The sequence below is a fragment of the Camarhynchus parvulus genome, chromosome 5 (genome assembly GCF_901933205.1).
Source record: "Camarhynchus parvulus chromosome 5, STF_HiC, whole genome shotgun sequence".
Lineage (NCBI taxonomy): Eukaryota > Metazoa > Chordata > Aves > Passeriformes > Thraupidae > Camarhynchus > Camarhynchus parvulus.
In genome coordinates, this window is record NC_044575.1 from 24,743,247 (window position 1) to 24,877,325 (window position 134,079).

At 44.9% G+C, this 134,079-nt stretch overlaps 4 protein-coding genes across 9 annotated transcripts; 2 read left to right on the forward strand and 2 right to left on the reverse strand.

Moving 5' to 3' along the window:
* Window positions 1-4,942: 4,942 nt before the first annotated feature.
* Window positions 4,943-43,751, reverse strand: RPAP1 (RNA polymerase II associated protein 1). Of its 2 annotated transcripts, none has more exons than XM_030949145.1 (25): window positions 43,709-43,751; window positions 40,476-40,700; window positions 39,442-39,590; window positions 38,810-38,902; window positions 37,293-37,473; window positions 35,055-35,231; window positions 32,038-32,244; window positions 28,425-28,540; window positions 27,912-28,010; window positions 27,349-27,450; window positions 26,345-26,512; window positions 23,882-24,064; window positions 22,076-22,210; window positions 21,719-21,898; window positions 19,573-19,730; window positions 18,125-18,295; window positions 17,175-17,376; window positions 15,132-15,241; window positions 13,093-13,288; window positions 12,032-12,181; window positions 11,451-11,593; window positions 9,460-10,264; window positions 8,534-8,710; window positions 7,808-7,864; window positions 4,943-7,063 (listed from the first exon to the last, which is right to left on the reverse strand). In XM_030949145.1, the coding sequence occupies exons 2-25, from the start codon at window positions 40,663-40,665 to the stop codon at window positions 6,908-6,910; spliced, it is 4,305 nt and encodes a 1,434-aa protein (XP_030805005.1). In that variant the 5' UTR covers window positions 40,666-40,700; window positions 43,709-43,751; the 3' UTR covers window positions 4,943-6,907. The 2 variants fall into 2 exon arrangements, with proteins under 2 accessions (XP_030805005.1, XP_030805004.1); XM_030949144.1 differs by having other exon boundaries at window positions 40,476-40,752; window positions 43,709-43,741.
* Window positions 43,752-45,686: 1,935 nt separating this feature from the next.
* Window positions 45,687-65,531, reverse strand: LOC115904066. Of its 4 annotated transcripts, none has more exons than XM_030949149.1 (2): window positions 65,485-65,531; window positions 45,687-48,293 (listed from the first exon to the last, which is right to left on the reverse strand). In XM_030949149.1, the coding sequence occupies exon 2, from the start codon at window positions 48,176-48,178 to the stop codon at window positions 46,475-46,477; it is 1,704 nt and encodes a 567-aa protein (XP_030805009.1). In that variant the 5' UTR covers window positions 48,179-48,293; window positions 65,485-65,531; the 3' UTR covers window positions 45,687-46,474. The 4 variants fall into 4 exon arrangements, with proteins under 4 accessions (XP_030805009.1, XP_030805006.1, XP_030805008.1 ...); XM_030949146.1 differs by lacking the exon at window positions 65,485-65,531 and adding an exon at window positions 53,286-53,341 and having other exon boundaries at window positions 45,687-49,036; XM_030949148.1 differs by lacking the exon at window positions 65,485-65,531 and adding an exon at window positions 53,286-53,311.
* On the forward strand, window positions 64,895-87,499 carry LOC115904067 (transmembrane protein 151B-like). Its single transcript, XM_030949151.1, has 2 exons — window positions 64,895-65,025; window positions 84,103-87,499. Exons 1-2 carry the CDS (start codon window positions 64,936-64,938, stop codon window positions 85,531-85,533), a joined length of 1,521 nt encoding a protein of 506 aa, XP_030805011.1. The 5' UTR covers window positions 64,895-64,935; the 3' UTR covers window positions 85,534-87,499.
* A 3,539-nt stretch (window positions 87,500-91,038) lies between these two features.
* On the forward strand, window positions 91,039-132,566 carry TYRO3 (TYRO3 protein tyrosine kinase). Of its 2 annotated transcripts, XM_030949624.1 has the most exons (19): window positions 91,041-91,798; window positions 95,055-95,238; window positions 97,304-97,404; window positions 101,449-101,619; window positions 104,257-104,343; window positions 108,176-108,291; window positions 111,070-111,244; window positions 111,707-111,849; window positions 113,117-113,261; window positions 117,379-117,508; window positions 118,351-118,451; window positions 119,394-119,489; window positions 121,196-121,276; window positions 122,918-123,010; window positions 123,726-123,847; window positions 124,173-124,282; window positions 125,690-125,849; window positions 127,180-127,316; window positions 130,141-132,566. In XM_030949624.1, exons 1-19 carry the CDS (start codon window positions 91,711-91,713, stop codon window positions 130,514-130,516), a joined length of 2,616 nt encoding a protein of 871 aa, XP_030805484.1. In that variant the 5' UTR covers window positions 91,041-91,710; the 3' UTR covers window positions 130,517-132,566. The 2 variants fall into 2 exon arrangements, with proteins under 2 accessions (XP_030805486.1, XP_030805484.1); XM_030949626.1 differs by lacking the exons at window positions 95,055-95,238; window positions 97,304-97,404 and having other exon boundaries at window positions 91,039-91,798; window positions 130,141-132,559.
* Window positions 132,567-134,079: the final 1,513 nt, after the last annotated feature.

Genomic DNA, 134,079 nt, shown 5'->3' on the forward strand with positions numbered 1-134,079 from the left:
TAACTTTTCCAACAATGCAATGGTTGGTCTTCATTGCACCAGTGTACAGTGAGAACGAAAACCTCTGACTTGCATTGCACAGGAGCAGTTATTTAGCCACTGCTGAATACAAATATCCAGAGTTCTGCATCTTAACTTTAACTTGCAAATTGTAGCACTAAAAAAAAAAAAAATACAAGCCCAGAGAAGGCTATAAAATATAAAGCTTGCTGATAAGACCTCATTGCAAGGAAGCATGATCAGCAAGCCCAGACTCTCCTCCATAAATATTTTAAGTGTTAATAAAACAGTACCAAAGAGAGAAAGACACTAAAAAGTATATTTTATATCCCCTTTCCTCCCACTTCTCTTAACAGTGGACAGACAGGAGGAGAGCAATGGCAGCTCCTGCCCAAATAATTTCATCAATCCAAACATGATCAATCTTACAGCAGACAAGAGGAACAAAAATGAGCCACCATCTGTGGTGTCTTCTGGGTGGCAGCACAACTAGCATTTTCTGAGTGAGCTGACACTCATGTCAGAGACAAGAGATGCATGATGGTTTAAGGAAACTTTTGTATCATTCTAAATTTGGTTTTTTATAATCTATATTGAAAGATACATTGGTGCCAGGACTGGCAAGCTGCTTTTTTGTGAAAGATGCTAACAACATACCTTCCTAGTGATTGTCATTGTATCATCATGGTGTGTTACATCCCTCTTAAACTACAATTCACTGCCAGCAACGCGATACCTGAATTTAATTCAGACCTCTTTGCACTTCCGGCTCCTTGGAAGATATTAAAGACCCTCCCCAAGCATGCATTGTACTGAAAGCTGCTAAGAAAATGCACTGTGAAAACCTGGAATACTGTTTTGGATATAATCATTTCTTGAGGCAAAAGTTTACCATGGTTGAAGCATAACAGTAAATAGTCACTTGATACACAAGTGTCAGTCTCCCTTTCAGAAGACAGATCCAATACATTAATTGCTAATGTGTCATCAAATATCTGACAGATCAGACCCAAATGGTGTGCTGTGCTTACACCAGATGGCAATTTGAGTCTTAAAAGTAAAGTTACATACTTCTTTGCTGTAAGGTTTCCAAGTGGGTATGTTGTGCATGTTATTTATGGACATCTGCCCAGACCTTCAGATGAACAACTCAAGAGATGTGAGCTTCCACCTCAAACTCAGTAACAACATCTCAGTTCTCCAGTTTAACTGTTGAATTACTGGTTGCTTCTGCAAAGAGCCAAAAGAGTGAGAAAAGCCAACAGGGAACTAGGAGTTACTATAACAATGGAAAATTAAAAATAAAAAGGCAAACCAAGGGTAGGAGAGTCAAGTGAAGGACAAGAAAAATGGAACACACTGGAGTACTGAAGGAGACTGAAGAGAGAAGAGGAACCACAAAACTCCTCTCAACCTGAGAGACCCAGAAGCAAATGCCAAGACACCCTACAAGCTCACCAGCCCACTCAGTCCTTCTCTTTGGCCCTGCCCAAAGCTTCAGACCGGTCACCATGGTCAGGGAACAAGTCTGTGCTGTGGCAGGACCTCCAGCACCTGCACTCCTGTCCCCTCAGTTACCACAAAGGTTGGGCTTCTCCTGCCTCCTTTTTCCACAGCAAACAATCCTGCCAGAGCCCCCTCATTGCACCAAACCACTCCAAAGAGAGCCCTTGCTGAAGGCAGGATGGCCACCAGGCTCAGGACTCAGGCAGGCCTCCCTCCTTCCCTGGGGAAAACGTGAGGCAGCACTGTCAGCACAGACCCAAAAAGACAACAACCAAATCAGTCCCAGCTCAAGACACACGTAGTTTAACTCTACCAACCTGATCCACATTCTCCATAGCCCTTGGCCAGGCACCCACACTCCAGAGAAGTAGATAAAAGGCACGAATCATGGCATTTACCTGCCGTGGATGCTGCTCCTGGCCCCTCTCTGTGCTCCCTGAGGGCCGGTGCTGGGCCCAGGTGTTCCCTGTTACCTGCCCAGCCCCACAGCTGCTGCCCCTCAGGACGGGCTCCTAGCACCCAGATTGTTCCACAAAACTCTCCTCCAGCCTTAATCATCAACTAATGCCTCAGGTTTCAGCACACACTGTCATGTATGGGGCTGTGCTTTGACATCAGTGGTACTTGTACATCACACAAGCCCCGTTTTTTGTTGTGGCCAGGACAAGCTGCTGCTTTGTAACAAGGAGTAACACCACTGGTCTGGTTTGTCATCCAGGTCAGATCAGGGCAGGGGGTGAGTGAATTGAGCCTTCCCCCTATGCCTTGGACTTGGTTCTAATGTCCATATACAGTACCGCCTGGGTATTCACTCCCCTGACTGGGTTTATGAGCTAGTTGCTCAACAGTCAACAACATACTACAGAAAGTTTCCCAGGCACAGATTAAAGGACATTCATCTGCTCTCTGGAGCCATAGGCATCTGCTGGTTACACCCCACCTACAAATAAAGAACTGGGCCTGAAGATGGGCCAGGTGTAGTTTGGTGTAAAATGCCCTCTGTTCATTTAACCTGCACAGAGCTATTGCTGGGGCCAGGAGTGGCTGGAGACTCACAATACAGGTGTGTAGTGCCTGCTCCTTCAGCACCATCCTCAGGCTGAGCTGGAGCTCTCGGTGCTGCAGCTGACCAGAAACCTAAACACGGCATTGTTGAGCCAGCTCCCGACTCAAGATTATCTCAATAAAGACAGGGAGGGGAGCACACTGTGGCAAACTTATCTTTGCTTACAGCCACCACTTAACCATGCAAAACACAGCAGTTCTGTGAGCAGGGCTTCCCTGCACATTCTCCATTCAAAGGGAGAGAAGAAGCCAGTTTTAAAAACTAGGACAAAGGCCAGTAAATGACCATAAAGTTATTTAAACAGAGAACACCAGGAAGCCAGCTTTGTGAATGTAAAGCTGATATGAGCTTCTGTAAGCCAAGAGGAATAAACATGTTTTTGCCTCCCAAACATGACCACCAGCCGGAAGCAGCACCACTTCATCAGTGAGAAATTTCCAAGAATTTTGCAGAGCTAGGAAGAAGTAAAAGCAATGATTAACATGACTTTCTGCTCTACTTTATGTCTGACACTAAAAGCAACGTGCTTGTCTGACCCACAGTGTATTTATACATCCACATCTTACGGCTTCCTCTGTCCATGACTTCATCAGCAGAAGGTGTTTAGGGTTTGCCTGGCATTAAGTAGCCAGACAGAGTGCATTAGTCTAGAAATGGATTATTAAATTCCACTGTCAAAATGACAAATACAGTGGAATGAAAGCCCTTCAATTATATAATGTTTTATGTGTACTGTTAAAAAGTTCCCATACAGTATGGCTTCAGTCTTGCTTTGATTTCTTTCTTGCCTAACTCTTTACTTTCTTCTGTCAGGCCTTGTCCTACCTCAGTGTGTCAGCTACCAAGCTGCTTACATCTTTTTGGGAGCCATCCCTACTCAGCAAAGTGAGCCAAGTCACCACATATGGATTCCAAACTCCAGGACTCCAAACCACTCACACAGTTGAAGAATCACAAATCAGCTCCATTTCTTCTAGGCACAAAAGGACGCGCTTCCAAGCTGATGGGAGAACTTTCTTCCCTTTCAAAATGCAAAGGAAACTTCAGTAAAATGCCAATAGTCATAGGATGCAAACCCGTGACAGCTCCACCCTCTCACCTGCCTACTCAATAGCAATGCTAAAAGGATTATCTTCAACTCATCTTCAGTCCAATCAGGCATTTTCTTTTAAAACCACACTGCTGCTGCCTTCCAGCACATGATAAATTTGTACCAACAGAGATTCCACTGTTATCCACATGGGACATCATCAGTATCTTGGATGAAACCAAGCATATTCTAGCCACAAAGGACGAGGAAATGGGGTGCCCTTTTTAGGAATTAAAAGACAGGCAGGAATTCTTACAGCTGTTGTTGCTGGTTTTGTTGACTTCTGATGAGACATACCAGAAAACATATGTTCTTCTGAGTCAGAACCACTTCAACACCAGAAACCTTTTTGTGGTCCTATTTCAGCAGAATTATTTCCTTCTCAAAGAAATCTTAAGCGTTCAGCAAGGAGTCAAGAAGTCACAGCCATTTTTTTGGACAGTTTTAATTTCCTTCATCTCCTCACTTACCATGACCAGGATTAAACTGGATGAACAGAATAGGCATGCTTTGGTCCTCTCTCAGACTGCATTCATCTTAAGTTTAAACTTTACGTTCACTGTACCATGATTTTTCAAAAATGCTCCTGCTGTCAAAGCACTGTATGGTTCTTAGCAACCGACCACATAAAATATTTAATTCTCTACACTTGCTCCAAAAGTATATGCAAAAATAAAAAATGCAGAAAATTCCAAGAATGTATAAGGGTGGTTGGTTTTTCTTCAGGTCCCAATAGCACTGAGGCTGAAAAATCTTGCATTTAAACTAGATAAAACAATGCCCTCTAGTGTTCTGTGGAGTAATCCCATATAAAGTTGCTGAAAGCCTTAAAAAAATTCATGTACCATCTCAAGTGACAGTCAATGTTTTGAAAGCTTACGGCACATATGCAGCATCCCTAGAATTTTCTGTGTACCACTGTGCCTGCAGAAATATTTGGGATCCATTCTTTTCCTTCTCTCCACTGCTGATACTTGCATCATAACTTCAAATACCATCTGTGGACAGTCCTCCCACCCGGGGCATGTGTCAAATCACATCATGGCACCCGGCACCTTCCCCAAGTACACACAGGATTTGGTACACTGTGTTACTGACCCACCAGATAAGCAGGATGGAATTTTTGGCTTGAGGAACTTTCTTACAGAGCTCCAAAGTTTAGTAGAACTCTTTAAGGCAGCATCCCTCCCAAGATATTGATAAACTGCAAAGAGAACTATCCGAATTCAAGAAAGACTCGAACAAAGTATTCTCAGAGTTTAAAAACACTCCTGTAGAGCTATCAAAATATTTATTTACATCCTGTACACATTACAAAATTTAATTTTGCATCCCACAAAGGACTGGAAGAGATTTTATAACTGATGGTCTGAAAAGCAAAAGGTAAAGTCCTTGAAGAAGGCTGCTCTTAAATGGGCAGCTCGAGTCCTTCAATTTTACCATCCATTGCTCAGAAAGACAACTGCTGGGCTCTCACCAGCTAGACGGACTAAAACTTGAATGACTTTAATTAAACTTTTAATCACATCAAATACTTTTAAAATAATTAACAACAATTTAAAAAATCCTGTTAGACCACTGCGCTTTTGTTATTTTACATGACAATGAACTGCTGCAGACAGAAACCATGGATCAAAAGGGAGGACAAAAAAAAACCAAAAAAGGAGATTGGAAAGAAACAGCAGTTCTGTCCATTTCCCACCTGTAATACAGGGAAAAAAAAGATGAAACTGGCTATTTTCTGGCAACCTACGGAAGGGAACTGGTACACTTAGAAAACTGCCAATACAAAGACAGCATCAGTCACAAATGCCCTAAGCCCTATATGATTATGCAGGCATTTGAGAAGCCAGCAACACTTGTCAGGTGAAAGATACTGTACTATGGTTGGACACAAGGTCTTTTCTTTTCCAAACTCAATGATTCTTTGATTCTATTAAGTTGGAATTTGTTTCTTGTACAAACAATTTCAGTCACAAGTGGCCCTATTAACAGTGATTCTCACTCCTGGTGGGACATTCCCTGGAGCAAAGTTAATACAGGCCTGCTTTCTCCAGAGGGAAGCTAGCTTGGCCTCTTTGATAGGTAAAGACAGGCTGAGCTCCTCAGACTAGGTATCACCTTGCACCTTCCAGAGGAATTTATTCATAAGAACAAAACATCAGAAATCTCTTTAAAAAGTTTTGCTCATAAAAGTCAAGTTCTGCAAACAAAAGCCTGCCAGAGTGACCAAACAAAAATATAAAGAGAGCACCCAGTGAGAGCATACACCTAGAAGAAATTCTGAACTTGATGTGGCACTTGTAGTGAGCCTTTTAGGGCTCTGTATTTGCAGCCCTTGTGTCTGAGGCTGCAATTCCGAATTTGGATGTAGAAGTGGGATCAAATTAGACATTTTTAAAATTAGGTTTCAGCTAGGAAACTCCAAAATTTAAACTGCATTCTTCTCAGAGGGCAACCAATACATAGTCTAACTAAACAAGCAGATACTTTTTTCTTTTCTCTAATAAGGGGTGGTTACTGCCAAGCCTTCTGGCCTGCAAAAAAAATTGGTTTTGATCTTGTTATACATGTAACCAAATTAAGGGAGAAAAGAAAGCAGTTTAGAGACCATTCGAAAGACAGCCAAGGGAGGATATTCAGTGTTTGTACCACTGCACTAGAAACTCCTGTTTCTTAGAGGTCTGACACAATACATCTGTGTTACGGAGTGTATGCACAGAACACTACCTTGGAGAAACTGCTTGTATGTACAATCTCAGGATCAGATTCCTCCCTGTCACACTATCATTCTATTTGCAGGGAGTAGTGTGAGAAAAGGACCATTCAAAATCCAAGGTACAAAAAAAGCAGTGGTGGGATCTGGGGAAAACAGACATTATCTTGAGAACCCAGTTTCCAGCCTGAGTGAACAAAAGAGCTTCTCCAGTTCCTTCAGTTTATTCAGCAGTCCAGTGCCTTTCAGACACATTCTCACCTCCTCTGGGAAGAAGAACAACTTGAAGGAGAATGGAGGAAAATGCTCCAACATCCATCACAGAGAGGTCACACGCATGCTGTCATATCTTGACAGCACGTATGTTCTGCAGGGCTGGGATCATTCCACTAGTGCCTTACTAGGCAAAGATGCCAAGAGTGTCCAGGTAAAACACTAAAACCATCTGAACTGAAAGTAGTTTCATCAGTGAAGTATAATTGAGCTTTTCCATTCTTCACCTTGGCCCTCTTCTTGCACAAGTGCTTTACTATGAGTCTAGTGTTGGCACATTCTCTGTAATTTCTTTCTGTGTCACTATCTGCAGGTACCTCAGTCGCATGGGAGGGAGCTGCTCATAAAGGTCAAATCCCAAAGGACTCTCTGCATTCACCAGTCTGTAGTACAGCAGGTGCTTTTTCAAGTTCTGAAAAACGAAACAGAAAGGTATCTAATCTTTTCCACCATCTCCAACACAACACAGCAAATCTGCAAATAGTACAATTCCATCATGCCCAAGATATTTAATTACATCATCTTCAATAGAAGAGCTATAAAAGGCAGGTTTCTCCCACTAAAATTCACGCTTTTTTTGCATGAGATTTCCTCTTCTAAACACATTGTCTTCTCAACAGCCCCTGACAATGACTTCTTGACAGAAACCGAAGTGAATTTTTGAGTGTCATCTAATAATTTACCCTGGACACAAATCACAGAGGGCCAAATGACTCAGCTCTGTCCCACAAAGGATAGATTTTGGCAAGCTCCTCGAAAAAAAGAGAAACGTTAGATCTGTCCTGTTCTTTTCAGGGGAAGCATCCAACTAAGAGTTAAGAAAGATCACTGCTGGCCATCTACTCATAACTGTGCTACAATCATCCCTCTAATATCTCTAGCTATCCAGATACAATGCTGCTTGGACAAGAGGCAAGGAAATACAGTACAGGAGATTCATCTAGGTTGCAAGAGTCTCAATGTTTTGAGGTCAATTACTACAAGAACTGGTTAAGCGTATTCATAGATATTGCAGGCCAAAATCCTGCTGCTAATCTCATTGTCAAATTAGCAACATAATTAAACACAAATTTCAAAGCCAAATATAAATCTGTAAGATTAACGCATATGGAAAACTTAATTCCCAGCAGCACAAGCTGAATCTTACAAATCCTACCTCATCCACCAACAGCCACGTCTTCCGCAGCATGCTTTTCCGAGCAGCATCTGTCTCCTGGGAACAAAACACACACGTACATATGTGCAGTAACACCTCTGCCCAGGAGCATACAGCACTCCAGGAGGACTTGTTCATTATAGTGATGAGCAGCTTGTTCCAGCAGAAAGTGCCTGAGATGTCTTATCACTTAAATCCTGCCTCTCTGCTCCTTTCCCTGATCTGAATCTCAGCTGACTTCTCAACCTTCAGGATGAATTGCAGATCAGAGGTGAAGTCTTGTTAGCACAACTACTCACTGACAGAGGCCTCAAGGCCATAGGAGGGCTTCTGCTTGGTTACTTAGGTAAAGTCAAAGAAAAGAGTACTTTGCACCTTAAGACTGCCAAGGCAGAGGCCAAATCTATTACAAGCTCTGTCTGATCACCTTTCTTATTCTTTCTGCTTATTCTTCCCCCCACACCACAGAACACATAATTGCTGACCTCAAAGATTTAGCTAGGACTAGCTACCATTAATGCAAATACATTAGGATATAATGAACAAAAGCTGCTGTCTTGTATGTGGATCCTCAAACAGCTGATGAGACCTCAACATATTTGCTTACAATCTTTGTTTTCAAGTCCCAAAGGTCAGTGATTCACTGCAAGGCACATGGGACTTACAGGGAGAGCAGAAGCAAAACCCAAAGACTGCAGCCCTGAAGCTCTGCTATCCATTACCCACCTGTGTTGTGCTTTCTTGGGAGAAAATAAAACTGTTCACATGAGCTATGGCCACCACGTACAGAACAGGGCACCAGGTGTGGTGCAGCGCACCAGTGACTAGCGTTCGGAAGTAGAGTCGCAGGAGGTTCAGGTTATCCTCAGGAGGGGAAGTGTAGCGCTCAAGAGGCACAGGAAACTGCAACAAACCCATCCAGACACAACATTACAATTTTTGTCAGGGTCTAAGTGGTGAGAGGAAGCTCATGACTTTTAGAGTGCCCTTCCCTGTGCATGCCCCCCTGTAACGCAATATTACCCCAGTGGCATGACCCCCATTTGCAGCAGAGCTACTACAGTGCACCCTGACTGATGTGACATGCCTTGACAAAGTCTTGTCAAGACCTCTTCAACTTTATGGAGAGATGTTTTACTGGTCCTATCACTGCAGCTGATTTTTGGCACAGATAAGATGAGCACTTATAAAGTAAGAAGACAGAATTTAGCAGTGCTGTCAAAAATACTCTATCTCTTGTGCTCTGCTCACTCAAAAGAAACGCAGTCCTACACTTGACAGACCAAATTTTCTTGCTGTTACTCAGCAGAGCACAACTCCAGTATAACTATATGTGGAAAGATGGTTGAGAGGGAAAATGACTATTTGTCTATGCATGGGCAATGAAAAAATCCTCACCAAGGTGCAAAAACACTTATTTAAGGGAAAGGTAATTGCAAGCAGAACACAGGGTGCGACCAGCCCTTCTATAAATTAGAAGGTTCTCAATGGTTAATCCAAGCAAGGTTTGGAACAGTTTCCAGTGAAGACTGAGCAATTTCACAGCTCCTGCCCTCCACATATACACACAAATCAAGGCTGAAGAATCACAGGCAAGAGTGCAGTAACACAGAAATACCTAGTGACAGGCAATTACCATAAGCCAGGATTACCTGCTGTAATGGCACTCCCAGCGCCCGCAGGATATTTGTGTGCTCCCCAAAAACAGACAGACGCAGATGAACACTGAAACGCTTCTGTAGAGGTAGAAGAACAAAGACTCCAAAGAGTGGATCTCCAAAGGAGACACCCTCAAATTGCTCCAGGAGACTTATATAGAGATCATGGAAGGATGCCAAACCAGGGAGAGGAGCATCCAGGTTCAGGGAGTCCAGGACCTTGGGTTGGCAATACACAGAGAGAAGGGCAGCTGTGTAGCAGTGAATTGGTGCTTCTAGAAAGAGGTCATTGCCAGTGAGGAAGACACACATAAGTCGTGCAAGTTTGGCAGCAGTTGGCATGCTCTGGAGGATTTTAGAACGCCAGGTTTCCAGCAACAAGACCCACTGCAGGTTCCAGGTCACAGTGTTGATGAGATCAAGTGGGAGAGAGTTCAGTATGGCCCCACGTGTCTCTGCATTAGTCACTTTGTTGTAGAGGCTGATAAGTGGAAAGAATGGCCAGTCTGAAGGCAGGATGGGCCCTTTGACCTCAGGAAGCAGCATTGACTGGATGAGGTAATTCTGCCCTTGGTAGGACGCCTGAGAACGCATAAGGGTGGGCTGCAAGTGGACAAAGTGGGAAAGGTAGCAGGAACGAATGGAAGGCAGATTCTGGTATGATTCTCTCAGCAGGGCACCACGAGTAACCCTTGGAAGAAATGCTGCTGCAGAGCTAGGCTGTGCCAGTTTGGCACTGGTGCCCAGATGCAGAATATCAGAGAAGTCAGCTGCTTCTGGCCCACCAGCTTTCCCTTCACTGTAAGGTAAAGACAACAGTTTAAGAAACAAACAAATAAAAAAAACCCTGAAACGCCAAACAAACAACACATCACATTTATTCACCACTAGAGTCTTCCTGGAAGAGGAAGAGTAGTACAGGCAGAGCACTCAACACATTCTACGCCATTGAGCTATTCTAATACAGAGGGCCTGTAAAGCATCAGCTACCTTGGTATTTAGAGGGAACTCACAGAACTACATTTGGAGTCAGCAACACTGAGGCTGTGCCATGAAAACCCTCCACACAATGCCAGTCTAGTGTGGAGCCTGAAACCCCTTGTTCAGAGAGGCAGCCTACTTACCAACACAGACACGAGAGTGCTGAGATGAAATACTGCATATCAGATAAGGCCTACACAAACCAGTAAGACAATTCTCAAAACAGAAGCTTTGCAGCTGACAGTGGCAAGGTCAGGGGAGCCATACAGACTGATAGAAACTATGCATGTGGAGGGTGTTTGTCAAATCCATATGCCACAATCTCAGACCAAAGACCCACCATTTTGATGACCCAACAAAAAAACCAAAACACCACCACACAAACAAATCTACTAATAAATTTTCCTTCTTTCTGAAAAAACAAAGTACCTCCTTGCAGCACCTTGGTTCAACCTCCTACAGCGATACACCATTACTAATTTCAAACAGTTTGAGATGAACAAGATAAACTGCTACCATCTTGTTGCCCAGATATGAGAGGATTCATATTTGAGATGCTCATGAGTTCTTCCAGTGTAAAGTGGAAGACATGGCATTTGTCAAATCAGCAAACTTGATTATTTTGAGTTTGAGGAAGATTCATTGAGCTTTTAGGCTATCTCAAATTCTCATTTATTTTCTAGACTCCCTATTCTCAGGATGGAAGATGCTAGGCCTTAGGGAGGATCAGTTCTATCAGGAATCACACAACCTTGTCACAGAGGAAATCAAAAGAAACTGGTCACATTTCTCAACAGCGCTACATCAGAGAAAAATATGCAACCACTGTGCTTGCCTGATTAGAAGGCTCCATGCCAGAAGAATAAGCCAGTAAGTAAAATTCAACTACAGGGCCCTTTTAAGGCCAAAAATTATTATAAAATTGCTATGCCAATGTGTTTTTTCCATTTTCCCCATGTTTTCCCATGTACCAGACTAGAAAAAGGAAAAAATGCAAAGCTTACGGAAGAAACTTTGGATTAAAGGCAAGATCCAGCAGGACCTCGTGAGCCAGATGCTCGCTCCCTGGCAACAGACGGCTTAGCAATGCCATGGCAACACAGTGATGGAGTGAGGCATGCTGGGTGTAATCCGGACAAGTGCCTGCCTGTACAGGAAAGAAAACAACAGATAAAAGCATTTGTCAACAAGACAATCAACACGGACAGGAGGGTCAAACAAGACACAGATCTCGCAAAGTGAAAGACTGAGGCAGACCGCAAGACTGGGCAGCATTCATACCAAGACATATTTCTGCTTCCCCCTGACTGCCTTAGATAGTCAGATTTTTTTAGCAACACAGTTGAAAACTTTATTCTTATTTTATCCCAAAGAAAGGCAAAAATATAATTTTTCCATCCAAAGTGTTTTGGAACTAAATTTCCACATCAGTAACTGGAAAGATGTTATTTGCTAATGGGTCATATAAGTCAGCAGAAGAATTGCCAGACCTAAGTCAGGTACAAGAAAGAACAGAGACATGAAGACCAGCTGCCAGTGAAGTCAGTTCCTTGGGGGAAAGAAATGAAAGGACTGATAGCGATACCATTCTCCGAGCCAATGCTAACACAAAGTACTGCAGGTGATATTCATGGCGCAGGATCCATGCAGATGAGGGAGTCACAGAGGGAGGTCCAGTCTGCCAGCTTTGATGCAGATAATCCTTCAAGCCTCTGAAGCCCAGCACAGAGCTGTACTATAAAGGAATCACAAGTGGAGACAAACAATATTAAGACTGTTTGTGTTTGGAGCAAAGCAAAACACAACCCTATCCAAGGCCTGCCCCCTACCTCCTCTCACATGACAATTCCTGCTGGCTACTCCAAAAGCCATATTTTAAAATAGCCTAATAAACATCTGCTTTTCTTCCTCAGGTGATGGATGCTCACCTGCATCCATCATGACCATCTCCATCACAGACAATCAACAGTCACTGCCTATATTTTCCGTAGTGTTCTGTAAGGCAGAAATCTGGCCAGTGGCTTAAAATGTTTTTCCCTCATCTGGCCAGATATTTCCATTAGTAGCCAATCGGCTAATTCAACACAAGGTCACATGAAGGCTTTGAGAAAGCTTATGCTACATATTCCATCTTTCTAGAGCTCAGACATTTGTTCTTTAGAGTCTGAAACCTTCCATGACTCACTCATTCTATAAATTCAGAACAAACCAAAGTAGGAAGGACCTTCTTCAGTAGCACTCATTCTCTTCAATATTACCCCATTTTTCTTTGTTAAAAATGCTTCAACCATGCTTTTCCTCCACTGACACTCAAGTTTTATATTTTGCTTAGCCAAACAACAGCTATTCAACTCTTCTCAACATTCTTTATAAATACATCCCGCTCTGTAATTCCAGCTTCCTGGTGTCAACTGATTATTGGAATTCAAAGACAAGATATTTTTCTGATCCTCATCCCACTTGTTCTGAAAGTTGGGACGTTTCTCTCTATAATACTTCAATATTTTTAAAATTAAAATGCACAACAATTTGCTTTTAACAGTCCTTCTAACATCTCTTTTAAGCCTGGGAAGGTACAAATACTAACCCCTCTCACAAGTATATCATCATTCACCTAGGATTTGCAGTGAAAAGGTTTATTCTCACCTTGCTGGTCAGGCCCTTGTGAATGTGAGTGACGTTATTGATGAGAAATAAGAGGGCAGTGAGGAAGGGGAAAGGTGACTTGGAGCCAACAAGGCTCAAAGGAGGTTTGCCTCCAGTGCAGCTCAGAGATGCAATGCTGCTGACAGATTCCGGTGCTGGGGAACAGGATAGAGGGTTGCACAAAGCAGAACATGGCCTGTGTGAAGAAATAAAGAGACAGGGGATAGGTCAAAAGCATTCATAGTGCTGAGGAATTATCTTGTTGAAAAGTTGCTATCTATCTGAACAGCACCACACATTGCAGTAAAATGGAAGCCCTGAAGACAGTGAAAGCAAAAAGCCAGTGTCTCAGCTGGTATACCAAGCACTACTGCCATACAAGCTAATGCCAGGGATTTGTCAGAAACTCTTCAGCTAAATTGGTCATGATGAGCAGAAATACCGATGCAGTGACACATCTCTGATGTCAAATACATTAAACTGTTGGACCTTTGATTTTAAAAAATACGCCATTCCCCACATACATACGCACACCAGGCTAATAAGGCTGCCCACCCACTCAAGACATTTCAATAATAAACTTGTAGGCAACACCAAAAAGCCAGATTATATCTAAAATTGACTTTGCAAAAATGCTGCCCTTTATGTACTAATGAAATGCATATTTTTAAACTGTATTCAGAAAGAACATAGCTTTAATGTACATGGACATGACTGTACAGACCACTATTGGCGTGTGTGTTCCCTGCAGGTGAAACTACAAATTCCCACACCAGCAGTGCTTGCAGGGCCCAGAGTAGATACATCATGTCTGTATAGGTAAGACCACCACAAAGAAGAGGGATCACAAGCAAGCTGCTCAATGGTAATGTGGTGATAGGGCAAACCCTGTCAAAGATCCCTATCATTACTCTATGGCAGAAAAATAATTGCTTAAATGCATTGTTGTTTCTACCACTGGTATTACATGTAGGAGATGGATAAAAACATGTAGGGCTCACAAAGTACCCTGAACTCCTGGACCTAAACTGCCCAGAAAGTTTAGACAAAATTGTAAAACTATTAGGGCAGAGATCAGCTGACTCTGTTTTTTACCAGCCAGTATTAAGAACAGAAAGAATTCTTGTGGATGAGCTTTTATAGCCTGATCAAATCCATTGTCTTCAGACCACCAGGACAGGCAGAAAAGGGTCTAATGAGTGCTCTTGTGTTGGAAGCTCTGGTGCCAAGAGCTTCAGAGCTCAGTTTCAGTCAAGAAAGAACATGGGCCAAACTGTTTGGTGGCCATTCAAATACCACTTGAAAACAAAAGTTTCAAGTGCCCTTTATATCAGATGTTGTCAGAGGCAGATGGATGCCTCTCTGACTGCAAGTCAGGCCTTTTAGACTCCCCACTCCAGAAGATGAATCACAGCCTAGTAAGGAGGCTCCCTCTACAGCAAAGACAGAATATCTGCAGTGCTTAACTGTTCCCAGAGCCAGAGCTTATGTTATCCAAATGTCTGGAAGAACAGTTTGGTATCTGTTCTTGCACTTCCCTGCAGGGGTTTTCAAAGCCCTAGTGAAGCTCTGCAGGAGCTTGAAGATTTCAATCTAGTAAATTCTTTCATATAAGCAGCACCACAGAGAGCACATGAACAGTACATGAACACACTCACCTCATCATTTAAGAGCAACTCAACTAATTCTACTTGTGCTATTTTTTTAGACCAGTGAAACCAAAGAAGAATCAAAACGAAGAGTGACTAAAATAATCTGAAATTGATATGAAAACCCCAGCTACATGGCAAAGCAGAGATGCAGCAGCACCAGTAGAAAAGGAGGAGCTGCAAACCTCTGCGGCCGTCATGCCTTTTCTGTGAGGGGTGAGAGGACAAAACAGAGTATAGACACAGCCCTACTGCACTCCAATTCCCATACCTGGGGCATATTGCACAGGGAAAAGGGGAGAGAGGGGAGAGAGCTGTCACACAGTACAGTACAGAAATGGGGCTCCCTTAGCTTCTGACAAGAGCATCTTAGCAGTGGAATGGTTTTACCTGAGCAAGTCCCACATGCTGTCTATGGCTGGCTGGCTGAGAAGGGGCTGCAGCACCTCTGATGTCAAACGTTCCAGTTCCTCTAAGCAGTCAACTGGATTGACTGATGGCTGTAAAATACATAGAGAATGACAGGAAAAGAGAGTGAATGACCATAACATCCAATGATAGCAAAAAGACAGACTGATTTATTTACTTCCTCTATTATCTTTTTGCCAGACCCCATCACCTACACAGCGGTACTGCTCTAGGTTAGAGCTGGCCTCACTGTTCATAGTGTGGAAGCTGAGAGCTGGCACCTCAAGGTGTTCTCACACTCAAGTATTAAAGTGCATCCCAGAAATTCTTAATTGGCTGGAAGTAAGATATGGGATCCTTGGAATCAAGATTCACTAAATGAAAACTAAGGTAGACCCTCCTCTCCCTACCATCTACGTGTTTCTATTTAAACTGAAGATGACACAAAGATGATCAGAAGTACCTTGAGAATCTGAGTGGCAACACAAAGGTCTCCAAAAAAACAAACCAAAAAAAAAAAATCAGCTGCATAAAGTGTGATTGACCTACCCATCAAAGCATGAATGTGGATGAACACTGCACAGACGAGGAACTGTGGCTTTTAGAGAATCATCCAAATTCTTCCGACCCTAGTAAGCAACATTCCAGGTTGAAGGAACATGCTGGCAAATTTTAACACTTTTTATCTTCATTAGAATGCTGCTCTGGGATACAGAAATACTCATTTCCATTACATAAAATCTGATTTTACCCCAGGTGAAATCCGCCTCCAGAAATCCCTCCAGAAATCCCTCCAGAAATCAGTTAAACCTTTGTGAAGATGTTAACCTTAGTTTTTAATAGTCTAACAAAAATATTACAAGAAGGTCCCAGCATACACTATTCTAATTACTATACAAGTTGATTTTTTTTCACTAATCTATTCAAACATGCTAAGTACAATTTCTTTTTTAAATCAGCTAACTACAGGTAGATGACTGAACTTCTGAAGTGGAATTCAAAAACCCAGCACAATTCAATGACTGAAGAAACTGTTTCATCAGTCACTCTTCTGGGATATCTGTAAAGGTTAAAAAGGAACATTTAACTCTTGGCTGTCCTGGTTCTCTAATGCTCAGGATGTAATCACAGCCTGTAAAAGGTATACCAACCTTCAGGGCCCTGAAGACATCTTTGAGAGACACTGGCAGTTTCCACCCCAGCCATAACTAATAAACTCAGTTGCTTTTGGCAAGTTTCAGAGGAGTTGCACAAGTGTGAATAACTACAGCCATTAAATTACCCCCACACCTTCAACACAGCTCTCCCAAGCTGGAACTCAGGCATGTCAGTTGGGCAGTAAAGAGGAAAATTGCATTTATCTTTAGAACATGAATCTTTAAGATAGCTAAAGTGTAAGACATTATTCTTCAATAGCATCACACTGACATGTCACCTTCAGAACACTCACTTTAAAAGATGATCACATACTACAAACTGTGTTACAGAATTTGACCTTGAATGTCAGTGGTGCAACAAATAAATTTATCTTCGTTATTTCCCATCCAAAGTTCATACAGCACGACCCTTAAAGCTCAATCTTCCACCCAGATGATTGCAGTATAGGTGTCCACATGTAAGCTCTCAGACCAAAGCAAATGCAAAATCACATGACCTGATTTATCCCACTAGGATAAATGGCTGCCAAATAAAATTACATTGTATTTGCTTCATGCTTTGGAGCTCTGTAGTAAGTCAGAACAATCACAGCACCACCACACACCTTGATTGAGACCCTGATCCCAAAGGATGAAAGGACAAGAAAGGAAGACTGATATTTGGCACTGCTAATGTCTAGGGTTAGCAGACTTAAGTGACCCTGAATATCATGCAGCCTAGATATGAGCTGTAGTTATAAAATCAGTGCTCAACTTGATGCCTTAATAGCCATCTTTTTCAGTACTGACTGTAAGTTCCAGTTTTAAGAGGTAATACACAAGCTGATGCTGGTGAGATGAGAAGACAATCTGTATTTTCAGGCCTTACCTGTTGGCTGTAAGCACTGTAATAAACTCCCAAGAAGATCACACAAGCTGTGGTCAGAGGCTGGATAGTTTGCCACGTTTCTGTCTGGGATATCTGCTGAAGGATTTTTTTCAGACTTGTCTCAAGGAAGGGCTGTAAGCCTGACACTTGACTCCATGCTACTGGAGGAGGTGGGATCGGTTCGCTATCTTCTGAGTTATTGCTGAAACCCAGTGGAAGAATAAATATCAAACAACTGTCTCTCTAAACCATCAATTTTAATAGAAAGATGTAGGCTAGAAAATTATATCCAATAGCACAACTAGGGGAAAAGTTCTTGTACAGTCCCACAACCCAGACCAAATAATTTAGGCAGAAAGGATAAATGTAGAATGTACTCTAAAGCTGAAGTTTCTTCTCCTGCACTACTCTGCCCCTGAGCTATGCTCTAGCTTTATCTAGCTTTAATGCTACCTCAGTACTCAACTTTAGTTAAAGAATTTCTTGCTTTCCACCAGAAAAAGTACCTGTGTTTGCAACATATCCTACTGCTTTGATGTCTACCAAAACCAACAACCTCTTAATTCTGACTCATCTTGGTTTCTGCAGAGAGGTTCTTTCCTCCAAATCTCAGGACATTTACTTCCTTTACTCCCAAGAGAAGTTCCAAGCAGCTTACTAGCTCCTTTCAGCAGGGCATTTGGCTAACAGTGCCCTTTATGCCCCCTAGCTTAATGCAGATTTTGACTCCTGCCTCTGGCCATGCTAGCAGGCATAGCTGTCAGACCAGACACTACTTCTGACCTTGTGTCAGAGGGAATACACCCCACCATGCAGGGGCTCACATGTGGGACAGTAAACAACTGAAAATGAGGGGAAAAAAAAACGTGACAGCCACGTCTCCAAACCAAAGAAAGGGAAGAGGGATGCCAACTATTGAGATGCACAGAATGGTGACTTAGAGAGCCTACCTGCTCAACTTGGCTTGCAGCTCGGCAGTGTACCCTGCTGTTTGTGTCACATGTGTCAACAGAGTAACCACTGCTGCAGCTCGCTGCACAGACAACTCAACCACAGGGCTCTTCCCACTGAGCAACTCCGGCAGGGACTGCAGTATCCTCACCAGTACAGGGTAGAGATCACTGTAGTATGAATCACAGAATGCATATGGTTGGAAAGGGTCTCTGGAGATCATATGTACTTCAAGATAGGCCAGCAAGACGAAGATTGCGTAGGGATATATCCAGTCGGATTTTGAATATCTCCAAGTACCTTGCTGTGCAACAATGCTCCAGGGTTTGATCACCTTTACAGTAAAGTTAGTAAAGATTACAGTAAAAACACTTCAGTGGAATTTCCTGTATTTCCATTTGTGCCCATTGGCTCTTCACTTTCCACTGGAAGAATCTGGCTTTATCTTCTTTACACTCTCAAATAATTTATTTATAAAGATTGTTAAGATTTGATTATGAGAACCACCACCACCACCACAATAACAAAAATAACTGACATAGAAAAAAGATGACAAAGGAAGACTACTGCTATTCTAATTTCATCTGAATGGGACCTACCTAATACTCTGCCTCCATGTACTCTGATTATCTCTTGAAAAAAATACTTTGATTTTATTCTTGCTGGGGAATAGCTCTCACATTCTCAGCCACACTTACAATCTTGCAATGTTAAAGAATCTTCTCCTGTTTCTTTCCTCAACATGATTTACACTGCTAAAATAGTATATATAGTTTTTACTCTTTTTAAATCATAAATCAGATTGTGCCAAAGAAGACAAAATGCTGCTGTGGATGAGAATTTCCCTTCTGAAACTCAATACTGTCCTCCCTTTTACTCCACTTTAGAGCAATTCCACAGCCATCTCTCTTCTTCCAATTACAGGATGCAGATTTAATGCTTGAGGTAGGTCAAACCTACACCAGGTGCAGACCTTGGCAGTCAAGCACAAGAACTTGTCCTGACCTGGAAGTCGATGCATCATGAAGTTTGTCTGCATCACTCAGCCCCACTCAGTGTGGTGACTGCTACCCACAGACTGCCCCTAGGTCAAGCACATTCAGTTCTGGGTGTGCTGCAAACCACGTGTTTTGATGTCATACAAGCACAGATAATTCATCCCTTCAAGGATAAAAATATGCAGCCCTAAAAAGATACAGTGTCTCCCACTGCAAAGCAGAAACAACAAAATAGCAGAACTTGAACACAGGAGATAGTGAACAACCAGCAGAAGGCAATACAAAGCACTTAGAAACTGAGTTTTACTGCAGGAGGCAGGAGAAAGTGAGGTGAGACACCCTGAAGGGAATGGAGACTGAGCCTGGAGAGGCTTCTCTCTGACCCTCTGAACAGGGTGTCCATTGCTCTGTCGTGCCCCCCATCCCAGGTGTCCAGCCCGGAGCTGTACCTGTAGAGGTCGCAGGCCTGCCCGTAGCCGGCAGCCACCGCCCACAGCCGGAAGGCTTCGGTGCTCAGCCGCGTGGCTTCCTCCCTCGGCAGGGGCACATCCACAGGCTCTTCAGCGACAAAACGACTCAACCGACTCTTCAGCTCAAATTTGCCAAGCTGTGAAACAAATCAAGCAAAAAGAAAAGGATGAAGAATAAAAAAGACAAAGGGATAAGGGGCATCAGGTGCATGCATCATTACCTCATTGCTCTGACACACACAAAGAGCTGCAGATTTCAATTCAGCTCATTCTGAGCTCCTCTTGCACTGCTCAAATCTGCTTTTATTTTGCACAGTCTCAAGGAGCAGACTACCAAGGATCACTAAATGGTCAATGGCTATTAAGAGAGAACTATTCCTGCAAGAGATGCCATGGGGTACCTAATCCATTCCTAACACAAACGAACTACACTTAAATAATTTCTGATAGAGGTTTGTCTGCCCCACACACACTCCTGTTTTGGATGCTCTCTGCAGCATTTAACTGATTTTTAAAAAAATATATAATTATCCTTCCTTAAATAGTCATAAATGTGACTCTCTTAGTCAAGCTTACATGTAAAGATATATTTTGTGAAAAACGATGTCCACAAAAGTACTGAACTGATGCTGACATTCTTTTGGGAAGGTCACACTAGATGGGTTTCAGGGGTTCTACAACCTAAGTCTTTCGATAATTCAGAGTTTATTTTATGCAAAGGGTACCTCCTGCCTATTACTTTCATAAGGTTATAGAATTTTGATGCCTTGGAAATGTTCTGAGGTTATTTTGGTATTGAATTAAGCATGACATGACTCATTTGCAGTTCCCTAGAAATAATTTTTATCCTCCCCTACATCTGGGTATTTTTACTTAACCATAAAAAAGAGCTTCTCTTTCCTTCTCCCACACATAAAAAAGCTTCTATGTGCTCTGTCTAAACAAATGAGGCAACAATGTCTTTTTCACAGCACAAGGAGATATTATAGGTAATTTAAATTTCAAATGCTTTAGAGACATCTTGTACGGAAATCAATGCACACCAGCAAGAAAGCAAAGGAGCTGATGAGTCAAAACTATAAATTCTGACACCTCTTCTACAGAAGAGAGGACAAAGCCAAATTTACTTCCAGGAGGAAGATGGAAGAACTTTGTTGTTAGCTAAAATAAATTCCTACATTGATGGTTTTGATTTAGTTTTTCATTATCTTTCACTCCCATGTTTAATTACATGCAACAGAACATAGGACAGTGTAACAGTAGCAAAGCCTGAGTGTCAAGAACCTTCTAAGCAATTTTTCCACACTTTGAAATACTTGGAGTACATAAAGCCTGAAGTAGAAAAATATCTGAATTTTACTCTGTTACGTACCTAGCATGACTTAAAGTCTTCAAACATCCCACTATCCACCACTGTTCTCTATACTTTACAGCACAGACTGGTGTTCTGTTGACAGTAGCATTTTCCTGGGTAGCAATTTGTTAGGTGCTGTTAACAACAGTGAATCAAAAAGCCTAAGAAGTGCTCTTTACACTGTAATGGGTGCTGCTCTTGGTAGATTTCATGCATTTATAGCACCAGCATGACAACCTATATGAGGGAATGCAATTACCTCTGAAGTGGAAAACTTGTCCAGAAGTTAAGAGGAGTTGAAAACACTGATGAATTATCACAATTATTAAGACAAATTAATGGCAGAAAAGTTCAGCCAGGGTTGCAAAACACAAGGATAGTGGTTAAGTCTCTGGTTTATACAGTCTTATGCTGCCTATCACTGAAACATGGGAGTGTACAGAGCATCACACATCAATGCATGCTCTAAACATCTGTTCTTGGTCAGTATCACCCTGCTGGGCTCTGTGACTTTCACATGAGTGCATTACACAAACCATAAAAAAGCAGAGTAAAACTCAAGCCAGCTCATCTACCATTGTTCAGGAGAAGCATCATTTTTATGACTCTGTCAACAATTCCTTCAAAATATATTAATGCATCTTCCTCACCCGTATTTCTTCAGCTTCAGCTCACAGTCACCTCTAGTTAGCTTTCTGTCTTTATTTAGGCAGTAAGGCATAGAGAACCAAGGCCTCTGCAATCAAAAAAGCTCTTCCAGGAACCACTCACCAGCCTGGCTGTTGCATTTCGGCCTCCAGATGCCAAGACCCTGATGAACTTCATAGCACTGGCACAAGCAACTCCGTGGAGACTGGTAAGTAAAAACCCTGGTTCAGCCACTTTGGGATCCCACTGAGTAGGGAGAAATTCCCTGACAATGGTCTCAATCAATCGAGGACAGTCAAGCAGCTGCAGAGGAATAGCAGGGAGCACAAGTAACTAAAGGTGTGCAGTCATGCAGACGTGCAGAAGACATGCGAAACAGACAAGTTTGTCTGATCTCCTTGCCATAACTTCACCCGATCTTTCTTCCCTTTCCAAACCTTTCTCTATCATTCCCAAGCTCTTATTCAATGGGAGATTTACCTGGCTGCATGCCTCAGAGGAGTGCCTTGCTATATGGGTGAGGATGTGCAGTATATTCTGAACTACTGATGGAACAGGTCGCACCACCTCTAGGATGTACCTCAGCCGGTGCTGGATCCTTGTCTTCAAAAGTCCCTGAAAGGTGTTAAAAAAAAGGAAAAAAAATCAGTAAGGGTCTAAACAAGTGCTCTCTGTTATTCAATTGCTGGAACCCAAACTCACAACAGTCTCTCCAGAGACTGTTTTAAAATTAGGAGTCATTAAACAAGTTTCTGTGTATTTGCAAGTATGCTGGCAAATGAGCAAGAGCTATCTAACAGAGCAGAAACAACTTTAATTCTGTTCTGAATCAGACCACTGGAGGGGTTTGGATACTTGTGTTTTCCAGAGTATAAAACTCTAAGTGACAGGGAAATAACCTTCCCTATAAAAGAAGAAGGTTCTCATGGTCCTTGAATAATTTTGGTTAGACACCACCTCCAGCTAATGCAGCACTCAGAGCACCTGTCACATCAGAGTAAGTTGACAGAAACATAGAACAGACACAAATTCCTATTTTGCAGTAAGAAAAGATATGCATAGGGATGATGTGATCAGTGGCAGTGCCAGGAAACAAATCATCAATTTACATAACAGTGTGATGCAGGTATTATGGATGTGCCTTTTCCCAGAATCAGGAATGCATTCATATTACTGATACTTTTAAAAATTTACAGCCAAGCAAGTTGTAGCTCTAGGCCTGACCAAGTTTAGCAGGTAGTTTAAATACTGCTTTTCCAACTGTCTGGAACAATTGGGTTCTAACAGCCAATAAGCAAGCATGAAATGGACGTGTACAGCAATGGGAATAGAGGGGAATTTGATCCCAAATACCTTCTAAGTTCAGCCCACTCAGAACAAGCTGAATTACTCTGAACCATGACACAGTTTACAGAATCACAAACTGACCTCCTGTCTATCTACCACCCTTTTGTTACATTTTTTAAACAGCGCCACACACCTAGCAGAACATATCTGAAATCATGAAGCCTCTAAACAAGACCAAATGCCCAAGTACAGTAATTCATGCACCCAATGATGCTTTTAGACCAAGTGCTGTTCAAACACAAGTTCAAGGATTAAGTGATGTGATCACAGGTTTTAATGATTGCAGCAGGCAAGAGGGGTGCATTGGCACCACCAAGGCTGTTTGAGATAACAAAGTTTGCTGTTTTTACATCTCCTATGAAAAATACAGGATTAGGTTTAAAATGTGGGAGAAGTTCATTCTGAACACTGTAAAAATCTTAATCTGAGAAATGCAAACATGACATCTGGGGAAATGGTAAATAGCCACTTTATGTCAAATAAAAAAAAATCACTGTACAAATCTACTAGTTCTGAACTATCTAACTGTAATATTCTAGTTTAAATTCTAAAAAGTGCATATAGACATTTTAAAAATGGCTGAAACCTTTTCATTTTGAATTCAAGTAAGTGAGCCTGAAAGTCATGTCTATATGCAGTCTTTCAGGACATCTTACCAGGTCATCAGTGTGTTTGTTGTTGAATTCCCTAGAGGAAGTTAAGAGATATTAATAATACTGAAACCACACAAGTCAAGTCTCAGCATTTTAAGAGACCAATAAAATTATCCTCCTGGTAATATATGACAGGAAAACAATAACCAACAGCCAGGAAAGTTTTAATTCTTGTTCAGAATACTCTTGTACAGCATGCACAGGAGAATGGATGTTTCAACAGCACATACAGCACTGTGCTGAGCCTATTTTCATAAAAAGCTTCTGGGTCTAACTCTGTAGTTACCTTTACAACATCATATCGGGCCACATCTGGGTCTGGCTTGTTTTCATCCTTTAATTTTTTATTTTGAGATTTCTCTGTTCCATTTAAGTCTTCCTCTTCCTCCTCTTCTTCCTCCTCATTGTTAGGGACAAAGGGAAATGCAGCCGTCCCTTGGTACCATGAGAAAGTCCAATCGAGATATTTCTAGAAGGAGTGTTAAAGCATACAGAATAAAATTCTCATCAAGAAAAACAAAAACACAAAGACAAAAACTTTTCGGGGATGCTTTTGAATATGGAATGCTTCATTGATTCCTATATAATCCCAAGAAAATGCGAAGACAATAAAAACTATTCTAAACATATACAAGTAGAATTCAATGCTTTTTCAGGGAAATTATTTTGGCCTTACACACACAGAGACTTGGAAAAACCCTGTAAAAATAATTACTGTGACATGAATTAAATTCACTACACAGCTAACAGAAATTTAGTTTAACTGGGAAAAAAAAGGATTATAAATAAGTAAATAAATAAATAAAAAACTACCAAGGCTCTAGGCATTAGACAGAAATTTGGTACTAATTGGTTTCCTACTTTTGGACCTGTGGGGAACCTAGGTCACAAATAACACAGACAGATCATGCAAAAATTGATATGATAAAGACTACTTGGTCTATTTGCTCATGTTTGCTACACTTTTGTTTGAACATCCCTCAGCTTAAGCAATTAGAAAAACCTCTTTTTTTTGTTCACAGCTGATGACAGTGTCAGGTACTCTCAAGTTCTAGGGTAACAGCCCAACTAGGGTAATAGTTCCAATTCTTCAGAGAGGGGATTGCTCCCATGACAGACCTACTTCCCCCAAAATTTTTAGAATATGAAAGACAGCCAAATCAAATGCTTGCACTGCTTAATAACTGCTATAATTTTCTATTTCCTGCACCCACAATCAGAAACAAACACCACATTACACAGAAAAGTAGTGGTAGACTTCAATTGCCAAGTACCAAAGAAGCACAAGCTATTATCAGACATCAAAACATCCCCCAGTGCAATATGAAATATGATGAGTGAATGGCATGGTCAGAAGAGGCCTGACTCAAAGGGATGAAGCCATGAGTCCATCTGGAATACAGAGTTTGGGACTATAGTCTTCCTTCCACCAAGAGAAGCAAAAGCATTAAGATGAGGTAGCTGGGTCATCAAAGGAAACAAAAAGAAAGTTGCTTCCTTCCCATAGCCATTGAAGGATAAACAAAACCTTCGGACAGCATGATTTTTATGTGTGTTGGTCTTCTATGTTTGCAGTGTGGATAAATCCTATTTGTCTTACAAATCCTGGAGCAGAAGGCCAGGCTTCCAACCGTGTCCCTTCCTCAGAGACCTTTTGAAATTCAGCAACACGAGACTCTAGGAAGGACTCTTTGGGTTAGAAGATATACTGACACAGCATTCACAGTGCTGCTTCTGGCAGCAAGAGTCAGCAATCCCCACTTACACAAGACATCTCACCACAGGCTTTGATCTGAAAAATCAGAGCACTGCAGACACTTATAAACCAGAGTAACACCAGAGGAGAGAAAAAGTACATTAAGACGCTGATTCATAGTACTAACTACCTACGATGGGTGGGCAGGATTCATCTAGCAGAACTCCCCTGGGCTTATAGATAGAAAAGTAGCAAAATGTGGAGAAAGCTACCTACTCCTTCATTTCTCTTGCCTCCCACTAGGGACAGCTCTACAGGCCTGGCAGAAGTTGCAGGGTACTTCTACCCCATCTCTTCTATCACCAGCTCCTTTGCCTTTAAGAGAAAAGCAGCTCTCAAGGAAGGTACTTGGAAGCCAGTCTATATCAGATTGCTTCTGTCCAACCAGGAGTACATCTTAATCTGGCTGCTCTAGGCTGTCTAGAGCCCTGAAAATCTACAAGAAGTCAACCTTCTTACAGGTGAAAAAGCATCAGTGAGAAAACAAACACATGAACAGGCAAAATTAGGTACATATCAATGTTACAAAACCACAAGGGAACAGCAGAAATGGACAATGAGAGAAAAAGAGAACAGCATTATTATGAAGCATAAAGGAAAGCACGGAGAATATTTAATCTGTTAAGAAGCAGAAAAACTATGAATTAAGAAAACAACCAAAGGGAACATTAAAAAATAAAATTCTACATATACATTAGTAGTGGCCTGATCTAGATTGCAAAGATATAAAAAGAAGAAACTCAGCAGCATGCACTGAATTTAATCATAGGGCAGAGGTAATTCAAACAGTGAGAAAAAAAAAGATACCTGAATCCCTCAAACTGGGATAACACACTCCATCATCTGTCTCAAAGCACAGCAATGACATTCTACTCACCATTAAGCTAACATGTCCAGTAAACCTTTGTTCAAGCTACTTACAATGTCTTCTCATTCTGATTCCTGTAAACAGCTCAGCCTAAATCAAACCCAGGCTCTGAGTGATCATCTTACCTCATCATCAAGTGATGCCAGCAGAGCCCGGAGAGCACCAACGGATGCTGCCACGACATTTTCCACTACATCATCCAGCGAGAAGCGCAGCAAGAAGAGAAAGCCAGCATCAAGCAGCAGACGCAGAATGCTGCCCTTCAACGAGGAAGCAAACTCTCCAGCCCTGGCCTGGAAAGTGCCAGACAGAGCCAGGGTTAAGGCTGTGTCATCTCAGCTGGATACATCTCTGGGCTGTCACATCTCAACATTTTACATCTTTGCCTCTTTCCACTTCTACTGTAAAGCTGCTAAACTGTGCGGAGGTTATTCTTCCTATAATTTATCCTCCATTCATTCTACAGAAGAACATAGCTGTAGTTCCTTAGTGCAAGAAACCCTTCTTTCTAAAGTCTGCACTTGTCTGCACTCATCTTTTGACTTCATTGTGTTCTGCTCCATCACCCTTCTCAAAACCACCAAGTTGCTTCTTCTCTATTCCAGTACCATTAGAGGGAATGTTAGCACTTCCCCCAAAAGTTAGGTAGAAATGTGCACAGAAGTATTCATTTTGCTTTTTCCTCTTGGCACATTGCTCTGTGAGTAGGCTTGGCTCTTTCTCACCTCCTACAGAAAATGCACATCATGAAGCTGGCTCAGACAACAGGAGTGGAGGGGTCAATGCCAAGAATAGGCTTGTCACAAAAATAACATTAAAAAAAACCAATGTGCATCCAAATTAACAAGAGAACTGAAATTACACCACTGCTGCTGAACAGCACCTGAAACAACCTGTTGGGAGAACAATACTCTGGAACTATCCAGAGAAACCTGCATCTCAGTTTGTCACATCCCAACACTTAGCTTATCTAACAGTAAGGATCCTCAGTGGAACAGAATGCCCTGTTGGTGACTTTGCTCATCTTCGCTGAACAGCAGAAAACAAACAACTAGTACCAGAGAATTTGGGCCCTGCCTGATCCACCAGAAACTTGAGTTATGGGGAGAAATTCCTTGAAGTGACTTACCCTTTGAACAATACGACCTAAGACCTGTAGAGCCAGTGTCCTCTGTTGTGTAACTTGGCTGCGAGACAGATGAAAGAGCTCTTGCAGAGAATAACCAGCTCTCTAAATGGCAGGGGGAAACAAAACAAAGAAACCAAAAAACACCCTCAGCTACAGCTAAAAACAGGTCCCTTAAAATAAGATTACCTGTAACATACTGCATAAGCGAAGACAAATTGCAAGCCAATGTTGTTTGCCGCTTTGTGGCAATTGCAGAAGAGATTCTAATCTTAGATGTCACAGCAGAAAATTGAACTTCTTAAGCAAAGGAAGTATGTGCACCTTTTTCCAACACCACAGAACTTTAATAGCATTAAAGAGAAAAAGCATCAACAGTTTTCTGGAAATAATGCAGTTAATGCATGCAGACACAACTTTCTTCAGGAGTTTGTTTCTAAAGAAAAATTACTGCACTTTTTGAAGGGTCTTTTGTCACTGAAAAGCTTGATACAAAAGGAATCTACAAAATTTAACACAGAAAACAGAAATGTGTGTACCTTTTCTATTATATTACACCCACCTACCTCTGCCTCTTCTCCATGGTGGTGCAAGCCTAGATGTGTTGGCAAATCAGCATCTGCAGGAATCAATTCTCCCTTTAAACTGAATCGAGCTTGCATTCCCTATGGCAAAAGGGTGGAGGGAGAAAACTATTATTTCTATTGCTGTCCACTCAATTCTTCTCTTAAAATAACACCTTTTACATCACCTGCCAGAAGATAACAGTTCAAAAACTCATCAGGCCTCAAATTCTTTTTTAAAAATATACCCCTATCTTTCCTTTTTTCTCAGTTTTACACCTGTTTCATCCCAGATTACAATGGCTAGACTCTCACTTCCTAGCTCTCCTGAGTGCTACAGACTGAACTGATCCTGTATCATCCCATCCTGTGAAAGAAAATGGGGAATCTTTCAACCTGATGAAATTCCACAGACTGAGCAGCCAGAGGACTTGTTTTTGAAGCCTTCAAAACTGTTATTGCTGAGAAGCATGATCCAGACACAAACATGCAAAGTATCAGTTTCTGCTTTCAAACCTTTTTGGTTTTCTTCTGCCGAGGTGAGGGCAAATCTTTCATCCATTCCAGCTTCTCAAACTCTACATTGTCCATGTGAATCCACTCCTTCCTGGGCTTCACAGGCAGATCATCATCTTTGTGTGGGAAGAAAGAAATGTCAGTCTTACCTTCCAAGGCAGTGATGAAGGAAATACTATTCCTTCTTTGCCAAGCTACTCAGCTTAAAGACTGTATCAAATATAAGATTATGTAAAATAAAAAGAAAACCATTTTCAAACTGACTGTTGTCTAGTGCATAAACATCAAAGGTTTAAAGCTATTTTCATCTTTCATGAGAGCAAGAAGAGGAAGCAAACAGCACAGTAATGAAATTCAAACAATGCTAATTTAGGAGAAGTCGAACAGAAGTCAGGACACAAGTAAGGCAAAATTACCAGAACCAGTGCAGAAAAAATACTATCAGCCCTACTTTTGAGAAAGGAAACTAGTATCACTCAAGGAAGAGAGTGTTAGGAGGGACATGAAATTGAAAAGTATTAAAGCAGAGTCCCAGCAAATTATAGGAAGACAGCAAGATTTTAGCCTAGATACACTGAAGGCAGCTCAATATTTGTGCTTTGGTTGCATTTGTGATGCTGCTATTCAGTATCCCTCCCTAAAGGCTTGAAGAGATCATCTTGGGAAGAAAAGATCAAAACGGCTGAAAATTTGCACAGCTTTCCTGACAGCTCAGTGGGGAAACTGGACAGTTGAACAAGAATTACAAAGGTGCAAATACTAAAGGAAGAAATTACTAATTTAGCTTTATAAAGAGCTTTGACTACTAGAATTTGACAAACAAGACATTCGTGCCTGACATCACAACAGCTGCCCAAGGAAAGAGATACATCACCGTGTGGAAGAATCTCACAAGTGAAGAGACCAGAGAGATATAACCAGGAAAGGTAAGGCTTTGCCACTAGGATACTACCCCAAACCAAAATAAGAAGAGATGAGCTAAGAAGTTTTCGCTATCTCAAAAGAAAGCACATGTAAGGACAGTAACAGGCAGCCCCTAAGGGCATGGAAAGCATTAGCATCACTCCTCCAGGAGCAGCCTAGAACTCATCTGCATTGCAGCTATTAATCCTAGCACTCTGGTCTTCTCTTGCAAGGAACAACGAGTCCCACAGAGATGCTCTTCTTTCATCAGATCTTTTCCTGCTGATAACTGGCCTGAAACTTAACCTTTTACCTTCTTCCGGTTATCTAATTAGCAGATAAACTTTCAAGAAGGGCACTCATCCTCTCCAGAATGAAGCTTCACCCTTATGATCAATGTGGTATTGAATCAGGCAAGGAGCCAAGCACAGAGTTATCTTGCTCAGCCAGAAAGCTGTTCTGCAGAATTTCAGCCAAAGGCTCAGTATGCATTTTAATTGAAGTGAAGGAAAAAAACATCTGAAATGTACGAAAGTGGAATGTTTGTGGGTGGTAGATGCAACATGAGAGGAAATAGAATCAGCAGAAAAACAAAATATATCGACATTTGTAATTTAACAAAATGTTTTCTCTATTAATCACTAAATTGACAGGGTTGAGCTAATCATTTTATGAATAAGATTATGCATGTTACTAGAAGCCCTTAGTACAATGATCTTGTCAACAAGAAAAGATGGATATGTATTTCAAGGCATCAGCAGACTGTTACAGAGAAATCCTTTTACAGAAGCACAAGCTGGCAGTGTGAACACAACATTTGCACTGAACTTTCTCAGACTTGGGTTACATTAAAGGCTACCACTCAACCTCTTCTCTTTTTGCTTTGCTTCCTGTTTTCTCTCAGTGACAGAATTTACTTTTCCATTTGATAAGGTTACAAGTTGCTGGATAAAGGTTTCCCTATCTTGTTTCTAACAAACAGTAGCCTTTTATATCATTAGAGAGGCAGGTGTGACTTTTCAGCAATCTTATTGCTTTGTGTCATCACTGGAAATTCAGTGTAACCATTTCTGCTGGGCTATTCATGCTGCATTTACTTCTGATGCAGCATGAATAGCCCAGATAAACAGATGCTGAAATTCCAACAATAAGTGCTAATGTCAAATTAATTTCTACATCTCCTAATGGCCAAGATGGGCTGCAGGCATAAACTAAGGCACTGAAAAGGCTTCCCTTGTTTTTTTAACTGTGTTTCAGCTCACCCTTTGCTGTTTCAAATATCCTGGAAAAACTCCTCTTTTTTTTCTGTGCTGTCTTCTATAGGAGGCAAAAGATGCCAGCACACAATGTTTTAAACATTGAGCTATTCCCAAGAGCATTACTATTATTACCATTACAGGCTGAACAACATGCTTCTATTGCTCTCAGGAGATGAAAAGATGTCACTTGACCTGGTGCTACTTAGGCACTCAGTTGTTCTGGGACTAAAAAGAACTAAAAATAGTCCCTTTAATTAAGATGGATTTGTGAAAAAGTAAAACTTGGGGAGAAACTGCAAAAGGACTGTTCAGTGAAGTGTCTTCCTCAAAAAGAGGCTGAGCTTTACTTCTCCTGCACATGTACACACACACATATACACTGACAGACTCATCCCTCTCAGCAAGAAAATGGTAAATACTTGTTATCTCTTGCAAACATCAATCTGAAATCCCAAAGTGATTCAGAGACTTCTTTAATCACTCTGCAGGTTACACTGGAACACAAAGGATGCATTAGAAAAGAGGATCAAGAGATGGAGAAAAGCAAAAATTGACATGAAATTGCGGGACAAGTATGTTAGGAACAAAAGTGGGGGGGAAATGACAATAGAAGCTTAAAAATCACAACAGAGAAAATGAAATTGCTAAAGAAAAAACGCAGTGAGGAAAGCAACAGTAAGAGCAGAAGCCTAAATGGAAAGCTAGTCCTTTCTGTGCCATGAGAATATATGGGGTTGCTCTAGCTACTGCAGATAAAGCAGCTTTCTCCTCATACAGGCAAAAATTGAGCATTAAAAGGTTCTGTCATAGGAGACAATAGCTCTGTAGAACTCCATGAAAAGCAGGACATTCCACACCTTAGTACTTCCCCTTCCATCCAAAGCACAAAGAACCCTGTTCTGTGAAAAATCACTGAGTGGCTTCTGAGATACACAGAGTGGGGCCATCAGGAGCAGTGTCACACTAAGACATACATGCTCTATATGAGCAATTTCCCTGAAGTGAGAGTGATTGCCATCTCTGTGCTATCCTGTGAACAAATTTTTAACCCATACCTACCCAACACTCTCTTGTCTCCAACCAGTACCAGTTAAAAGAAATTATTGAGGCACCAGTTGAATCTCACTAGTACACTCTTCTGTTTCCTTGTTCACCTGACTGAACAGAAGAGCAATGATGCCTAGTTTAACACACATTTTCCCTTCAGAGGCCTTAGAATAAATTTCAAAAACCACGATCTCTCAATGAACAGGCCACTTCCATTATATAGTGTACCACCTTCCTAATTTGTGGAGCCCATCTAGAGATGTCTTTTTTGAACCCAAAATACATATTTTTTAAATATAATGATAAAATTCAGATTTGGATCACTACAAATTAGGCTGATGTAAACATCACATAAATCTTCTATTTCTGCTCAGAAAATTAACAATATGCACTTTGTTTCTTACCCATGATTTCTACCTTTGTATTTTCTTCCTTCCTTACATGTTCTTCCAGACCTGACTCCTGCATGGAAAGAGATGATCTTACACCATGCTGAGCCACAGGCAGAGATTCCACAAACTCCTCCGGTCTGTTTAGTTCCATTTTTAATTCCTTTTTCTGGCCTTCATTGTTACCACGTTGTGATTTCAAGAAAGCAACTAAACTGGGATCTGCAAGTATTGACAAAGAGACAGATAAAGATGTGACAGAAAGTCTCAAAATACTTCACATGCCTATAGCTCCTGCTATTTATGTTTCAGTCTTTCCTACATGTCCTCTTTCTCTTACCAGCTGTCACTTCTCTTCAAACTGAGGCCCTCCACTGCTTCATGACCCCTTAGACACATAAGGTGCGTGTAACTGTCTGGTGAGGAGACACCAGAGAAAGAACTGACAAATGTCTTTCAGGGTAAAGCAACCACAAAAATTCTACTTTCCCAACTTACAAATAAAGATAACTGCTTCTTTTCCCCTCACTGCCACTCAAATGGGACATCTAAACATGACTATAAACTGTGGAGAGAATTCTGGTCTGTGGTCCCTGCCAGTGGCATCAGTCTGAACACTAGAAGAATACACACGACAGACCTCACAAAAAGAATTACCTAATCTTTATTGAATTGCAGTAGAACTGCAAGTCATAGCTCAGATATTCTGTTACAGGGTGATCTTTGTTTGTCCTGAACTGACTCTCCATTCCAATTATGGTCTGACAACACCCAGAAAAAAGACACAGCCACTCTCTTCATGCTTTGAAGAGAAACATCTGGGAGGTAGATGTGTTTTGAAGGACAGATTATGTTCATATGGCTCTAAGATCATCATTTACTTTCAGATCTGCTACAGGTATCCCACATCATTTTGGATGGAGTGCACTGTCTCTGAACACTCTTCTCCAGAAGACGGTGTTGGGATGCTTATGCCAGAGGTGAACAGTGGGAGATTGTGCATTGTGCCTCAACGAGGTACAGAATTACTCCAGTAAACTGCGTCAGAGATATATAAAGAAGAACATAACACCTACAGTGGTTATTTATTCTTTGGAGGACAAAGGACAAGCAGTTGAGAAATGCTCTGTACCTGAGATAAGTCATCTGAAAAATGACTCCCATGTCTCTGAAACATCTATCCCACACTCATGATTGCTGCACGTTCTCCTCAATGATGCAGTTTAAACTATCCTTGGTGAAGGACAGGCATTCAGCCCAGTCTCAATAAAGTACTCCTATTTTTTCTGAATGCAGGCAAGAGCTCTCACTTTCTTACACTTCACTGTACAGAGCAAGGAAAGACTGTATTCATTATTTCATCATTTCACACAGTGACAAAAAAGTCACTGATGTCAATCTGTGCACAGTATACCAGAAACAAAGCCTACTTCTGTCCAGAGTCTCCACCAACAAAACCAGCACAGTACCAACAGTAAGATACTGCCCAGCACAGAACTATGTACCCATTCTCATACTTCACACCATGGAGTATCCTCTGCTTCATAATGAAGAAGTTAATTCAGGGACTGGACAGCATTTAACATGCACAAATCATTCACAATCCCGAATGTGGAGAAAAAGTCTCCTTAATTCACAGCTCTATGCCTGTCCAGCTCCTAAATCCATCTGTAAGTCAGCAATTTAGTTTAGGAGTGTTTCATCATGTATAATTCTCTACCCACAGATATTCTGGGAATTCCAAAATTACTCCCAGTTTCTTTAAGGCCTCAAAAGACTAAAGTATCTACTATTGTAATCTACAAGGCATATAAAAATACATTGCTTCAGAAAATCTTGTTGAAACATACTTACAATACATCCCATCCTTTTTCAACTCTTTAAGTATTCACTTCACTAATATCCCAAAGGACAGAGTGGTGGGGACAAGGAGGAAAAAAATCACAAATCACTCACAAGAAGCAAGTATGTAATCAGGGTATTTTTCATACACATGCCATTGTTATAAGCAGTGAAGCCAAATAAAATACTTGGGTCTCTGAATGAAGGATGTACCCAAACAATCTGGCTGCAATTATTTTGTGTAGTTCCTTTGCCATCTTTCCAGTTATACCCATGTTGCTTGCAATGAAGTCAAGATAATTAATATGATCTTTAAGCTGAACCCACAAGAGACTTAGGCATCTAAAATGCCACTCATATCTAAATTTGATGCTAGAGGACCTGAAATAATGAGAATTTAAAAAATCCTTGTCTGCCACCTACATCTGTACATCTGCTCTTCCTGAGCTTATAAATTCATCAAACTAACGCCAACCAATGTTGCAGTGGCCCAGATCACATGAAGTCCAAACACACCACATTCAGTGTTCTCCTCTACCTTGTGATCAGCTGCCAGTGACAGGCATTCTCAGAGCACCACTGTGGACGGGGCTCCAAACCAGAGACCAGACCCCTGCTAGAATATGCCTGTACCCAACAGTGTGATAATTAAAACATTTTTTCTAAAAGTCAAGGCTAATTTCAAGTTTTTCTGCTGTACAATTATAGGTTTGAACTGAAATCTCCCACATGCCCATATGTTCTCCCTATCCGGGTACTGACAGTTCTGGCCCGAGTTTTAGGTATTTTGGAGGGGAAGACCAAGGGTTCTTTCTCACCTCAGCATTGCTATGACACTGCTTCTTATCAGCTTCAAAAAATTACATTTTAGGACCTTAAACATTTATGTGCAACCATGTATTTGGAGTGCAAGCCAATAAAGTTCACGGATCATCTTAACTCACAGCAGAGGGGTGACAAGAAAGACTTAAGCCAAACCAACCCTCACTGAAAAATAAACGATTTAATTTCTTCACACTTAGTTCTTACACATAAGCTATTGACATGACATGGAAGCAAGATTATCCACATATGGAATGAGCAGGAATTCCAAGTTCCCATTGTTGACCTGTGAATTTGCTAAGACGTTGGGACACCTACACATTCAATAAATTGCCTCAACTCTAGAGCTGACCCTGGGAAGCACATACCCAGCTGAGCCAGAAGCCTCGCCTGCTCCTGCAGGATCTCCTCCTCAGACATTGACTGCAGCTTCTCCAAGTTCTCTTTGTGAATAGCTTGAGCTTCCTGCTCACTCTTTTGGCTTCCAAGACCCTCTCCCGTTATGAGACAAGGACGCTGAGAGGTCAAAAAGTCATCATCTTTATCTATAAGAAGCAGCAGAGAAAGCAGTTAGTGATCTGTGTCTACAGCATCATGAATAAATCTCAACTCTGTCATTAACAGGCTTGCATAATTTCTCCTTTTGTTTTTTTTTCCTTTACCTTGGTAATAAAGTTAGAATAGGAGTAAAGAAGTTTAGCTTAGCTCCAAACAAAACTAAACCATTTGTGCTTTCATCCCATGTCACAACAAACATGTTGACATAATTTCCAGCTTGTTTCTTTGGGAGCTTGAGGAAGATGGCAGGGGAAAGGAATTATGTTTCTTTAATGCAAAGCAACAGCATGAAAAGGTAAACTGCAGCATAATTCACAACTGATGCATCAGAGCATTCTTCCAACCTAGTGAATACTAGATTATTTCTCTGCCCAGGAATGCCTGAACCCACATTCATATGTCAGCTGAACCATGGCCTAGTAAATAGCTGCTGAGTAAGACAGAAAATTAGATGAGGTAAACCAGCTTCCAGATGATAAAGGATCAATTCTTAACACAGGCATGTTTGCTTCTAACAATGTCCTATACCCACCTTCAAGGGTTAAACACATTAGAGGTTACAGCAAGGGACATTCCTCCTACTCTGAACAAAACTGACTCTCCTTTATCATCTGATCTAAATCCATTTTAAATGTTCATTTCATTTAACCATAGCACCAGGTAACATGTTCCTTTGGTCAGTGTGAGACCCTCCAGCTCTTCTGTAACCCACTATACACGGATCTGACTTTGCAACTTCATTGCTTATGTTTTATTCTTATACTCCATATATTGACTTGGACCATCCCTATGCCCATAACCAGCCAGCCCTGAAAGCATCAAATCTCTGTTCAAACAGCAGCAATGACTCTCAACATAACATCAGGAAGATTTGATGTCATTGCCACAGTTGTTGTGCATATTGAGCAGAAAGAGATAAGACAGGATGACCTGGCAAAAGCTTCAGCATACCTCCCACCACTGGCAATTAAACTAAGTATTACAACAACAAATACGTTGTTACTACAAGAAATTAAGCTCCCCCTCTTCTCTTGCTTCTAGTGATCCTGCCACAACAGTCTGGCTGAAGAGGCAAAGGCATTTTGTAGTCTCTCTGTCATGCTATTACAGTTTAAAGTGCTCATGTTCAAGAGGATGACAGCTATATGGCTGTTCTATTTCCCCTTCAGCTTTCTCAGACAGAATTATACATGTCCAATTATAGTAGGACATACACTAAGCGCAGTATAGTGACCTGGATGGTGGATTTGTGCACACCTGGCAGTTCTCTTACCAATTCTCTAACAGGGGGCAGGGCTGACACAAACCTTAGCCTAATGGTGATAATCTTCAAATGACATCTCGCCTCTATTTCAATGTGAAAAAGAGCATGTCAGGGTAAAACCCAGACACAGGGTGCTCCTAAGCACTCTGGACTGCCCCAGACAACACAAATAAAAAAAAGCCTGGAGATACTGGTAACAGTTGAACTGACTTCATCTTTCCTTGTCATGTTGCTGTCAGACAAGTAACTGCTGGAGGTGGCAGTGACTCATCAGCACTGCTTCACAGCATTCCTTATGGAGCAAAGCCACAGTCTCATGGCAGCAGATCTGGTGACAGAAAATTGAGCTTTCAAACCTTTCAGTAGGAGTGAGAACCCACATCACAGCGGTCTCAAACGCCTTCAACACAAAACCACCCTCTTCCCAAAATTGTGGAAATCGGTGACGAAACAAGAAAAACTTTACATATAACAAATTGAAAGGAAAAGGAGGACAAGAACCTTGAAAAATAAATCTAGTTCCCTGTGTGAAGCAAAAAGGAAACCAGGGAGAAAGCGAACCAAATTTTTAGAATACATCTCAGAATTTTCTCCTTAGAATTTTTTGTTTGCATCTCAGACCATTTCAAATCATAGCCACAATACAGACACTCCAACTGACCTTGAGATTCCTAAACTGAGGACAGCAATGCTACCCTAATTTAAAAACGTGGCGCGCTGATGTTATGGTTACTAAGTCTATGTAAATATGGTCAGCTGGATGAGCAGAACCTTCTCCACTTACCACCCCTGCTGCCGGGGAGAAGCGCCTCGCCCACGGATCCCACAGGATCCAAGGCATCCGGAGCAGCTGATCGTACTTCCACGCACTCGGCAGCAGAGGGAGCAGTCGCTGACTTTTCAGCAGCTCTTTTTGCTGCCATCTTCTGTGCAAAGATGCTTTTTTTTCCAGATCCCAGCTGCACCTGCAAACGGGGAAGCCACGTGTTCACTTTTCTATCCAGAGTCTCCCTACACACCTGCCACTAACAAATTTATAGATCTGATCCTAAAGACACCCTCAGATCAGACTTTGGGACATGATATAGGGAGGTTGCTGGCAGTCACCTGTCCCTTTCCGTGCACGTGTGACTATTTTTTAGCACACAGTTTACTGCTATGACAGAGAGACAAAGACATGGATGATTTGGCAACTAGAGAAGGAAGATGATTAATTATAAGTGAATTCAAGCAAGGAAAATACATCTAAAATGTCACCAAACACAATAGTTACAGCTTTCCTGCTGTTCGGAAGCTCTGCATAGCTGAATACCTTTGATTTCTGAATATAAATGGGATGTACTTCACTGTGCTCACCACATGCTTGGAACAGGCTTCTTATAAGGTGATTAGTGAGCAGCAGGGTGAAGAGATCTACACAGTAAGAAGTGGGCAAGTAGTGCTAAAATAATCCTGGTCAAATTACTGTGTTGCTTGCCTAGGTAATGGAAGGGCATGGCTCTGAACAGCCTTGCACAGGGGATGCACAGGAAATCCAAAGGAGACTAAGCAAAAAATCTCTTGCATGTCCCCAGTCCAGAGAAGAAGCTTAAAAGGCAGTCTGAACATTTGGTAGCTGCTTTGAATGCTTCTACATCAGATAAGCAAAACTGGTAGTTTAAAAAGTATTACTCTCACCTTTCAAAAAAGCTGTCCTTCAAAATAAGCTACCTCCTCAAAAGCAACCACAGCTGTCAATCACATATCAACTCCCAGCATCTGACTCCCACTCAGCTAGCAGTCCTTGCTACTACAGCAATTACTGGTAATAGCAACCATGGCTTCCAGGTTTACAGCCTCAGAAAATAATTATGTCAAAATCAAAAAGCACTGCTAAAGATAACCTGACCAACCATACTCAAATGTTATGAAGGAGAAATCAGGTGCGATTTCAATAAGAACCTGGTGGACAAAGTAACAGAGATTGCTCCTCAGAGAAAAACAAGCAGAACAGGTTCAATTCTATTACAGCACTGCAGATTTGACCCACCTTTATAAAGTTAGCCAAAGAAGGCTAAACCAAGAAGATTCCAATGTTACTTAACTGCAGGGTATGGAGTAGCTACTCGTTGGCAGCTTGGTAGAAGAACTCTCTCCTTCACTCAGATGGCAAAGCCACAGATATGTTGAGCTGGCTCATAGTCTTCAGCATACTAAATTGGTTATTTTGAGCCCTACCAAGCCCCACTAAGCATTAGGATTTAATGGGAGAAAGTCTAATCATTAACAAAGGTACCATAAAACATCTGCTCCTAATCTTACCTCACTTTTTATCTCAGAGCGGTGAAATGCCCTTGGGAATGGGTCTCCCGTGGGCACTGGCATGGTCACTGCTACTGCACTGGTATCTCGTTCCTGAAATAAAAATTCAAACCCTGTAAAACCATTGCAACAGCCAGACATGTTTGTATCATTTAACTGAGAGCAGGCTCAAAATCTTCCAGTTCTGCAGCTCACATTGTCATCAGGCTCAGAATACCTTGTGCTTATTCAGAGAGAAAGTGAGGCTATTTTCCAAAAGACTGGGCTGCCAAACTCCATGCATCACTCAAAGAATCAGATAAAGGAAAACCTAGGCCAGTGCAAAGCACAGAGAACATCCCCAGTAGAGCCCAGAAACTCACCCAAATCCACACTACAGCACATGCCTGCATGCAATCAGTGTGACCTGTAGGCAGTCAGGGCTGGAAGGCAGATCTGAAATTGTATTTAACTGACAAGAAAAAAATACACCCAAAGAGCTTTTTTCTTTCAAGGTGCTCCAGTACACTGGTCTACAGTGCTGCTACGTTACACTGTAGAAATAAAAAGCAGCCACAGAGCCCTTCATCCCTGCTTAGCTCAGAGCATTCAAATAAACAAACACTAGATCATCACACAAAAGACAGACATACAATAATTTTGCTGAAGACTGCTGTAATGTGTCGATCATGACTCTCCAATCTTTCCTCTGGATCTTCATCCTCAAAGTGGACACTAGCACTTTTGATCTTGGACTTTTTTGGAGGAGCTGGAGTGAGAGCTGGGAGAGTATCAGGAAAACCTGAGGAGGGGAAGCAATAACAACGAAAACAAAAAGCAGTCAAGTTATTGTGTACAACCACTGCGCAGTAGGTACCTGACCAAAGCCTGCTAATACACCTTTTATTCCTCTGATGAGAAATAAAGATAAGGAAGCAATAAGATGCTTAGGAGTCCCCTGTCTCTAAGTTAAAGGGTGTAGTAAAGAGAAACATGCTTAAAGATTCTATTGATGTATTGGCACAAGGTCTTTCCAAAGAGCTCCATAAGCAGAAAAGGGTACTGAGATCTCACTTCAAGTATTAAGAGAAGCAGCAAGGCTGTATAGAAACAAATATTGTCCTTGTAGGTTGTGTTGAGGCATAAAAGAGCATATTTCTGCTGCAAACTGTTAAATGTGAGGGATTTGTGTGATCATGAACAAACTCCTTTCCACCTGCCATAAGCAGATCATATTTCCTCTACCTGGAACAAAGTACTGCAAGATTTATATTGCTGCTCTTAAAAAAGCACCTTGTGCTTCTGAGCTCAAGCACATGACAAAAGTGTTACAGCTACTATTGACAGAGAAAACAAAAACAAGCCAAATGTGACAGCTGAAAACTGGAGCAGCTAGGAGAGGTAAATCTCAAAGACACTGGGTCTGGATAGCTGGCAAAATAAGCAGTGAGAGTTCAACAGCACAAATTACAGAAAACACCTCTTGCTGGCAAGGTACCACAGACAGCTGATAAATGTGGACTAAGGCACCAAAGGTGGTTCTACTGGATGCTAGCAGCATTGGACAAGCCAATTTCCATGGCTAAAGAATAAATAATACTGAAAGAAGGGCACAAAGGCAAGGGGAAAGCAACACTGGGTTGAGAGACTGAGAATCTTAGTAATTCAAAGAAACAAACAAATTTACCATCCAACATGACTACATCCTTGCTGTCCTGGAGCGGGGGTCTCTCAGCATCTGTGCTCCCTTCCTTCCCTTTCCTCTTGTCTGCTTTCTTCACAATCTTCACTGCAGGTGAAGCTCTGGCTGCCAGGAACTGGTTCTGAAAGCGCAGCAGGTCTGCCTCGGACTCCCCAGGCTTTGGTCTCGACAGCATCCTGCCTTCCTGCTCTTGCAGCCCAGCCACACGTGCTTTTCACACAGGACACCAAAACATGGAAAATGGGTAAGAGAACCGGATTTCCTGGAGATAGGATGGGGACAGCACGGGAAAACTCATTTTTGTCCCACTCTCAGGTTTCTGTACATACCACAGTACCCCTACTTCAGGATCACCCGAACACAAACACTTAAATGGGAGTCCCAGGCAAATGGAACCCTGTTCTTCACTGCTGAACAAAAGGCTATTTGACAAGCCTGCACAAGGTCTGTCAGCCAGCTAGGAGCAGAATGGCATCCAGCCAGTAAAAACACAGACAAAAAGTGCATCACTGCCAGAACGCCAACAACGCGGCCTGGGATTTGCAAAGTCAGAGTAACATCTTATCCGAGATTATAATTGAGCAACTCAAATCCAACAGATTTGAGTTGCTCAATTATCAATGCCAACCAAGAATCTCAGAGGCACAGTATCACATAAACCTCCCCCTCCAGCATACCATCTCCTCCAGATCCCTGGCAGGATGCAAGAGACTGTCCACATAGAGCTGGACAATGAAATCCCTGACTCTTTGCTCTCTTTCTCACTCAGATCTCCCAAGTGAAAAATGTCTTTCTTCCTCATGCGGACCTCCTATTCTCATTCTCTTTCACTGGCCCCTTACTGGCAGAAGCTGTGCTATTTCCAAGCATCTTCATTCACTGCCCAGGCCAATTTGGGGCTGAAAAACAATGGTGAGATTTATACAGACTTTTTTACACCATGCACATGACAACTCGCCAGGAAGGCAACTACTCCACCTCCCATCTGCCAGGCAGGAAAATATTGGTCACTCTTGCTCCCCACTTCTGATTCTCAGAGCCTGGGACCAGCAATCCACTTCTCATGGGCAGCAAGTAAACTGTTTGCAAATACATTTCATTGTACTCCTAGCATAAGCACACACCTACTTGCTGTTTATTTATGGAGCTTGCTGCTACAACAGGGCTCCCACAGCCAGACTTCACTTGCTTGGACCCTCTTTGATATCCATAAGGAGCAGAACACGCATCCCAAGCCAAGTGTTCCCTGCCCTGTCATCACAGCCTTCAAAGCCCAAAAGAGGAGGATGCCTGCTTTAACAGGCACAAAACACACAGTTGGAAGCAAACACTGCTCCTAAGCTTTCTGCAAGAAGCCTCCTCCACACAGAGCTCAACATAAACTTGTCCAAGTCTCTCCCTACCAAAACTTAATCAAGAAATACAGCGCCCCTTCAAACTGCCTTTGTTTCTCGGGAAAACTGTCAGCACAAGAAGACAACCAAGCAGCCATTGTTAATGAGGTTGGATGGTCTTCCAGGAACCCTTTCCTCAAAGGCTTTGCTTCAACACACGTGGGACCGACCTGCAGACAGAATGAATGCAGGGAAAACTCTTGGCTTTCATCTCAGGGCACCTTTTCCCATGTCTCACGGAAGCCATCACAGCACATCAGCAACACCCCCTTGGCCATCAGGAGTCCTCATTCCTACCCACCAGAGCTCAGAGAAAGCACACAGGACTAACAGACTCCTGAGGATCAGCACTAACCCCAGCATCCTGCAGCCTGGTTACCTCCAGCCTTGCAACTGGCTACTTAAAAGCTCACCATACACCATCTGTTTGCCCAGAGGGACCTCCAGCCAGCCAGCACAAGCAACACACAAATATTGTCCTAGGAACACAGGTAAGGGATCAGAAATGCTGTCCACAGACTATGAGCACCTCTGAACTCCACTACATAGTGATTGCTGTGTGGACACACTGTCATCTTACTTGATAAAATCCAACACTGGTAGGCTTTTTAATTTCTTCTGGTTCATCTGCATTTACAGTGTATTTTTCCCTCCTCAGCAGCAAAGCACAACATGCAAAGGGAGACAGTTACATCTATGAACCAGACACAGTCAAAAGAGAAAAGATGCATATGTTGAAGCAAAAAAAATCCTCTCTGACTGCTACTGTCATTTGTGAACCTTGGGGAAAGGCTTTTTACCCATTCTCAAGTGTACAGCTTTGCATCATTTTGGTGAAGTTATCAGATTTGGGCGAAAGAGGAATACAAGATCCTGCTGTCACAATTAGTGCCTCAAATTAACCTCTTCAGACCTTGTTGGTTGTGGCAAGAATTTAAAAGGAGAAGCAGAGAGTCTCTGCTCTCAGTCTCTTCTGGGCAGCCCAGCAGCCAGTGGAAAAGCACAATTTCCCCACTTGAGACCAGCAGGCAATGAAAGCCTCACTCAGGATTATTGGCTCCTTTGCAAAATGGTGACATGCATTCTCTGCTCTGTCACAAAAAGGCTTTCTGCACACGATGCTGTAATGGCCAACAGTCTTCTTGACACTTTTACTTGCTACAGAGAAAGCAGACACTGGAAAAACACTCCTCACAGATGAAAAAACCCAGCCACAAGAGTCAACTGCTGCAAGAAATTCTCCTCAAAGAGGCTCCACATCTCATGCTAGTCACAGAAGACTCAGTGACTGTGACTCTGCCTGTCGGGCACACACCGTGGGCATGCACACAGCACCCTGCCAACAGAAACGCTGCTGTTCCAGCTTGTCTCGAGTCTCCGCAATAAACAGGAACCAGAACAGCGCAAAATAAAATTAAAAGCAACAGCTGCTATTAACACACTGAAGAGTTGATGCGTGCCAGCGTTCCCACCGCGTTCACAGCCCTGATGGACTTTCACAAACTACTCTGAAAAGTCTCAACCAGCCGACGGAGACTCGGCCTGGCAAGGCCTCTCTGATGGGGGCAGGAAGGGAAGGCGAGAGGGAGGGAGGCACACAGCGGCACAGATCCCGCAGCACCTCCCTGCACGGCAGGCACGGCCACTGGACCGGCGGCCGCGCGGAACCCGTAGCCGCGCTCCTCTTTACACCAGGGTAAAGACGAAGTGCTGGGCCCTGCCGGCTACACCGAGCGAGGCCGGGCCGGGCCTGCCCCGCCGCCGCCGCGGGGTTCCCGCGGGCAGGAGAGGCCCCGAGGCCGCCACAGCCCGGCCGCCACTCACCTGCGCGGCGCCGCCGCTCCCGCCTGCGCTTCCGCCCGGCCGCCGTCACTTCCGCCCGGCCCGGCCCGGCCCCGGATCCTGGCGGGGCCCCGGAGCCGCGGATGTGGGTTGGTCCTGCGCTTGTGCGGCCCGGGGCTGCTCCGCCGGTACCTGTACCCAATAGCGAGTGGCTGCACACAGAAACGCATTCATGTCCACGCAGGAGCTGTGCCTTGTCATTGCCGGAGGACGTGGCCGGGCCCGAGACCGGGGGTGTTTTGGGAGAGCAGATCCATAAAGCTCTGTGAACATGGCTGTAATTCATTATTCATGACTGATTGTTTGTAATATGTGCCAAGCTTTATTAGAAACTATGAGAGAGCTGTCAGAATTTGCAGGGGCTTTGATTTTAATGTTGGTTATTGATTTTAGTACTTGGTCAACTTTCAGCTTTTTTTACAGAACGAGTCATTTTTGGAAGGCACCACAGTTGATCATCTGGTCCTACCTCCCTGCTCAAGCAGGGTCATCCTAGAGCACAGGGCACAGGACCGCATCCAGATTCTTGAATATCTCCAGTGAGGGATATTCCACAACCTAGCTGGACCACCTGCTGGTTGTCGGTCACAGGTACAATAAAGAAGTTCTCCTTCATGTGCAGGTGGAACTTCCTGTGCATCCGTTTCTGCCCTTCTTTATTTGTCTGATTTCTTGGTACCATCAAGAAGGGCTCTGCTCCATCCTCTGACACCCTCCCTTGAGATACCAATAGGCACTGGTGAGATTAATAAAGATTATATACCTGGGAAAAAAATCTCTGAGCATGAGAACAGGCACAGATTCTCACTGGGCTTGGACTGGACTAGGTGGGCTCACTGTTTGGGAAGGACTCACCACAAAGTGCCCTGATGCTGTAAAAAAATTAAGCACTTTTACACTGGTTGGGGGGAGGGGGGTTATACCTTTAGAAAGCTGCACTACTACTTAAAAATTACAGCCAGAAACACATTTTATCCTTTATGACCACTGAAAGCACTTAAATCTCTAGATTTCTGTTCATCTTCAGGCCACACATCAGAGCACCACTGGTTTTACAGAAGGGTGGGGCAGGTGCAGTGGTGCCGGCAGATTTCTCTCTGCCCATTTGAGGCTTTTCTGGGGCTGAACTTGGGAATGGTTTCCCATGCACCCCATGGACCCAGTTCAGTTCTCCCAGCTGGACAGCAAGGCAGGGAGGCTGTGGCACTGCTTGCCTTGGAACATGTTTGGGTGAGGCATTGGGGCTGCTTAGACTGTCTGACAGCTGCTTATGGTTCTGGCTCAAGACAGCCATGAGAATTTTCCCTCCCTGACTCCTCCCACACTGCCTGCACAGCTTCTGTGAACACACACACAGTGTCTCTTAGCATGCAGGTGAAATGAGGAAACAATCTTTTTTGTCAGAAAGACATTCAAGTAAAATATATTTGATTTTAATTACTGCAAGACAGGAATGCTTCCCATCAGAGCTGCCAGAATTGTATGTATCTTTCCTTCCTTCCATTAATTATTTACCTTCAGTTTTAATAATACAGTTAAGGGTACTATATATAGCTTCTGCTCCATCAATAAATCATGCTTGTGTGTCTTCATATTTATCCTACAAAATTATAAGTACCAACATGCTTGCATGGATTTGCTGAGGAATTCTAGCAATGGAATTCCCAGCAGTGCATTCTTGGAGTGTTTGGTGGTGAACTCAAATATTCCTCACTAAATGAGAGCTATTTTATGAGACTTTTTATGAGTTTTTTTTTATTATTTTATGAGCTCACCAGTCTTTTCACAAATCCCAACAATCTCCTTCATCCCCTTCTTATAGTTCTGTGCTGATTTAAAACCCAGCAGGAATATTAAACCTAATTGAGCTGCTCCCTTTCCCCTGCCCCTTTCCAGCAGTGGAGGAAACACTAGGAGAGATTATAAATTGGAATCACAGTTTACTGAAAAATTGCAATAAACACAACAATATTAATAAAAGAGTGTACAAAAGAGAGACAAAAGGATATTCACTACTTAACAAACAAAAATACTTCCCAAAGACCACATCCAGTGTGGTTTTCCTAGAAAAAGGCAAAATGATGGCTGGCCCTGTGCTGGGCAGCATAGAGTATATGCGAAAATAAAAATTGAATGTTGGAAAGGCTTGCAATTTAACTTTTCCCACTCAGACTGAAAACAGTGGAAGAACAGTGACAAGGCAAAACTTGACAGACCTCTGAAGCAGGTCAGAGGACCCTCCTTCTGGGCCTGACTTTGTGGGAGCGGGACTGGAGAGCTTGGCAGTTCCAGCAGCAGCTCCACTGGCTGCTGTCACAGCAGCTGCAGCCTGGGTTCCACATGGCTCAGCTGGGCTCTGCCATGCTGCTGCTTTCTCTCTTTTCTTTTTCTCGGAGCAGCTCCCCAGCTCTTGGGCTCACCAGCACTGTCTTTGAGCACCAAACCAGAAAAGCCACATCCCCAAGCATAGCAAAAGATGGCCACCCTTCCAACCCCTGACTTCCTCCTGCTCCAACCACATTCTTGCCATGACATGAATGGTATGGAATTATACATGCTAGAAATTCTATCCCTTTCCTCTATAACCATAATGAACTCATCACAGTTTGACATGACTTCCTGACCTATCATCAAACCCAAGAATCCACACAGTATCATAAGGTCAATGCACACAAGCCACCTTCCACATCCCATAAATCCAAGGCACTTTACTACATGTGATCCACAATCCAGGCTCAGTCCATCAAACTAGTCCTTGGGTTGCATTGCTTGAAACAGCTCTCCCGTTTGCTCAGCAATCTCCTTCATCTTCTGACGTGCCTCTTCTATGGTGGTGCTGGCGTTATGGACAGTGACACAGCATTCTCCATCCGTTAGGTTTAGCATCCCACACACTCCATTCTCTTTCAACAACAACGTATCTATGGCTAATCGGTTCTGCAGAGCCATTTCCGATGCCTGTGGGGCCTGCACATTCGTTTCCCTGAGTGAGTGTCCGGTCCAGTTGCTTAACACATGGACTTGCCTAGTTAAGTTCTCCAAGACATACTTGTGCCGCTGGATAACTCCACTGGACACAAAAAATGATTCTAAGTCTAAAGCAACATTTTGTCCCCAGGTGTAATAGTCGGGGACTTGAATCCCCTGAATCCAGCCTTTTGCATCGGTTGGATTGTGGATTTCTCTCCGCACTTTGTTGTTACGATAAAGTGTATAATTGAACGTTTTAGATGGACACATGGTAGGAAACCCAACAGTACACTGCAGTCCAGCCATATCATACATGTTCAAGTGGGAATACATTTTCCCATCTGAACATGCCCATACTGTTCCCCGTGGAGCTGGATATTTAGCTTGTGAACACTGATACAGGTCACCTTGGGGAACTTCCTGTGCTTCACTACTTGAATTCCAGACCCTTCTCTGGTCAGGGCCGTGTGTAATGGGAATGCCACAGGATAGTGCTGTCTCTGAATTTTCATAAGACCCATTGCATCGGGTGTCTTGGTTTAGATAGCCATAGTTGGGATAATCCCAACAGGTACACATGTCCCGGATAAAAGTTCTCAGTTCCGAGATGTACCAGGTTTCTATAGGCTCACCTGCTCCTGTGGTACAATCTAATATACGGGAACAATTCAGAAAGGAGGTCTCTGATTTACTTTGGGTAAGGCTTCTACGGTTCCTCACTTTCCAGCAGATGCTCTCTCCATTAGGTAGTGTGGTCTGATGGTCCTTACAGTCTGATTTCTCCACTTCCCATTCTACTATTTTCCCTGTGGGGACCCTGGAAGCCCATTGTAGTGTAGATATAGGATCAAAGATTTGTTTCAGAGACCAGGCCCACTCATAATTTGTTCGGTTAACTTGCTGCGCAGTTCCTGGGTTATCAGGGATTTGTATACACCATCCTGCATCCCAATGTAAATTGTACTCATGTTCAAAAAACCGACCCTCAGCAGGAGAATCCCACCATGGTACCACCGTGCAAGGGATAGAAGTCACATTTTGCAATGTCTCAGAAGGGTTGGTGTCTAATGACCGATAGCATGTCTGATTCCATAAATCGCTCCAAGTAGAGTCCCGTGGGAGCTGGTAAAAGGCGTTCTTGTATTCTACCCATGTCCCATTTGGATCCCACTGTTGTCCTTCTTTCTGGTCTAGGAACCAGGACTCCACCATCCCCCAGGTAACATTTCCTCCGGGTTTTTTAAGATTATCCAGTTCTCTCGTTAATATTTCCGAAAAATTTAACCAAATCATCATAAATCTAAACCCCTCTGATGCAGAGTTGGGGAGGTTAATACATATTCCTTGATTTGTATGATTCCAAATATGCATAAATCCTTGTATCAACTCCCAAGCTAAATTTGGTTCAGTACTCTGATTTTCAGTTGCTTGAGACAGAATCATACATCCATAACATAAGAGTAAAAACTTTTCCCAAACCATTTTTTTGCTAGTGAAAAGGCAAAATAGACTTAGCAAAATCAAATTAAAAAATACACAAAATGATCCGTCCACTCAAGAGTTGAAAGCATATGTCCAGCAGTGGATTTCAGATAATCTGTAAAACATATACATGCATAAAAACAAAACATGATTAAAATGAGGGAACAAACCACCACCTGGCACGCAAGTTAAGTGGCTTTTTTAAGCTCAGGGGTACCAACCCCACCCTTGGTAATTCTGCCAAAACCAGCTGTCCTAACTAATGGAGAGGATTCACAGGGTCTTTAGTTTCTTTTGTTCCAGGGAGCATGGGTGGGGATGAAGACAAAAGGCTGTGAGTTATAGGCATCCATTAACTCCCCAGAAGCTACTGACTCTATGTACCCCATTTGACATCCACCTGCCCATTCAGGTTCATGAGGTTTCAGGTTCCTCTTCAAGAATCCACTGGTGCATTCAACAACTTCATTTGCCTGGGGGTAGTATGAAGTGTGAAAAGTCCACAGGATTCCTTCATCTTGTGCCCAGTCTTGAATCACCCTGGTGTGGGAGGATGGATTGTAGGAGAATAGAGACAGCGCTGAAGGCAATCTCACCCCTGAGCAGTTGCAGCTGTACTAATTACCAAAGAGTAGGAACAGCCCTGCCCTTTATAGGCCACAGCTGTGTCCAATAAGGCCTGCCCTTAATAGGCCACAGCTACAGCCAATAAGGATGGGTGTTATACAGGAGTGGGTTAGGCGATTGAGAAGAGAGCTGGAATTTGTTGGCTGTGCTGTGAGGAAGAAGGGGTAGGTGGTCATGCAAGGGACAGTAAGGGTGAGATGGCTGTGCAAGGGCTAGGAAGGAGTCAGCCAGCTGTGTGGAAGAAAAGAAAAAAGGAGTCAGTGTCGCGAGGAGCTGCCCCTGGGGAACTCACAGAGCAAAGGTGTGAAAGTTTTACAGTAAGATAATAAACGGGTGCTAAGCATTGGTGACCTGTACAGGGATGAATCCGACACCCTGGCAGTAAAGTGACTACTGTTGGATTGGAGGGACTGGGGCCATGGCAAATAATTAAACCACAGCTTCAGTCCCTTTACAGTGCTGTGCCCTGCTGCTCTTGCTACTGCCTCAGCTTGCATAAGCTCAGACAATAATTCCACCCTGACTTCAGGAAAGACACTATACAGTCCACCTGCCAGGTCTCCAGAGGCCTTTTCTGTGTTCTTAGTGAAGGGATGCCCCCTGCAATGGGTGTTGTTTCTCTAGCCCTGTACAACACTGGCCACAGACTGAGATGACAGTGTTGCACAGTCCCCAAGTGACAGGCCACCCTGTGTTACCAGCTCCCTTAAAAAGATCCTTAAATCCTGAATGGTCTCCCTTGGCATCTAACCACTTCAGCAGATGTTTCCATTTTTCTTCTCCCTTTATTGCCATATCTGCTGCACAGGTCAATGAATCTACCTCATTATTCAACAGGTGAGACAGATTATCCCTCTTCTGGTTGGCAGGATTCCATCCCACCAAGAAACACTTTTGCTTAACAAGTTCAGCATGTCTTCCCATTTCTCTCACTGCCATACTGGCAACTCAAAAGATCCCCCACTGCTTTTGTTCGCAAAATGGGAGCCAATTGGTGCATCCCTCAAAAACAGCACTGGGGTTTGTATAAATAAATGCTGGTTCTTTAGTGTCAGCCTCTAACAATCACCCTGCTACCAATCTACCTACCTACCCTGCTAACAATCACACAGCTACTGATTCTCCCATCTGAGCGCTTTCTTCCCCCCTTGTCGCAATTCTGTCCCTTGAATCAACATGCAGAACACTGCTCAGTATTTATCTCTCTTTTGGAAGATGCCTCAGTGAACCATGCACTTCTCAGGCAGGGCTCAACTGGAGGGGTAGGTTATATATAAGAAGGGAGGCTCTTGGTCCAGCAGACTGCCAGGCAATTCCTGTATTTGGATCTGGGTGCTCCCTCCTCTATCTGAGGCACATGGCAGTGATGATGTAATTATTCATACCATCTCCTTACTGCTTCTCCCTGCACAACCCCCACACCAGGTGGGGTTCTGGCCAGTGCAGGTTTCAAGACCTTGAAAGGTTCCCCTAGAATAATTGGTTTCTGCCATATGACTTTTTCAGCTCCCTGTAGAGCTAGACTAGCCACACAGGCACTTCTACCAAACTGAATAAAGTCTTTTTGCTTCTTTAGAGCTGTGCAAATAAAACCTGACAGGGCAAGTTGGACCCTCAGGTTTCCATTGCCACACATGCACTGATAATCCATGAATTGCAAAGCCCCATTTGATATGAAGTGGACCTGGTGGATGCATTGGTCCTAAAACCTGATATAACCCAGCCTCAAATATTAGCAATTTTAAGACTTCTGCATGGACAGGGATCCAGTCACAGGTGGTCCTCTGGTGTCTTAAATCATGTTAAGGATGGGCTATGATGGAGAAAGCCAGAATGTGCTTTCTCCAAATTACCAGCAGGGCATGGGCATGTTCTAGCTCCTTCTTCTATCCATGAATTTCAATTTGCTCAAGGGAAATCAAGGTTTTGGGGTGAACACACACTGTTCCTCCCCTCCACCATACTCCCAGGAGCTTTACTTCAGAAGATGGAGATTGTGCCTTTTCTGCTGAAATTTGAAAACCTAAATTTTCAGGGTGAGTAACTATCTCTGTTTGGGTTTGTCCTACTATTGTGGGATTGGGGCTGCCCACCAATATATTGTGAATGTACTGATCTGCTTTAACTCCCTCCATGGGCATCACTACAGAGCATGCTATCTTCTCCAGATCCCAGCGTTAACATCCCTGGCAGGATGCAAGAGACTGTCCAGACAGAGCTGGACAATGAATTCCCTGACTCTCTTTGCTCTCCTCACTCAGATCTCCCTTCTTCCTCATGCGGACCTCCTATTCTCATTCTCTTTCACTGGCCCCTTACTGGCAGAAGCTGTGCTATTTCCAAGCATCTTCATTCACTGCCCAGGCCAATTTGGGGCTGAAAAACAATGGTGAGATTTATACAGACTTTTTTATACCGTGCACATGACAACTCACCAGGAAGGCAACTACTCCACCTCCCATCTGCCAGGCAGGAAAATATTGGTCACTCTTGCTCCCCACTTCTGATTCTCAGAGCCTGGGACCAGCAATCCACTTCTCATGGGCAGCAAGTAAACTGTTTGCAAATACATTTCACGCTAACTTCCACCAACTAATCCCCATCACCACCCCCCCCCCTCCCAAAAAAATTTAAAAAAATTAATATATTTTTTTTTATCTCAACAAAAAAAAAAAAAAAAAAACCAAAAAAAATAAAAAAAAAAAAAAAAAAAAAAAAAAACACAAATTTAAAAAAAAAAAAAAAAAAAAAAAAAAAAAAACAAAAAAAAAAAAAACCACAACAAAACAACAAAAAAAAAAAAACAAAAACAAAAACCACCCCACCCCCCCCCAAACCCACCACCCTACCAAAAATAATCAAAAAAAACAAAAAAAAAAAAAAAACAACAAAAAAAAAAACACACAACCAAAAACCAAAACACCACCCCTCCCATTAATTATTCACTCTTCCAACACACTCTCAAAAAAAAAAAAATAAAACAAAAAGAAAAAAAAAAAACAGGTATACAAATTTTAAAACAAAAAACAAACCAAAAAAACACAAAAAAAACACACACAAAAAAAAAAAAAAAAAACTAAAACAAACCACTAAAACAAAAAAACCAAAAACAACATAACCACCCCACAAAAAAAAAACAACAAAAAAAAAAAAAAAAAAAAAACAAAAACAACACCCTTTCATTGTACTCCTAGCATAAGCACACACCTACTTGCTGTTTATTTATGGAGCTTGCTGCTACAACAGGGCTCCCACAGCCAGACTTCACTTGCTTGGACCCTCTTTGATATCCATAAGGAGCAGAACACGCATCCCAAGCCAAGTGTTCCCTGCCCTGTCATCACAGCCTTCAAAGCCCAAAAGAGGAGGATGCCTGCTTTAACAGGCACAAAACACACAGTTGGAAGCAAACACTGCTCCTAAGCTTTCTGCAAGAAGCCTCCTCCACACAGAGCTCAACATAAACTTGTCCAAGTCTCTCCCTACCAAAACTTAATCAAGAAATACAGCGCCCCTTCAAACTGCCTTTGTTTCTCGGGAAAACTGTCAGCACAAGAAGACAACCAAGCAGCCATTGTTAATGAGGTTGGATGGTCTTCCAGGAACCCTTTCCTCAAAGGCTTTGCTTCAACACACGTGGGACCGACCTGCAGACAGAATGAATGCAGGGAAAACTCTTGGCTTTCATCTCAGGGCACCTTTTCCCATGTCTCACGGAAGCCATCACAGCACATCAGCAACACCCCCTTGGCCATCAGGAGTCCTCATTCCTACCCACCAGAGCTCAGAGAAAGCACACAGGACTAACAGACTCCTGAGGATCAGCACTAACCCCAGCATCCTGCAGCCTGGTTACCTCCAGCCTTGCAACTGGCTACTTAAAAGCTCACCATACACCATCTGTTTGCCCAGAGGGACCTCCAGCCAGCCAGCACAAGCAACACACAAATATTGTCCTAGGAACACAGGTAAGGGATCAGAAATGTTGTCCAAGGTCCGTGAGCACTTCTACACTGCACAACTGCTATCTGGCCACGCTATCATCTGCTGTTGTACGCCCTGTCTATATTAAAAGTCTCACAAAAATTTTCTGTCATGGTCTGGCCCTGCCGCGGAGAGTCTGAAAAATCCACCAACTCTGCAGGAAGTTTTACAGGTGTGGTTGGGAGGAGAGGTCTCAGACTAAAAGAAAACACAAAAGCACAGAAGGCAGTAAAGCCACAGATTGCTTAGAGGGGCAAGATCCACTTCTGAATTCACCAACTTTAGTGCAAGTGTGAGGCGGGCAGGAAGATCAGCTATGACGGTGAGGGACCCTCAGCACCAGTGCCGCACCAGTGTGTCACAGCGAACAGATTTACTTTACAGAGAAACGGAGCTCCACAATGCTCTCCCAAATGCTTTCCAGCAGCAGTTTAAGCTTTGAGGCAAACGCTGCCACGCTGGGCCGCTACTCTCGGCAGCTCGGGCCGCCACTCACCTGCGCCGGCACCGCGCCGCTCCCCGGCCCCGCCGCCCTCCCCGGGCGGTGCTTCCGCCCGGCCGCCGTCACTTCCGCCCGCGCGGCCGGGCCCTGGCTGCCCGCGGGGCGTTCAACTGAGTTAACCGAGCGCTCCTTTCGGCTTTTGACGCCTTCATCACGGCCCCGCTTCCCGGCACTGTGGGCACGGCCGCCCGCTGCTTCCGCCCGGTCCCCCGCTCCTGGAGGGACATCCCGCCGCCGAGCCGCGGCTGTCGGTTCGCCCTGCGCTTGTGTGGCCCGGGGCAGCTCCGCCGGTGCTACCCTGGGTCCCAACACCGGCACCCGCATCCCACAGAGAGTGTGTGCACACAGAAACGCATTCATGTCCGCGTACGAGCTGTGCTTTGTCATTACCGGAGGGCGTGGCCGGGCCCGAGAGCGGAGGTGTTTTGGGAGAGCAGATCCATAAAGCTCTGTGAACGTGGCTGTAATTCATTATTCATAACCCCCAGTGCTTCCTTTCTTATGGCAGTGAGTCCTTCCCAAACAGTGAGCCCACCTGCTCCAGCCCAAGCCCCAGTGGGGATCTGTGCCTGTTCTCGTGCTCAGTGAATTCACTTCCCAGGTGAAAAGGCTGAAAGTTGACCAAGCACTAAAATCAATAACCAGCATTAAAATCAAAGCTCCTGCAAGTTCCAACAGCTCCCTCATAGTTTCTAATAAAGCTTGGCACGTATTACAAGTAATCAGTCATGGTTTTTATCCCTTCACAAATCTGTGATACTAAAGCAAAATTACAATCAGGAACAAGATTTATCCAATATGGTCACTGAAATCACTTATATCTATGGAAACAAAGGTAATCCTTCATCCTGTCAGCAGACAGACAGCCTTAACTATATTGTCAGGGAAACCGGACCGTGATTAACTCATAAAAAATTGGAATGAAAATTACAATTTTTTTAATGCTAGGCAGCAAACATCTCCCTCAGCTTCATGTCTTCTGATGAGCAACCATGTTCCTGACATGGTAAAGTTGACAACTGTACTATTTTAGGTCATTGGGCTCTCCTTGAAGTAGGAATCAACTTGAAGGTGTCCCTTTAGGAGTACTAACATAACCAAGAGTGACCCTGATTCTAACTGTATGACCAGACATATGATTCTGGCAGAGATGTTTAAGCAGTTAGTGCTGATACATCTGGTGTGTTTATAGATGTTTCTAGCAGGAGGAATAAATAGATCTGCTCTTAATTACATTTTGGAGATTTGCAGAAGGGTGTCTCGAGAGTGCTTGGAGTGCTTCTCTAGTGCTGTCCTGCCAGACTGAAGTTCATCAGCTGGGGGAGCTCTGCTTTGTGCTCCCTGAAGCAAAAGAAATCATATTAAAGTCAAACCTAGTTCAGGAATAGCAGTGCCTGCTGAGAAATGGAGTGTCAAATGCTCTGTTTCACTGAAAATAACTGCTACCCTACCACCACCATCTGCCACTTAATATTGTTGTTCCCAATTTGTGCTGGTTTGAGATGCAAGAAACACTTTGAAATAATTGTGCAGGTTTCTTGCAGTTAAACTTCAAGAGCAGCATCTTCTCATCCTTTTTCTGTGGAACCACCCACCATCCTGATGGCTTCAGGACTCTTGGTACCACAGGTCTGGCTGATTGAAGTGAGGAGTTCGAAGTGTCCTTTGGCTCCTAGCTGTCTTTTGTAATCATTGCTTCTGGGGCAGTGAAGGTCAGGTGGGGCTGCTCCAAAATCTATTGAAATCAACAGATTGTGCCTCTGATTGAAGCAAAATGAGAAACCAAGGGTTTAGGTTTTGCACTACTCATCTTCAGGCCACACATCAGAGCACCACTGGTTTTACAGAAGGGTGGGGCAGGTGCAGTGGTGCCGGCAGATTTCTCTCTGCCCATTTGAGGCTTTTCTGGGGCTGAACTTGGGAATGGTTTCCCATGCACCCCATGGACCCAGTTCAGTTCTCCCAGCTGGACAGCAAGGCAGGGAGGCTGTGGCACTGCTTGCCTTGGAACATGTTTGGGTGAGGCATTGGGGCTGCTTAGACTGTCTGACAGCTGCTTATGGTTCTGGCTCAAGACAGCCATGAGCATTTTCCCTCCCTGACTCCTCCCACACTGCCTGCACAGCTTCTGTGAACACACACACAGTGTCTCTTAGCATGCAGGTGAAATGAGGAAACAATCTTTTTTGTCAGAAAGACATTCAAGTAAAATATATTTGATTTTAATTACTGCAAGACAGGAATGCTTCCCATCAGAGCTGCCAGAATTGTATGTATCTTTCCTTCCTTCCATTAATTATTTACCTTCAGTTTTAATAATACAGTTAAGGGTACTATATATAGCTTCTGCTCCATCAATAAATCATGCTTGTGTGTCTTCATATTTATCCTACAAAATTATAAGTACCAACATGCTTGCATGGATTTGCTGAGGAATTCTAGCAATGGAATTCCCAGCAGTGCATGTCTTGGAGTCTTTGATTGTGAACTCAAATATTCCTCACCCAATGAGAGCTATTTTATAAGATTTTAAAAGATTGTCAGTCTTTTCACAAGCCCTGAAAATCTCTCTCATCCCTTCTTCTACCTTGCCACAAGTCAGTTTCACGTGACTTTCTAAAACATGGTTTTGGTCTTCCTGAGCAGAGAGAGGCAGGAGTGCCTACAGCTGAATGCTTTCTCATTGGATGATAATAGGGAAGGGATCAGAACTACAAAAACAATATGGCAGTGCCCTTGGTGAGATTAGAAAGGTAAATGTGCAAATGTAGCAGTATTGTCTATGTTGCAGAGATGACAAATATTAAGATGAGCTTTTTAAGAAGAGGTGACCATGGAAGCAGATAATTCTTCTGCTGTGAAGACAGAAACTGAAGATGAGAACAGAGCAGCTGGAGAGCAGCATGGTGGACAGCACACAGGTCTGCTGGTGAATGGAAAACAAATTATCCTAAGGGATCAGTCCAAGATATAAATCTTACTTTTGTTAGCTTTTTTTAAAGCTGTTGTACTTTTGGGGTGGAACCTGGCATTCCATGACAGCAACACCCCGCTGTGTAAAGGGCATCCCTGGGACTAGGTGAAGCAGGGATATATTTAGTCAAATCTCTGCTTTTTCACCAATAAAAACTACACGTGCATACTCAATGTGAAGTGACTTAACCATGTGAGAGGAAAGGATTGTGTATTTTAAAAACCCAAAACTGCAGAGTATTTACTCATCCCTAGTAATGCATCTGCCAAACATTATGTTGTCTTTTGACAGCATGGGATTTCCTCTTTATTGTTTTTTTTCATCAGTTGTTTCTATAGAAATGCCATTTTTATCAGACTAGATGAAAATATCCTGAAATAACACACCTCTTCAGCAAATACAGATATTTCTTGCTCAGTCTATATATTGTATCCCTATCATTCTGGGTTTTCCTTTCCTCATTCCAACATCCAAATGAAAACCAGTTAAAAGCAAGTCACTGTACGTCTGGGACTCCAGAGAACAGACTCCTTGGAAATTGGAATAGGCAATCAAGCAAATGTATTTCTCAAGTCAGGTCGTTCAGACACTGCCTCTGAAGTGTGTTGCAGGTGAAAATCCGTATTTGCACACATATGATGTTGTCATTGACAGTCACTGCTTCATAGAAGGCTTAAATGAAAATGGTCTTGAGCTGACCTTGCCTGACAATGTCCTCTGCCCCTGCTATCAATGAGGAAAACATTTCTGAAATCCAGCTTCTCTGGGCTGGGGACAGTGTCTCCCTTGGCTGCTGCTGTGGGATCTATCTGACAAAATCTGAGTGACGTAGTCAATGCATTCAAATCCACTGTCATAGACTTTAAAGAAAGCCTGTCAAAGTGCCTAAGCTTGAGATTTCAAGCAGTTTGAGACAGTTTAAAGCACTGGATATGCTCACATTATTATCTCCATGGCAAATCTCCTGAAGAACTTCCTGTTTTATTGGCATTAGAATTTGTTCCTTTCTTCTTTTCCAGTCATTTACTGTTGTATCATGGGGAAACCTTATATCTTTGCACCTGAACAGGATGAGAGTGATGTGTACATGCTTTATCCAAAATCCATCTGTACTAGTCAGCATATGTACTGAAAGGAGTGCCAGGGGAAGCTCATCTCTCCCAGACTTTAACTCTCACACTTTGGGAACAGAAAGCATGGCCTGTGCAATGCTCTTGCTTTAGGGACATACTTTTATCAGGGCAGATAACAATAGGACAAGGTGAAATGGCTTTAAACTGACAGGAGATATGTTTAGATTAGATATTAGGAAAAAATTATTCACTATGAGAGTGGTGAGGCACTGGAACAGGTTGCCCAGAGAAGCTGTGGATACCCCATTCCTGAAAGTGTTCAAGGCCAGGTTGGATGAGGTTTTGAGCAACCTGCTCTTGTGGAAGGTGTCCCTGCCCACGGCAGGGTGGGTGGAGCTAGGTGATCTTTAAAGGCCCTTCCAGCCCAAAGCCTACAATGATTCTGTGAATATTTGATGTAGATGCCTGCACAGCAGCAGTTCCTACTGCCAGTGGACCCAAGCCTGAAGTACTCAACCCTAAATAGCTGTGCTAGTGCAGCTAGAACTGCCAAGAGTTTTTAACAGTGATGGTCACGATGTCCTGATGATTTAAGTGATCTGGCAGAACTAACTACAGTCACACAGAGCTGGGTTTCACCTTCATCTTTGGAAATGTAAAGGGCTGTGATGGGTAACTGTGCCTCATCTTCTTAAGTACTTTTCCATGAGTCTTTATTAGGCCAGAGCAGGTTTCCCACTTCCTTGGGAGTGATGTGAAAAGCTGCAGGTTCCCAGAGGAATATGCCAGTGGCATGCATTTCTGCTTCTCACGTGGCAACACACTGCTTCACCCAGCTTTCTGGTAGGGAGAGACAAGCAGCCTAATGAGAAACAAAAGGACAGCTTAGCAAAGTGGAAGAGACACCTGTAAGAGAGGTATTCTAAGGAAGCTTCCAGAACTGTATTGTTATCACATGAAATATCTAATGCCTAGAGGTGGCTCCGATACATAGCGCTCCATAACTTGAAAGTTCTCTTGCCACCATATAAATAGAAGAAATTACTTTGCCAGTCTTCCACAGAATAGGAGCTTGCACCCTGTATTTCCAGAGGCTCAGTGCTTGTGAGGGTTGGTATATGCATGGCAGCAGAACAGAACTGTTCTCTCATTGGTGGTATTTGGTGATGGAAGTGAAGTGAGCAGAAAGCTTCACCTGTACATGCTTTTCTACCAGGCTGATATGTAGGCATCTTTCTAGAGTACTCTCTTATTTTTTGCCTGACAACAAGTTCTCTTCAGTGCTGTGGGTTGTTTGTTCTTTTTAATTTATTTTCAGAGATGCTTATAACTATTGTGATCTCTCGTTGCCTAAATCAGGAGCAAAGAAGATGACAGTGACCAAAGTAAAGCTCACTAGCAGAGAACACCCCTTCTGTTAGTAGCAAGTAGTACCATACCATTAGCAATATCGATATTGAAAAGCCCTTTTCTTCTGCAGCACAGTTACAGGAGAGATGGCAGAGATTGCTGCAGTGCTTGCTCAGTGCCACTGTGTGGGAGCCCTGATTGCTCAGGTGCATGTGTTGCACCTTTCCATTACAGTTTGTTACTGGGGGCCATGCTTTTTAAAAGTCTGTTTGGCACTGGACAACAGCCCTGAGCTGACTGCCTGGCAGACTGCCTTCTAGAGACATACAGCAGCAGCAACTGCCCAGCTTTCTTCCCATGGGAAAATGTTGGTAACTTTCCAAATTATCGACTTGGCTCTGGAATGACACTGACCAGATGGCTGTTTTGCATCAGAAGTCATGAGCTGTGGAGTTTAATGGATGGATTTGGGCTTCCGAATTCAACTTGGGAAAGAAGTTGACCAGGCCCCATGATGGTTAGGTATTTCCTTATAAGAATGAAACGTATTTCCTCATCTTCCAGCCACACATGTAATATTTTGGTACTTGAGCTGTTGGTGATTTGCCTAGCCTAGGATTACTCCTCTGGTCAGCCACTGTGCCTGAGAATCTCTCTTTCTTTAGAAAAGATAACAAAATATTGAAACAGATGGTATTCCTTTTGATTTACAAAGCCCTGCAGTGCCGTGGAGAAAAGATCTGGGGCTCAAATTTCTCATGACTGTCCATAGCACCCCATTACTATTGAGATGGTTTTTTACAACTGTATTTGTAAAAACAGTTGTGTCCTCATTTTCTCCAAAACATTTTGTGGACAGAACCTAGCTAGCATTAGGCTGAGTTACCAAGTCCCACTGAAAAGCAGGGTGCATCAACTTAGGCTTGGAATGACATGAGCAGCAAGCACCAGCCTCAGAGGATACTGGTGGACTATCATGGACATGAACTTTTGCTGCTGCCTGTCTGCACACCTGGAACAGGAAATGTCAATACCTGCAGGAAACAACACCCTTGAGCACACAGAAGGGCAGAGGCACATCTAGATCCCTCAGGTTGCCCATGGCCCTTCCTGTACTATCCGGGGCTGGGAGTATCTGTTCCACCTGTGGAGGCTGATGAAGCAGAACAAAAGAGTTGTTGGATTCTGCTTCAATACAGCAGAGGAATAGCCTTTGCTTACTCCTAAGTGCTGCTTGGGAACAATGCAAGACAATGCTGTGAGGGAAGATGACGCTCTTGGTGACAGTGATAGGGAAAGAACTAGGAAAGATCAGGACTTAAAGGTTGAAAAATCTGGGAAACAGGTTGGGAGAGTAGTGATTGTTCAGGTATTGGAAATAGCACCTCAGGAGGAGTAAGATAAGGGAAAGAGAGAAATAGGAGACATGTGCCAAATTTGAAAGACACAAACCAGAGAAATAGATGAGAGGAGAGAACATTTCATTCTGAAAAGAAAGAGCAAGTGTCAGTGCAAATTCTGGCATATCTGTGCAATGTGGCAGTTTCATCACTAAATCTAAAGACTGAGCATAGGCATCACTGCCACCTGGAAAGAGATGGCAGGAGACAGGACACAGACATCTGAGAGAACAGGAGGGAAGCAAAAAGCCCAAAGTGTAGACATGGTTTGTTCAAACTCAGGCCCCTTGGTAGACCAAGCCTGCTGTTTACAGCAGTGGTGCCTCTGTGCCAGGGAGGTACCAATACCACATGGCTTGTGTCATGCTGGTAATTGGAAAGGCATCACATGACAACGGGCTGGTGGCTCATCCCACTGTGATCCTCGGGGCTGTGATCATCAGAGTCATTGTCAGAATGCCCCTCAATATACAGCATCCTTTGTCAGAACCAAGAGATCAGGGCATGCAAAGACTTTACAGCCTAAGAGCCAGTATCGCCTTTGTCCTCTTTTCCTTCAAGAAGGCAGCAAACTACAAGCACTGGAGGATGTAATCCAAGTGCTAATAAATTATTGATGTCTCCCTTCAGCTTTTTACTTACTAAAAGGATATCGAAGCTCATTTTGTGAATGGTCCAGACAGATTCTCTTTTGCTATATCCACAATTTGATTCACAAATATTTCACTAAGCGTTAATATTGAAACAACATAGTGTTCTCCCTTTTCAGGTTTAGCAAAATATAATGGACATGTTTTGGATTACACACTCATAAATAGATGCAGTAATATGACACTTGTAACTGCAATAGATGTTTGATTTTGTAATCTTAAAAAGGCAGAGCTTATTATTAACTAGGAATGCACCTTTTTTTAATATTGAAAGCCTGTTGAGATCACAGCATTTAGTCCTGGTAGATAGTCTGCATAGTTCTTTGGCAGGACATACTAGTTATAGGATGATAAGACTTATATTTAGCAATAGCTCCTCTCTTCCAATATGCCTATCTGCATAAATGAACTAACAAACCATCTGTATTGGAAATAGTCTTTACATTACTGTCAGCTTTGGGGCAGTATGCATCACTTCCTTAACAGCATTAATTTATGCTGTTTTTGGAGCAGCAGAGAAGTAATTTGAAGCCCTCATACTGCAATTTTTTGGGTAGGAGTCTCCCCAAAACAGAAGACTTCGCTTTTCTCTTTCAGTATTCTGCAAGCTTTGATGGCCAGAAATGCTCAGGATCTTCATAGTTGTCTCATCTTAAAGAAAGACACCAGGCTTCCAGGTATGTCTTCAAAATGGTACCAGATCTTTGCAAATTCAGCCCAATGCCATCTCTCACTAAATAGCAGAGCAAAATTCTGCCTGCTAAGTCAGTGCAATGGCTCAGCTGAGCTCAGAGAATGGATTATAAGCATTTTTACAGTGGCATGCTCTGAATGACAGGGTGCTGATCTTAAACTGACACAGTTCCTGACTGCACCAGTTTCTTCTTGCTCTGAATAGAGGCAGCAAAGCTACACATGCATGTTGTCTCTGTTCCTTGCTGGCTGTTTAGAATGATTGAGTGACCAGGCACAAAGCCCAGAAGAGAGAGCTGATTTTTGCAATATTATAGACCTATCTTGCAAGCCAGACCACAAATTGTTTATCGCATTCTTGATGCTATATATACAAATATTCATAATTAATCTGTGTTAAAATAGAGTATAAAGCTTCTAAAGAAGATATATAGCCCCTTCAGGCATCTCATAGTAGTGACACTGATCCCTTCCATTTCTGAAATTAAAAAACTAGCTTCTTTGCATAGATTTTGCAGTATTCTCTTGAGTTCAAGCTTCCTTTTTTGCCCTGATCCTTCAGTTTATGAGAGCGAACTTGATAGCAGAGATTGATACATTGAATCTGGAGCTAAAGAGGTGGAAACAAAGGCACCTGGTGAGAGATGACATTTCCAAAGCTTAAATCTCAGGGATAGTAACCTTCATTTTCCCTTCTCCAGATCTCTTTCATCTCTAGGCTTTTTTCCTGTGTTTTGGCTTCAGGTACCAGCAGAATTCTGACAGTATGGCAGGTGGGAATATGTATATGTATGTGCCTTCCAGATCAAAAACCTGAATTCAACTGGGGGGTACATATTCTCAGAGACAACGTCACCTCTTAAAGGTGGAAGGGCCAATTAGCCAGTCCTTGGGACTGCTGGCAGCTGTAGCCAAACAGCAATCAGGATTGGTTTAGATGATAAATCACAGTTTATTCAACATCAAAAACAGAGTGACTGTGGAATTGAAAATAAATTCATGAAGCTGTTCAGGCATCACTGAAGTCCACTGGGTATTAGATGTATTTAATAAATAAAAGCAACCATTTGGACTGGGATGGCAGACAATCTGACAGGCTGAGTTCTGCCAGGTCTTTGTTTTCTTTCCTTGCCTGACTCAGCTTTTGGATATGATGCTCTTACTCCTAGGCTGTGTGGCTTGCCAAGCTGACACCTTTCTGGTGCACAGCCTCACCCTACTGCCTGTACAAATGGGGGCCCCATCTGAAAATTGTCAGCCTTTTTCCTTACTGAATGGGGATGCTTCTTCATGCTGCCCTGTGATACACTGAAGCCTATTTATTCTATCTCCTTCCATGTTGTCTTTTATTAGGGCTTTTCAACTTACAAATAGAAATTTGGCCACAAATATGAAGTTCATTCCCAGTCTCTCAGTGCACAGTTTTCTGGCTTGGCACATTTCCATTCTAACCACAACACCTCATCATGCCCCAGCACCCACTCCATAGCATATTTAAGGGTCACTAAAACCACCTAGACAAACAAGTATGAGCTGACAATAAAGAACATTTTTAATATCTCTCTTGCTCTATAGATCTTGGTGTGTATGTCACTGGCACTCCTTATGCGTTCTTTTTGGTTCCTTTCTGTGTCCTAGATGTGATCCACTCTGTGCCAATCTGCTGACTATCTTATCCTCCAGAGATGTCCCATTGTACCACTTACAGAAAGGAAATTGAGTATTTTAAATGTGCAATCTCATGTGGTTTATAAACCTGTATATAAAGTCCCTTCCACTGTGCATCTCACAGCTCCTCTCCAGGTCTGAGAGAAGTAAAAGCCAGACTATTTTGGACATATATATTGGAGGCAGCCAAACAAATGCCATTTCTGCCAGGAGGAGATGCCATTGGGGCAGGACAAGGCACATGAATCTGTAGCTACAGTGGCAGTCACTGCACTGCAGTGTAAGCCAGAGACAGGTGAGGCCAAGGGAGTTTGTTAATTGTCTCTCATGGACATCTTGCACCCCCAAGAATGGGTAGGTTTCTGAATGTGGCATCAGTCAAGGCTTCTGCAATGCAATGAATATCCTAAAATTCAGATTTAGCAGAGCCCAATACTTTATGAAAATCCAAGTTTTGGGGTTTATTTCTTTATGCATTCACACACCAAGCACCATTCTCTGCTCTACAGTCATTCTAAACAATCTCTTATGCAGCCTGAGTGCCTTGAACCTGGAGTGGCATTTTTCAGAGGAGCATGCCTGAAAAAGCAGCAAGCATGTTGTGACAGGAGTTGAAGTACGAGTATTAAAGTGAAGGTTGATGCTTCAAGAGCATTCACTTGCCTGTTCGTAAGATTTTTATGCAGGACTTAAAATATATGCTGCTCTGAGGCACACAGAGCGAAATGGATCAAATGGGATGAGCGTCACGAGAGTATAATGAAGTATGAAGCAAACATGCCAAGGTAAGATGGTGCAGCACACCAGTCCTGATCAGCAGGAGAGCCAATCATGACTGGATGCGCTGAGCACAGGATGCAAGCAGGAGGAAGAAATAGTGACAGGGCAGGGAGTTTGCAGGAGGCTGCAGCTGTGGGGGAAAGCCTGTGCAGGAGGCAGATGAAACCAGAGGAGAAGCTCAGGCCGCAAGGAGGGTGGGAAGGGGCAGGAGCCCCTGGGTGCAGCTGAGTGCCTCCATTTCTACTGCCAGCTACTCCTCCGAGAATGAGCAGATGAAGGAGGGCAGCAGGGCCGGCTGCGGGGTGCGGGGGCAGCCCCAGAGCTCCGTCCCGACAGCGCTGCTCTCCGTTCCCGGTGCTCAGGTCCAGCGACCAGGGAGGGGAGTGGGGCATCGTCGGGCTGCTCCGTGAGGGAGCGCTTCCTCGGAGCTGCCTTCCTCCTCCTCCACCTCCTCCTCCTTCTGCCCCTTCTGCTGCTGCTGCCGAGCCGCGTCCCGCCGCCAGCCCGGGCGAACTCCGGGCGCTGGGGAAAAGCGGGGGAAGTGGCCGAGACTGAGCTGCGGGCGGCGGAGGCGTGAAGATGCGCTGAGAGGGGGTGGCCGCCGGCGGGGGCGCACCGGGGCGGGCGGGGCGCACCCGGGGACGGGGAGCGAAGCTCACCCTGAGAAGAAGACAAGAGAGGGCACCCCGGAAGGGTAGGGGTTGCGAGGTCGTATCCCGGGAAGGGGGCATACCCGGCAGCTCCCAGACGCCCGCAGAAGCGCGCCGGGAGCCGCCGGGCAATCGCCTGCCCACCTGGGGGGGCCGGGAGCGGCCGGGGCACCCCCCCACTCCGCCTCGTCTTTCTCTCCTCCCCTCCGCCGCCTCCTTCCCTCCCTCCCTGCCCGCCTGCCTGGGATGTTGGAGGGAGTCGGGAGCACCCGGCAGGGCGGCCCTGGGCGCGGGGGGCGGCTCGCCCCAGCCCCGGTCGCGGCGCGGGGCGCGGTCCGCGGGGGGCTCCGCCGTCTCGGGGTCCCGCAGCCCCCGCCGCCGCCGCAGCTGCCGGTGATGGCCAAGGATGTCCTCGGAGGGGGAAGCCGAGGCGGCTGCTGAAAGCGGGCCGGGCAGCACCCCCGCGCCGGGGGCCGCCGCCGCCGAGCGGGAGGAGGTGAGCGGCGGCGGGGGCGTCCGCCCCGGGCCGGGCCGGGCCGGGCCGGGGAGACTGGAGGGGCAGAAGCAGCCCCGGCGCGGGCACGGGGTGCAGGGCGGTGTGGGGTGTGGGGAGCCGCGGCGGAGGAGGGTGCCCCGGCTAGGGGTGTTTGCGACGCGGGGAGAACCGAGGAGCGCAGCTAGTGCTCGCCCGGGTACCTGCAGCAGCCGCGGTGCGCTGCGGTGCTGCCCCGCCGCGCCCTGCAGCGCCGGGGCCGCCGGCGGGACCCCCGCGGCCGCCGCTTGCGGGCTTTTACCGACGGGCCCCCGGCACCCAGCCCTGCGCTGGCTGCCGGGCTCGGGGCGGCGGCTGGGCCAGCGGCTCTGCACCAGAACGATGCAGCGGGGGCGAAAGGGGGCCTGCCTAGTGGAAGTTTGGCCAAATGAGCCCCTTGGGCTTTGGCCTAGGAGAGCCTACCTCTTCCCTGGGACTGGTGAAATGGTCAAGGAGACTGCAGCTCTGCGAGGCACTGCAGAGGTGGAGGTGGCCGGAGGGGCACAAGGAGCATGAGAATGGGCTTGCAGTCCAGAGTTCTGTGGCTTTCAGGTGTCTGGGGGCAAAGGAGGAGGTCATGCCTCTCCTTTTCCCTTGGGGCCTAGGCACTCCTGTTGCCTATTCTGCAACAGAAATCATAGAGAAAATATAACATAATGTTTCTTCAGATCATCTGTGAAGCACTTACTGTGGCCTTGCACATCATAGAAAGGGAATAATGGATGTGCCTGTGTGTTGACACAGAATCCTGAGCCACGAGGTATTGGCCAGACAGAACTGCAGGCTGTGTGACAGTAGGGGACAATGTGTGTGTGCTGTCCTTCACACCTGGGACAGCAAGCTGTCCTGTTTTAGAAATACCCGGGATTTTCTTCTATGCCTAATGTAGCCTTTGCTTCCAACAGTTTTGACAGGTCTGCCATTTACGTCATATGATCCATGTGCGGTTCATGGAAATGAGTGAACTTTCTTCATAATATGGAGTTAAATATGAATGTACATGCTCCTAGGAATGCAGAGAGCAGCCTTGAAACAGGCTTAGAGAAGAGAAAATTGAAAACAGAAGTGAAAGCAGTCCTGGAACACTGCTATGTGCAGTTAGTCTGCTTAAAGCTTTTGTTAGCAGGTCCCATGGCTCATCAACAGTCACAAAATCCAGTAGCCTATGTGAAAGGCTAAAAATCCACAAAGCCTATGTGAAGCTGCAGGATCCTTAGCTGAAAACCAAACAGCAGTTGAAACTACCTATAATTGAAGATTGGCTTTGCAGCTCAGGTTGAAAAAACTGTCATTCATGGGTGAAAATTAGGGTTTTCTCCTGTTTGATTGCTTTTTAAACACCTGCGACACAGTTCACTGTGAAGAGCTGTGGCTGGATCCAGGATACAGCTGGTGTTCCAGCAGTAGAGCACAATGTAATTACAGCCCTGCAGATGATCAATAGATATTTAATGCTGGAAGGGATTTTTAATTTATTTGGTCTAGGACCAGGAGCTACTGAAGGCTTTCCAATGTATTAAGTCCACCATAAAAACATCTAAGCCATTTGCAGAAAGAAAGCGCTTGATCTCTCTGCTAAGCACTATCTGTATCTTCCTTCTTTCATCCTGTTCTCAGTTCTTCTTCTGTTCCAACACAAACATTTGCACATTTGAGTCTATATCTCAAACGCCTGTGATATCTTAACACTGCAGTCCTACAATGTTGGTGTTTCCTCATGCCTTCCCCTTCACCATGTAAATAGTCCTTTTGCACCTGGGCCTGCAATTGCATGTTAATACCAATACCCTGTATTGGTATTGGTATTAAATGGGCATTTAATGGGCTCCTCTTTTAAGCCATGTCATTTATGGATTTCACTTCAATCAAATGCATGGACCTGAATGGTAACAACGACTGAAAACTGCCTTTATTGGGTATTAAGTCAATACAACCTGAGCTAGTAACAGAGAATGTCTGAACAGAGAGTGTCTGAAGTCTGTTTTTATTTTTGAATGAAGGACATGCAAAGGTGCAGCTGCAGAGCAGGAAGGAGAGCAGCAGTTCAGTTACCTGCCTCTGCCCTTGTCCTCTTGTGCCAAGGACCACATAGGTTTCCTGCTGACTTTGCTGAATGTCAGAGCAAACCCTCAGATTACCTGACAGTGTTCTGATTTGGCTTTTTTTCTAATGAAACATTAATTGCTTAAGCTGAATGACGTGGAACAGATGTGCTTTTGTTATTAGTGTAGGATTCTACCATTCTACAAACTCTTGTGAAGAGGAATCAAGATCTTTTAGGGGAGAGTATGCAAAGGATTCCTTTTCCCAAATGTTTCAGCAGTTATTGCTGAAGATTGATTCTCTGGAGATACTTGCCTTTGCTTTCCTCTCTGAAATAGCAGAACCTGCTGCTCTGTACTGCCCTGGTTAAATAGTAGGCTGGCTGCTTTTCTTGTTACTGTGACAGCCTGTACCTACACCGAAGAGTTGATAGTGACTTTTCTTAATTTCTGCCAATTTATAACTCAGTTGGGAAATGGTCTTAAATATTAAAATCTTTAAAACTTAGTTGGAAATCAAGAGGGTATTTTTCAGGAAAACAAAGCTAGTGAGCAGAAACATCATTTTTTGTTTCCAAAGCCAAGTAATCACTGAAGAAAGCTGAAAGCAGCAGTCACTTGACATTTTGAAATATGTATTTGTCTTGTTTGTACTGGCAAAGTCAAACAGCAGTTGTCTATGCCTGTTTTTATCTTCTCTTCTATATTTAAAAAGTTAAATCGGGTATGACATAATGTAATCAGTTAAGCTATTTAAATAAAAGGGGAAACTTCATGGGTCAATGTTCCTGAAACCCACGGTCATTGGCTTTCTGATGGATATTTTACAGAAAAGAGTGGCCACTTAAAACTGCCTCATTTTCCTCGTGTTGCCATTGCAAAACACAACAGGGGCTAATTTGTGAAGTGCTACTTGTGGTCACAACAATGCCAAAGGGATGCTATGAGTTAAGAAACCATACATAGTGCTTGTGTGCAGGCTATGGTTTTACAGGCTTTCAGGTCAAAAGGGTAGCTGGGACCTTTCCTCTTCAGCGTGCCCTTGGAGACACACCTTCTGCTTGGGGCATTGACTCCATTTAGTTATCCATCTTTTTTATCCTTTTCCCCCAACATTTCTTTTATTTGTCAAGGCTTATTTCATGGCATTGAAATCACCAGGCATACAGCCCTTACTAGCAGACCAGTTAGCTTTAAATTGTCCCCATCCATGGGCTGAGTTGTACCCAGGTGGATGAGAGGTTAAGCAAAAGCTGCTGAGACATTGTTGTCATCAATTTCCAGAGAGGGGCTATTTCCTTGTAAAACTCCTCCTTCAAAAGCTGCCCAGGGCACTCACATGGCAGACACTGTCCAGAGAAGGGTAGGAAATGAGTGAGACAGGATTCCTAGGAAAACTCTCTTTCTTCTCCTCAGATCTTCCAAACCTCATGCAAAAACCTGCTCAGCTAATCCCCTGAATGATAGGTGCTGGTTAGCCTGGTGGAAGGCTGTCACCATCCCAAGTGAGTATGATTGCCCAAACAGTTATCTTTTTAAGGCTCAGTGCATATTCCCCCTCTTGAACGAAAGTCTAATAGGACAGGCCCCTCTCTTCCCTTCCTGCCCTTGGTCTATTCAGCACACATAAATCAAAGAGTGTTCCTCAATCCTTGTTCCAAATGATTTTCCTCATAGAGACAAAGGGAAAAGTCCATCAGGAGTGGCAGTATTTTTCATGAACCTGCAGTTTCAGGCAGTATTTGCATTGCAGATTCTGTCATAAGAAAATCCAAGCTGAGCCATTGCATCTTTTTTCTTCTTTAGTTCTTTTTGTTGTCCCACTTTATCTTCTGATCACATGTCTGTTCTAGGTGCCTTGGAGTTGGCTGTCTTCTCTGCACTTCACATGAGAAACTGTCAAGGGTTTTTAAAAAATTAATAGGAAATACCAAATGAATGTGTCTGAGCTCTGAAGGGCAACCTGGTCTCCAACTGTATGGGCCACTACAGGCAGAGTCTTCTGCTTCTCTGCTGAGCATGAAGTGAATTGGTCCTTCAGGCTGACTTTTCCAACCCCTCCAGCAGGGGAATTTTCTCAATGAAGTGCTGGACTGTAGCAACTGTGGAGCTCGTGGGGTTCTACTGCTGGAGGGTTACATGGACAATTTATGCAAATGGCTGTTAAATGTTTAGATGTCACATCATGGGGAAGGGACAGACTTGATGACTTGGTGGTAGGTCCCCTTCAGACTTGGTTTCTAATGCTGTTTGTTTAGGTGGACAGACAGTCACTTGATACTGGTGGAAAGGCAATGGGTCTGCACACTTTTTGGAAGCCCCAGCTCCTTGTTCTCCCTTTCTCAATTCAGAGACCCCAGAGGATGATCTTCCCAAAGAAGGGAAGTGTGGATACCAAGGATGCTTTGCAATCAGCACAAGCCATTGCAAGAGTGAGGTAGGAGGTATCTTCTCCCTGGGAATGCAGCACTTTACTTCCTTTCATCTGTTTCTACAACTTGGAATAAAATAGCTCACATCATGGCCAGCAAGGAGACACTTTGTGGAAACAGAGAGTAAAAGGAGTAAAGTATCCCTAGGTAATCCACAGTGAGTAGGGCTTGTTTCTCCATGTGTCCTAACACATTGTCATGAATTGACACCAAAAGTAATGGCTGCTGAGCTGTCACCAGCCCTGTAATGCCCTTCAGTTGTTACAGTGACACTGTTGTGACACAGCAGATGAGGCTGTGTCTGAGTTTTCACAAGTTCTACTTTTTGGATAAAGTATGGTTAAGTAGTTAATTAGTTTTTAAGTTCTAATAATGGAAAATGTAGTTCACTTTCAGACTCCAATCATTCATTGCACTCCTCAGAGCTTAAGACCTGTAAAGTTAAAAATAGCACATAGGGAAACTTTTTGAGGTCACAGTTGCTGTAACAGTTCTGTTAACTTCCCAAAACTCTACCGAGGCAGCTTCATTTCAGCAGCATTCTGCAGGGGAGCCAGCCCTGTGTTATAGAGAGAACGCTGCTGCAGTGGAGCTGGACAGGTCTCTGTCAGCAGCCCCACACGGGGGGAACAGGGCTTGAGGCTGCCTTTGACAGGCACCGATGCCAGCTTCTCCCTGAGCACTGGCTGCTCTGCCCACAGCACCTCTGCCCTGCAGTAAAAACAAGGAAGAAAAGTGCCTGAAACAGATGACGAGTGGGAAGGACGGACGAGCCCGGCTGCGCGTGGCACAGGGGGCTGGCAGCCTTCCCAGTGTGGAGTTCAAGTTGTGGAGCAGTGTCTGATGTAGCTGGCAGCCTCTCTCAAGGTGCCACGCACACCACTGGGGGAGGATGAGGGGGCTCACATCCCCTGAAATGTGTGAACTTTTGGCCTCTGTGGTTTTACATCAGGTGAATAATGCACAGAGAATCCCAACTCACAGCACTGTTCCCATAGAAATGGGGTATTACACTGAATCCCAGTTCAGCATTCAGCCACCAGAGGCCTGGGCCTCAGGGAAGATGGGCTGGAAACAGCCAGCAGCTGGTGAGAGCAGGGCAAGGTAGGAGCTGACAGCAAAGGGCAAGGAGCAGTCATGGAGGGTCCTGCTCCTGGCAGGGAAACCAAGGGTGGGTAGTTGAGGTGACTGGCAATGAGGAGTCTTAATAACGTGACATTACCAGGGAGGAGAGTGGGATCAGTCAGAAACTTCTGCAGGTCATGGCTTTGGGAGAGAAGTGATTTGTGGTGATGAATTTATGGCTGGAAGCCTTCTTCATACTTGTGTGATTGATTGCCCTTAGGAGCTGGCCCAAGAGTTGTGGAGCACAACACACCCACGGGAACAAGCTGTGCCATCTCCTCCACCCTGCAGTGGGCAGAGGGAGCTCAGAGCACCATGGAGGCTGGGGTGGTAGCATCTGCCAGCATTAGAGTCCTGCCAGCATTAGGGTCCCTCTAAACACCAAAAATAAAGAGAACAGCTCCTTCATGGCTTTCTAGAGGTGAGGTGGCCAGGCAGAGGGTCCAGTACCTGGTAGAAGAGGAGTGTAGTGAGGGCATGTGCTGAAAGGGTGGGGATGACAGTCTGTCTTCAGGCCTGAGGTGTTCCATGGTTCTCTGCCGGGGACTGCCTGTCAGCAGGCCAGGGCAGGGAGCTAAACCCTCTGCTTCCCACCAGCTGGTACTCAGAGTGGCAGGGTGCAACAGCTCACATGAAGATGATGTACCTTCCTGGAGTGTGCTGCTGCAATTCTCATGTGAAATCACTTTATAAGTGCTATTTTTTCACTGTCTTCAGGAGGTGTAAGAAGGTGTGCTGACATCATGCCATAGGTCAAAGTCAAAGCAAGAAATAAAAGCCAGGTATCCTGGCTCTCAGGACCTCTTTTAACCATTAGGTTTTTAAATGAATTTTCAGTGAAGTTTTCTCCTGCTGTGCTGTCACATATTGCTGCAGAATGTGCTTGCAGAGAAGCAAGAAGGAGAGAGAAATTATATTTATAATGAAAACTTGTTTCACCCATAGAAGCATTAGCTGCTGGGATAGTCCCTTAGCTCAGCTGGAGCACCATTATAAAAACCTGACACACTGAGGTCGCAGCTGTGTTCAGCAAGGTGCAGAGATGGGGAAACACTCCCCAAACCTGACAGAGCAGCTGAAGTCTGAGTAGTGGCTGGGTGTTGTTGTGAGGGATGCTCAGCTCAGCAGCGTAAGGGACTTGGCATGGCTGGAGCCTGAGCTGCAGCAGCCCAGCACCATGGGGCTGGCACTGCCTCTACTGAGCTGTGGCTGAAGGGCTCTGGCTGGGAAGTCACACATGGGAAGGGTGGAAGTTGACAGTTCAAATCACAGAGCCATGTTGTTCTGGTTTAGCTAGATAAAAGGATGGCCTTGCAAATAAGTGAGGATAAAAATAAAACACTATGATTCTGGGCAAACCTTCATTCACAGATCCCTTTGAAAGATTTACCCAGACTTCACAGGAGCTCAGATGAGTCCTGGATCATATTCCTCCTGAGGACTTGAGAGCTGTTTCTATATCCTTCATTTAAATCTCAAGGTGTTCCTTTAGACTGAGCAAGGATTAAAAGGGATTCATAATAATCAACTACTTTTCTCATTTATGACAGAGGCATTCAATGAATAAGCTGCAAACTAGAGAACTGGTGTGGAACTAACACCTCTCTGGCTTCTTCCTCACAAGGATGTCTTTACTGGCTCTCTGCTTTTTCCCTCAGAAAAATTGGTCTGTAGCTGTTGCCCAGCTTGGCTTCAGATCAGTCCCTCACTTCCCCATGTTGAGGCTGAGGGAAGGTTGGGCAGGACACAAGACCTGTGTCAGTGGTGAGAACACAGGACATGCTTCTCAAGGATGAGGAGAGCACCATGACCCTAGGAAGCTGAGAGCAAGAAGGAATGAGCTTCTGTACACTGCTGGACTGTGGCACTAAGATCCCCTGCTGCAGGCTGATGGTGTGCACAGCACAGGAGAGCACCCCTCTGCTGGGGCACAGCCAGCCTCCTCTCCCTGCTTGCTCCTCTCTCACCCCTGGGGAGCTGCGTCTGCTGTCTAAAGGTGGGAGCAAAGCAAACATTACAGGATTCCTGTTGAAGCCAGATGAGACTTTGTCAAGCACAGAGACTGGCAGATAGCTACTCTCCCCTTCTCCCTTCCCTGCTGTCCCCATCCCTCAAGGGCTGAAGCAGTGGGAGCCAGTCCCACTGTCCCTTCTGTTTTCCCTTGGCTGGTGTCAATTTTCCCTTTATCTCAGCAAAGCCACTGAGTGGACACCAGTGCACCAGTCAGCAAGCTGCACCTGGCTGATCCCTGGGGCCGTGGTACTTTTGTGCTGCTGGCAGCATGCCAGGGGTGCAGGGAGCTGGGTCTGGCTTTCACAGGCTGGAGCACACTGCTGAGGATCTCTCCATACTGCAGGCACAGGACGAACAGATGGGTGGATGCTGCCATCAGCCCTTTTTTAGGATGTCCCTGCAGTGTGGGAGCAGGGGCAAGGGCACCTGCCTGGGCACTTCTGTGCAGCCTGGCCCAGTAGTGGGGAGGGAAGGGGCTGCCTAGGCATGAGACAGGCTGCAAAATACCCAGTGACACAGCCAGCTATGGCTCCTGTCATTCACTTGGCCTTAGTAATCCAACAGTGGCTGGGAACCACATCCCAGGAGCATTCTTGTGGTTGTGTGATGTTTTTATCAGTTAACTGATAAGTGTTGAGGCAAGCCATTTAGTTATACCTGTGAAATTTACCCCGTGTCAACCGGAACCCACCAACATTCCAGGCAGGGGAGTAGGTAATATGAGCTAAGTACAACAGGCTCTTAAAGCATAGAAAAAAGAACTGTTCTTGCTCTGAGGCAGCTTGAATCCCAGCTTTCCTTTCCTGATGAACTCATTGCATTGGCATTACTGGGAAAAATCCTCTGCCTCCAAATATGTTTTTTTAATTGATACAGAGTCAAAAGCCAGTGCCAGCAACATCAGCAATTTGGGGGGGAAAGCAGTAATTTTGTTAGTGCAGCATTTTGGTGATCTCGTAAAAAGCTGCCACAAAAATAGCCCTGAGTTCTATTTTGTAAATCATGACCATTTTGTTGCTAGGATTCCTTGGCACTGAAGATGCAACTGCACAATTTTCCTTAGAGCAGAGTGAGGAAGCATCACTTATGGATGTGTTTAGGGCCAAATTCTTCATGACAATCACATATGCATCCTTGTATTGTACTGAGTGGCTTTCTCATCCTGCTGTAATAAGCAGCATATATGTTGGCAGGGATCCAAATGGCTTCTCTTTCTTGGATTTCCTTTATTTCTGCCTGAAGAACTCAGATGTATCCTGCAGGACCTAATCCTGAATCTGACATTTTACAGTACTGTAGACTCCTTCTGTCCTGACCTCTGCTTTCTACCCCTTCAGATGCTGGCTTGAATTCATGAGGATGACTAGTGTGTGAAAGAGCAGACTGTCTTTGTATGATATTTCAGGGGCATCCTAGCATCTGAAATTCAGGTGGATCAGCAAGATTTGTGTCTTTTCATAGTTCTGACTTGTCCTGCCATAGGCTCTGCTGCGGAAAGGATTTAACGCTACCATTTTGTGCACCTGCCTACCCTGAGGTGTTCCCCCTGACAGCTCCCTCGATGGAAGGAGGAGATTATGTCTCCACAGGGATTTAAATCATGAGAAACCAGACAATGCCTGCTCACCACAGGAGGGCACTTGCCAACGCCTGAGCCAGTGACGCTACAAACACGTGGAATGCATGATGCAGGTTCTTATTTTCAAACCTAGTAACAGCATTTCTGCTGCACACTGACATCATGCTCCTGCCTGCAGGAACTTCTTATTCTCGCAGGAGTTTCGTGGCAGATGAACAAATAGATGTGCAGCAACCCATCTATGTGTTCAAGGGCTGGAGGGAGATTATCTTTGATGCAAAATGAGGTTTTTTTGGTTGCCTTCTATCCCTTGTATTTCCCTTTCTGTGCTACTGGCTCAGCAGGAGCTGGGGGTAATGGGCTTCTTGCCGTTCAAGACGGATTGGCAGGAGGCATTTTGTTTCAGGCTCCCCAGGAGGGGATTGATGAGATGGCTGTTGTAATATCTCCCTTTCTCCTTACCAGGCCTTATTACTGATACCCCATGTGGTGCCAGGATTTGGTCGCACGGTGGAGGAGCACTTCTGCCCACCATTACACCAAGGTCTGGATTAGCACAGCCTGTTGGGCTCCTTCTCACTGTACTAATGAGCATCTGACCTGGAAGTTCATTTAGCCCTGGAAAACAGTGAGAGGTTGCACTTCTCCTGCAATTGTCATCTCCCTGGTCACCTCAGACTTCTTAGGCTGGTCTTTCACCAGGACCAGCTAAGGAGCTGGAAGATGATAGCTGCACCCACATCTGCTGTGGCTGCTTGGGGACAGTGGATAGAAATCTCCTTGTTCTTGCATCATCCCTGTCCACTGCAGAAGTGATGAAGCCCTTCTCAGCACTAGAGGCTGGTCCTGGTGTAAGGGCTCTCCTCAGTTTTGATTAATAGCACAGCCTAGGGCTTGTCTAGCAAGGACTCAGTGGTCCTCTCTGTGGTATATCCTGCCATCAGGAGGTGGAACATCCTCCCCTGCCCTGTCTTTACCAAGATTGAGGAGTCTGTCATAGTTAGAGACAAAATTCTGCTTTCATCCAGACTCTGGTCACCACCTGCCAAAGTGTATGACTTGTGGTTAGTGATTACTCTTTCCCTCTCAAGTATCTCATTGGGAGATATTAATTACAAGCATAAATCCACAGGGCTAAATTCAGTTATGACTGATGTTCATTTATCCACCATTTTTTCTTCTTTCTTAGCTGATTTTATCTCTTTTTTCTCAGTCCTCTGTCAGTGTGTCCCCCATTCCTTTTCCCCCATGGTCAGGAAGATTATTCTTTCTAAATAGAAAAAAAAATACAAGATTAACTCTTTGCTTATGTGAGTAATCAAAAGATGTGGGCTTGTTTTGTTGTTGAAAACAACCAAGTCACCTTGTAGGCCCAAAGCCAGGTTTTGGCAGAGAGCAGGAGCATGCTGTGATGCCACATCCTGCTGAGACGCAGCTGCAGCATCAGCCCTGCAGTATGCTCTCACCTCTGTGGAAATCCCTGGTTCAATTTAGCACAGCCTTATCCTTCCAGGCTCTGGGGAGGAGAGAGGGGCATAGATCTGTTTCTGGAGAAGTTCCCAGAAGGCGGCCATTCAGGAGTATCTGCTTTCCATGGATGGGCTGGGGGAACTGCTGGCTCAGAGGATGCTTTGGTGCTGTCAGGCTTAGTGCTGCCTCCATTAATCTTCACCCAGGTCCTTTCTCTGGGCATGATTCCCTCCTGCCCAGGCTGACTGGTCTCTATCCTCACCTGCCAGCACCCTCCCCCTGCCTCAGTGGCACTGGCATTTGGAGCATGTCCTGGCTATCCTTTTCCCTCTTTCACTTCTTCCCACCTTCTGTGTTTCCTCCTCATTTCTCTAATTCCATTCAGGCCACGTCGTTGCTACCCTCTGTTTTCTCTCATTCTTTCATTTTAGACATGATAGCATTTTCCTTCAGGAAATTTGCAGCTCTTGAGGTCAGCCACCAAGGACAAACACGTGGGATTTAAAAGGACAGGAAATGCTTTTGACATGATTTCCCCAAAGGAGAATTTTAATGCTTTTGAAACTGGGGAACACAGGTACCTGTCTGTGAACCTGGCACAGACAGTCAAGCTTGGCCCCAAACTGTCCACAAAACAAACAGAATAAACTCATGCTGTGGCAGCATATTTTCTGCTTATACAGCTCATGCTGGAGTTTTCAAGGAGACTGAAGAATAAAGTCTGACAGAAGAGGAAAAAGTCCTTTTGTCAATAGAAACATATGAAGAAATAGCAGGGATAATTCAAAATTATAGATCAAATGTTTAAAGAATGTGACTCCAAGATAATCTGGCATATTTCCTTTAGACATCACAGGCTATTTCTTCCCCTTCTATTGATGTCAGTTTGGCAACTTTCAGTTCAAATTTATTGTGCTGGTCGAAATCAGCAGGGGGAAAAAACAAGGGTTTTTTTCAGTGTCACTGTAACCATTTGCATGCCGTGAGCACTACTGAGGCAGCTAGAACAGGAGGTGCTTCAAGCCCACACTGCTACACAGCTGCTTCTGGAGTAAAATTAGGCTACTGCTGAAGGTCACACATAGCAATCTAGGTGATAATGTGCTCTACTGAAGCTTTGGGAGGTTTTCTCTTAGTATTGTATGCAGAGCTACTCATGGAATTATTCCTGGCAGTGAACACTGGAAATGTGAGGAGCACCTCAGTGTCCACATAATGCTTACAGCCTTGTTTTTGTGATTGCCACTTAGCTTTGTGAAAACAGTTGTCTTGTTTAAGTTAATGGGGTATTTAGCTATTAGACTGGCAGAGTTCTGCAGGAATAATTACCAGATTTGACACTGTTCACTGGAATTAGGCATAAAACCACTGCTGGTAGCATTTACAGTTGGCACAAACATTTGCAGGCAGGTCTATAATGATGAGATAAGCACAATTCTGTTTAGAGATCTCCTTAATTTGATAATTTAGTTACTCAATCCAAAGCCAAATCTGAAGTTACACATTTCAGGATGGAGAGTAGAGCCAACCTTTCAGCTGTCCTAAAAAAGAGTGACTCAAAAACACCTGGGAGCCAAGTGAGTGAGAGGTTGAGCGTGAACTTCTGGGATCTTGTTGGGCAGAAATATCTTAATGCAACCCTTGAAGACAGTAAAAAGGGGGAATGAGTGGGAGTGGAAGGTGATTTTATTTCTTGGTATGATGCCAGTGAAATAAGTGCAAGTCCTGTATTTACTTGCAAGGTATAGACTTAAGAAGAATCTCAAGGTGAAGAGAGAGCAGAGCTGAAGAGAGAGCAGAGCACTAGAAAGAGGTAGAACAGTGAAGTGAAGGACTTGAACACTTTGGCTCCTTTAAATTGTCAAAAATAAAGCTGAGAGATGTCATAATTAGACTGGAGAAGTCTCTTCTGGGTGAGAAGGCAGTCATATAAAAAAAGTCTTTCATCACTTGGAGAATGGGCATCCTCCTGCCGTGAGTGGGGGCTGAAGCCAGACAAAATTACAAAGGCAATAGAAGTTCATCGCCAGAACAAATTTCAAAAGGAATGGCAGGTTCTTCATTTCTTTTAGGCTATCAGCTGAAACAGAGTTTATTTATGGAAGAGGAGCTTTTACCAGCCACTGGTTTCTGGGCTGTCCATAGGATGGCAAAGTGAAATTGTGTTGCCTGTGAGACACAGGAGATATGAGGAGAAGGCATAGTGTCTTCCAGTCTTAAAGTGTAGATATAAATTGGGTTGTAATATAAGCTGAATCTTCCTGACCCAGCATAACCTTGCAAAGTTGGTAGGATAAATTTCTGTGACTACCTGTAAGGGCTGAAGAACTGTCTGGTTGTTTATTCTCAAATAAGAATCCCTGCCACCAGTGGATGGCTGGTGGCTGAGTCCTGCTCAGTCCACACTTGTATGCAGAGGCCAGGAAAAGCAGCAAGCCAACACTGGTAAACAGAGGCACCAGAGTTTCAGGTTAGGCATTCAAAAACCTGGGCTGGTGGAATCAGTCTGGGCTTCTTTGAATGTGGCCCTTCCTCCTCCTGCTAAGTGGGGAGCTCCTTTAGAGGAACAGGGATAGCCAGACCGCTTTGGCTTCTGCCTGAGGAATTAATTTGTTCTATGTAGCCATCAAGAGAAAGGGGACCTAGAGTCATAAGCACGATTTGCTTTTCCAGAAATGTGTTGTTCTCATTCTTTAGCATCAGTGTTACATTTTGAAGATACCTTTTAAGGAAAAATCGGGGTTTGAGGGAAAGTAATTTTTTTTTCATTCTTTGCCACCCCCAGTGCAGTCACTTTCAGGCTCAGTTAGGGTGGTTACCAGGTACAACTTACCTACCAGTGTCTTAAATCTGGTCACTTGTGAGGAATCAGGGGATGGGTCAGAGAGCCAAAACCCTGACCACCAGGCCTTTGTTCCTGGCCACCAGAGCACGTTCGGCTCCAAATGTTAAGCAGGGGATGTGCCAGGCTGTGCACACCCCCTTGACTCTCTCTCTCCACCTCTTTACTCTAGGCGAGATTAACAGCCCAAATCTGCACTCTCCTATAGCACAGAGCACGTTTGAATGGTTTTAATAATGGTTGCTGCAGCCAGAACCTGACCTGCCTGCTGTTGAGCCAGGAGGAGCTGGGTGGGTATGCCTGTGCAAAGGAGGCTTCACCTCAGCCCTTGCAAACATGCTTTTGATCTTGGACATCTGCCATCAGAGGGTGCCTTTGAAGGCAATTTACCTTTCAGCCACTGCCTGGGTGTTTTATCATTTGCAAGCTGAGTTTCTTAAAGAAGAAATAATTGAAATGTTGCCAGCCTGGAAACTCCTGTCTCCTACAGGTGTCGGTTGAAATTCCAGTTCTCCATCAACAGTTAGGGATTTCCAGACTATTTTCCAGTGACTATGGCCACAAATTAAATAGCATCTATCATTTTAGTGTCTCAGAGTGCTCCACACCACCAGAGAGCAAACAAACCATATGGAGCTGACTGAGCGATACGCAGCCTTTGCTCTGTCTGAGCTTTCTAGAAATGATGGGCCAAAGAAATCAAGCACAGAAGCAGCACTGTGGGGCTGACTGACTGCCTGGGGGTAGGGACAGCTCAGGGCAGGCTATCCCTAAGCCTTGTCACTCTCCACAAGGTTCACGACACAGACACCCACAGCCCTCCCCACTCATGCCACCTCTCACTCATGGCATTTTCCTCATTCATGCTGATATCTACTAAAGAATTTGGAAAATATTTTTGGTTACTGCTTTTAAGTGTGGAAGAATTAAGTGAATTTTGGCATGTGATTATGGATAGTTTCAGTAAGAGTTACCCAGAGTTTCCAATCCAGTCAGGTGCAATGAGAAGGAGGCCTCTGAAAGCAGTTCAGCAGCATGCCAGAGACTAGCAAGATGTTATTAACAGCATGTGTATTTAACACAGCTTGAAATTCATAAACAGTGATACTGACAGCTCAGCTGTGGTGCTTCATGGCATTCCGTTCATAATAGGGGATTTTTACCATTTGTACTGTCATCAGAGTTGGTTGGGACCTTTTGGGTGAAACGTTTGATTTGAAAAATCCATTCCTCTTTGCAATATGTGGTTGTAGAATCACAGAACAGTTTGTGTTGGAAGTGACCTTCAAAGCTCCTGTCGTTCCAGCTCCCTTCCATGGGCAGGGAGATGCTGCACTAGACCAGGTTGCTCAAAACCTGTCCAACCTGGACTTGAACACTTCCAGTGATGGGGCATCCACAACTTCTCTGGGCAACTTGTGCCTCATATAATCTGTCAGGATGTTTCTCAGGTCAATGCTGGAAGCAAAGCTCGAAGCAAAGCCCACCATAAGCAGGAGAGGGAGGACATCTCTCTTGGTTTGGGTTGGAGAACCAAAGTGCCTGATAAGTGAACCTCCTTCTATTCTACTCTCTGTTTGGCTCTGGCTTTCTGCCAGGCTCTCTGTCTTTTCTTTCTTCATTTATTTCTTTGAGTTATGTTTCTCTCTTAAGATTTTCCAGGGGTCATGCTTTTATTCCACATGAAAATAACACAGATGCCACAGTATTCCTCAAAGAATGCAACTCCTGTTTGCTGGCTAGCCCGAGTTATCATGGAAATTACTGGTTTCCTTAACCATTTATTGTACTCATCCAGAAATACAAGCTTGCCCTGTTTCAATCTGAAACACTGTGTACTGAAAGGAGAAAATTCCACACAGTACCACAAACATAATTCTTGTAAGAAGGTGGTATGTTAATTAATAAAGTCTGAGAGCCACTGGTTTAACATATTAATGAATTTGTTATGCAGAAAGAGATTAAAAGATATAGTTCCTTATTAGATTTTTGAATGTCTGAAGCTTTATTGTAGTTATGTTCTATTTCGTGTCTTTCTTACAAGTTTCTGATAGTATAATTGTGTTAGATCGTTCAGCAAAGAGAAAGAGAAATAGGGGGTTGTAGGCCAGATGAACTTGGTCAGAACTTGAAACAGGCAGGACAGCAGGGGAGGTAGACCCTGGAAGAGAGATCCTTTTATAACTGAGGACCTGCAGAGACTGGGCTTTGCTTAGGAACAACAGCAGGAGCAACACAGTGGGTCAGAAAAGCCAGGTGAAAGAACTTGTGTTTTTTACCAAAGGGTTATGAACATGAAGGCCCTGCTGAACTGGACTAGGTGTGTGAATCAGATGTGGCTGTGGGCTCTATGGCTGCATATTTTCACTAATGCAAGGAGGAGAGAAGCTGCCTTTTTTGCAGGCTGCTGTGAGAATAGTGGAGAAAATCTGTCTTGGGCTGATCCAGCCCTTTCAGTGGGTTGAAGAACCATTTTGAAGTGCCTCCAGAGGATGCATACAGAAATGTCATCTTGGACCTGCCAACCTCTGAGCTACTGCCAACCCAGCTGGGTGCTGCTCTAGGCCTGGTGGAATCAGAGCGATCTCATCCCCGAAAGGGGACAAGGCATTTCATGGAGATGAGCACATTAGGAGGCATTTGCCCACTCTGATATGGCCTCTGATAGCCCTAAGCATCAGGGCTGGTTGAACCACTCCTTGGGCAGAAGCCAGCCTGTGGGTTGCAGGCTGGACCACAGAGACGTTGTTAGTCAAAGCAAGTGAGATAAAGAGAAGGTGGGATTGCAGTGCCTTTGGCAAACAGTCATGCCTAACTGGCATGGGACAGCCTTGTTGCCTGGCTGTGCCCAGGGCCAGGCTGACAGTGCTTCCAACAAGTCATAGAAAAAATGGGACTCCTGGAGCTGCATGGACGACTTAAGCACTCACGTTAAAACTGACTGCTGGACATTTTTTGGTGGGTCCACTGGCACTGTTCACTGTGTGAACCATAAGTGACTTTAAATGAGAGGTAGCTGCAGAAGCCTGAATGAGAACACAAATTCATGTATCGGGATATTGTCCTTCTGCACAGTCTCAGGGCCTGGAATAGAGAGATGTCACCTCAGAAAACCTTCAAGGGAGGAAAAAAAAGGATCGAGCTTCATTACACTTTGTATTTTGCATTACTATAGAAGTTGAAATCTCCAGTTTCGTGTCAAAAAGAGACAAAGAATAAAAGTCAGTAATTTCCAGTGCGTTTCCTGTGAGTCAGGAGAGCCTGGGGCTCTGACCTGGTCCAGTGTACAGCTAGGGCAGAAGCCTACATTGGGGCAGTAACCACACTGACACTGAGCAGTGCACATTTGATAAGAGTTTCAAGAGTTGTCACGGTAACTGCACATAGGCTGCACGTAGAGGATTCACTCCCAAAACTTCTCTAGTTACTTTTTAGCTGATTTAGGGGCTGCCTGAAGCCACCTTGTAGCTTTCCTCTAAGTTTCATGCAAAAGGCTAAGAAAAACAGCCTTATTCTTACCTATACTGGGTTTTCTTCACTGCCCTACCTACAGAAGTTATGTACTCTGTACTTTATAACCCACTGAGCTTCGCTACATCTGTTTTACCTGCTGTTAAGAGAATTCAGAAGCCATAATAAAGCCCAGAATAATTATACTTTATTCTGACATATGTACAAAAGTTTTGGGATAAGAATATAAACTCTTTTACAGATTCCTTCTGGATGCATCAGGAACAATCAAGGGCCAGATTCTGCCCTAAGTCCCTGCAAGTATATACTGGTGTAACTTCTTAAAATCAGTAAAATTACTCTGCATTTATACAGTGTCAGATTAAAAGCTATGAAATAAAAACCAAACCCCATGAAATTTAGTTTTGCAGTGTTCTCAGCAAGTCATAAACCCTCTGTGGTTCCTTAGGAGTGGTTTTCTGTGTCAGGAAAAAAAAAAAGAGAGAAGCAGTGTTAAATCTGACCCTATGGCCCTGCAAAGTTAGATGCTAATGCTTCCATCTTATTGAGAAGACAGCAAACTCCTCTTTTCAGTGGCACCATGCTATTATTTCCTGAGTTACAAGATTCTGCTTCTTAAACTCCTTGCTGGTTCAAGATCACTTACTGAGTCCTAACCACTGTAGGTCCAAGATAAGCTTTACTTGGGGAGAAATTTGTCTGTGGAGAAAGAAAGAGAAGACATTTCCTGAACCTCGCATCTGTTGGCATCTACAGAGCAGTTTGATGCATTAGAGGTGGGCCCTTGGGAGAAGGAGTAACAGTGTGCTTCTATTTTTGCATGAAATCAGGCTCGGCAGAGGGCATGATGATGCATGAGTATCAGTGTGTATCTGCTTTCTCACTGTCATTTCCTCAGTTAGGAGAGAGGGAGAGGATGGGAGTAACCAAAGGGATGCAAACAGCCCTCCTCATTACCAGTTAGGGCAGTGGGGATCTTTCTTCCTGCACTCTCTACAGACAGACAGCTGTCAGCCAGTGGTGTAACTCATGCTGGCACTGCTCTTTGCAGGGACACACTCTGTTGGAGCTGCTTGGCTCCATTTGGCATTTTTCTTTATAGCTGAACATCACATGACAATGCAGCTGATTCACTGCACCAGGCTGGGGTAGGGACTGCAATTGTGCCCTCTCAGGGGACAAAGTGGGAGTACAGGAGTGTGAACCCAGCTCTGCTCCCAGCCCGACTTTTGGGCCTTGAAGAGGGGGGTGTGCTGTTTTAAATATTCACGCATACACCCTTAGCTTCAGCACTGAAGCTTGCAAGTATTTTAGGTCAGAGCTGGTGTAACCAGCCTGAAGCAATGCTGCATCGTGCAGTAATCTTGACAATTTTTTCAACTAAATGTGCTTGAATCTAGTCATTTTCCTGATGGCTCATCTCCAAGAAAATGGTGTCGATCATTTGGTAGGTTTCAGGGTTGGATGTGAGTCAGCTCTGAGTCAGGCAGCAGCTTTAGCTTCGTGAAGTGCTGGTCCTCCTGGGCTGGCACAACCTGTGGGGCCGCAGCTCTGCAACAGACACTGCTCCTGAGCCTCCCCAACAGCAGCATGTGGGAACCTAAGCATGGGACACTCACAAAGCAAAGGGGCAATTCCACAGCCCCACACTTTTGGCTGCTCACCTGCTCAACACTCTTGACCTCTGAAGATGGCAGGGTGTGTAAATGATGCTGGTGGCAGGCAGGGAGAAGGAGATAGGGACCTGTCTTGCTCCCTGCAGAGGTGCCCATCTGGCCAGGGTGCGAGCACAGTATGTCACTGCTGCACAAACAACTTCCCTCCCCAGAGCCAGAGGGAAGCAAGGAAAGAGCTTTGACCAGAGCCCTCTGTCCCTGGCAGGGTGTTTCTGTTTATATTGACATTTTTATTAAGTAGGGTGGTGTCCCAGTTCTCAGGGAGTCGAGAGAAAAGCCAGACACAGCCTTGATGGCAAGCAGCCACTGTGTGTGTTGTGCAAAGCAGCGTGACTGACAGGTTCCTCGCTCTCTCTTTGTCTTTCTCTCCCCTTGCACGGTGTGATTGAAGCAACGCCCCGTGAAACAGTCCCTGAGTGCTTGCATGTGCCGAGAGTCCCACTGGAAATGCCTCCTCCTCTCCATCCTCATGTATGGCTGCCTGGGTGCAGTGGCCTGGTGTCAGCTGGCCAGAGTCACCAAGCTCAGCTTTGATAGCTCCTTCAAGGGCAAGTCTATGATCTACCATGACAGCCCGTGCTCGGATGGCTATGTTTATATCCCGCTGGCCTTCCTCTCCATGCTGTACGTGGTGTACCTGGTGGAGTGCTGGCACTGCCACGTCAAGAGGGAGCTGCAGTACAAGGCAGACGTGGACAGTGTGTACGAGTGCATCAACCGCATGCAGCAAGCCACTCCGTGCATCTGGTGGAAGGCCATCAGCTACCACTTTGTACGGCGAACCCGGCAGGTGACCCGGTACCGCAACGGTGATGCCTACACCACCACACAGGTCTACCACGAGAGGGTCAACACACACGTGGCTGAAGCTGAGTTTGACTACTCTCACTGTGGATACAAGGACATCTCTAAAGAGCTCCTGGGCTTGGAGAGCTATACAGCCACCAAGCTGAGGTTCACCAAGTGCTTCAGCTTTGCCAACATTGAGTCTGAGAACTCTTACCTGACTCAGAGAGCTCACTTCTTCACAGAGATTGAGGGGCTAGATGACTACATGGAGGTGAGGGAAGGCATGCAGCTCAAAAATGTGGATTTTAAAGAGCTTATGATGGCCTACGGAGACCCGGATCACCTCCCGTGGTACGTGTCCCATTATGCTTTCTGGGTGGCAGCTATCCTGATGATCTCGTGGCCGCTCAGGGTACTCATAGAGTATCGGACTGCTTATGTGCATTACCACGTGGAGAAGCTGCTGGGCCTGGAGTACACGGCGCCCACAGCGGTGGAGGAGCCCCTGTACCGGTACCGCATGCCCCGGGACAGCACGCAGGACAGCACCGAGCTGGAGTGGCACATCTGCACCAACCGGCAGCTGATCCCCAGCTACTCGGAGGCCATGCTCATGGATCTGGCCAGCTCCCCGGCCTACAACAGCTACACGGTGTGTCGCTACGGCCAAACGGCCCACGGCTGTGAGCGCTGCAACCGCGCCTCCAGCACCTCCTCCATCTTCTCACGCCACGCTTTCCACAGCTGCAGCGGCAACTCCCGCCTCTCCCTCAACACCAGCCGCTTCTCCCTCTGCCGTGTCCATGGCTCCCACAGGACGGGCCTCTGGAGGAGCCGCAGCAGCAGCATTGCAGAGCGGGGCTGCCAGGATGAGCAGTGCTGCTCCTACTCCAGCCAGCTGGCTGTCAACGAGAACCCCCCCACCTACCACGATGCTCGATTCTTCCCTGTCCTGATCGTGCACAGGCCGGAGGGGCAGGACAGGCGGCATTTCTACATCAGGCGTTCCTCCTGCCTAGAAACCTCTCTGTGACAGGCCTCCGTGGTCACTTGGCTCCTCTGCTCTGGGACAGGGATTGCAGAGGTGACACCCATGGGGAGCCTGCAAGTGTCAGTCTCTACAGCAGGTCAGCAGGACAAGTTTCAGCTCTTCCCCCTCCCATTGAAAGAGGACATAGAGACTCTGACCAACACCTAACCTCATTTCCAAGATTTTCTCCCCCTCCACCTGGTCTCCCATGTCTTTCATTCCCCATTCCTCTCACTCTTTCACTCCTCACCCTTCCTCTGCTCCTTGATTCCCTGCCTCTCCTCCCATCCCACCCTCATTCTCTTCTTTGCATTTCAGTCACAGCATTTAGTTGTTGTGGCTGCTGGAGGATTTTAAGTGCTTGTGCTTTGCCAGTACATTTGCCCTCCTGGATGCTTTGCAAGGTAAGAACCTTAGATAGAGCAAGGCACAAGAAACACAGCCAGCCAGAGTCAAGTCAGAAGGAGAATTCAGATCTGCAGGTGCTGAGTCACCTCCTGCAAACCCCAAACAAGGTGCTTTCTTAAAAATTTTATTTTCCCCAGTCTTTTTTTCCTCTTCTTCTGTCATTCCTTCTGTCCTTTGTTCATGCTCTTCTCCTCTCTCTTTACCCTCATCTTCCATTTTTTTCAGTTCTCTCACTTCTGCTTTACAGTTTTTCTGGGGTTTTGCCAGTGAGGATATCTTTCAGGGTGTAATTATCTTCCATTGGGCAAAAGTAAGGTTTTCATGGCACAAATGTCACTGACTGCTCACACAACCACAAATGAAGCCCCTGAGAAGTGCTGAGGACTTTCTTTCAGGAGCAGTGATGTACACCAGTATAGCAAAATGCCCTTTACTCACACTGCCCTGCCTGGTCTGCAGCAGAGACGCTGCTGCATTTCCAGCTGTAGTTTACCTTGTCCAGCTCCACCCCTGATAGCAATCATCGAGAGCCATAATGTAGATTAGTGCCCTGTTAATGCCACTATTTTTAGGACAGTAGGCCTGGTTTGTGGTTGTTTCATTCCTTCGACTTGAGTGCAGCAGCACAGGCTTGACAAGGGGAGAGGGGCTGGGGAGGGAAAGGCAAATATGGTATTAACCCTCCCACAGAGAGTCTGGAGCTGTTAGGAAGCTCTTCCACCCACAGTGTCTATTACAGCAGTTGTAGGACTGCCTACATTACCTTTCAGCTTTCTGTGTGCCCTGAGGAGGGCTTTTGGTCTGCAGCCCACTTCACCTTCCCAGGCGAGATGTGGTGCCACCCCAGCCCCAGGCAGAGAGCGCAGCTGGGAGCCAGCCCCACTGGCCACTCCTGCTGGGGCTCCAAGCTCTTCCTGCAAGGCTTCCCCTGGAGCAGGTGTAGCACCTTCCAGAATAGTGCCAGCCTCTCCAAATCCACAAGGTGTCTGGTCCTGACAGAGCGTGCCACTGCACTCTGGGCTGTGGGCTCTGCCCCCCTCGTCTGGCCCCCTCCGAGAGCCGGGGGCTGGTCCGAGAACCTTGTGGCCACACTGAGGACCCACCAGGGACCTCGCACCTGCCAGACCTCCATCCCACAAGGGATGGTTGTATGCTGAGCAAGCTCCATACCCCTTTGTCACATGGCTGGTGGAGATTATTATCCACTCTGACTCACAGGAGAATGCAATATAATCGCAATACATAGGTCACTTTCAAAACCAGTGTTGTCTCACCCTACCTTACAAGTAGGTAAGAAACTGAGCCCCCAGAGGGGCTGGCAACAAGTGCTTCCTCCCAAGTCCATTTTGTGTGTATCAACATGTAATATGAAATTTGTAAAGTCATATGTGTAGATTATATGTAACTCTGCATACTTATATGGTGATTTCTTATGGCATTGACTGTTGCACCATGTTAAATACACTTTGGTTTTGTTTGATGACTCTGTTTTGATGTGCTGTGTTTATTTCAACTCCAGAAATGGAAACATTGGAAATACCTGGTTAACCTGCTGCAAATGATGGCACCATCAGAAAGGTTTTTAAAATTCTTATGAGTTGATCTTTTTTAACGTAAATACTTCATGTGTGATTCATGTGACATTTTCATTCTGACAGCTTGGCATTTATCACAAAAGACAGATAACACATATGATGTGTTAGTTTATCACCTCTAAAAAGAATAACCATCTCAGACATGTGGAGGAACAATGTTTGGGCTTGGGGTGATGATTATGATTGAGCTGGGGCCAAACTGGATAACCTTGAAACTTAGAGAAAAATCGAAATTTAGATCCACCAATTTCCACCTAGTTTCCCTCATCTATACCATGCCACCTGCCACACCCAGGCAGAGCTGGGAGAGTTTGGGAACTAGGAAAGGATCAGGCCAGAACGCAAAGCTCAGACTCATACCCGATATCCTGGTATTCTGAAGACAAAGTAAATGCAGGTCTTTAATAGAGTTCCCTGTCCTTCTTTCTATTCACATGGAAAGTTAAAACCAGCACATATGAAAGATGTAAGAGCTGGACGAGGCTGAAACAGAGAGGCTGGAATATTTCAACACAGTTGCTTGCTGAAGAAGGTGATTGAGAGGAAGACAAGAAAGGAGAAGGGAGGAGATGGTAGAATAATATAAATTCAAAGAGAACAGAGTTCAGCTGTAGCTAAGAGAATTCCCAAATGAGCAGCATAACTCAGTTATGGTAAGCTTAGCCCAGACACAGGCAGGATGAGTTTCAGCCTTCTTGTGAGCTGCTGTTGCTGCTGCAGCCACATGTGGCTTTGAATACCATAGCCAAGGTCTTGGGATGGCCAGTTTTGTCCCACGTGTATGCCAAGATGGAGAGTTATATTTGGGTCCTCAGAAGTGGCCATGTTAAACACTATTATTATCTGACATGAACAATCCATTATGATGGGTTGGGCAGAGAATGGAGATAGTTTATTCTCAGTTTAGTCCTTTTCAGTGACCTGAAAAGCCATTGCATTATCCAGTAGCTCTCAAGCTGTGTCCTTGTCAAATTTTAGAAAGTCCTCAGGGTTTGTGCTTCCTCAGTCACTGTATTCTGGGCCAACTTTGGGGCATTAATTTGAGAAGCCATCCCTAAGCTGAAAAAGCCCTCACACTCAGGGAGCTTCCTCCTGTCACTTGCTGTAGCCTCTGGTGGTGACCAAAAAGCTGGGAGCAGCTCTTGTTCTAGTCTGGGACTAAATATGCTGGCTTCAACAGATCTCCCATTCAGGAAGCGCCTGAATATCCATCCTGGGTCTACAACATTGTAGAGCAGAGCTACTCCTGTATCCTGCAACCCTTGAATGCCACTTCATCCTTGTTCTTGCCATTGCCACGGCCTCCCAATGCAGGATGAGGGATCTGCCCCCTAGCAATGGAGGGGTTAATGCTGCTTTTCAAATCCCACCTTGGAGGATGGAGCAGACAAGTTCTTGAATCACAGTGCAAACCAGGCAGCTCTATAGAAAACACCTTGTACAAAACACAAGGATTTTCTATCCAGTTGCAGACTGACTACTTTGACAGTGGAGCAGTGGTATATGCCAGCAGCTTTTGTTGAACTTTTAGGGCTATGGCTTCTCATGTGGAAATGGGGATTTGCTTTCTCACTGGGATAGCCTGTTCCAGATGTCCTGTTGGGTCTCAGTAGTTAGAAAAGGCTGAACAGTAGAAGAAGGTGAGGAAGTCCAGCAAGTACTTCTCTACCTTCTGCCTTCTCACTTTCCCCTACCTCCCTTTTGTCCTTTTCTCTCTTTTTCTTCATCTTCAGAAGTCTCCCAGCACTGGGCATTCACCTCTGGATTAGTGTATAATAATAATTCAGGCATTCAGGCATTTTCTGGAATATACCTACACTTCCCAGTGCATCTGGTGAGATGTGGCAAAACATTATTGCAGCAGAAGTAAGGAAGGAATGTAATCCAGAGAGCCAGCAGCTGTGTCCTGTGTGTGTGAACAGTGAGCACTGTCACTGATGTTACAACCTGAAGAATAAAGCCATGGTGCTAATTCAGTGCCACGAGAGGCCAAGAGAGTTTGTCTCCAGTTCCTAAAAACATTTAAGATTCACCAGTTCCTTTGCTTTCTGCATGGTGATACTGCACTCCTCTGTAAGTTTTCCCACTGTAGTTTGCACTTCAACTGGCAGTGTGTGCAGAATTTCAGTCCAATTTTCATATGGCTCTTCCTGCCTATCACTGTTAACACAAAGCCCTTCTCAGAACAGCTGAAGTCAGATCCCTTGATGGGGAAAATCCCCCTTGGTCTACTGCTTCCAGCAAAGCTTTGCTCTCTTACACCAGCCCTGAATCTGGCCTTTGCCATGCTACAACTGGAGCACTTCCTGGGCCCATGGGACCAGTGTAGTGTAAGCCTCTGTAATTGTAGGGCTGCAAGAAATCCTTAGAAGGAAAACACCATAGAAACATGTCATTATTCTAATGGCCATTATTTTTTTTCTCATGAGACAACTAAGATCTGCAAAAGTAGCTACCTTCTGGAGGGTGCTATTGCCCTAAGTGCAGAAACACACCATGTAGCTGGATGGACACCTGGGGGAGAGGCAGCGGTGACAGCAAGTGTGCATGAAGCTTTTAGCAAGCACCAGCACAGAACCTCTCAGCACAAGAGCTGCAGTGATCCTGGCGATTTCCTGTCCCCAGATGCAACTAGACTTCCCACAAGCACTCGAATGGATGGCTTTGTCAGTGTCTCCTCCCAGCTACCTCATTGCAGCAGGAGGCACTGGGGAGGGAGTGACATTTCCATTCCAGTAATGAAATCTTCTTGGCATTGCTCCAGTCCCCTAGGAATTCCTATCAGAAATGCAAATTACTTGGGAGGGGGAGTGAAGATTAGAGTTTGGAGTGGAATTATATGAGCTAGTTGTGCCTCAGTTTCTCCTTCCCCCTCCTGGGAATAATGCAGATTCTCTGCGTTCCTCTGTTTAGCCAGGTTTCCAGTGTCTCAGGAGCTGCTGGGCAAGTGCTGCACGCTGATGGCTGTGGCAGAGCTGAGAGCTGCATCGTGTTGTAACGATATTGCTCCTTATGGCGCCTTTCAACCCAGATTCTCACCGTAACTCCTACGAAAAGGCAGCGCCAGATTTTTAAAAAAACTGTTTGTAAGTGACTTTTTCCACGCCGTTCTACTAACCCTGTGGCAGCAGAGATCTCCCTCCTAAGCTCTCTCCCTACTTTTCCGCTAGCGGAAAAATGGTCAAGGCCGAGTCGATCCTGCCTGAAGGGCACGGGTGGATCTCCTCACCTTGCCCGTGCTCCTCCACAGCTCAGCTGCCGGGATGGGGTGACCGACATCCGCGGAGCAAGGGGCCGAACGTGAGGAGAGTGTGGCCGAAGCAAGGAGCTGGAGAGGGCCGGCCGAGGGAGATGGGTCTGGGGGTGCTTGTGCATGAGGCGGGGCTCTGCTCATCTCGGCAGAGCCTCGGATTGGGGGGGCTGAGTGCCGGTGGTGGCCCCAAGTCCTCCTCCCCTGGAGGGCTGGATGGTGCGTTCGGGCTCCAGAGGGGCCACATGGAGGTAGGGGGATGACCGGTGCGCCGGCAGCTCCCGCGGATGTGGGTCACCCGCTCCCGGCGCTCTGGAAACCAGGCCGTTCGGCGGAGCAGCCCTCGGGGGGCGCCGCCTCCACACACCTCCTCGACCGCTGCCGCCCCGCCCGGCCCCGTCCCGTCTCGTCCCGCCCTCCCGGGGGCTCGGAGCCCCGGTCCCGTCCCGAGGCGGCGGAGCGGGGGCGGCGGGCGCGGTGATTCGCAGCTTCGGGGGCGGTGGGCGCTCGGCTCATGCATATTCATGATGTGATGTCAGAGGGGGAGCAGACGCGCGGTGACCGCCCGAGAGCGCCATTTCCTGAAGGAGGCGGCGGCGGCTGGGCAGGGACGGACGGACGGACGGAGCGACCCGCAGAGTGGCGCCGCGGCGGCCAAGCCGGCAGGGGGAGATCGCCCGGCGGCGGCGACCGGAACGGAGCGGACCCGACCCGACCCCACCGACCCGCGCCGTCGCCCCGCAGCAGGTTCTCCCGAGGCTCGCCCCGGCCGGAGCCAGAAGTTTGAGCGTGTCCGTAGCTTCCCGGGCGAGCCCGGTATCGGGCGGCGACGCGGAGCTGCCCCAGCCGCTGCCGCCGCCGCCTGCACGGGCGGTGGGAGCCCCCCGCGGCGCCGGGAACAGGGGAGAGGATGGTGGTGCGGGAGAGATGGAGCTGAAGCGGAGCATGGCGATCCCGCGGCTCCTTGTGCTGGGACTCTGGGCTGCGGCGCTCCGGGACGTCGCTGCCGTGGCAGGTGAGCGGGGCTGACAGCCCGGTGGCGGCGGGGCACTGCCGCCCGAGACCCCGGGTGCGGCGGGAGGGGCTGCGGGGCACGGCTCCTGCCGCCGGGCCGGGTCTCCCCGAGGGCAGCTCCCGCTCCGCCACCTCTACGAGGGTCGGCAGCCCGCTGAGGGTCGCCGGGCAGGAGCGGCCGGGCGCGGCGCCGGGGCGCCTGGTCCGCCCGGTGCGGCGGCCGCGGGGCCTCGGGCAGCCACAGGTGGGGTCGGGGCCGGAGCATTTTGCCCCTCCTGGCCGGGCACAGGCGTCTCCGCCGCGTTTGTGGGGCCAGCGACGTGGCGCTCGGAGCCGGCGGGGAGCCCGAGCTGTGCGAGCCGCGTCTGCCTGCGAGTAGAGCAGCGAGTAATCCTCGCCGGGGTTCGCGGAGGCATTGCTCTGGTGTGTGCCTAGCGCGGGCCGTCGCCGAGGAAAGCCGGGCGCTAGCGCATTCCTCAGTGGCTTTTGTTGTTTTTTTCCCTCATGAACTGATTTTCCGAAGTTTCAGCCCCGGTCGGCAGGGAAAGGCAGCGTGCTGGAGCGTCTCGGCGCCCCGGCCAGCCTCCTCCCGACTTGAGCGGGAGTTTGGGCTCCGCGCTGTATGTGGAGCGACGTACGTGCAGTGACACGGAGCTGGGGAGGCTGTGGCACAGCCTAGATCGCTAGATCAGTGTCCTAAGGAATCTGAGGAGTAAAAAACCTTTACCCTGCATGCATGAGCAGACGTCTTCCTCTCTCTCCACTCCCAACATCACAAAAAACATACTCTGTTCCTAGGAATTAAAATATTCAGAGATAACAGGTTTAAAAAGCAAACAAGCAGATGTGTCATGTATTTTGACTAGTGTTTCGCTTGCTGTCAATTCAGACAATTGCTTGATAAGTCATTTAAAACAGTTCTATTTCCTACCTATACATTTCACAATCTGCAGCTCTTACAGGTAGGCTTGGCGGAACCTATTTGGATGAAATTACTTCTTGCACAGTTGAATCAAGAATGTTGTCAGATGAGAAAGAGTGAGTGGGAGAGTAAAATGAGGAATAGGTGGAAATTAAAATTCTTGTGTGATTCTTCCTGATACCTGCAGGAAGAGATGCTGCAGCCAAAACTGCATTACTGACCTGTGAAATTATTAAAAATACCTGACCTGTAATTCTTCATTTTGGTTGAAATTGATGGAGGGATTATACTTGGACAATATGTAAAACTCTGACTGAACACTTGTACTGTATGTTAATTTCCTACATCATCTCTGCTAACTGAAAACCATATAGAATCTCTAACAATATTTCCTGGTTTAATTTATGACTAACGCTTTCAGCAGGGCAGTCTGAAGGATGTTGAGTAGTTTGATTTTCCATGAAGGCACCTGTAATGAAAATGTCTGTCAATTTCTGCATGTATGATATAGCCTGGCTATATCAGTTTTCTGTAACACAGAGAGAGCTGCTATGAAGCTTTCATGTATTATTCCAGTGCTTTGAGTGGTGAAAGGGAGGATGCTTTCTGGCATGCACTGGGACATGTAGTTTGTGTCACATTTAAGTAATGTGAGGTTAGATCATCCTCACTCAAGGTGATCAAATCCTTAGCCCAGCAAATGAGCTGTAGCAACTAAACTCAAATGATCAGCTTGACCATTTTCTAGTGCTCTCTGTGAATTTGTTAAATGAGTAACAGCAGATAGAAAGGCAAAAGACTGAGTGTCGGGAAACCAGCTGGGGAATCTCATTAAGGAAAGGAATAAAGGCCTTCTGCCTGTGTTCTGTGTTTTCTCCTAGACTACTGGTACTCATCTGGGTACAGGCTGCTGGTGGCAGAGCGCTGGCTGGTCCCACAGTGCTGGTTCCCCTTCTCCCAGCTGTTACAACCACACTGTGAGCTCCTCTGCCCTGTGAGGTGGTGCCCTCATGGCTGTGGGAGGGTGGCATTTTAGCAAGAAGGGAAGTGGCAGATCTGAAATCTGTGTTGGATTGCTGGAAAGGCTGTAACAGAGTTTGAGAGCAACAGGGCTGCTCACTAAGCAGCACTTTCTGACTGGCTCTGTGGGTAGCAAGGCATCCTGTGAGAAGCTGACCAACCAGTGAACTGTGTGAAGTTGTAATGTACTGTGATACCTGGCCAGGCAAGAATGATGGAGTAATTTTTTTCTGAAGGACATGGACCCCACTGCCAGGGCATAATACTGGACTAGGCTAGACCTGTTCTGGTCTGTCAGTCCTGTGCCACTGCATAGGAAATAGCCACTCTCCCTAACAAAACTGACTTTACATTTATTTTCTACCTTCCTGCTTTCCCACGGTCTCCTTTGATCTTCTGGTTCCTCCTTTGTATGCCTGTCTTTCTTAAATGTGCTTAGATAGTTGGCTTCTGTGTCTTCTCATGGTAACAAATTCCATACATTCACTTCTGCTTGAGGGAAACACTCCCCGTCCACCCACACACGTAACAGTGCTCCGGGGCAAATTCTGATCACTTCTGTGTCCATAAACCTGAGCAGCTTCACCAGCTCTGGCCCTGCTGCTTTGGGGTGCCAATGGTGTAGCTCTTGGTACAGTGTGGTCCTTTGGCTGGACTGAAGGGTCCTCCAGGCAGCTCATTCAGCACACACCCACATCACGCGGCAGAAATATCTGTTCTCTAAACAGTTCTGCTCCTCAGTGAGGTATGGTGTGGAATAGGCTTTGTTTTCGTGGGTTTTGCAAATTGTAGAGAAGCTCTCTGTAAGGCAGGAGAACAGTGTATGCTGAATAACAAAACATAATTGATTCTTTCTCATATCCATGCTCTTTGCAAATGCATACAAGGGAGCAAGCACCATGTTTTCTTAGCAGCACAAGAACAGCATAGCTCTTAAATCCAGGCCTGGGGAAAAGAGGGAGGTGTGGCAGCGTGTTGAAGGGATGCAGTTAGCACTGCTGGATCACTGACACGGCGAAGCTCCCGGCGTTTCTGTGCGTCTCTGCTTGGGCACTGCTCTGCAGAACATCACCCTGCTGTTACACGAGTTGAAAAAATCCCCATGTACATGCTGAACCACCACTTTTCTCCAGCAATTGTGCTTTCAGTGCTTGCATTTGCTTAGCAGACATAGTAGAGCAGTGCTGAGACTAACACACTCCTCTGCAGCGTGTGCTAGTAGGGTGTATAATTCCAGACCACCAACCTAGAGTAATTTGCTGTACTCCAACCCCCCTTCTTCTGGGGGTGGGGCGGAGTAGTATTTTTTTTTTAGGTATGAAATTTACAGGACCTCCAATCAAATTAAAGGTGTCCCAGGGTCAACCCGTGAAACTAAATTGCAGCCTCGAGGGAATGGAAGATCCTGAGATGTTGTGGATCAAGGACGGAGCAGTGGTGCAAAGCGTAGACCAGGTGTACATTCCAGTAGATGAAGAACACTGGATCGGCTTCCTCAGGTACAACAGATGCAGAGAAGGAAGAATATCATGGAAACTATTGCACAGTTTTCTGCTGTCAGCTATATCTCTGCAACTGCAGTGCCCTCAGTGGGGCAAAATCCTTAGGTCTGCAGTTCACTGTGTGGCAAGGGCATAACTGAGAGCAGAACTGAAGCCACTGAGTGCTTAGATTTTATCCACTAGAACCATATTGGTTTTCTGACTTCTGTGGGGACAGGTGCTTTGCTAATGCTTGTGATGCTTGAGACGTGACTTCAAGGTGAAAGGATGGTCTTGCTTTGTTTGTTCATCTTGTTCTGCCATGCAGCAGTATAAATAGGTTTTCTCTCTTGTACTCATCCTGTTCTCTTACTCTCTCTCTTGAGCTGTCGGTTTGCCTAAAGGGTGATGATTGTTGATTGAAATGATACTCCCAGGACTACATCCCCTTCCTTTCTTTGGGGAGGAGTTTTTGTCCTCTGAACAATCCCTGATTCATTTTGCAATGAATCCTAATTTATTCCTAATACATTTACACTACGTGATATCAGTCCTGACCCATTCAGAGGCATGAAACTCTTGTGGAAAGCAGATCTCTGTACTTTTATTTCAGCAGAAGAGGGATGTCAGCTAGTTCTGGAAGTACTGAGATAAACAAGACCCAAGGTTCTGCTCTGTCTTTTTTTATGCATTAAAAGAGCTTGTACAGACAAATATACCAACACCACACCACGAGAGTTCAAAACTGTTGGCTGACTGAGAATCACTCTTCCCTGAGCTCTGGCGTCATCTCCTGTTACATTTCTTGGATTGACACTGCACAGAGACTCCAATTCCACTAACTAAAAGTCTTTGTGTTAAAGCTTGTCTGTAAAAAACATTTTGGTAGGAAAAAACATCTGTGCACAGTAAAACTATTACATAACATTATGCAGTGGAAACAGTTTGTCTTGAAACTATACTGTTTACTTCCCCCCAGTTCCACTAGTTAACTCTGTCCTTCACAATCTCATTCTGATCTCCTTTCTTACCTCTTGTTTTACTCTGCTGTGAACTCTGCAGCACCAGAGATAAGGTAGGGTGCTAAATCTGGATCTTTCTGAATCTCTCTCTCCTTTTTCCTTTCTTCTCCTAAAGAGATCATTTCTACCACCCACGTGTGACTCCCTGCTGTGATCACTGTATTCCAGAACATGGGCAGGACAGCTGATGCCATTTGAAAGTCCAGCTCTGAAAATCGGGCTGTAGTAGGTCCATTGTGTGCATTTCAGCAAATTCTCCCCCCTTTCTGTCTTCCTTCCTGAGACATCCTTCCCCTTCTCCTGGAGGACTGCTAGCCTTAGAAAGGTGGGCATCAGCTCTGCGGGGGATCCCTGCATGGCAGCGGGCGCGTGGCTGCACGGCCTGCGGGGAGCAGGCAGCACTGGTGCACTGACGGGCTCTCCAAGCCATACTGTTGCCTTTGGCAGCTGAGACCTTGTTGCTTTGGTGCCAAATTCTGCCCTTGCTCACCATGCACCAGCATCACCCCTTGAAATCACGAACTGGGAGGCCAAGGAGTTTTGCAGCATGAGCCACTCTTGGGATCTGGGTAGTGCTGAGCGCAGTTGAGGCAAGGGGACCCTTTTCTGTCCCATCTGTTCCTGTACAGGCTGTGCCAGTCCTGTTGCCTGAGGCAAAGCAGTCCAGCTCACCAGAGGTTTGCAGTGCAGAGTTTCCTGCTAGCTCAGATGTTGTAGGCCAAGCTGTCGCACTTGAAGGCTAGCTAGAGTCATGATTCAGGATGGAGATGACCTCTTCCTATCCTCAGAGGACACAGATGACTGGTTTTCTGCGAGAATGTTTTGGAGGAAGACTGTCTGCTCTGCAAGGACTTTCTCCACCCACTTTAGAGAGGAGCCTCCCATCTCTGCTGTTTTGCCATGTGCTTTGTGCTGGCTGGCTGTTGATCTCCTCCCCAGAGCTGGCTGTGTCTCAGTGGGTGTTTTCCATGCATCTGGTTTGCAAAACACTGGAGGGTCCTTTGGGGCAAAAACATGCTTTATCCACATAAAATATCGATATGGCTTTTGACTTTTTTCAGCTTGAAATCCGTCGAGCGGACAGATTCTGGGAAGTACTGGTGCCAGGTTGAGAACGGGGGGAAGAAGGAAGAATCACAACAAGTGTGGCTCATAGTGGAAGGTAAGGAGGAGTAGTAGTGCTGGTTTCCTTTCACGGCTGACCCACCAATATGCTCCAGGTCGAAGTGGTGAGAGCAGATTGCTCCAGGTCGAAGTGGTGAGAGCAGATTGCTCCAGTGACAGGCTTCTTGGCTCTGAACCATTGCTGCTGACTGCAGGGAAATCACGACAGAGCAGGAGTAAGAGTTAGGAGAACTGCTTCAAAGGGCAGAGCTGTCCATTCATTGCCTTCTGGTTTTATTTTGGCATGTTAGGAAGCAAGATCTTTTGCAAGCACATTTCTTCCCAGCTTTTAAATCCATTGTTGCGGTCATCTCTAAATAATTCACAGAATGTTGAATAGTTCAAGTTGAGAGGGATTCATGGGGCTCATCTGGTCCAACCCACTTCTCTAAGCAGGGTCATAGTCTGCTTCTGTGTGTTAGCCAAGCAGGTCTTTGTGTCCAAGGTACAGTTTTAACACAGTTATGAGTTTTGTGAGAAGTGCTGTACATCAGCACTTCATAGCTGTGGCTGCTCTGTGAGGCACTTTTCTGTCCAGGGTTGTCTGATAAGAATGGCTTCTACATGGCTGCTAAATATCACCCAAGGCAGTGTGGATTGGTGGATTCTTGCTTTCTCTAGTTTCATTTCCCTTGAGCCATGATTCTGTTAGATCCTCTGTTAGAAGCTAGTAGTCATAGGATGGCTTAATATTTGGTGAAGTTGACAGGAACAATGCATTTTCAGCAAGTAGTTTTTTGGATGTATTTGGTAACATTTTAGGGCAGAGCTGAATTGACAGTCCTAGACAGGGGGAGCAGGGAGAGTGTTGTGGGAGGTAATGTGGTCTGGGTGTTCTACAGCAAAGGTCTCTCTCACTCAGAGCATGGGAACATTCATAGCAGCTCTCACAAGAGGAGTAACACATTCTGCCTTCCATAAATCCCAGGCTTTTGTCCACCTAAATTTTACAGCTTAAAACACTCTCTTGTGCAGAGTTTTTACTTCTATCCAGTTACCATGGTCTGCTCCAGAGGTGGCTGCATTTGCATGGTGGGTGCATTAGGAGTGATTGGGTAGCTCAGCGTGCCAAGCTGTCTGAAATAAGCATGCTGCTCTTCTGGACTGCACAGGCAAAAAGTATCAAAGTCACAAAAAAACAGCTGCAGTTAGGTAAGATGGAGTATGTTGAGAATGAAGGCCAAAGCTTACAGCAGAAGTGAAAAAAGTGCAACCAGTTGCCTTTATGAGAAGAACAAGCACAGCAGAATGTAGTTAAACTTGAACTGGGCATGTAGTCATGTGTAAAGAGAGTTGGTGGATATAATTAAAAATTAACAAGTAGTGATAAGGGGTGGAGTTAAAAAAATGTGTCATCTCTTAGCATAAGAAAGCGCCTGGGATATCAGACCCACCTTCGCTGTTATCTCTGTGTATTTCTTCCCTGGACGTGCCAGCTTTGTGTAGCAGTGGCTGCTCTATCAATAACAACTGTCCTCTGACTGAGAGAGGATCTTTATTCTGGTGATTTGCAGCCTTCACTACGTGCTGACATGCCTCAGTGTGGCACACAAACAAATGTGGACTATTGGTGATCTAACTTAAAGTGAGCTTGACTGCATTTCTATGCTGTGTAATAATATCTGCTTAGGTAGTCTGTATTTGTCAGATTTTCTAGCAATGGTATTTGAACTGTCTTTGTAATAAAAATGTTTGGTCTTATGAAACACTTTGAATTTACAAAACCAAAACTGTTTTGAGCCTGTTTCCTGGTTTAGAAACTAGTCTCTGGCCTTACTGAGAACATGATGGTGTTTGATGGCTGGAGAGATGATCTCAGAGGCACACTGTGGAGTGTTAAAAAATGGATTGGTTTCTCACAGAGCTTTCTGTCTCAAATTACACCCCTGACTATATGGCTGTTCCTGGGGCTGCTAGCCCCCATTGTGGCTACAGTCAGAGACCAAACCACACCTGTATGGGCACATTCCTCTGAATCAACACTGTCTCAAAACTGAGCTGTACATAGAAATCAACCTTAAAGGTTGGATAGTGAGTTGGAAGAGTGGAATAGGTGGGATTATTTCCTTGTTTTTCTGCTGATTTCCTGACTGCTGGCTGTTCAGTGCCTCCGTGGGGCGTCTGTGAAAGGGATGTGCCAACACTCACCTCTTGTACCCGGAACTGGGAGGCTAAATGTGTCACAGGCAGCGAGCTGCCCAGGTAACATATGGACGGGGGCAGTGCGAGTTCCTCAGCTGGATGAGTCAGCTGCACTCCCTCAACTATGAAAGTTTTTAATTGTGGTCTTGTCTGCTCTGTTTAGCTGCTCCCAAAGTGAGAAAACCTGCCGAGCTGGGCAGGATCATCCTGAAAGTTTACCTTGGGTGTCATGACAAATGGACAGGAGGCAGGGATCCTGCTCACAGGTAGAGAAACTGTGATTATTTTCCCTTCTAATCTTCCTTGGAGAAGGAGGGCAAAGCAGGCAGAGTTGTCACAGCTGGTATCTCAAAAGCTTACTCAATTTTATTGTTTATGTATGAATGCAATAAAAAAATGTAGTAAAATATGTCAGCAAAAACAAGCGGTATGCCATGACAATGGATATACCTGTCCTGAACATTAGCCTTTGCACAGAAAGGCACTGTCATTCCTCAAGAGACTTGGGTTTAGACCTGTTTTAATGTGTTCATTTACTTACTACTCTAAGGGAAGGAGGAAATGAAGGCACAAAGGAGCTGCTACCCGAAAGATGCAAACTGTGACTGGACAGTCAGTGAAAGACTGAGGAAAGCACTCAGTCTTTCACTGAGTGCTTTTTGGCTGTAGCTTGCAGGAAATGTCAAGTGTTAGGTTTCTAAATCCCTATTTAATCACCTGTATTAATTGCCTGCTGGGGGTGCTTGGGCCTGTCATCTTTGGCCAGGGACAGACAGTGTAATTTCAGCATATGAATGCATAGTGTTGTCAGTTCCTCTTTTTCTGTGAGGCAACAGATCAGCAGCTTCCAGAACACACTTTTTCCAGCTGAGAATGCCTGATTTTGGTTGGGGTAAGTGCTGTTGGTAGCAGCAGTGTTTGACACACAAAGATTTCTGTATAGAAGGGAACTGAACATTTCTCTGGGCCTTCAACTCTTCCAACAATCACCAGAAGTACATACTGGCTGTCCTGCATGGTCAGCACTGCTGCTGATGGCTGCTGAAATTTGTGCTACTGGTTTGGAGCATGAAACCACGAGAGTTTTGGCATTGGTCATAAGAAGAACCACATCCCTTGATGTGTGGAATTACACTCAGCTATTGCCACTTAAAGATGACCTAAGGTAGGTAGCATTGCAGCTGCATTCTGCTCCCCGTGGGCCTAGCCTGATACCTGTCGTACCAACCAGGAGTCTTTCCATGGTGGGGAGCAGATAATTACTGAGAGAGCTGTGTCCATGGATAGCCTTCAGCTCTGAAACAAATTACCCCTGACTCTGAGGCAGCCTGATTGTCGTGGTGTCACAATGTGCTGGAAGGCATCTCCATTCAATTAAGCTCCAGAGAGAGCATTGGAAATGCTCCAGTCTCTCACCGCGGGGATTCTTTCCTCATTCATGGCTTTGTTAAAGCCGGCAGTTCAACGCTTTCTCAAGCTTCAGTTTTTAATGCATGGCAAGAGGTATCTGCAGCTGGATTAGCTGTCTTTTAAAGCGGTGTCTGCCACCACTAAAGTTATTGACTATTGCCTCTTTAAACTCCATTCTCTCCAGCTGAAAAATTGAGAAAATACTACCACTAAAAGCTGTTTCATAGGGGAGTCTTGAAAGTGGTTTTTCAAAGACATTGTGGGAAGCAAGCACTCTTTCTCTCTGACTTCCAGGAGCAGTAGTACTTAGGTGTTCGTGCCCTGAGGTGATGAAGTGTATCTGACCCTTGGTTTTTGTGAAGGCCTTGGAGGGCGTCGGATTCAGCCTAGCAGCAGGACAGATGGATGTCCAGTGTTGGGCACTGGTGTTAATGGAAATAAACGAGAGGCAGTTGCTCCAGTTATTGTCACTTGTCTGTTGCTTTTCCAGGTGTGCCCTACTTTACTGTGGAACCTGAGGATGTGTCCGTGTCCCCTAATGCTCCATTTCATATGGCCTGTGCTGCTGTTGGTCCCCCTGAACCAGTGACAATTGTCTGGTGGATGGGAGACTCGAGAGTGGGGCTGCCAGACGTTTCCCCCTCCATCTTAAATGTGTCAGGTAAGGCTGCTGCCACTGCAGGGGATCACTTGGAGCATCAGAAGAGGAGAAGAGCTCTCTTCTGATCATGCCCTGTACGCTGGGTAGCCACATAGTGTGGGAATGATGTTTAACTCTGCATTAAAGGCTGAGTGGTCATGATCACACCTGATCACACACAAAGATTATCTCAAGGAGTGGTGGTTGCCCAGTGTGTTTTCTGCTGGCTTGAGGCACACAGGCTCTTATAGTGTTTGGGTGGGCCTGGCACTCTTGTTGAAGATGCTGTTGAACAGATGATTCATTGGGTGCCTCTTGTTCCACCTCGTGGAGAGTGTTCATGGTTATATGAAGTGACTCTGGTGGTGCCGTTTCTCTTGGAACTCTCCGAGCATTCACTTATAGCAGATGCCAGCCCCTCCTTCTGTGCACAGCCCTGTCACACACTGCTTTCCCCTCTCTTACCCACTCCTATCTCTGTTCTTGCAGACTTGCTCTATGCTTTTATTATTAAAATCTGACTACCTCATGTAATTGTTTGATACTTCAAGAGTGATTGTATCAGTACTGAAATGGGCTGGTTGATACTCTTCACGACCAAGGTTTGCCCCAGAGCAGAGCTTTCCCCAGCAGAGTCAGCAGAAAAACTCAGGAGCCAGTAGGTGTTAGGGCCTCTTTTCAGACCACTTTCAGAAAAGAGTGATGTTTCTCTACCTAGAACTGACTGCAGCTGTTCTTGCAGTTACCTCTTAAAAGTAACTTCATTGTAGTTAGTTGTCCAACAGCCTTGTGTTATGTTTTCTCTTTGCTGCTGTTTTATTATTCTGAACACCCCTGACTCAAAGTTTAACTAGTTATTTAGAAAGAAAAGGTTTTACAACTAAAAGTTGTCTCTGGGGCCTCTTTATCAGTGTTAATACAGTTACACCCAGGGTGAGTTTTTGTATGTCTTTGGCCTTCCTTTGAGCTGTCCAGTCCTATTCAGACTTTCCTTAGAACCGTTTTTATTCACAAATCAAAACACGATTTGTGATTTGAAATGGTTTTAATCATCTGCTCCCTCTCTTATGTAGCCACCAATGCTGTTCTAAGTTGGAAATGAAAACTGCTCCCTTATGATATAATCTGCCTGTTGGAATGGAAACTGAAAAGATGGATAGTCAAGAGGAGAAAGACAATAAAAAAATAAGTCACCCCTCCTCCACTAACTCATCCCACAGTGCCTCACAAAATATCTGTTGTTGGGGGGCAGTAGCTTGGAAGCCTGAAAAAGACATCTACTCCTAGTGATTCTCCAAATGAATTGCTATTTTATTTATTAAGTGTCTTCAGCACCTTTATTTGCTTCCAGTGTTCTTTGGGATGCCCTTGGGCATATCTTGTCTTTGCAACTTAAAACATTAGCAGGACACAATCTGCATGGTAGGATTACCAAAGCATGTCAAAAGAGGCAGTTGGTAAGAAAACAAGCATTGCACTCTGAAGAAAATAGTAACAAAATACTTGGCTAGAAAGCAAGCATTTAGAAGGTTCAGCAATGTTGTATTTGGAAAGCAGTGTTGGCATGGTATTAGGGAACACACAGTTCCTGGTTTGTGGTGTGTTTTGTATTTTCCTCAGGGCAGGGCTGTGTTAGGTTCTGTCTTGGGACAGGCCTACCACATCAGGTGCTGCTCTGCTGTGCTGTCTGGCCTTCAGCCTGTTGGCAGCATCTTCCTCTGGTTCACAGGGATGAGAATAGCACTCCCTGCTGTCTCCCATTTCACCTTCTTTGCAATGCTGTTAGTCTCAGGCTTGGGAGATGAGTCAAAGGTCAGAGACACTGTGCAAGTTGCTCTGTGCAGCTCTGAAATGATTTTCCCTCCTAAATTGTATGCCCACAGGGAGCCAATCTTTAACTTTTCTCAGACAGAGTCTTTTAAGGCAACTGAGGGCCAAGCCACATGACAATAGCTGCTGGACACAGTTCTCCTAGCAAATCTCTCTCAATTCCGATATATTTGCAATATCTATGTGTATCCTGGGACAGCCAGACATCATGCCATGATGCCATGGGATGGATGGGTGCTCACTGAAGACATTTTGACTTGTATTACCCCTGGAAAGTGTTTCAGTGCTGATGCAGTAGCATTTAACTCCCACTTCCTTTGTGTGTCTTCAGAAGTCTGATGCAAGGTGAGGGACAGGTGGGCATTGACTGGAAATAGGTAGCATCTGGCTGAAAGTTTACCTGGGCTTATAGCCCAGTTGGAAGATGAATGTTGCTCAGGTGTAGGCTGACACCCAAAGCATTGGGCTTTGTGTGAGCTCACAGTTCAGCACAATCCTTGCTCCAAAGATGCTCAGCAGAATGTGAGAAGCAGACATCTACTACCTGAGCGCTATGAACTGCTGTCCTGACAGATTCTTCCTTCCTTTTTCATGCTTTCTGACACTTCCATGAAAGATTTTCTGCATTACCACACTCCCCCCATTAAAAATGTGTTTAGCCCATTAGTTACATTGAAATCTGCATGCCTTTGATTGGCACCCAGCTCACCTCTCCAACTGCCTGTACAACTTGAACTGGATGTCACAAATAACTGAAATTCTGCTGAAGGTTGAAACTGGATTATATAGTTATTTGTGTTTCCTTTCCTTTTCTTGGCTGCTCTCCAGGTATTAATCAAAGCACAGTTTTCTCCTGCGAAGCTCACAACATAAAGGGATTGTCTTCATCTCGGACTGCCACTGTTCAAATTAAAGGTGAGAGACTGGGTGCCAGAGACTGGGCAAGGGCCTCAGATTTGCTCTCTGGGGAGGGAAAGTAGACCTCCTTAATGCCAGGAGTTGCCTCAAGGCTGCCAGCACAGGCTGGAGCTCTCAGCAGTCGAAACAATGCTTTGTGTTCTAACAGCACTTGTGTTCTAACTTCCCACTTCCTATGCAGGGCTGTATCCCAGACTGTTGAAAATAATCCACATCTGATTCAGGAGTGGAAATGTGATGTGAAATTACAGCTTTTCCTTGAAAAGGAGGGAGCTGGGGCGATTAAGTTGTTTGTGAGAGATGAAGCTGATATAAATTTGTAGCAGGGAAGTCTTTCCCTCTTGGGAATAGATGGCTCTTGTTAGAGCTAAAGAGGCCATTAATTCTGTTTGCTTTTATTAACATCACATTAGATACTGAAAAAAGTCTAGGAAGGTGATCGCCAGTGGCCGGTAAGGTCTGCTCATCCACACTGGGTTTATGAATTTTATTTTTTAAATTCTTTGCTCTTTAAAAGCTCATTGAAAACAAATAATTCCTAGCCTGTGCATGACCAGTTGCCATTTAGAAGTCTCCAGGCTGATGTGACATTTCCTCTGTTCCTCCAGGTAACTGAAACAGGGATAACCAGAGCAATCAGCTCTTCCCCTCTTTTTCATGTTGAGATGCTTCTGCATTTGAATTTTTAGTCATGCTTTAATGCACTTTTAATTACGTGATCATCAGCTCCAGGAGAGGCATGGCACAAAAATAATTTGTTCCAAGTGGTAGCTTATTGCTCAGCACAGATACAAGCAATCCTTTATGTACTGTAGTTGTAGTAGCTCGTGTTCATTAAAGGACAGATCAAAATCCAGCTGTAACCTACTGCTCCTGGAGTGTGTTTTTGTTCAGGACATTGTGGTTACTGCTATGCCAAGAATGCAGTATGTTGCACTAGTAGGATTTATAACTTAATTTAAAACCTTTTGGAGTTGTTGCCTTAAAGGCTTGTCTACACAGCGCAGTTAGTTATTGTAGAATATATCTTCTATGGATATTTTATCCTGGGATAGAATTTAGTTCACAAAGCTATTACACTTTAAAAAATCTTGTCAAGCTATAATTTGAAAAAAAATCTAGCATAAACAAGCTTTTGAAGTTTTTCACGTTAATACAGATTATTATTTTTTAAACCATTAATAAGATGAAGAGGTACAGACGTCAGAATTCTCTGATTTCCCAGCAATTATGTTTAGCTGAAAAGTGTTCCTCAGGGATCATCAGCTAATGAATCCACACAGCCTGTTTAGGAGGGACATATTGCCATCACACACTTGGGTCACACGCACATGTTGTAGAGCTGAGAAAGACCAAGCTTAAGTCACTCAGCTAACATTGCACAACATTGCAGTGTGTGGCATGTCCCAGAGACAAAAATTCAGGTTTTGAATAGCAAGTCCAGTGCTGTAGTCATAAAAGTTATGTCTATAGTACCTCAAAGATATGTCTAAAAACGTAGTTATAAATTTACCTAAGTGACGAGGCTTTTCTAAATAGAAAAGCTTTGAAGATCTAGTATAGCCCTGTTAAAATTAAAGCAAAGCTCCTACACAGCAGAAATAGGGCAGGCCCAAATAATGTTTATTTAGTTCTTGATCCTATGAACATCCAGAATTCAATGAAGTTGCTTCTGGATGTAGTTGTCTGCACATGCATGTTCAAGACCTTCCTCTCTTACACAAACCCATCTGCTGATGAGGACTCTCTAAGTCTTTCTACAATTTATTAAACAATTAGTTTCTTCTCTGTTTCCAGAGGCAAATATTTTTGCTAGGACATTGACAAAATGTTAACATTTCTTCCTATTTGCTCCTGTTGTTGTTCATTATCTATTCTCTGTAGCGCCCACAATGTGCTGGGTGTACTCCAAGCAGAAAATTACTGTTATTGTAGCCCACGGTCCCCAGCCATTACAAAGCCTCATTGTCCAGCCACTCTCTAAGCACAGAAGAAGCTAACTCTCTTATGTTAACACTCAAGGCCCTGTTTTCTGACAGACTTCTCTCCTTTATGTGTGCAGCTAACACTTTTAGGGTTGTATCCCATGTTTCAGAGCACAACAGGAAGCAGCCGCCCACAGTTTTTTCCCAAGAGATGAGGGGACAATGCATCCGGCCCTTCCTTGCAGAGTTAGGGGAAGGTGCTAGCAAGCCAGCCCTCCTCAGCCACTGTCTCCTTCACACAGGGAGTGTGTTAGCAGCTGATTCTTCTCACTGGTGGCACAGCACATACCTCCTTTGGGCCTGCCATCCTCTGTTGAAAAGTACACTTTGCTAAACCCAAAAGTTACAGGTGTGTCTGCAAAAACTTGAGTTATGAACAATGTTTAACTCATTGACCAGCTTCCATCCCAGACCCTTGGTCTGCTGCTCCACCCCCATCCACACACCCTGTTCTTATCTAGGTGCCAGGCTCTGCCCTGGGTCCTGGTAACTGGTTAACCAGACAACAAAGGCTTTGTAGGGTTAATCTATGTCACCATCTATTCGTCTCCTCCAGGCCCTCTGCAGAGACCTGAGTGTTTGGGCTCTGCATTTCTCTTGCAAGATGGCCCTGTGGATATGCTGAAGGCAGCAGTATTGTGGTTGTCCTTGGTGCAGTGAAATACAAAGGTGCTCTGGCTGGGTAGAAGATGCAGCTGGAGAAATCCTGGCTTGTAATTGCTTTTCTATTGCTGCATTCTGATGGATACAACTCAGGAGGCATGGAAAATTCAATCTGCAGGCAGAGCCTTGTCCTGAGGATGGGTTTGTGGAAGAGGTGTCCTGAGGTGTACAATTTGTTGAGGTGCTGCAGGAAAACTCTTACAAGCATCAGCATACAATTTTTTAAAATGAGAAGGAGGTCAGGGGAGAGGTTAGTTTTCATGAAGCTACTAATTTTGTTAGTGAAGTGCTAGAATGAAAAATCAGAGGTGAAAAAGAGATGGTGACTGGAATGATAGGAATTAACTATGTGGAATTACAGTGAGAGGAAAGAAGAAGTCAAAGGGAAGCATCAAAGATCCTAAAAGGAAGCCAAGCAGTTTGGTGCTGTGCTGTGGTGGTAGGAAGCATGAGCATCTGATTAACTGTCCAGTCTTGGAATCCTGATTTTTTTCCTGGCCCTGCCCTTAATTTGTGGAGTGGTATCAGCCATGTGTGGCAGTGTGACAGGCACTCCTCTTGGCTTGAATTTCCCCTCTGTAAAACAGAGTTTATTCATCCCAAGCCTGAGGAGGCAGTTTTCAATCCAGGCTCTGTCCCAGGGTGTTTCGGTGGGAGTTTGCAGTGGACACCTGGAGGCAGCACAAAGAGGTCTACTGCAAATCCAGCTCCAGGGTTATTGAGGTTATACAGCAAGCCACCCTCCACCTGGTGCTGGGAGAGCTGGTGTCAAAGGCTGGGCTGAGAACCCGAGGTGGGATTTTAAAGCCCTGATTTAGTTCACAATGTGGGTCCACAGGCAGCTGTGTGCAGGGCTGAGTCATGCCTTGCAATGGAGGGGGAAGGGAAGAGAGCTGAGTAGCAAAGGTGCAAACATCACACACTGGCATTGCTATCAAAGAGATCAACCACTGCCTGTATGCATCTATAGACAGTGATGAGTGGTTGACAATAGCTTGTCCAATGTTAAAATAATAGTTTAATTCCCAACAAGTCAGGGGCACTCTCTAAAGATGTGGTATTTTACCACATTTCTGTTAGTGATTTCATTGCGTAATTTTTAGCCTCAAGCCTCTTCCATTTCCACGCGAATACCTGCTCAGTTCTGTGTGCACTGAAAGGTCTCTTTGTTTCCTTTCTAGCCATGCCTCTCCCGCCTCTCAATGTAACTGTAAGCCAAGTCACCAGCAGCAATGCCAGCATGGTCTGGGTGCCAGGATTTGATGGCCGTGCACCTCTCCATTCTTGCACTCTTCAGGTATGGCCTCTCTGCCTTGTGCCCTGCCCTGCATAGATAATTGGACTCTTCTAAGCCATTTCCTGGGCTATCATTTGCTCTCCCAACCTTTTAGCCGTGTTCCAATTCTTACTTCACAGCCTTAAAACATGAAAACTTAACAGGAGGCAACTCATAGGTGCCAAAGAGCAGGTCATGAACTTCATGCTCAAAAGTTAAGTGTTAAGGACTGGCCACATTCTCCTGGCCTGCAGGTTATCAGTTGCTTCATGGCAGCTACTCCACAGAAGTTATTACACTGCAGCACACATGAAGCACACAGCACTCTGTGGGAAGTGCCCCGGAGCAGCTGTGGCTGCAGGGTGCCCACCCTTCCTGCATGGAGCAGTGGCCCATGGTAGCTTGTTCCAGGGCAGGTGCCTGTGAGTCCCATGCCAAATCAGGCCTGTGCTGTGGGATGCCAGAAGAAGTGCAGGAATTTGGACATACCAATGAATCCAAGGGATGAGGAGCTTGCAGAGTATAGGATGCGATACAGGAAAGGGAGGAATGATGGAAGCAGAAGGCAGATTGGGCTTTTTGATAAAAGATCAGGCCTATTTGCATGTTTCAGAGCAAATTTAAGCACTGTCTCTAAATTTTGATTGGTTTTCCATTGCCAGTTCTTCCCAGAAAATCAAGCTTGATGCTATTCTGTAGCTCTGCTAGGTGCAGAGTACTCCACATCTGTGAAAAACTGGTCTGTTCCTTGAAGTTCCTGAGAACAATGGTATGTGTCCAACCTCAGGCAGAGTTAGTTTCTATCATTGCATACTTAGCTGTAGAATGAGATCAAAGAGCAGGTAGCCCAGTGAGAAAATAGATGGTGATACCCAAAGCAGGCTGTGCAAACCCAGCTAGGCACATTCCCCATGGATTTATTTGCCAGGCCCCTATGCTTTCCCTACCTGATTACAGCAGCCTTATGAGCTGGAGTGGAATTTCTATGCGATGTTGCCAACTATGCAGAGGAGGATTATAAACTTAAGGTATGCTGGAAGCAGTCTAGCTAATTTACTTGTAGTCCTCTTTTTATTTGAGGGGAAACTAGAGGTTTCATGCTCTGATGTTTATTATATTTCAGAAGTAAAAGAAATCATAATTTAGTTTCAACTCACCAGCAGAAAGAACTCCTGAATGCAGCTGGCCCTGGTTTGTGGGTTTTGTTGCTACTTCTGTTCTTTTTTGCAGTTGAAAATACTTTTCTTCCTCTGTTTTACAATGTCAGTTATCTCGAGCTAGAACAGCCTATTCTCTCTGGCTTGCACGCTGCAATGCTAATCATTCTGGGGTTTAAGTTCTCCCTCACTTTTGGCAGGGGCAGGGGTGGGGGATGGGACACGTGGAAAAGAGGCTGAATCAGAGCAGCCCAGTTTCTGTCAACTCAGCAGTCTCTCACCCCTTTTCTAAGCCCTTTCTGTTCTATTTGGGGAGGACAGAGTTCCTGCATTTGAGTCTGGGAGCAGGATAACTTGGCAATGACCCTGCACTGTCAGAAAACTGTTTCCTCTGACTCCCACATTGAGAGATCCTGTGTGAGGCATTGACCTACATTTCCATGTGAAAATGCACATGTTCCTGGCTCCTCATGATTGCACTTCTGCTGGGAGTCTCCCAGAAAGAGAAGGGGGATTGGAAGTTTGCTGTGCTGTTCTGGCTCTCAGGCATTGCAGTGGGTGCCCCAGGAGCACCGTGTTCAGACAGGCAGATTGCTTCTGGGGACAGGGCAGGGAATGGCAGTGTTTTCTGACTGCTAACACAAGCCAAGTTCCAGGGTGTGAAAGGGGCAGATGCACTACTACCAGCTCTTGGGAGTGTTGAACAGACATACATCATCCAGCAGACAGGGTTTAACAAAATAGTTGTCTTGTTTTTTCTGTGCTGCGGGTGACAGTGATAATGACAACAATATGCTTTTCTATTCAGGAAACTTGAGATTCTTCCTTTCTACCAGCCAAATAAACCAGTGTGCCAAAAGTGTATGTGAGAGTGAGCAGAAGGGCAGTGAGAAAGGAAGAAAGGCTGCCATATAAAATTCATAAAGTCCAAATGACTTTTTCGCTTTTGTCAGATTATGTTGCTTTTACTCTCTGCTTTGCTATTTTGCATGCACTTGAAGAGAAAGTCCGAGCCTGGGAGCTATGCAGTGATTTCTGCTATTGTTAGTACAAAAGTAGGAGCATTCACTCTGTCTGTGCATTAAAAGCTCACAGTGATATCAGATTTAAATTAACATTCATGCTGCTTTAAAGCTCAGATTTGGAAACAAGAAAAAGAAGAGATATAGGAGTGGTAAGAAGTTTTTTTCCAGTTTAATTTGAAACAAGTTAGTTGAACCAAGTTACCTGGGAAAAAGAGTTGAGCAAAAGGTGACAGTAGGCAACAGGCAAGTTGCTCTACTGGTTTTCATTGCCCAGATTTAAACAAGCCTCAGAAGCTGGCTGCTACCATTCAAAATGACAAGCACATTTAGTTTTCTTTAAAGGAATAATAATCAACTGTAGAAAGTGTAACATAGGGAAGGAAATGTTTTAAAATATGGAACCAAAATTTCATCTGGTGGAAAATTTCTGTACTGCCCAAATGATGTCACTTCATGATTCTTAGTTTGACAACTCCCATTTCAGTATTTTAAGCACCACTGGTGCTGTATCTAGTCTTACACATTCCTAAACTGACAATTAAATGAGTTCTTATCCATGTGGACATGTTAGTCGTATTGTTTATGGTAACAGTCATCTCGTTTCACTCTTGGCACAGGTAGCTGAGTCACCAGATGGCCAGGAGGTGTCCACTGAAGTCCCAGTGCCACCCTTCTCCTACACCGTGCAAGGCCTGAAGCATTCCACCAACTACAGTGTCCGTGTGCAGTGCAGCAATGAGATGGGCAGCTCCCCTTTCACTGACAGGGTTTATTTCCAGACCCTGGAGCTTGGTAAGAAACAGCAGACAAGAACAGGACAGCAGTTCTGAACCTGAAAAAGAGACAATTATAAATGTCATTAACTCCTTGCTGCTTCTGCAGTACGGGAAACATTCTGCTGTTAGATTCCTCATCCACTCTGAGGGTTTCCTAGAGCAAAACAATAATACACAGTCACATGTGGTTAGCAGCAATGATGTGTAATACAGGGCTTTACCCAGCCACGGGGCTTCTGCATGCTGGTCCCATTAGCTCTGTGAGATCCGTGGGATCTTGAGAGAAATGAGAGGTGCTGACCTGTCTTCTCCACTTGAAACCACACACAGGGTGCTGATGGTTTGCAGAAGTTGTTCTCTTCCCTCACACCCTCTATTTTCTGGATCATCTCAGGAAAGAAGGTGAAACTGCCATTTTCAGTGTGGATAGTGCCTTATTTTCCTGCACAAGTGATGGTGTTCTGTTCTCTGCTTTCAGCTCCAAACAGCACCCCTCAAAATATCCATGTTATTCAAAGAGATCCTGGTCTAATTTTGGAGTGGGAAGGTGTGGCTCCAGATGTGCTGAAAGAAAATGTCCTGGGATACAGACTGGAATGGATTCAGGATAATGTAACTCAGGTAACAGATTGAGAAGGTACTGAGCCATTGAACACAGAATTACAGAAGGTTTGTACTAAATTTTCTAGGCATTAAGGTCCCTCATCCATACCAGGGGATTAGATTACTGACATTGCTTTTGTGTAAATGGATGTATTCTGACATTAGGGCATGCCCCAGTATTTGACTTCAAGATATAGGACCACTTCCTCCTTCCTGGCATATTCAGAATTCCTTCACTTGAATGTTCATCTGCAGACAGATCAGTTCTCTGCCATTCCTTGCACAAGCGGGACAACATAGAGAGAATCCACTTTGTCTGTCTCTGCCTCCTTCTGGCCTGTCTGGCTCAGACAGTACAGGATGTGGGCTTTCTGTCTCCTGTGACTGGGCCTTGGCTTTCCAAATCCTAGCAGCAAAGGTGTATTTAACAAGTGAATGAGTTGTGCTGTAAATCACAGAAAGAAGGTTGTGGATTCTTTACCTTCATTTATACTTAGGGAGTTGAAAGGACCCTGACAGGGTAGAAGGCCTTTCATTTGTTCTTTGGCATTGACCTTTCCCAGATATGTATCAGCCTTTGAAGTTCACAGCATTTCTTATGGTTTCTGACTTCCTAATAGGTGTTTACCCAGTGCTTATTAATGAAGAGCAAGCCTGTAATAGTAGACAGCTAGAGGGAAAAAATAATTATTTCCTATTTTGTATGACCCATTTCACACTAGGTCAGCGTCATTGACTTTGAGTGATGGTATTTTGAGTTCTCATTGAATTTACTCTGTGTCAGTGATGGCAGCCAAATTTTCATGGGTTTGCTGTATGAAGAAGGTCCATAAAACTACTGAAAATATGTTGACCTTCCCATCGTAAGTGAAAATTTGGGCTGAAATTCAAAACCCATTCAGGATTTGGTCAGCAAGTTAAAACAGACAGATTCCTCCCTTGGATTAAAACCACCAGATGCTTTACAGTAAATCACAAGAAGGAGGTATATCTTTTAATAGTAGAAAAACCCCATATTTCTATAGCAACGTGCATGGGAGGACTTCAAAGGAAGAAATTATTAAACCTCCTATCTCTCTTATGCCTTGGGAAACTATTTGCAATTTTTGGGAAGAGAAACCCAAAACAAAAGCCCAAATCTCAGGCAAAACTGAGATAAGGGCCCAGAAGTCACAATTCCCAGCCCTTGTTATAGGTACTGTTTGGTACTGTTTTGGTTTAGAGGTGAAGTTTTACATTAGATGCCTTTTAAAACAGCTCATTGTTTATTGTCATTTGCACTCAGGGGGAGATGATTGTGCAGGACACAAAAGCCAATCTCACCATGTGGAATCCTCTCAAAGACCTGATTATCAGGGTGTGTGTGCTGAACTCTGCAGGGTGTGGGCCCTGGAGTGACCTCTTCCTGCTTGAAGCCCAGGAGGTCATGGGTAAGTGTTCACTATTTTCTCCCTTCACTTGGGGAAAAAAGTCAGAAATACTGGGACTGCTGTTTTTTCTGAGTCTTTTTCTTTCAGTGCTTATTGCTTACATGTGGGCTTATACAACAGCACACTTCATCAAGGAAACTAGAAATTCAATAATCTTCAAAGAGCTGGTATAAACAAAACAGCTTCTGGCCTCTACTGAATCTTCTTAGAACAGGGTTTTACTGTGCTTAGTGCAGAGCAGAAGGGCAGACACAAGAGAAAATATGCAAATGAAGGTTTACACAGATTTACACAAGTAAATGTGGCAGAAGACTCCTCTAGTACAGATTGTCTTCTTTGATTTAATTTTATGCCATTCCTGACTAGTTTTATTGAAGCCTGATTTAAACCATGGACACATGGGGGTTCATAATGGTTTTACTGAATGTATATATATTAAACCAGTTTAGCTGTCTCCATGGAAAAGTTGAGCTGCTGGTAGAAGAGGAAGATGGTGGTACAGATGCTGTACCATGCAATCTGGACCATGTGGAAGGGTTTGTTGAGAGCAAAGAACATGCACAGTGGAGTGCACTCCTAGTGCTGAAGGGCAGTTGGGCTCACCTGGGGTGATTTCCTGGCTGCTTGTGTTTCACAGTGGGTGGGAAATGGCAGGCAGGCTATGAAGCAAGACAGGAGGAGATGGGTAGAAGGGAGAAGGGAAAAGCTATGGTTATATGGGGAGATGGGTAGAAGGGGAAAGGGAAAAGCTCTTGTTTATGAAGGAAACTGTAACAGAACTAAGAGGGAAATGTTCCAAATAAAGGTACAGATTGGTGACAAGAAGTCAGTGAGATGTGACCATACAAAAATTCCACATTCTCCTGAGGTTTTGTTTCCAAGTGGCCATGGCAGGGCAAGATATCAGTCTCTTAATTTCTGATGCTGACCCATCTGCTGCTGCTATCTTCTCACTCCACATGTCTCTGAGGAATCACATGGACGTTGAGCTCTCCTGATCCCTCGACACTGAGGGATGGCAGGGGGACTCAATAGAGGAGTTCCCAGGCAAGCAGGAGGTGGGAATACAGTAGAACAACCAGTAGAGAACTGTATCCTTACTTGCAGTAGTGCATTTAGTGCTGGTTTTAGCATGCACATTACTCAGGTCCTTTGGCAGCCCAGTTCCTGTGACAAAGTCAGTGCTGATGGTCAAGTGTGAGCACACAGTCACCCTGGGATCAAAGCCCTCAAATTATTTAAAAGAGATTGAAGGGGTGTGAAGGTTCAGAGCTGAACCTACTGAGGTTGGTCACTAGCTCCATCAATTTTTCCCTCCTATTTTTTCATGGGGTATTTTCTGTGGCACCCAAATACAGACAAAAGTATCTGAAAGAACCAGGGTTCCCTTTGGAAAACGGCCATCACTGGTAAGGAGCCCCAGGGAATGTTTAGGGTTCGCATTTTACAGGGAGCTGGAATGGGGTAATCCTGAATGCACTATATGTTGTTGCTTGATTGTTTTTATTTACAAACCACTTCAAAAAAAGCAGCATCGGGAGTGGTGCTTGTTTTGGCCAAATGCTGTCTGGACGCACATGTATTTCTTCACAAGCATAATAGGCTGGAAGTAAAAGTTCACTGTGGAAACACTGACAGCAGCAGAGCTGCAGAAAGACTGCAGTTTTGTTTCAGGCCTGGTAGAAAACATAAGTCGCTTCCTTTCCTAAAATAGCAGCCTGGCACTGGTTGCTTTATGTGAGAAATGCCAGGGGTGGTTTCTGCCCAGCTCCCAGTGCGGCAATAAGGATGACTAAGCTCCTATAAACTTTAAGTCGAATTTGTCATCACAGCAAAGCTAGTGGGAGCTCCACCCTGCTTATGCAGAGATCTGGTGTGCTGTTAACAAAGATTGTTTTAATATTTTCAGAAACTTTCTCAGAAGAAACCTCATTTTTTCATTGCAGAGTGAGGAACAGAGTGGTGTAATAGCTTTTTCCTATCTGTAATCTTCACAATTGTAGGCAGGAGAAGACTCTTGGATTATGTTCTTTGCACACCTTTGAGATATAAACTTTCTGTGAAATAAAAGGGTTCATCATCCAAGGCCTCCTAAATACTGTTATAAACTCTTCTTATAATACTGTCTTCTCTCCACCTGGTGCAGTCTTTAAGGCATGTGCTGTCTGAAAAAGGGGTTGCAGGAGATGGGAGAGAGAGTTGAGAGAGGAGAGGCAACTTGTGGGCTGCAGCCTCCTCTGAAGCTCAGTGACATAATTGGGAAGCAAGGATGTGTGGGGCAGAGCAGGAGAAGCAGTGAATTTCAACATTCATTTCTATTTCTGACACATTTGTTATAAACTGTGAGATGGGCTTCTGATTCCCAGCAGTTTAGAAACAGGGAGAATAATTTAGTTTAGTTTTGTTTTCATCCATACTCCTTTTGGAGGGGCTCCTCAGAAGTTAACCTAAATCCCTGCTCTCTCACCAGACAGAGACTAGAAAAATAAGCCAAGAGAGATTTGTCTCACCACAGGGAGAAGGAAGCCTTATTGTTAACTATGAGAGAGGGCCTTTCTCATCAGTGTTGTTAGTTGTTTCTACCCTGATTGTTAGGCAGAATCAGACCAAATGAATGCGTTGGGAATTATGGAGAGGGTTGGAGTTACCTCTATTTTATTCGAGAAAGACAGCTTCTGTTTCTGATCTCTCCCTCCTCATAAACAGCCTTGAAGGCTGGGTTGAAAATTGCAGCAAGAGGGAGTATCATAAGCTCCAGAGCCTGTAAAGCCTTCTGGGTGGTAAAAGAAAATGTGAGTCACTGAAGGAGATAAGATGCTGAAAAATAGGTACTAAGGATCTGATAATTTGCTTCAAGTGGAGAAGTACTAGTCTGCTTCCTCCTTTGTCCACAATTCTGTGTCCTTAAGCTCTACCTATTTATTAACTAATACTACTTCTTTAAAAACCTGGATGATAAGGCTCCTCAATGTAGCTGTTAATCAAGCCTCAGGAGCCTCTTGCCTGCCAGGATTCTGCCAGCAAGGGTTGTCTGACTGTTTTTCATATGCATCTATGCAGAGATCTGTCCAAATTCCAGCCCATGAACCTAACATCTCTTTTAAGAACAGGTTTATTTAAACTGTCATGACTTATATCAGGATTACTTACATCATCAAAGATGATTCTTCTTTACCTTCAGGTAAAGGGCAGTCAGCTGCTGAGGGTGAGCAAGTGAGAATGAAGATGAAGGAGGTGCTCAGGGTACCTTTTCTTGTTAGCTCTTAAACAATTTGGAATGAGGGCTATCCTAGATTTTAATAAATCCATTCAAATTCACATTTAATTCTTAGTAATTGTATTTGGAGAAGAAATCTCTCAGGGAGTTGGATTAATTTATCATTTTTTGCCAGGCATACATAATATTGTTTTTATTCAGAACTGTATTGCTTATCTTCCTTGCTCGACAGCTTGCTCAGCTTGGCAGCATCTCCATTTCTTCTGTAGACCTTTTGTAGTCAAAAGTATACATATTCTGGGAGCAAATATTCTTTTCTTTGGGGAGAAGCTGCAACCAACCAGACAACATTGTAAAGTTACAGCTAATACCAAGTCCCTCAGGGTGCTTCTCTTTGTGAGAAGGGTTAGAGGAAAAATGTAAATATTTTAACCATATTGCCATGAGGCAATTGTCCTTCTCTGTTGTCTTTCAAAATGTTGCCTGGCTGACATTCAGGTCGTGCTGTGTTACCTGGTCAAGGTTCTGGTCTGTCCCAAACAGGACAGGATGATGCCCACACACAGAATGGTCACGCTAAGGAACCTTCTTGTCCTGAGGCTCCAGTTTGAAGCGCCCCACATCACGAGCTCATGAAATAATCTGGTGCAGCACTTGTTACATTCTCAAGGCTCAAAGCCAATAACTTCTGACAACTAGATGCTTCTGCTCTGCCTTTGCTGTGAGAAAGAGCTTGTTTTCCTGATGACTGGCTGAGTACCTGTTTATGCCAAATTCCAGTATACAAAGATCCACCAGGTCCAGCAGCATTGCTTTCCCATTCAAAATCTAAAGGAGAAATTGGTCTGTTTAACATTAGCAGTCTTCTGTTTCCTGACTGGTGTTTTCTCCATCATCTAGGTGGCCAGAGACAACCTCCTTATGGGACATCCTGGGTTCCTGTGGCACTGGGCATTCTCACAGCTCTGGTCACAGCTGTTGCCCTGGCTCTTATTCTCCTTCGAAAAAGAAGAAAGGAAACTCGGTTTGGGTAAGGGAGTTTCTCCTTGTGCTGGTTAGAGAGATCTCTGCTTTCTCTTCTATTGTGGTTTCTGACTCAATTATTTTTCAAAAAAGCATTATGGATGGAATACTTTTGGCAGTTTCTTTGAGCAACTGTATTGGTTGGTTTTTTGTTGGAATTTTTTGGGGGGTTTGTTATTATAGGGTTTTTTCCATAGTTTTGGAGTGCCTGCCTTTTCTTCAAAATGACAGCACCAAAAATACAGTAGAAAAAATGTTATGTTAATAGCAAATCCTTATTAGACAATACAAATATAAACTCTATGAAGGTAATTCTTAGCACTGCTGCTTAAAAGAAAAGATCCACAGATGAAATATCTGTATGGAGACCTATATGTAGGTCTTACGGTCTGAGCCCTTTATCCCATGCTGGTTTTCAGTCTATCAGCTGATGGTAACTTCTTGACGGCCCAGAACCCTCTGGATCCCCAGTAAAGTTTCCTTTCCATCACCTCTGACACTTGGCTGTGGTTTACTCCCTACTGCAAACAAGATTCTCACTCTTTCCAGTCTCCCAGACCTCCCTGTCACAGCAGCATCTCTGTTCCTATGACTCCTGCAACCAGCTCCAACCTGCAGCTTCTCCCAGGGACTTGGGAGGAGTGATTCCCCTGTTTTGGAAGGCTGTAGGTGCATCAGCAAAGCAGCGTAAACCCATTGTTCCTCCTCTCCAGATGCACCCTCTTTAACAAAACAGTCTGCAGAATTTATATGGCAAGGCGCAAGAAATCATCCATACTGTTCAACACACCCTTTTGGAAGTGAATGGCCCGTGTAATCATGGTCCTGTGTGTCTTTTCTTCCTTGCAGCCATGCCTTTGGCAGTGTGGTTGGCAGAGGGGATCCAGCAGTCCATTTCAGAGCTGCCAGGTCTTTCAACAGGGAGGGCCCAGAGCTCATTGAAGCAACATGTGAGTAAAATGACCTGAGTGATTCTGCCCGGGAAGCTGTGTTCATGCATTTACAATGCTCTCTCTGTTTTCACTGAAACTGATGTTTCTTGATCAAAAACATGGGATTAATTTACAATGAGGCTTAGACACTGTGAATTGCAGAGGTGAAAGGTCAGAATGGTTGTTTCCATACCAATTACATAGCCCTTGCTAATTACAGCTACAGTCATTATGTATATTAATGCAAGACATAAATTCACCACTCCCTTGCCCCACTTTCACAATACAAGGACTCCTTCAACTGGAATATAATCCAGTGGTGAGATAAATATGGCTGAATGATATTAGCAGGACTTTTAAAATTCAGTATGCTGAGCTGTGCTACAAGCATGAACCAACTAGTCAGTCTTGGAAAGCCAGGAATTAGTAACTTATCAAAGAGGAGACTGAGTTCCAGGAATGGTCAGATGATCCATTAAGGTGATCCATTTCTGTCTCCTGGTTCAGGAAGGACATGGCTCTCTGTGGCAGCACTGCTTAGCTGGGGTAGGATGATGCTCCAGTCATTAAAATGGTGCAGCTCCATCAGCTTAAATTAAGCTGTATGAACCAGTGTCTATCAGTGGCCCTTCGGATTGGATTTTGTCTTCTCAGCATTCTTTACATTATTTCTGTATTCCTGTTGTTCTTGGAGTGTTTAAGGGTGGTATTATCACACCCCCTCCCTTTAAGTACTGTAAGTACATTTTCTGATGGTTGAAAGTTACTGGCCACTTGTCTGAGGTGAGGCTAGAGGACATGGAAGGGAACTCTGCCCTTTTCAGGTTTTCCTGCTTACAGTGTGGGAATCAGATTGGAGATGGAGATTAGAACAGATGACTCTTGATGTTGTGACAGAATATTTAAATATCCCTTATTTGATGCTTCATTTGTTTTGTTGTTTGTTTTTTTTTTTTCCAGTGGAGAGTGTAGGGATCAGTGATGAGTTGAAGACAAAACTAAAAGATGTCTTAATCCAAGAACAGCAGTTCACCTTGGGAAGAATGTTGGGCAAGGGTAAGAACCAAAACTGAACAAGGCTTTACATTGAAAATCCCGCTTGTGTTATTTTAACTGTTGAGTAGGAAGAAGCAATTACAAGCAGCCTGTTTTCTCTCCAGCTTGTAGATGGAAATTTAAATGGAACTATCCCTTCTGCTGGGATAAAGCATTTCAGCGGTTTAGCATAACTAAGAGGATATTGGCTAAGCCATTCCTGTAATATGGCTCTACACAATCATGAACTGCAGCCTATGCTCAGCTTTCCAAAGCAGTGTTAATTCACTGGTGTATGAATTTCTTGCAGAGATTTAAACAAAGGAATATTCAATTAAAGTTCACCTTTTCCTTTTCCTTTATAAGACTGGTTTTATTGCAGGGTTTTTTGACCCTTTCCCACAGGGAGCATTCTTCCACTCCATCCCTCCTAGAACAAATGTGTTTCTTTCAGAGCAGGAAGATGACCTTCCTGCAGAAGTGGTCTCAGAGGGCTTAACAATGCTAAGTAATCAAACAGCTGTTTCATCAGTTTGTGAGTGTTAGCTCTTGTCCAGTTTCTGGGATCCTACTTCAACCCTCTTGAGCTGCTCCCATGACAGGTAAACTGAAATTGGCTGCAGAGGGGCCCCAGGGCATGGCCTTGGTGTGGGGATGCCAGCTGGCAGGACCTGGTCTGTGTTGTCAGCCCCACTGCCACAAGCCCAGGTCACATGTTATAAGATGACATAACTGCATTATCTTGGGCTCTGCTGACTCTACAGCTCCATAGTATGGGAGCAGCACAAAATACCTTTGTTCCTTCCCATTTTCCTGATTTGTGGTCAGATCCAGTGGTCATGGTTTTGGTGAAGTAAGCACGAGCCATAGAGTAGTGAAGGACACTGGTGAAAAGCCAGTGGGAAGATAATGCTTCTGGGGTTGGTGTCCTGAGTGCCATATTTTGCTTCCTTCTTTTCAGTATCAGAGTTCCTCATAGTAATGCACTGTGGGTGGGATAAGCAGTTACAAAATTAGGGAGAGCAAATCTAGAGCCAGATCTAATGCAAAGAGGCTGTTAGGCTGTGGTATAAAGTCTCTTTAGGCTAAATATTTGAAAGAGGTTTTGGCCTGTTGCATTTGCTCTTAACTCGCTTAGAGAACACACCTGGGCAAAATACTGCCTTCTGTGAATCAACATATCACACACAAGTAGATACTCTGTTTTCTCTGGTCAGCTGTGATTCATAGAAGTAATTCTCTGAGTTTTGGGAGATAAGGCTGACTGTGTCTTAAATGGTTGAGCCCTAGCACTATCACTCAGCTCTGATGGCTGTCAATACTAAGAGCTTCCTCAGCCAACCCATCCACTTGCTACTCCAGCAAAGAGCCTCCTCTCTGAACAGAACCTCACTCAGACTCATCCCTCATGCTATGGCCTCCCCAGAAATGTCTGCCCAGCCTAAACTCTGTCTGCATCATCTGTCTGGTCAGGAATTGCTTTTTTCCCTTCTCATTTTCCTTTGCCTTCTGGACTGCCAGCACAGTGAGCTCTGTCCACTGGTAGTGATATCTCTTCTAGACACACATGTGGTGAAAGCTGCTGTCTGGAACTGCAGAATGAAAAACAGAGCATTTCTTATGGATACTCAGCTTCTTTGCCAGTGACCCCTGAAGGGAACCTGCTGTGAATCATACTTTCTTCACAAGAAGCTGTTCCCTCACTGCCTACTCCAATAATTTTGCAGGAGAGTTTGGGTCAGTTCGAGAGGCACTACTGAAGTTAGATGATGGCTCTTTCCAGAAAGTGGCAGTGAAGATGCTGAAAGGTATGTGGAAGCATGTCTACCTGTATTACTCAAGAAAAGAGAGCTTGGAAAGATTAAATGTTGTCTGTGCTATTCTCAGCAAATATCCCCTGGTGCTCTTTATTTCTCTCTGAGCTTCCCACTCAGCCACTCTGCCCACGTTGTCTCCCATCCCTTTCATGTCAGTCTTTTTGTAGTGGAAGCTCTTCAGGAAAGGACCTATACCACCTCGTTACTTCTACAGCACATAGCATGTAATGAATGCAACCAAAACCACTCCATCATGTAGCACAGACAGTTCAGACAGGCGTGCTTTGCCCTGATAATTCAGCAGTGAAAGAGCAGTATTCCTGCAAGCACATAGCCTGGAATAAACAGAAGAGTGTCTGGGCTGAATGCAGTGACAAGCTAACTTGTCTCAGTCAGCACATTTGACTGAGCAGTCCAGCTCCCTTCTGATTTGCCATTTGGTGAGTGTACATAACAAGGGCAACTAACAGGCAGAAGTCTGTAACAAGAAAAGCAATTAAGAGATAGGTATAAATCAAAGGAAATGTGCATATATCTGTGTTTATATATGTTAACCTACGTTATTTGATCTCTTTTGCCTGTAAGGCAAAAATTAACTGTGACTGACCAAAAGCAGTCAAACTCACTCATCTCTGGAGCCCAGTTTGCTGTCACAGAATAACAGCTTGTACTAAATACACTTAGTACCATTCTAGTGTAACTTGTATAGTTTTATCCAGTTTCAACAATAATTCTAATCAGCTTGCAAGCTTTTGTGTAGTCAGAATGTCTCCCTTCAGGCATCTAATAGGGAACAATCTGTCAGCCTCCAGAGGCACCTTCCTTTCTTCATTGACTGTAAAAAGGGAATCTCCTTTTGTCTTCTGAATTATATTGAAATTACTTGCCTAAAGTAGATAATGTGAATACTCCCCTACAGGTCTGAGTCTGATCTTGCAGCAGGACTGGAGGACTCTTGCTAAATTCAGCAGCAGCAGTGTTGGGAGTAGTTGACTGGGATACTTCTTGATTATATTGATATATTTCCATAAATCTGGAATCATAGCAATGAGAAGTCATCTACTTCAGAATTTTGCTGATGTACATCACTGCTGAATTTGGTCCAAGATGTCCAGTAGTGTGGTTATTTAAGAAATCTTAGCTCTAGTGCCTTACAAGACTCAATCATGCTAAGAGACATAAAGGCATTTATCTTTCATGGCTTCCTTGTCAGAGATTAATTGGGTCCTGTTGTGCCAGTCACAGGCTCTGCCATCTCCTCAGTTTCAACATTTTCTTTCATTTGCATGACATCTCCACTCCCTGACATTTGTAGTTTAGGTTCTTTTACCTAATTAATTCTTACATCTTTAACCCTCACACAGTTTGCACAGCTTCCAAGGAAAGTTCTTACTCACAAAAGAGCTGCTAACCAGTGGTTCTTTACCAAGAACCAATTTACCAGATGTCCCTGATATGTGCTTACTGCTGCCCATCCCAGGAGAGAGTGTCAGGCTCTGCTCTGTTGTGAAATGGCTTATCTAGCTAGAGGTCTGAGATGTGCTGTGCCACAAAGCACAAACTTTTGACAATCATTATTTGTAAAGCCCCTTGGAGCCACCTACAAAGAAAACTCACAGTCCCTTTTTCCAGCGGACATCTTCACCTCAACTGACATTGAGGAGTTCCTGCGAGAGGCTGCCTGCATGAAGGAGTTTGACCACCCTCACGTCACCAAACTGATCGGTAAGGAAGCACTGCTGCTCATGCCACAGAGCTCCTCCTGCTCCTGCATTATCCCACACAGCCCCACTCTCCCCAGCAGTGCTGCTGCAGCCTCCTCTTTGCTCCCTGGAGTCCTGTGCAGGTCAGCACTGCTCCTTCCTGGGCCCCAGGGGGCTGGAGTGTGTGTAATGCTCCCCACACCTGCCCTCACACACCAGGAACAGCCATCTCCTATTTAAGCTGGTTCTTTGGCTCTTGCAAATGCATCAGGGAGACTTTGGCTGGCTGAGGCATGTCTGAACTGCTGTGAAATGTGAACAGGTGGGCAGGTAGGCTATAAGTAGGAGGAAGATTGTGTCTTTCCAAAATACTGAGTAAGAAGCAAGACATTCATGGGTAGACACTTTGGAATGCAGGTATTTTCTATAATGTGGAGATTGCTCTGCAGAGCTTGGGGTTGGGGTTGTCTGATCTGGAGTGATCCTTGAAGCATTTATAGTTGGTCCTGCAAGAAGAGCTGAGAGGCACTAGGCTCTTAGTACAGCCCCTGAAGCAAACAGGGTTAGAGGCATTTTACCACCTGGCATAAAGTCACAGAAGCTTGGAGCATGGAATCTACCCGCCAAAACTGCACATTTTCCTCCAGATCTGTAAAAGGAAGGCACAGCAGCCTGTAAGATTCCCCCTGGGAATAATCTGTTTGCTAACACCCCTTTGCTGTGTGTGTCCTCACCAGGAGTCAGCCTACGAAGCCGTCCCAAGGGCCGTCTCCCAATTCCCATGGTGATCCTGCCCTTCATGAAGCATGGAGACCTCCATGCTTTTCTGCTGATGTCAAGGATTGGGGAAAACCCATTTGTAAGTCTGTCTTACTGTAGAATTCCTTCTGGGAGGTCAGGGATTTTCAGAGAATGTATTTGGAGCAGCTCAGGATTGGTGTCCCAAAGGCACTGGCAGGTGATTGGATTTTAATACCAGAGGAAGTTGTGAGATGTGATTAAAGTATTTAATTCCATGCATGCTGGGAGCCAGCTCCTCCATCCCGTTCCATCCCATCCCATCTCATCCCATCCCCTCCCTGTATTCCCCATCCCTGCTCTGTAAAGTGGCAGCAAACCTTGCAGTTTTGTCATATGTGCTTGAAAGCCTCTGGGAATAGAACCTAAACTGTTATTTCTTACAGAACTTGCCTGTTCAGACACTCCTCAAGTTCATGATTGACATTGCCAGTGGGATGGAGTACTTAAGCTCAAAAAATTTCATACACAGGGACCTTGCAGCTCGGAACTGCATGTAAGTGACTCATGAGTTTTTAGAGAAAAGAAAGACCAGAGTGGGTGAGGGAGGAATGAAAAACCTTTTGCATGACAGAAGTGTAAAGGGTCCTGTCTAAGAATGCTGATCCTTGCATTAAGTGACAACAGACATAGGGGAGCCATAGTCATTGTAGTGGGGTGTGTGGTGGTGCTGCTGGGAACAGGGAGCAACTCCTAAAGTCCCACTGATCTTTCAAACAGGCCCTTTTTATAATGAACTTTTCTATCATTGGTTTGCAGATAGAGTTTCATGGAGTTGATTACAATATGTGTTTGTAATTAGCCACTCCAGTGGTTGTGTGTCAGCGTAGGCTATTTGTTCCACAATATAAAGCAACCAGCAGGAGGGAATGGGTTTGGCTGTGTTAGGAGAACTTTCATTGTATGATGAAGTCTGTATTTCTGGTATCTATTTTGAGGACTTGATTATCACAATATAAGAACTGTAGTTTCCTTGAAAGCTTGTGAAGAATGCCTCTAAAAATATTCGCATGAAGAACACACCGTATGATCCCACTTCACTGTTCTTGACACCAAACTACCTTGACTGCTTTGAAGGAAAGAAAAGTTCTTTTTTTATCCTTTCCACTCTGCTTCTTCCCTGAGAATGGAGTAAGGAACAGCTCATTGTGACAGCAGAACTCTGCCTCTGAACAAAACCACAACAACCAATAAAATCCACAGTGAGACACAGATTTCCAAAGGCATTTCAATGTCCAGATGTACAAAGAGCCTGATAGTTATGATGAAAAATGATGGGTTAGCCTGCTTTGGCATTTATGAGAAACCCAGACTGATTTTCTATTTTTGTAGACATCCTCCAGAGGAAGCTGAATGCCTGTTTCAGCACATCTTCTGGGAGAAGCAGTGAGTTCCTTATAAGGCCCAGGAGCATGAAGTTTGTGGCCTTTACTTGGACTGTCTGCCAACATGTATAGGTTTAAGTGGCTGACAGAGCAATTCAGACCATTAACCAGGCCTGAAGAGATGTTGCAGATCCAGCAGTTCAAGCAGCTTTAACGGGCAGTCTAGGCAATCACCCTATGATTTTTTTTATTTCCATATGGGGTGCAGGCCTTGGTGATAGCAGTGAACATTGCAGATGTCCTCTGATAATCTTGGAAACAGAAGGTATCTGAGTTTGCTTTGGGTAAGAGTCTAGAGCATCTGAGCCTAGCCACTTTCTTACTTCCTTAGTCATGATTAGTTCCCTGTTAGTCTGAAGGAACTAGTTTGAGACCACTAAGCTATTTCACATTGGTCACCAAGTAGATGAAATAATTCTCCCTTTGTGTAATACTTGGTGAGCTATATACCTTTTTTTTTTTGCCTGAGGTAGCCAATAAATGCTTTCCTTTCCTCATCTGTGAAAACTTTCCCATAGGTTGGATGAGAACATGAATGTGAGTGTTGCAGACTTTGGACTTTCTAAGAAAATCTACAGTGGAGACTACTACCGCCAGGGCTGCGCCTCCAAGCTGCCAGTGAAGTGGCTGGCTCTGGAAAGCCTGGCAGATAATCTGTACACAACGCACAGCGATGTGGTGAGGTTTGCTCCGGTGCACAGGGGACCACTTGTATTCCTGCTGGAGTGGAGGAGTCCCATTGAGGGTGGGAAAAGGCACTGGTGATAGGAAAGAGAGTTTACCTTGTGTTTGACGGATGATGTCAGAACTTAAGGCTAAAAATATATGAGTGTTTAATGGCAGAAGACATCAACCCTTTTCTTCTTGTTGTCCTTTTGTCCTTTATTTTTCAGTGTTTATCCCCATCCTCTTCTTCATCTTTCCCCTTCTCCTCTTCCTTTTCCTCTTTATGCAGTTTTCTCTCTCTTATTCTCTCTTATTTTCCTTTCTCTTCTGCCTGACACTTTGAAGGTGACATTTGAAATGCATGTGACCCACACACTTAGGTACAAGTGCAGCAAAGGTGCTCTGTGCTGCAGAAGGCATTGGTGGAATTCTGTAGATCTGAATGCGCCAGTGCTTACACTCCCCATATCTTTGGCCCTGGGGAGCAAGGCTAAACCCATTCATCTGAAATTGTTACTTATTTTCCTTCTGGGATTTTTTTTTCTGATACCATCTTCTCTCTTCCTTGCTGCCTTTTGATCTATTTTTCACACTAGTTTTGTCCTTCAGTCCTGTGCTCTTGCTTTTCCAGTTATCCCTGCCACGATGTCCTTGAAGAGATAACCAAGAGTGCCTTGTAATGTGGCTGCTGTGTTGCCCAGCCATTGCTGCATCCACTGTACACAGGGTTTAGTGATTGGTGATCACTAGTTCAGCCAGTTTACAATAAACATTGGACTGGGGCTTGCTTATAAAAATAATAATTTTTTGCACGTCACAAACCTTGCAGTTTAGTTGAAAAGTACAAGTACGGCTGTGCGGTGTAGAGCAGAAATGAATATGAGCCATAAGGGGTTTTTCTTGCCCTGCTTATTGGCTAAACTCTGCTTTCACTTGTATCTGTACATTACTAGAAACCCAGAATCTGGTGAAATGAATTAAGAAACTGATTTGTGAGCCCCAAACCAAAATATTCTTCTATCTGGGAATCAAAAAATTGATACCACATATCTTAAAGCACCTAAGTAGGAAAGGTCTGCAGGTGGAAGACAGGAGTAGCTCCAAATCTTCCCCTGCTCCCCTGCAGGATGGGGCTGGACAGGGCCTTCAGCTGTCTCCTAAGATGATGTGCCAGCACCAGAAGCATCTGGTGGGTCATTTCTGTTTTGTAGCTAGAATTTGGATAGTCCTTGTATCACTGCTGCTCAGATGACTTTACCCAGCACAGCCTGAGCATACTGAAAGCAAGCGCAGCGAGCAGGGAACGGTCTGTTCACTTGTTCTGTGTGCTGTTCTATTTCAGTGGGCGTTTGGGGTGACCATGTGGGAGATTGTGACCCGAGGGCAAACCCCTTATGCTGGCATTGAGAATGCAGAAATCTACAACTACCTCATCAGTGGCAACAGGCTGAAGCAGCCCCCGGAGTGCCTGGAAGATGTGTGAGTACTTCCTCACCCCGCTGACATGATTTTTTGAGAAATTTGGCTCGCTGGAAGGAAACAGAGGCAGCTGGCTGGGATGCTGATCTGAATCTCTCCACTTTCCAGTACACAGAGCCATTCACTAGAAAGTCCCTGGGTTAGCTACTAGATATTCTTTGCTGGCAGAGCTCCCAGGAACCTGTGGTAACTACACAAGCAGCTGACTTGGCTCAATGGTTTCAACAGGGTCAACATTAGCAGTTCTTGGCTTTGTGGAAACTGTAATTGTGTTTCCAGAATCACTGAACCCTGCCTTCTCAGGCCAGCATCTGAGCAAAGGGATGAGTTCCATGGCACATCCTGAAAGCTGAATAGAGAGGCAGTCTATCAAGACTACAAGGCAACTGGATTGCAGAGGCAGTGGTCTGCATGTGTCTTTCAAATCTTGGCCCAGTTTTTAAATTTTAATCTACTACTCTCAGAAAAAGCAGGCTGAAAGAGAAGAGAGCAGGTGGGACAAACTACGGTTGTGTAGATCAGTGTCCCACCTTAAATTACATCTAGGAACAAATCCAGGACAATCTTGAAGATTCTGGTTGCAGACATTTTCAGACTTACAGGAAGGACCTAGATAGTCCACAGGGCATCAGGCAGCCACATGCTGCAGCCTGTGCTCCTGCCTTAATCCTGCTGCCAAGAGATCACTCTTGGCCAGCAGGTCACAGGAAATGTTTGCTCAGGAACCCTTCTTCCACGGGTGGTGGTTGGGGATTCCTGGTCTCCTCACATGGGGCTGGGATTCCCCATGGAGTGTCACCATAACTTATCCCAAAGTAAAACTTGCCTTGCCTGGACAAGATGAAATCGTTTCACTGAGGGCCCAAGCAAGGCTCTGTGTGTTGTGCCCAAAGCAAGATATAACTCTAAGCACTGATTTAGTGGTCTAAGACCTCTTTCGTCCCTCTTCCCTCATGCTCTGATAGTGGATTATTTAATGTAGTTGCTTTCACCTTTTCCTTTTTTCTTACATAGGGAATAATCTGTACTCATGTTACTAAAGGTGAACACTTTTATCTTCTCAGCAGTTCATTTTCTACTGAATATAAACATAAACAGTTATATCACTGCTTAAATTAATTACACATCTGCACCTTGGCTGCTCTGAGGAGCTTTGGTTCCAAGTTGTGGAGCTTATGGCTGTAAGATGTTAGAGATGCAGAAAGTAGAGAAGATACTCACAAACCTACTAGATAGGCACTGGAGAAAAATCCATCAAAAACTATTGAAAAGGTACAACCATTGTTTTGTGAGGTGCTTGAGCTACAGGTTATTGAGACCTGAGAGAATATACCAGAAAAATTTCACTACATGCTCACCCTCAGCTTACGTGCTTTCCCCAGGTTTTGCTACTGGACTTTGTCAGGCACAGGGTACTGGGGCAAAGGGACCTTTGAGCTGATTCAGTACAGCCAGTGTTTTTCTACCTTTCCTTCAAATGGATTATTCAATGGATAGCAAAGGTAAAAGCAAGTATTTAATTTGGTTGCACAGAATTGGAAGTTTCTGTTTTATCTGCAGCATTTATTATCATTTCTACTGTTTGTGAGGGATGTAAATCAGGATTAAGACAACTGAACCATAGAAGCTTTCTGTAAAAGTAGTGTGAGATAAGAAACAGTCTTGTAAGTCTGATCACAAGGAATACAAAAAGTAAAATAAAACCCATCATGAAATGCTTTATTTCCCAGTAAAGGCCACATCAGATTTTTTTTCCATTTACAAGTTCAACTGAGGTTCATTTGTATACAGTGTTTTTCAGTGCCAGCACTGTGCTTTGTTCCCGTTCCCTGCAAAACTGGCAACAATAACAGCATAGGAATGCAGCTGCCAGTCTTGTGGGTGATGCACAAAGAGGAGCAGGACAATGGCTCTGGCCGTGCTCCAGTGCAGCACTCCGGCCGCGGCCTGGCCAGTGGAAGCGCAGCCAGCGCAGACACCGAGCTGTGAGCATAGGGCACTGAGCTCCTCTCCCCTTGCCCAAGCATCGGCCAGCAGAGCCAGGGACTGTCTCCTCATGCTGGCCCTGGGGCACCAGAGCTGAGGTAGCTGGTGTTTGACTGTAGGAGGAAGGCTGCAGGATGGGACCTGGTAATGGCCCTGTCTTCTGCACTGGGGTGGCACCTTTGTAGTTGAAAGGCCATTTCAGCATCCCTCTTCCAGCACTGAAGCTGTTGTCCATTCTTTAACAGCCCTCTAAACAAGCCCAGTGTGCCTTTTTCCAGTCCTGTTGACAACCTGTCAGGCAGCAACAGCAGCACACTTCCATTACTCTGGGAGCTGAGTTAACATGGCATGAAAGAAAGGATACTCTGGAAATAACATGCACCTCCCACAGTTTGATCTTTGTTTTCTTCCTGTGATTTGAACTAGAATTTGGAGGGACGGCTTCAGCTGTGGCAGAGGTTGTGAGGGTGCTTTTTGTGAATAAATTCAAAAGCTATTACTAGGTGATGTCACAGTCAAAGTCCTATTCTAGCTCCCTAGAGACAGCAGAATGAGGGCTTTACCAGGAAATTCAGCATGCTTTGACAGGGCTTTTGGGTTTTTCATACCGTCTAAATAACACTTTTGACCAAAGGGAGAATACCCCTGAAAATGGGAAGAAACAAGAAATTAGACCCATAATGGCCATCCATGCTGTATCACCTGTGCAAGGCCAAAGCTGACAGTTTTTCAGGGAAGTGTCTGTGTTTTTTAGGCTTTGCTGCCCAGAGCCCCTGTTCAGAGGTGCAGGGCACGGCTGCTCCACTTCTCAGTGCTCTTGTCTCCCTGTATTTTGCAGCTATGATCTCATGTGCAGATGTTGGCATCCTGAGCCCAAGCTACGGCCCAGCTTTGGAGTACTCCGCTCCCAGCTGGAAATGATTCGCGGGAGGATGTCCACACTCTCTTCCAGTCAGGATCCTCTCTATGTCAACATTGGGAAGGACAAAGAGGCGTCTGCCAGTGAGCCTGCCCTGCATGCCTCCTTTGGAAACATGGATGCTGAGGAGACTGTTGCTGGGGCAGCTGCTGCTGTCACAAGTGACTATCGCTATATCATGAGCCCCTTGTGCCTTGGAGATGATGCTGAGGGTGAAAGGCATCCAGATGGACAAGAAGGAGAGGACAAAAGCCTTCTGTATGAGCTAGAGCCAGAAGGAGAGAAGAGTTGCTAGTCTGTACATAGCAGTGACACTCTGCTTCCCTGGGACTGGATGTGCAGCACGGTGCTGTCTCCTGGGGCCCTGATGCCGGATCTGGAATAGCTTTGAACAGCACTGGCCAGGGCTCTTGGGCAGCTTCTGTAGCTTTCACCACCTGTGTGGGCTGCAGTGGCAAATAGCTTGGAAGAACTGCAACCCCAACAACCCCTTGGATCTGGGGAGGGAGGCAGTAGAGTTACAGGTTGACCGCATCCTGCTGAAAGGAGTTCAGAGCTAAGGCGGCAGTCAGAGTCTGTGCTCTGCTTCTTCTCACTGAGTGCTGGAGCAGAGCCGAATACATCTTCTGTTCAGTCAGTGCTTGCTCTTGTGTAGATGTTGTCCTCAATCCTGGCTGCGTGACTTGGGACTGGTACCCCTGAAAACTCTAGTGGGTATTTATATTGTCATTCAGGACAAGAGGGCAAAATTCCCCTCGCGTTCACTCAGCAGTACTGCCTAGACTTGTCGCCTACCTCAGTGGTTCTCAAACTGATCAGTGGATCTGCTCCTACCCAGCACTGAATTTGAACATCTGGCTCATTTCATGCAGTGACATTTGCCGCTTCCTCAGTCCAGGGCTCTTTTAAGTTTCAGACATTTTGGTGAGCAAAGAGATTAGAAAAAAAATGAAAATCCAGCATTCCTCCTCTCCCCGTGTACCTTTTTTTTATGTCTTTCTTTTTCTTCTGTTTGATGCCAGTTCAGGCCTGACTAGACTTGCAGCTGACATTAAAATGCAAAGGGAGGGAGAGCAGCTGGCTTGTGTGAGGGCAGAATCCAACTTCAAAGGAATGGAAAGGAAGCAGTGTAGAGAGGACTTTACAGCAGAATGGGGAAACAGTGTTAATTAATGCTAAGTGCTGCCCTCCAGGAGAGGAAGAAGACTGAGATACAGAATGATGACTTGCTCGGCTTCAGCAGGAGTGGAATTCAGCATTTGCTTAAAAGTTGGATTATTTCAATCATTCTCTTTATTAGTCCTATGTCTTCTTCAAATAATGAAGAACTGTAGCTGTTACAGGGACATGTGAAATCAGTTTCAGGAAGATGTGTGTTGAGGGGAGGGATCAACTGGAAGATTTCTTTCTGAAGAGAGAGGCCTCGTGATGAAAAAGCTTGAGAACCACTGGCCTTCCTATTTAGGAGGCTTTCTGGCATGCTGTAAAAGTCACATAAAACGTGGAGTAGTATCACTGCAGCCTTCCAGACAGGGCAAAATTAATGGGTTTGCTCTTTGGGTTTTGTTTTGTTTTCCAATCAGCATGTCTGACTCACTGTAACTGCAAGTGCTTGTGTGGTTTTTAATAATTTAATATTTTACTGTAAATCAGCGTTTGTTTTGTGCAGTGGTTCCCAGCCAGGAAGTGCAGTTACATCTTACTCTACTTATCCTAAATATTTGCTAGATCTTAATTTCTTTTATTTTCGCTGGGCTGAAAACTTGGCAGTATTTCTTAGGATTCCACATTGCACTTCCTCAAACTAATACCACAAATGTCAGCATTTACTGAGTTGTTAAGGTGGGACCAAAAAGTCAAATGAGATTGCAGACTTGGTATCAGAACACTCCACCCTTCAATACCCAGTATTTGCTTATTGTAAGGTCGGAGTCTAAATATAAAATTCAGGTCAAGCTTCAGCCCTTATGAGAACTCTTCGTAGGGAAGGGGAATTTCAGCCTGGGACTTGAGCATGGGTCCTTTCTGTTAAGTTTCTGACTGAACAGAGGTGTCTCCAGAAATTCAGTATGGTTTCTCAGTCACAGATACGAATTCTACCATCTTACACCCCAAGCAGTACAGGGTTTTCTCTTCACTTAGCTGGAATGCTGTAAATGCAGGTGAGAAGATAACACCTAACAAGGGTAACAAAAATCTGTGCAGTGCACTTTTGCAGTGAGGGCAGAAGGCTGTGTTCCCTGCAGATGCCTAGGAAGTGCAGATGTACATATAGACTCTAACTCTGGGAAGCATGTCTTTAGTTTTTATGCATTTTTTAATAATAAAACCTGTACTGTGTTTGAGTCCCAGCCTCTTAACTGTGGCAGAATGTGTGATGATGCTCGCTAACTGTGTGGGGTCACAGTCAGCCCCAGCTGAAAGTCATCTTTCTTCCTTCCCCAAGCATGACTTCCTGGGGGAGAGAACACATTTGGCCTGCCCAGGTTACAGTTACCCTACATTGCTCCAGCCTTGAGATTCCGAAGGCCAAAATCTGATGGGCAGGAGCCAGTGGTTCCACACAGAGAGGCTCTGCAGCCGCCACTTTGCAGGAACCTGGGGAAGAGCCCTTTCTGGGACGTGGTGCTTCCCACCCAGGAATGCAAGACCTGTGTGTGAGTTCCTCCCTGAAAATTGTCGCGTGCGCCCATCCAGCTACTGGCAGTGCTCTCAGTGGAAGAGAGGTTTGGAGGAGGTGGGTAGAATTCAGCTCCTGACTCAAATGTTCCAAGCACAACATAAAAGAGCCTCTGGATTTCCAACTTGCAGAGAAGAAAAGGCGTACCTCACTCTTTTATTCTTCACAAGCAAACAGCACACTGCACGCCCTCTGCCTGCAGCTCACACAGAGAGGAAGAGTGATGGGAAATGGCACAAGCACTCACCCCCCATCTGCAATGCAGGAAAAATTACTTCCAAAGCATGAAGCAGCTGATTTAGTTAATATTTTAAGTTTCCAGTGCCCAGTTATGTCCCTTAGATCTGTTTCAAATGATGATTTAATCCTTTTGCATAAAAGTCTGGAGAGACCAGGTACAAATGAGGCTGTATTGTGGGTGGGAGAGGCAACACCAGAAGAACTAGTGAAAAAAGAGGGAGGGAAGGAGATTTTAAAATGGGGACAGATGGGATGAGCTGTCAAGAGGGAGTCAGAAAGCAGAAATGTGAAATTTTATATATGACATACCAGAACAGAGATGGCATTGCCTCAGCTGGGACCAAGCAGGTGTCTGAGGTGGGGGCTGGCTGTGTGTTTTGGTAAAGGATGAGGTGCTCTCTCTGGTCCAGCCCAGGTGCCCTGCAGTATTTTGCTCTCAAATCACAAAGAGGCTGTACAGAGCTGGCCTGGCCCTGCATCTGCTTGGAGATAGCACTGTGATCCTGACCCCAGGGAAGCTCCAGCCTAACATCTCTGATTTAGGCACCAGCCTGGCACACTGTTTTCCTAATTAAAAAAAATGTTTCTCCCACAGCCACCCTTTTTTTCCACCACCCCAGTCCAACAGTGCAGTCCCTCCCATCTTCCCAAGCAGCTGCCCTTGCCCAGTGTACTGGGGATGTCCAACATGTCCACGTTTATGCTGAAGCCACTTCTGCATATGGCTAAGCCTGACCACACTCCTTCATCCACATCTCCCTGAGACAGGGAGAGACAGGGTCTCCTTCTCTTTAACAGAGGCTCAGGCCACACAGGACAGTTACCAGCCAAGTTGTGAGGCAGCATGGCTCCACAGCACCTAGCAAGAGCACAGCAGAAGCTCACAGCACTGCCTGTGTTGCATAGGAGTAGTTAGTGCAGGAGGAGACATGCCCCTG

Bases quoted from the DNA above. Each gene is read 5' to 3' on its own strand.
- RPAP1 (XM_030949145.1), bottom strand. From the start codon at position 40,665: ATGCTGTCGAGACCAAAGCCTGGGGAGTCCGAGGCAGACCTGCTGCGC. The intron at 35,232-37,292 runs GTAAGTGGAGAA...TGCTTCTTATAG, and splicing joins TCTCCCCGGCAGCAGGGGTG to ATAAAGATGATGACTTTTTG. The intron at 13,289-15,131 runs GTAAAACCATTC...TTCTTCACACAG, and splicing joins AGCATGTGGGACTTGCTCAG to GCCATGTTCTGCTTTGTGCA.
- LOC115904066 (XM_030949149.1), bottom strand. From the start codon at position 48,178: ATGGTTTGGGAAAAGTTTTTACTCTTATGTTATGGATGTATGATTCTG.
- LOC115904067 (XM_030949151.1), top strand. From the start codon at position 64,936: ATGTCCTCGGAGGGGGAAGCCGAGGCGGCTGCTGAAAGCGGGCCGGGC. The intron at 65,026-84,102 runs GTGAGCGGCGGC...GTGTGATTGAAG, and splicing joins CCGCCGCCGAGCGGGAGGAG to CAACGCCCCGTGAAACAGTC.
- TYRO3 (XM_030949624.1), top strand. From the start codon at position 91,711: ATGGAGCTGAAGCGGAGCATGGCGATCCCGCGGCTCCTTGTGCTGGGA. The intron at 104,344-108,175 runs GTGAGAGACTGG...TTTCCTTTCTAG, and splicing joins TGCCACTGTTCAAATTAAAG to CCATGCCTCTCCCGCCTCTC. The intron at 118,452-119,393 runs GTGAGTAAAATG...TTTTTTTTCCAG, and splicing joins AGAGCTCATTGAAGCAACAT to TGGAGAGTGTAGGGATCAGT.